This window comes from Suncus etruscus, chromosome 5 (genome assembly GCF_024139225.1).
Source record: "Suncus etruscus isolate mSunEtr1 chromosome 5, mSunEtr1.pri.cur, whole genome shotgun sequence".
NCBI lineage: Eukaryota > Metazoa > Chordata > Mammalia > Eulipotyphla > Soricidae > Suncus > Suncus etruscus.
In genome coordinates, this window is record NC_064852.1 from 71,422,219 (window position 1) to 71,566,397 (window position 144,179).

At 43.6% G+C, this 144,179-nt stretch overlaps 3 protein-coding genes and 1 non-coding gene across 4 annotated transcripts; 2 read left to right on the forward strand and 2 right to left on the reverse strand.

Moving 5' to 3' along the window:
- The first annotated feature begins 20,866 nt into the window (after positions 1-20,866).
- Positions 20,867-95,179, forward strand: MYO7B (myosin VIIB). The gene is made up of 47 exons (XM_049773093.1): positions 20,867-20,884; positions 30,298-30,411; positions 31,605-31,757; positions 32,887-33,071; positions 35,794-35,915; positions 38,917-39,059; positions 41,198-41,311; positions 43,793-43,946; positions 45,340-45,416; positions 46,634-46,753; positions 47,003-47,145; positions 48,041-48,251; positions 48,762-48,897; positions 49,626-49,789; positions 51,028-51,165; positions 54,000-54,152; positions 57,748-57,846; positions 58,795-58,889; positions 65,777-65,861; positions 67,781-67,999; positions 69,038-69,202; positions 70,486-70,704; positions 70,865-71,032; positions 73,155-73,282; positions 75,430-75,556; positions 77,509-77,628; positions 79,487-79,660; positions 80,418-80,645; positions 81,551-81,718; positions 83,545-83,662; positions 83,763-83,889; positions 84,613-84,626; positions 85,163-85,315; positions 85,749-85,930; positions 86,763-86,893; positions 87,138-87,295; positions 88,301-88,454; positions 88,863-89,018; positions 89,838-89,943; positions 91,579-91,692; positions 91,896-91,983; positions 92,865-92,971; positions 93,417-93,602; positions 93,861-93,977; positions 94,245-94,328; positions 94,676-94,795; positions 95,078-95,179. The coding sequence occupies exons 1-47, from the start codon at positions 20,867-20,869 to the stop codon at positions 95,177-95,179; spliced, it is 6,357 nt and encodes a 2,118-aa protein (XP_049629050.1).
- Positions 26,440-26,544, reverse strand: LOC126009882 (U6 spliceosomal RNA). Its single transcript, XR_007496058.1, has one exon. It is a non-coding gene; the product is annotated as a U6 spliceosomal RNA (small nuclear RNA).
- Positions 95,180-96,765: 1,586 nt separating the features above from the next.
- On the reverse strand, positions 96,766-112,405 carry LIMS2 (LIM zinc finger domain containing 2). The gene is made up of 9 exons (XM_049773135.1): positions 112,246-112,405; positions 108,982-109,048; positions 108,646-108,766; positions 99,665-99,814; positions 98,934-99,084; positions 98,577-98,669; positions 97,992-98,040; positions 97,785-97,860; positions 96,766-97,034 (listed from the first exon to the last, which is right to left on the reverse strand). The coding sequence occupies exons 1-9, from the start codon at positions 112,399-112,401 to the stop codon at positions 96,887-96,889; spliced, it is 1,011 nt and encodes a 336-aa protein (XP_049629092.1). The 5' UTR covers positions 112,402-112,405; the 3' UTR covers positions 96,766-96,886.
- On the forward strand, positions 105,376-108,002 carry GPR17 (G protein-coupled receptor 17). Its single transcript, XM_049773129.1, has one exon. The coding sequence runs from the start codon at positions 105,527-105,529 to the stop codon at positions 106,544-106,546; it is 1,020 nt and encodes a 339-aa protein (XP_049629086.1). The 5' UTR covers positions 105,376-105,526; the 3' UTR covers positions 106,547-108,002.
- Positions 112,406-144,179: the final 31,774 nt, after the last annotated feature.

Here is a 144,179-nt window from a genome sequence, read left to right on the forward strand (position 1 = left end):
CAATATGGGGACAGTGGTAACAGTCCCAACAGTACCTATAATCTGGTTCTAACATGAACTCAAAACACTAGAGAAAGTTATTTACTAGAATTTCCTATTAAACAGATACCCCAAAATAGGGGAAATTGTCACTACATAAGATATTCAATAAGGGTTAGACCTATTAAGGAAATACATCTAAAGAAATATTCAAAGGAGTTATATGTCTTTTGAAATAGTCTGGGGGTGAGGAGTAAAATCCGAGCACAGCTTCAGCCTGTGAACTGGTCTTGTGGAATATAAAAAAAAAAATGGCTCCCACAAAGTAATTGTACATGGATTCTGTTTTATTTCTTCTTAATGTTCCTTGACTGTATGTTCAAAATTAAGGTGTCAGCAACGGGATTTCTTCTGAGAACTCTTTTATTTTTTTTGGTGATTGTCCTTCCACGGTAACTTTACCTTGTCCTCTTCCTTTGCATCATTTTCTCATAATTAAAAATAAACAACAACAACAACAAAGAGACAAGCCTACACAAAGGTTCAACAGCCACTTTCCTAGCAGATGATTAAAAAATATAAACCTCAGGACCTGTGCAATAGTGCAATGCTAGGGCGTAGGGCATTTGCCTTGCAGGGGGCTCACCCAGGACGGACCTGGGTTTGAACCCTGGCGTTCCATATGGTCCCCTAAGCAGGGAGTGATTTCTGAGCACGTATCCAGAAGAAACTTATGAGCATCATGGGGGGGGGGGGCGAAGAGATAGCACAGTGGTAGGGCATTTGCCTTGCATGCAGCCGATTCAAGACAGACTGGTTCAAGTCCTAGCATCCCATATGGTCCCCCCACCTCGACCGGTGCTTGGCAGGAGCGATTTCTGAATACAAAGCCAGGAGTAACCCCTGAGCATGTGGCCCAAAACCAAAAATAAATAAATAAATAAGTAAATAAATAAAAACCTCATTACAATATGAAAAAAAGAAAAAATAGAATGGAGTAAAAAAAATAAGAAAAAAATATTAAAAAAATAAGCTGAAAATAGAGTCCTTCTAGAGGCTTTCAACCTCAGTTTGAGTGAGGACATGAAAAAGGTAATTAAAACACCACATCAATACAGAAAGAAATATCAAATTAAATATCCAGTGAGCACTACAGCAATAAAGACAAACACCACTCAATAATCTCGATTCTGAAATCAAACCATGCCAGAGTACAAGGAGAGAAAGATAAAATAAAATAAAATAAAATAAAGACGTCAATAAAAATTGATCAATCAATAAATTTATATGTGAAAAAAATGAAAAAAAATGACTCCCAGGCACATATCAGGAAATGTCCTTGAGCTGGGGGCTTCGCAGAAATCGAATCTGGTAGCAATCAACAGTCTACAGTGAAAGGAGGCGGGGGAAGAAAGGTCTCAGAGCAAATCAACAGCAGTGTCAGTGTCAGCTTCTTCTCAGGCTGAGAATCTGTCTTTTCACTTTAGGAGCTGGTTGGCAGCTGAATGGGGTGGGGGGAATGTTCTGCTTCATGAGGAGTTAAGAACTGAGGACAAAAAGAATTAAATGGGGTAAATAACAAATGGGGGAGAGTGAAAGGCTAAAAAAAATTATAAGGTGGTAAGCAGAGGGGGGAAAGAAGGGTTATATATGACGGGGGAAGGACAATATACAACATGGATATTAGAACTGACATTGAGATGGCCAACAATATACTCATGCTCACACATAGAGAGACATTAAGGATTAATCCATAGGTTGCTTTTGAAAAGCTGATCCAGGTGAAATGGAACAGAATGCTTAAAAAATATAAAGCCTGCAAGTCAGATGACAAGATTTTCCATTTTCTGGGCCAGGCATGATTGGTGAAAGTAAACTTTACTGAAGAAAGGCTTTGTGGGTTAGATTGTGTATAGAGCATTCTTAAAAACAATCATAATTTTCAAGTCTAGAAGACTAAGTGATATGGTAATGAGCATTGTAAAAGGAGTCTATACCATGAAATACTGTCTAGTGGGTCTTGAGCATCTAGTTTCCTTTCCTAAAAGCATTCTAAAATAAGAGCATTATGGTATAATTAAACTACCTACAATTGAAAACAGATTACAATAACATATTCAATGAATGAGCTTTGTAACAGGAGTTCATAGCATGCAGTTGCATATTCCTTTGCTATCTGTGGGCATAAACATTATATTATATTAGCTGGCATAATCAAGTGTAAAATGAATAGATTAGCATTTTTCATGACATTATCATAATGTCTTCTTAGTCTAATAAATTATAGCATTGTGATGTGGAACTGGGGTGACCAACCTATATCTCCAAGTACTATTGTGAACAAAAAGATCAAGGAGTTATTATAGATATAGTAAAATTAAGACATTAAAACTTCTTATAGTGAGCACTGTAGTAGGAGTCTAAATGCTTCCAAACACATTCTGCACCCGTTTCTGGGATATAAGCATTTGAACATAATTATAGATAACTATAAAGATCAGTTGATTGGATGCCTGTTCAAACTAAACAGCTGTATTCGTTCTTGATGGGAGAATTTACTCCATTGAAATTTAAGGAAATTATTGACAGAAAGGTCTGTTGTGCCATTTTATTGTGTAGGGTTGTTGTTATAATTAGGAATTTGGTTTCTGTAATTGCTTTTTGAGTAGCTCATTTAGGGTCAGTTTGGTTAGCACAAATGTTGCAAGTTCTTTTTTGTCTGAGAATGTTTTTAAACCATCCTCTCCCCCATATAAATGAGAGTTTCTCTGGGTAGTGAACTCTAGGTTGAAAGTTTCTTTCATTCGATAGTGTGAATATGTCGGGGCTGGAGAGATAACATGGGGGTAGGGCGTTTGCCTTGCTTTCAGAAGGACAGTGGTTCGAATCCAGGCATCCTGTTTGGTCCCCTGAGCCTGCCAGGAGTGATTTCTGAGTGTAGAGCCAAGAGTAATCCCTGAGCGCTGCCTAGTGTGACCCAAAAACCAAAAATAAAAAAAAAATTAAAAAAAAACTTGAATATGTCATTCCACTCTGTTCTTGCCTGGATTGTTTCAAATGGAAGATCTGGTTTGTTTGTTATGTTGATTCTTATGTTTTTTTCCTTTATACTTTTTCCCTCCCTTACTGATTTAAGGAGTTGATCTCTCTCTTTGTTTTTTTGCTATTTGGATTACTAAATGTCTTGGTGTTGTTCTGTTATGGTCTATTTCGTTTGGCACTCTTTTTGCCTCTTGGATTTATAGAGAAACATCTTTCCCAAGGGTGGGTAAGTTCTCTACTATTATCTCCCTCACTACTTCTTCTCTCCCATTTCCTTCTTCTGGAATTCCTATAATTTGGAAATTATTTATACTGTCTTTGTTCATTAAGTAACTTACATTTTCTTCCAGAGTTTTGCCTCTCCTTTCATTTTTGACCTCTTTATCTCAGCTGGCTTGTAATTTATCTTTGTTTGTCTATGCAATTCTCCACCTGAGTAATTCTACTATTTTGGCTTGCTAACATGTTTTTAGTTTCTCAGTTCCATTTGTATGGATTCTCTCATCTTCTGAAAGAGTTTTTCTTTATGTTGGTTGAATTGTTCATCTATTGATTTCTTTTTGTTTTTGTTTTTGAGTCACACCTGGCAGTGCTCAGGGGTTACTCCTGGCTCTATGCTCAGAAATCACTCCTGGCAGGCTCAGGGGACCATATGGGATGCTAGGATTTGAACCACCGACCTTCTGCATGCAAGGCAAATGCCTTACCTCCATGCTATCTCTTTGGCCCCCATATATTGATTTCTTAATTTCACAGGCTAGTGACTCCTTGATTTCCATTACTAAACCATTAAGTGTTGATTTTAGGTCCTCATCTATAAGTTTCAGGCTTTTGGGTGACTTGGAGATTTGCCAGGATTTCTCTCTGTATCCCCCACCATAGGCGTTTTCTTTCTTTTTTTTTTCTCTTTTTTTTTTTTAGAAAGGAAGAGAGAAAAGGAGGGAGGGAAGGAGGGAAGGAGAGAAGAAAGGAGGGAAAGGAGGGAGGAAGTAAAAAGGAAGAAAAAATGAGTAAGTGAGAGGAGGAGGAAGGGAAAGAGGGAGGGAGGAGGGAAAGAGAAAGAAGGAAGGAAGAAGGGAGGGAAGGAAGAAGAAAGGAGGGTAAGAAGGAGGGAGGGAAGAAGGAAAGAAGAAAAAAGACCATAGGTGTTTTCTTTAGCTTCCCTATTTAGTGTTTTGGATTTAATGGTTTGGAATGCTGGATTTCTCAGACTGTTGAAAGAAGTGTTAGATCTAATCTGGCAGGGAGTCTATGATAGTGCGTCTGTGCAGTTTGGGAACATGAGGACTGATGGGAAGGAAGGAAGGATGCTGGGAAAGACCCATAAACACAGCCAGGTTTTTGTTTGAAGGAAGGGATTAAGGTGTGAGGTTCCCTATTCCCTCCTCGGCACCAACCTGGCTGGCCCCAAAGGGCAAATGAACAGTGATGCACTGGAACCCAGAAGGAGACTGAGGGAAGGATGGAGAGGAAAGGAGGCCCTCTCCGAGCTTGAGCTTGGTAGAGGGGATCAGGACTTGAGCCTCCCTGTTTCCATTCAGACACAGGCCTCACTGTCCCCGGGGAACAAAGATTCAGCAATGACTCTGGGACCCAGAAGGAAGCTGGAAAAGACCGCAAAAGACAGCCCCGTTAGCATTTGAAGAGGGATTAAGATGTGATTAAGATTTCCTCCTTGAGGCTCTAGGACAAAGTGATATCAGTCAGGTACCAGCTCCAGTGGGACCCACAGTAAGGAGCAGCAGCTCTGGACTTTGGCCCAGCCCTGAGTCTACAGTGGAAAGAGTCTGAACCATTTCATTGAGTTTGAATAGGACACGTGCTTAGCTGGGACCAATCACTATGACTGGGGAATGTGCTCTGCCAATCCGACTATCTCCTATTATGATCACATGGGATCAGAACCCCCTTCTCTGATGATGATATGTCAGTCCTGGGTGTGGAGGCAACGTCACAATGGGCATCACAATCACACGATGATGTCACAGAGAGTATAAAGCAGGCCAGTTTCCAGGGAAGCTCATTCTCTCACTGGATGCGAGAGGAGATTTTTCTCAAACGAGAATGCCTCGGAGAACTCTTTCTCAAACCCATTTTCCTTCCCTTCTCCTTGCCTCTCATACCCCTCACCCTCCTTCCCCACACCTACCACCCCTCAATATTTCCCAATCAACCATCTTCCCAAAGATTGGGAGTAATTCACCACCCAGGGACACCAGGGGTGAGGCTGGCCACCCTGTAACATCTCGTCCGACCAAACGGGTCACTCATCATCCGACGACAGCCTCACATATCACCAGACCACGCATCAGCCAGCCCAGGATCACTCATCTTCCTCAAACCTTCGTGAGACCTATCCCCTTCTGCCCGCCACCACCCTCCCCTCTTACGGTATCATCCCCGCCTTCCACTTCAATGGTTGCCAGAAACCGGCCTCGGGCTCCTAGCCGTCTGCCTGCCCTTGAGCCCACCTGCAGGGGCTTAGTCATCAAACCCCGGCCCCCTCCTCCTCGTTAGTTCCACCATTTTGGCCTCTTCATCGCCACAACCAACAAGGAGGAGTGACCAGGAGGGAAACATCATGCTGGGCTTCAAGGCACAGAAAGCCACCATAAAGGCCGGATGTGATCCTGGCTTCAGAGCTCCACTCTTCACACTGCCCTCTGGCAACCTGGGCTCCTGGACTGGCCTTTGGGACACTATTTCTTCTCATGTCCCCTAAAGACCCTGCCTCCAGCTATGGGTCTATTTTCCATCATATATCCTATACTGGAGATGAACAAAGTGCTCTGGTGAGATGGACTTAATAGTGCAGGAGGGACTGGAGAAATAGAGCACTGGTAGGGTGTTTGCCTTGCACATGGCTGACCCAGAATGGACCCCATCCTAGAAAAGGACAAAGTGTTAGTGGCTGAGTGAACCTAATGCTGGACATGGACAAATAAGTGGTGGCCAAGATGGCTACTATTAGATATGGACGACGTGCTGTTGCCGAGTGGAGCCAATGCTGGAATTGCTGTTGCCGAGTGACTCAATACTGGAAATGAATGGAGAGCTGGTGCTGGATGGTTCTCATGTTATAGGTCAAGAGAGTTCTGGTGGCTGGGTGGTTCCCATCAATGGATAGAGTGCTGGAGTCCAGGTGTGGGATCCTTCACAGGCCTCCAAGAGGGATCCTGGAATGTCATTGCAGGTTGTACTATTTAAATAAATAGAACATGGTTTTTCTTTAAATAAAAAAAAAAAAAGATTCCCTCCTTGACACCAATCTGGCTGGCTCCAAAGGGCAGATGAACAGTGATAGCACTGGAACACAGAAGGAGACCACTATTAGAATTTTAAAAGTGAAATATTGCCCGTGTGACAAAAGCACCACTTCAATAAACTCATGTATATAGTTGAATAATTATTCATCTTACAAAAGGAATCTTTGCTTTTGTTTAGTTTTACTTTTGCTTTTGGCTCGTGCTGAGTTTCACATCACTAAAATGTGGGAGCAAAGACAGCAGATTGTCACCTGAGATTAAATATGTCATCAAAAGGTTAAATAAACTTCTCAACCTGTTTTAGAACTATTTTAAACTGTATATATATATATATATATATATATTGCATATATAGTGCTATTTTAGATGCACGTTAGTGGCAATTATAATCATATTAAAATGCACTCAGTACCAATTTTTCATCTTTTTATAAAAAGAAACTGTGTCTGTTAAACAATTATTCCCCACTTTTCCTTCACCAGAATGCCTGGTAACTACCAATCTACTTTTTTCTCAATGAATTCTTCTATTCTAGACAATTCATATATATTGAATCATCCAACATTTGTCCTTTATAACTGGCTTATTTTTTATGTGGCATGCTCCAAGATTTTTTAAGATGAATTATATTCTATTGTATACATATATTACATTTTTTCTAACTATCCATTTACGAATTGACTTTTACTAGTTCCTACCTTTTTGAGTAAGAATGCTATAAACAGGGGCTGGAGCAATAAATACAGTGGTTAGGGCATTTGCATTGCACACAGTTGACCCAGGTCAAATCCCTTGCATCCCATATGGTCCCCTTAGCCTTCCAAGAGTAATTCCTGAGTTCAGAGTCAGGAGTAACCCCTGAGCAATGCTAGATGTGGCAAAAACAAAACATAAACAAAACCCAACCAAACAGAAAAGAATGCTATGAATCGCAAAGTTACAAAATCAATACGTAGCTATTTCTTTTATACACTAGTCTGAATAATATGAAAAGAAATGTTAGCACTAACATTTTTGTTTGTTTGTTTGTTTTGTTTTTGGGTCACACCCGGCGGTGCTCAGGGGTGACTCCTGGCTGTCTGCTCAGAAATAGCTCCTGGCAGGCACAGGGGACCATATGGGACACTGGGATTCAAACCACCTTTGGTCTTGGGTCGGCTGTTTGCAAGGCAAACACCGCTAGCACTAACATTTTTTAATAGTACATTAAAAAGATAAAATGGCTAGTTGGGCTAATAATTTAAGTTAGAGAGCACTTAACATGCTTACTGTTATATAAGAAGGCATCCAAGAAATAAATAAGTTTACTTAGAGAGCTGATGGTCTCTGGAAAGTGGTGCAAAGAGATGATTTAATGACTCTTACTTTGAATCATCTGAACACAGGCATCTGCAATGAATGATTTGCTGACGAGGGTCCTGTATTCATTCTAATGCCTTCCATCTTTCCTGGAAGAAGACAATCAATCCTCAGAGACTTTGTCTTAATTTCTTCTTCCCTTTTCACACCCCTTTTGAAATGTAAAGACCCATGTAGGCTTGGTTAGCCTCAGGTAGGTACTTTTGTCTGTTACCAACATCTTAATTTTACCAGTATGTTACCTTCCTTTTCCTCCCATGTTGATTGACACTGAAAAAATAAATATAGGCCTGGGGAACTCCTCCTCTCCTTCCAATCCTCCTACTCTCCTTCCTCCTCCTCCTCTTCCTCTTATCCTCCTTTTCATCCTCTTTACCCTCCTCCTCTTCCTCCCCCTCCTCTTCTTCCTCCTCCTTTTCTTCTTCCCCCTCTACCTCCTCCTCCTCCTCTCCTTCCTCCTCCACTAAGTTCGCCCGAATAACAAAAGAGAAAAAAAATTTTTTTTTAGAAAAAATAAATAATGTACGTGGAGGACATTCGGCTCTCTTATTACATGGGGCTGGAATTCCCTGGTCCCATGCTTTTCTATATTAGGTCTACCTAGTTTTCTTAATCCTTTGCTCTAGACCTGTTTACCTGGGGCTGGATTCTAACACTTAGTTTGTACCAGGACTTTATTCTTTTTTTTTTTTTTTTTGGCCACACCCGGCGGTGCTCAGGGGTTACTCCTGGCTGTCTGCTCAGAAATAGCTCCTGGCAGGCACGGGGGACCATATGGGACACCAGGATTCGAACCAACCACCTTTGGTCCTGGATTGGCTGCTTGCAAGGCAAACGCCGCTGTGCTATCTCTCCGGGCCCCCAGGACTTTATTCTAATCCCCAGTATCACATGGTCCCTTGTTACCAATAGAAGTGGTCTCAGGCCCTAGAAAAATCTTTCTTTTTTTTTTTTAATCAAATCTATCACTTTTCTTTATATATATATATCACTCCACCATTTCCTAGAGTATCAGGGCTGGGGTATGTGTGGCTAAGGACCATGAAGAAGAGTTCACAAACTTTTACAGGTCTATTCTAGAAGAGGAGCCTCTTACTTTCCCTCATTTCTGGCTACATTGAAATATGAGTGAGATTGGAAGGAGAATATTATCTCTGGAACTAGAAGGACAAGAAAAGGGACTTTGGTGCATATAGAACACTCCAGCCAGTTTTAAAAATCCTGCCTGAGGGGCTGGAGACATAGTACAGCAATTAGGATCCTTGTTTTGCACCATATTGATTGACAAGGTTCAATCTCTGACATCCCACATAATCCCTCAACTCTTCCAGGAGTGATTCCAGAACTCAGAGTTAGGAATAACCTTGATCACTAATGGGTGCGGCACCAAAGAGAAAACTAAAAGGAACTATTCCGAATGCTATGTCTCCCTAGAAATGATGCTCCTTATCTTTAACCTCTTTCAGTATCATTTTTTTCAATCACAATCAACATGATTTAGCTAGTTTATTGAATTATCATTTACTTAAGTTTTACTTTCCCTTCCTAGTACCTAGTACCTCCTCTGGGAAATCAAATTAGTCACCAGGGTGCCAACTACTATGGTCACAGGGCAGAAGCCCCTGTTTATGATCAGTAGTCTAAGTTTAAATTCAGTGCCTAAAAGAGATTTATTATTCATGGGATTGCCAATAGCTGTCCAGAAAGGAGAAAGCCACCCTTAAAATTTGAACACACATATTCTCTTCCTGTTGCTTTGGACAAACCTGTTGGAGAAATGAACCTCAAATCTGTTATGATGATAATGCATAATCATTTATGAACTGATTCTGTTCCTCCCTAGCTCATCAGGACTTTGGACCCAAGTTCCACCCAGTGTAAAAATATCTCTCTCACTGTTGCTAATTCACTGAGGGTGAAGTACTCATGCTTATCCCATGACACAGATATTTCCTTGGTGTGTCAGAGGCACAATCTTCTTGGGACTCCCAGTACAAATGCTTTCTCTTAGAGATTCCCTTCCCCCATAGTTTATCATGATTTGGGGAAGCTCAATGTGGGCTTAAGTTCTGTTTGTTTGTTTGTTTCTTTTTAGGTCACACCCGACAGCGCTCAGGGGTTACTCCTGGCACTATGCTCAGAAATCGCCCCTGGAAGGCTCGGGGGACCATGTGGGATGCCGGAATTCGATCCACTGTCCTTCTGCATGCAAAGCAATCGCCTTACATCCATGCTATTTCTCCGGCTCCAGGGCTTAAGATTTTTAGGAAGGTATCCTATCTGGCCTTAACTGCCTTTTACTTTCTTGCAACTCCAACTGTTGTGAGCTGTAGATTGGTTCTGCTCTTGGTTATTCTCTCCCTTAGAAGAGATTTGGTAGTATTATGAGACATTTAACTCTCATTAGAGGAAGCACATGTAGTAATTAAAGGCTAGGGATACTGTCAAACACTCCACAGTTCATGGAACAGTCATTCTTCTCTCCTAGCAAAAGTTTAACTTTATTTAAAATATCAAGAATTCAAACACTGAGGAAAAAAACCCATGGGTTTCACAGACAAATTGAGTCTTGCAAATTATAACTTTTACCTGAATGTAACTGATTTCAAAAATGCATTTAAGCTTTGCTTAATCCCTTTCTGTCTTTACAACTCAGAAGCCATGGAAATGAAAGGGGAAAGTCTTTTAAGACCTTGGGCTAGGGCAGTGCTTCTTAATTATTTTCTGTCAAACCCCCCAGGAAGAAGAAAACATTTTTCGCCCCCCCCCATGTGACTGTAAATAGTATCTTTATTCAAAACAACTTTAACCTGCAAAACAAAAATATATAAAATAATTTGAGCTGTTTTTTTTTTTTTTTTAAATCAGAGGTGATATCTAAATTAATGGCTACAATGAGCACGTTTTGCAATGCATAGCTTTTCGGAGCGGGGTTTGAAGCAGGACACAGCAGCTCTCAACTCCAGAGACATACAGAGACATAAATACGGGGCTTAGCTTGTTATGACAGTGTTTGCAGAGGTCAAACGTGCATCTCTCCTCGCATCCCCCCTGGGAGGCGCGCCCCACTATTTGAGAACCACTGGGCTAGGGTAAGTTGGGGAATCATTTTCTCATTCTTTCTTTGGGATAGGTGAGGAGGCAATTCATGTGTATTTGAGTTTGATATGGTATAAAGGCGGGCATGAGTAGTAATCTTGGGCTCAGTAGATTTGTATTTAAATAATTTCTCTATGATTTTTTAATTGTGTAATACAAGCATATTTCTTAATCTCTGTGCTTTGTTTTGGGGCCACATCCAGCAGTGCTCAGGATTGATTCCTGATTTCTGTGATCAGGGATCACTCCTGACAGACTCAGGGACTCATATAGGTTGCTGGCATTGGATTTGGCTCAGCCATATGCAAAACAATAGCTACCTGCTGTACTATCTCCCAGCCCTAATCTCTTGCTTTTAACTTTGCTATAAAATGGGAGGTTGATAAAAAATGAACAAACGGGTACACATAAGGAGAACAACATACTGAAGCCACATTTTGATATGAGTACTGAAGCGGAAAATTCTAAAATTCTATAGAGTGCCGCAATACAGAGAAAGATCACTGATAAATTCTGCTATTTGATAGCATTAATGGAAAATTTGGTTGCTGTAGGTTCGATGGGAAGGTTAGGCCACCTAACGTTTGGGTTCACGTCAGTTCCTTCAGTGACTTGGTAAAGCTGAGATGAAATGTGTGCTATGCTCTGTTGTAGTTGCTTTAGCCGTGTTACCAGGGAATGAAACTAAGGTAGTTAGATGCAGGCATTTTGATTCAGCTCAGAAGCTTGTTCTTAGGAGCCGGAGTTGTGACTCAGTGATAGGGCATTTGCCTCGATCACCCGGCGTCCCATATGGTCCACCAAGCCAGGAGCGATTTTTAAGCCAGAGCCAGGAGTAACTCCTGAGGGTCACTAGTTTGCCCACCCCCCTGCCCCCAAAAAAAGAAAAAAAAGAAACTTTTTTTTTTTTTTTTTGGCTTTTGGGTCACACCTGGCAGTGCTCAGGGGTTACTTCTGGCTCTACGCTCAGAAATCACTCCTGGCAGGCTCGGGGGACCATATGGGATGCCGGGATTCGAACCATGGTCCTTCTGCATGCAAGGCAAACGCCCTACCTCTTGCTATCTCTCCGGCCTCACTTGTTCTTAAAGGTTAGATTGAAAATAATTATGTTGGGAGCCCAGAGAGATAGCACAGTGGTAGGGTGTTTGCCTTGCAAGCGGCCGACCCAGGACCAACGGTGGTTCGAATCCTGGCATTCCACATGGTCCCCCATGGCTGCCAGGAGCAATTTCTGAGCAGAGAGCCAGAAGTAATCCCTGAGTGCTGAAGGGTGTGGCCCCAAAACCAAAACAACAACAACAAAACAAACAAACAAAACATCAGTATGAGATTCTCTAGCCAATGGCACAAAATCAAACAAGAATGAAAAAGACCGGGGCTGGAGGTAGGGTGTTTGCCTTGCATGCAGAAGGGCAGTGGTTTGAATCCAGACATCCCATATGGTTTCCCGAGCCTGCCAGGAGAGATTTTTGAGCATAGAGCCAAGAATAACCCCTAAGCACTGCCGTCTGTGACCCAAAAGCCCTGAGCGCTGCTGGATGTGACCCCAAAACAAAACGAAACAAAGACCAAAAGAAACAAAACAAATGGCTATCAACACCTGATCAAAAGGTAAAAATCCTTAAAAAAAAAGAAAAAGAAAAAGAAAACAATTATGTTGGGGCCAGAGCAATCGCACAACAGGTAGGGCCTTTACCTTGCATATAGCTCACCTGGGTTTGATCCCTGGCATTCCATATGGATCCCCAAGCCTGCCAGGAGTGATTCCTAAGTACAGAGCCAGGAGTAACTCCGAGCTCCAATGGGTGTGCCCACCCCCGACCAAAAAAAAAAAAAAAAAAGAATTGTAGAAGTAGCATTAAGTCGCAGGATGGTCAATTTAGGTCCCAGGGGAATAGAAAAAAACTACCTCTAGCTCCTTTACTTGATTTTCAGGGATTGGAGTTTCTCAATAATGGGAACCCCAAAGTTCCAGGACTTTCTACTGGGTGTCTCATATTGATGCCTGGTGACTCATGTAGAAGTGAGATCAGGCCCTTGTCGACCTTTTTATTGGAGGAGGACTCAATTGACTGCCTAAGAAAGGTTTATGTCTCTTGTTTCAGTAAGTTTCCTTTTGCAGTATTGCTATGGTGACCTATACAAACATATCTATGAGTGTCAATTTGTTTATTGCAGTGCAATAAAAGATAATACAGGACCAAACACCTTCTGCTACCCATCTAGGGAAAATGACCACACAGATGAAGGAGTTCTACCATGGTGACCATTTTTGGCATCTTTAAAGACTGGTGGAGAAAGTTTCGTACAGTGTATGAAAGGTTCATGATAAAACATTGAATGTATGAAAGAGCAAGAGAAGACACTGTAGGTATCAAATATGCTTTTTAAAAAAATATATAAATTATTTTATTTAAAGACCATGTATTACATAGTTACATAGTTACTCATAATATATTTTTTCCAGATAAATAGGGATAAATTTATTTTATAAAAAAGAAAAGAAAGAGAAAGAAGAAAAATATAAATAAAAAACCAAGAAATTTTGTTCAACAAGAAAATTTATGACAATTATTATATCTCATAATGAAGTCATTAAGTCATTGTCAGAAGGTTTACTAAACTCTTGCTAATGGTTGATCTTTCTGTTACTTCTTTTGTTTATGAAAATTAGGTAACTTCAAATACATGTTGGTATCTAAATTGGCGAATTTTTACTGGGATGACAATATTAAAAAGCTTGCAGTTGTCAGTTGTTTTAATACTTGGGGACAGTATTAAAAAACATGGAGTGCTGCTACATTCATTGCCTGAAATTCCAAACACTGTGGCTGATACTGTGGTTTTGTAACCAACTTCTGGATAAAGCCATTTTATAAATTGTTTTATACATATGTTCCTACTCCTTCTTTTTTTTTTTAATATGAAGACAGTGGATTATTGGATAGAAAGAACGAAACTGGTGCTGGGATTTCCAAAGTGAGGAGCTTGGGAGAGCTAACAGGAGAAGCAATGCCACTCCTGTGGGAATAAAATAAACCACATATGTGAAGCTACTTAAAGCAATTATTGGTCCAAAAAACTGAACGAGATTTTATTGTATTTTTGGCAAGTTTTAGGACCACACTTGGCTGTGTTCAGGGCTTATTCCTGGCTCTGTACTCAGGTATTTATTTTGGAGGTACTCTGGAGACCAGGTGGGATAGCGTGGATTAAACCTGGGTTGGCTGTGTGCAAAGCAAATGCCCTACTCACTGTGCCATAGTTCCAGCCTCACGGAAGGTCTTTTTATAGGGAGAAACTGAGAACTCCTTGGAACTATAACCAGAGGCATGGGAAGGTTGGTACCTCCCACTGGCAGTCTGCAATCACTTATTTGGTCTTTCTTTATCACCAGTGCTCAGTTCCTGCTCCCTAGAGAGGCCCACAGTTAAGGTTGTTAACTTGTCTTGGCCTCCAATCTATCAGATAATTCCTACACCTAGGTTTGCCATTCTAATATTTTTCCCAGAAATCTGCAGTTGGATAAGCCGAATCTAAGAATCTCTTTCCCTAAGGTTGCAGTTGAGCAACCACATTCCCTGCACTCTCCCATATGTCCTGAGCACCCATTTTCTATCATCCTTCAAAACTGCTCCCATAATGAGGCCAGAGAAATTTAGTATAGTATAGTATAGTATAGTATAGTATAGTATAGTATAGTATAGTATAGTATAGTATAGTATAGTATAGTATAGTATAGTATAGTAGGTATAGTAGGTAGGGCTTTGCATGTGTCTGACCTAGACTTAATCCCTGATATCCTATATGGTCCCCCTGAACCCCACCAGAAATGATTTTTGAGTGTCAGGAAAAAATTCAGAGCATCGATGGGCATTGCCTCCAAACCAAACCAAACCAATCCAAAGTTGTTCCCAACATCTTATACTTATATGCATATCTATCTGGCCTTTCTCAAGGCATGCTAGCAGCTGCCTTTGCCCTCAGAAGGATGATATGTGCCTTTAAACCCCCAATAATTCTTTCATTCAATTCAATCAACCTGCCCACACCAGTCTCCTCACTTCCTTGGGACACTAAAGGGAATCTTGTTACTATGTGATTTTTAACTCTGGCTTAATTTCCATGACTGGCCCAGGTGTTGTTTTTGTGTTCTGTCATCCTCCTTCCACCACCCCTCCTACGCTCTTTTGAGACACAGTGGGTGTTTGGAAGCAAGCTTCTGCTATGGGCTTCCTTGCAGTTCCCATGAATCCTGGGAAGATGCTAAAGCCTCTTCATGGTCCCTGTTGCATTGCACATACCTGATCGCCAGCAACGGGTATATTATGTGCCCAGGGTTAAAGATCAAATAGGAGCCACACTCTGCTCCCTGGAGCTGCTATGCTGTGTGGGATGGGTGAGCCTGGAGCTCAGGGACAAAGTCCTGTAATAAATTACATGGGCCCAGAGTTCTCAGCCACTTCCTCTTGGAGCCCTTCCGCGTCTATCATTCCTTTTATCCTTCTCTCTTCTACTGCCCAGACCCTCTCTTCTCTGCTCTCAAAGTAGAGGGGAAGGGATTCAGCCAGCTCGTGCAGTAACAAGGTAAGAGAGCAGGAGATGTCTTTGCCTGCAGAAATGTGGTGTGTGTGTGTGTGTGTGTGTGTGTGTGTGTGTGTGTGTGTGTGTGTGTGTGTCTTTGCCTGCAGAAATGTGTGGTTTATGTGTGAGGGGAAGGGATTCAGCCAGCTCATGCAGTAACAAGGTAAGAGAGCAGGAGATGTCTTTGCCTGCAGAAATGTGGTGTGTGTGTGTGTGTGTGTTTGCCTGCAGAAATGTGTGGTTTATGTGTGTGTGTCTTTGCCTGCAGAAATGGTGTGTGTGTGTGTGTGTGTGTGTTTAGTCTTCTGTGACAGAGAAGGTAGGAGAAACTCCCCTTCAAGAATTGGAAGGGGAACTTTGGGAAGGAGGTGAAGGATGGTCTCTTTAAGAGGTGAGGAGGTAGAGAATTGGATAAATGCTGCAGGACACAGCTGGAAAAGAATTGGGAAACATCTTTGAGCAGGGAGCTGGAGGTTCCCTTTGTGGGGCCTAGAAACTAGAAACTAGCAGAGTGAGATTTGTTCTATCAAACTGTAGGACACATTGGGAGAAGGAGCAGCTGTCTTCCGCGGTAAGGAAGGGAATCCCCGGCTATACAGGGGCTGTTTTGAGCCAGCCACAGCCTACCTGTGGCAGAAGAAGCTTAAGCAGGTTGTGAGTGTGGAGAACAAATGATATGCCAGTATCCCATGTGAGCTGCAATCCAGGGTACACATTTGTGCTATTGCTCTTATTTTATGGACCAGAAAACAGGACCCTGAAGGATGAGGTCTCTACAGGAAGCATAAGCCCAGTGTCCCAAAGCTTAGGCCTACCTGACCTGTTCACTTTCCTGCCTTCTTGAATAGCTGTGGAAAATTGTGTTAGTCACCACTCACCAGGAGATGCCTGAACTCCACCTGCCTGGCCTTAAAGCCTCTTCTGTACTTGCCATCTACCTTCATCTCACTGCAAAGGACATATTAATTATAGGCATTGGAGGCAGCTGAGAGTGAGAGGTAAATACCTCTCAAATCAGGTCTCCCAAATCAGGCATGTTTGCTTCTACTAGGCTAGGCATTTCTTTTAATCTCACTCTAACTCTGTACTTGAATTTGCTTCTAATTTATTAATTTATTCAATCCCATTTGGAATTAAAATTTCAATTTATTCCAATGGAAGAAAACTGTCTGCAGATCTGGGGGACGAGAGCATGCTCATTGGTGGAATCTGAGCTAAGAGCGATTCCCTTCTTCAGAGCTCCCAACAGGAAGCTCTCCCATATCCCTGGACCCCCAGGCACCTGCTGTCTGTCCCTTGGGTACTTCATCCCTGGGGCCCTTCTGTGTGTCTAGATAGGGTCCTGCTGCAGCCTCAGCTCAGCAGAGGGGGTGCTCTGTGGAGAGTGACACAGAAGGTATAGATGTCTGTTTCCTGAGTGCATTTCTATAACTCCATGCTTGTCTTATTATCACTCAATCCACATGACAAGCTCAGGGATGAAGCAAAGGAACTATAGTATATTTTACACAAAAGGGACATGATCAAGAAGGGCGATAATGCTTTTCCCAGGCTCTTTAAGGACCCAGGCTGGATCTTATAACTTCTCAGTCCTTACCCAGGGTGTGGCAGAGTTTAGATCTTGGTCAGTCTATGTTGAAGAATGGACTAGTGAGTGACAGAAATAAAGCTACAAAAGAAGTCATATTTTCTATTGGCATTTTGCATTCTCTTGTGTACCTTAAAAAGGGACCTGATTCAATTCCTGGCATCCCATATGGTCCCCCAAACTGCCAGGGGCGATTTCTGAGTACAGAGCCAAGAGTAACCCCTGAGCATTGCTGGGTGTGGCCCCCAAACCAATAAATAAGTAAATAAGTAAATAAAGTTTAAATTAAAAAAATATCCCTGTCAAGGTGACAGGCTTGGGGAGGAGGGCAGGAGGGTACATGAGAGAACATTGATAGAGTGAAGTTGACATTCATGATGGGATTGTGCTAGAACATCATATGCTTAAAATTCAACTATCAATAACTTTGTAAATAGGACATTTTTTAAATTAAAAACTTTCTGGATTTCACATCAAGGACCCCCAGCTCATGGGAGTTAGGAATAACCAATTAGAGACACAGGTAATTTGCAAGTCTCTCAGTCTCTCCACTCAGCCCTAGAATTCCTTTCTGCCCAAAGGACACTCTCTCCTTACCCTTAGGTAGTTCTTTACCTGCAATCCAGAGTGCAAGACTGGCATCCTGTACAACAGTCTCAATGTAGGTTTTATTCCCTTATAATGTAGCCTTTTCTAGAATGCCTGTCTCAAATATAGGCAGAGGGTGGGGGAAGAGGGAGTAAGGGGGCACTGGTGGTGAGAATTTGCATTGGTGAAGGGGGGTGTTCTTTCTTTGACTGAGGCCCAACTACAAGCTTGTTTGTAATCATGGTGCTTAAATTAAAAGAAAATAAAAGTACTATAATTAAAAAAAAAGTAGAATGTAGCTTTCTCATCTGTGAGACTTGTGTAGTGAACGTAAGAGGTTGTAAACACAGTGGTCTGGTGTATAAACCCTTGGGTCCTTCAATTTCTTTCTCATTTCCATCCACCCCTTTCTCATTTCAGTCACTCTGATTTTTTTTCTCAATTCCATCCCATCTTATTCACCTTCCAGTGTTTTCTTTTTTACTCTCCCATACTCCAGTCAAGGATGCCCCAGAAATATGTTAGTGGTGTGGTTTTGGATTGTTTGGACCATGAAGGAGATCTTTGGAAGCAAGCTGATCCTCAGAATCTCAACCGCACTGACTTAAATTAGGTCTTAATAAGAAGGCATGAGCCAGGGAGATACTTGGCGTTCTAGAGACAGAAGCTTTCAAGGGAAATGCCTTACCTTCCCAGGGACAGTACTGCTTATGCTTATCATCTGGGCTATCCATCCATTCATCCACCTGTTTGTCCATCCATCTATCCATCTACACATCCATCCACACATCTGTCAGGCCATCCGTCCATCCATCTGTCCATCCACCCATCCATCCATCTATCCATCCATCCATCCATCCATCCATCCACACATTAATTCAGTCATCATGTTCTGAGCATCATAAGATACAGTCTAACTTTTAAATTTCTCAGAAGTGTGGGAGTGTCAAATTCAATAATATGTAAGAAAAAAATAAATTCGGAGGTATAAAACTGAAGTAGCAAAGATGTAGTGGTAAAGATGTCCATTCATGCTTTTGTGTTTTGTGTTTGTGTGTGTGCACACACATATATATGTACATGTATTCCTTCCAAACTCAGATCATGTATACTAAATGCAGTGAGAGAATATGGGATATTTAGAAAGGGCTTTAAATTCAGTAGACCTAAGGAGAAGTGTTGAATGGTGGGTTGTGCATCCCACAATCCCCAGAGAGGGAGAGGGTTTCCCATGACCTGTCTGGGTAGGACAAGAGATGCAGGTCCGGCAGCAACTCTGATACAAGAAATAATCCACACACAGTTGGGATGATATAGCAGGCCAGATATAGAAAACTAACCGCAAGCTGTTCATTCACAAGCCAGTTGCTCCGCCATATGGAACCATGAGCCAAGATGTCAGCCGACCCTCCAGGCCACCTAAGTAGCCTTTATTTGGAAAAAACAAAGCCCACCCAAAGGGGCGGGGAAAAAGCCAGATGAGAAGGCAATGGGGAAACATCTTGTTAATAGGAAAACCAAAGGAACCAATTGAGAGATATCTAATTAAAAGGGAATATGAGGACCAATTCAAAGGCCTCTACCAACAGGGAAGAAGTAAAATATAAGGCAGTTTTAAAAGAGGAGGAAGAGAAGGATTTCCACAGAGGGCCTCCAGTGCCTTAAAGATATGGCATACTTAGCTGTGGAGAGACGTAGTTAAAAAATTATTATACTTTAGTTTTAAAAGATCATTTGGTTGGTAATATTATTATTATTATTATTATTATTATTATTATTATTATTTTCCAAAGTAGAAAAAACAAGTCTGAGAGCTTTGTATTCTTTGGAATGAAGGAAGATAGAAAACTGAGGGATAGGCTAGAGGAGAGTCAGATTATAAGTATTTCAATTGATTAATGACTTTATCTGGTTTTGATAGTAGGGCAATGCTGGTGTTGATAAGAAATTCTTCTCTGCTTCTATTTTCTGGAAGATATTGAGAAGTAGCATCATTTCTTTCTTAAATGTCTGATGGAAACAACATCCATGAAATGATCTGGGTTTAGTGCTTTCTTTTCTAAAAAGTTATTAGTGATTTAACTTCTGTGATAAAGACAATTTAGTATATCTCTTTTTTCTTGCGTGAATTTTAGTAGTTTGTGTCTTTCAGGTAATTGGTCCATTTTATTAAGTTACTAAATTAATAGCCATAGAATTATTTATAGTATTCACTTATTATTTTTGCATCATTGGGATTGGATCAGTTATACATGGGTTTGGATCAGTTATACATGGGATACCCCTGATTTATTTTTGATATTAGAAATTTATGTCTCTTTTCTTTTTACCTTGATCAGGCTAATTTGAGATTTATTAGTTTTACCAATGCTTTTAGAGAATTAAATTTTTGTTATTTTCTTTACTGATTTCCTGTTTTTAGTTCAATTAGTTTATGCTTTAATTTCAGTTTTATCCTCATTTTTATTATTATTTTGCTCTTCTTTCTCTTGTTTTGGAAGGCAGAAGTTAGTTTATTGATTTTAAATATTTCTTGTCTTAATCATGCACCCAAAAATATAAATTTCACTCTAAATCTTGCTTCTCACAAAATTATAAAATTTATGTTTTCATTTTCACTTACCTGAAAACATTAATTTTATTCCTGGAAATTTTTTGATTATTTATTTATTTTAAAATTTATTTCAAATTATACTTGTTTGATTTTTGGGCTACACTTGACTGTGCCTGAACTATTCCTGGTTCTACCAAGGGTTCACTCCTGGTGGTACTTTGGGGACCATATGTAGTGTTGGGCTTTGAAACCTGGGTTCATTATGTGCATGCCTTACCCCATGTACTACTTCTCTAGCCCCTCATCTAATACTTAGAAGTATTTTTTAATTAGCTATGTGTTATAGAATTTTCAGCTATTTTGATGTCCAGTTTTATTTCATTATGTTTAAAAAATAATATTGCTCTTTGAAAATATTTTCAATGTGTTTATAGCCCTGTCCTCTTTGAATTGCATGGTGGTGATTACATTTCATAAACGTCAGAGCAAATAAATTTGTGCTTGTAGGTCATTTGGACTGTGTCATAAGTGTTCTCTAAATCACTTCTATTCCCTATGTCGATCATTGCTGAATATAAACCAGAGGATCAATAAAAATGAGACAGGATGAAAGAAATCAAAAGCATCTTCTTACTAAGACTCATTTGTCTATTTATTCAAGAGTCTTATCTTGAGCCAAGTATCACACTCTGGACATACTGATGAGCCAAACTTTGTACAGGGTTCTAAGTCAGGACCCGAGAAACCAATTTTTTTTTTCTTTGTACATAGGTTGGAAGAAGCTGGAGAAGCTGCTGTCTCAGGATGTCGGCCTTCAGGCTGGTAAGAAACATCTTAATTCCATTTTAGGATTGTTGGGAATTGTCAAAGGCTGAGTTAAATCATTCCCAAAGAACAAAGAGAGTATATATTATCAGGAAAATACCAGAAACAGTAGAATTTGAGGAACAAAATAGATTATCTAAAGAGAATGAGCTGGCCAAACTCTGGGTCATGTCAGGATGTTCATATTGGAACAATAATTTGTTATTCATATTTAAATGTTTGAAAAAGAGATTTCTTCATATTTGTTCACTCATCATGGTTGTTGCAAAGCCTCATTCAAATGCTGAATCCTCAAACCGTTCTGGGCTCTGTACTATCTAACTTTCCTCAGGCCAGAAAACATGTTTAGGGCCTATTATCTCCCAGTGGCTAAGAGATGGAGTCTCTTAGAGATGGGAAAGGAGCAAAGGAGTTTTTGCATTTTCTGTCAATAAATCCTAGGAAGCTACCCTGATTCTGGCAGTAGGGACACAGCCTCCATATAAACTGAGTGGCACTTATAAGACAAGAGAAACTCAGGGGCTGGTGGAGTCTTGAAAACCACCAAATCATAGTATATTGCTTGTGTTGGATTTGTAATATAAATCCAGAAAACCATGTCAAAAGTTCTCTTTGATAAGAAAATGCCCCAACTGTTCTCCTCAGTGATGTCAAAGCCACAAAGTGGCCATCATTCCCTTCTACCCTGCTGGGTCTGCACTGCGGGGGGTGGGGGGGGGAGACAGGGGGGAGCATTCCAGTGAAACCAGAGCCTTGAAATCCTCTAACTGGGATGAGTATCCCAAGTAAACTTTTCAGGGAGGTGAGGGAAAGAGGGAGGGCGGGAGGGAGGGAGAGAGAAGGAGAGAGGGAGGGAGGGAGGGAGAGAGAGAGGGAGGGAGGGAGGGAGGGCGGGAGGGAGGGAGAGAGAAGGAGAGAGGGAGGGAGGGAGGGAGAGAGAGAGGGAGGGAGGGAGGGAGGGAGGGAGAAGGAGGGAGAGGGAGAGAGAGAGAGAGAGGAGAGAGAGAAGAGAGAGAGAGAGAGAGAGAGAGATTAAAAATTGAGATCAGAAGGACTTGTGTTAACTAAATTGCAAACATTGAAACAGAGCACCACTTTGGAGAGAAAAGGAGGATTTTCAGCACGGCCAGGCTTATGGCGCAGAGAAATATACTTACAGATGTGGTGGTGCAAAGTGTCCCCAGGAATGCAACTAACTTCAAGCAAAGTTGAGAAGGAAATCTGGGGTGGCGGTGCATATTAGCCACTATTGTAACTGTGAGCCTGCTGTAACATTGCAACTTTTTTCTTTTAAACAGGAGGGTTACTTCTAATTCATTAATGAACCCCTCAGAGGTGAATAAAGGGAAGAACCATGCTGAGCTCATTACTGACAAATCACCTTTATCCATCCTCTGCTGGGTGCTCTTTGAACTTCTTTTCCTATATCACATTCCATCTTTGAAATAGTCAAGGGCGAATCCCTCTCTCAATAGTTAAGAAATGGAAGCTCACAGAGAAGTGACTTACCCAAAACCACATAGCTCATGGAGTGCAGAAAAGGGATCAGAACTCAGTTCTGTCTGACCTCAAAGGGGATTTTCTATTAGTCTGCTCAGGCTACCGTAGCAAGTAACATGGATAGTGTAGTTTGAACAATTTATTTCTTCACTATTCTGGAGGTCAGAGTGCCAATAGAGTTGCTATCTCTGAGCCCTTTCTTCTTGCTTGCAGGCCAACACTTACTAGGTCCTAATATGCTTTTCTTACTGTCCTAGCATGCCTTTCTTTCTTACACAAGAATACACAAATACAACACACATGCACTCACATATGCACACATATGCACACTGTTCTTTTATTCTGTAAGATTTATAATCTTACCAGGTCAGGACCCTATACTTTGACATATATATGTGTGTCTGTATATATATTGGTTCTGGGACCACACCTGGTGACACTCAAGGGTTACTCCTGGCTATGCACTCAGAAATCGCTCCTGGTTTGGGGGACCATATGGGATGCTAGGAGATCGAACTGCGGTTCGTTCTAGGCTAGCACCGACAAGGCAGACGCCTTACTGCTCTGTGCCACTACTCCACCCCCTGCTTTGACATATTTTAACCATGTTTGCCATTTTAAAAACCTTGTCTCCAGATATTGTTGCAGTGTGGTTAGGGTTTCAATATCTGAATTTAGGGAACAAAATTTTAGTCTCTAACAAGCTTTATTTTTCTTTAATCTCCAATTTAAGAAAATTCAAATACATGAATGTCTAAATTATATATTTTTGGAAAAACAATGAGTGTCTCCACTCCCCAGCTACAGAACTCTTCTTGTATAATTAAAATAGGAATTGAGTTGGAGAATTTTGATTTTCACACTTGAATTGTTGATGCCAAGCTAGGTGTGAGATGGGCATTTTTCCAAGAGCAGCTGAGTACTCCTTTCTCTATCTCTGGCTCTCTGCCTGGAAGCTTTGCCACTCACTGGCTATGTCACCTTGGCCAAGCTCTCCAGTCTTCAGACTTCCTTTCTGCCATCTGTCATGATTGTGAAATATCAGAGGCACTGCCCTTTCTGGTCTTAGTAGGGAGAAACAGCTATAATGTCTGAGGTACAAAGGTTACAAAGGAATCAGCCACTTGGTGCCCTGATATGTAGATAGCAACTACTCAAACCTTCTTTGAACTTACTTTGAGACTTTCTGCACTCATGACCACTCATTGCTTGGAAACCAAATCTCCTTGGTATAAATCCCAATACTATCACTTGCATTTTTTTTGCAGCAAAACAAGAATATTATTGTTGCACAGGTTACACTGGATTATTTATTGGAGACCAAATAGAGACCCAAACTTTGAAAACAGCATTAGGATGGCTAGATGTCAGGGACAGGGAGAATGTGTTGCGAAGGAAATAGTATACAATGAACTGAGGGTGCCAGATAATCGTGCATTTAGGTGAAAGTGCAAGAAGTAAATTTATTCTGTCACGTACCTGTTGTTGCTGCTGCTGGTGGTCGTCCTGAATACAAGGTGGTATTGAGAAGGGTACTGGTTTTGCTTTTAACTGAGTTTAAAGCACACACTACATCCAAGAACTTGGTACAAAAAAGGAATGCAAGATATTCCAATAACCTTATATTGATTACCTAAGAATGGCAATATTTTAGGCATATTGTGTTAAAGAACATTTAAAAAATAATGCCACTCATTTCTCTTTGCTTCTTAAATGTGGCCAGAACATTTTGTTTATTCGTTTAATTTTATTATTATTGAGTAACATGGTTTACAATATTGTCAATATTTTTACAAAAGTTTAATGCTTTTGACATACTAAGTTACTACACCATCACCACTATCAAATCACACAGACCCTCTATGACTGTCCCTATGACCTTTCTAGTCTCTTTTGTCATTCCTCATCCAATGCTGTCCTTCTGTTTGGTAATCTCAGTAGAACATTTTTAATCACTGGTGAGATTTGCATTATGTTTCTATAAGATATTACCAGATTAGAAATCTCTAAGAATTTACAAATTGAGTAATACACAAAACATATTTTTGGCATGACCATTTGCCCTGCTTCAAAGTTTCCGAAGAATCATATGAACAAAGAATTGGGGAGTGGGGGCTGGCGAGGTGGCCCTAGAGGTAAGGTGTCTGCCTTGCAAGCGCTAGCCAAGGAAAGGACCACGGTTCGATCCCCCGGCATTCCACATGGTCCCCTCAAGCCAGGGGCAATTTCTGAGTGCGCAGCCAGGAGTAACCCCTAAGCATCAAACAGGTATGGCCGGAAAAACCAAAAAAAAAAAAAAAAAAGAATTGGGGAGTGGTGAATGGTCAAAATAAACACCTGCTTGGTGAGATTCCCCTTACCTTCTATATTGTCCCCAGTATCCCTCTACCCTAGCCACAAACCCCACTTGCCTTTGTGGCAGTCATTTTTCCTTCTCACCTTTGTTCTAGTGTTCTCTAATTGAAAACTTTAAAAGAAGGTGAATAGACCCTGCATTGAAAATATCTTGTTTCAATAATTAATTTCCCCCATGAGTTAGCCTTTGCAGGATCTCAACAAGTACATGACTTATGTATAAATTTATAAACAGACCTTTCTCTTGATGGGCTCTTCACTAGGCCATCTACCTCCCACCCTATGGTGGGTTATTGAAGAAGCTCAGGACTTGATGCGTTCACATACTGTGAGCACCTCAAAACCCTGAGCAGAGCATTTTTCAGTTACACTAAGGAAACACAGTTTCCTAAATGTTTGCAAATGGTGTAAAGAGGATCTGGTGGCTCTTCAATTGGCAAGACAGGTTGAGCAGATTTTGAGCATATCTCTGTCAGACTGGCATGGTCCCCGATTCATGAAGCCTTAAACATTGTTTAGCTTGCTAGAAAATCAATTCTGTATCTTCAATGTATTCATGACTTATTAAATGGGAAGGGTGGTTCACGATAGGGTTATTATTGGGGGGATGGTAACCTTGCCACCTGCCCCTGTAGGTGGATATGATGAGCTTCTGTTTATCTTCTGCTGGGTTTTATTGTGCTACAGTTTACTGGAGCACTCCCATGTTCTCTCCAGCAAGAATTATTTTTGATGACAAATTTCTGGCCTTGGATGACAAAATTGAGATTATATTATGGGGCGATGGGTTGCATAAGGGGAAAGAAGTTATGGCGGAGAAGCAATATAAGGACATTGGTGGGGTATATTGTAATGATGTTACTTAAACTATAATAGTATTAATAATGAATTGTTAAAGAAAAGAAAAATAAAGGAACTTTGTTGCTAGGTATTTCTTATGAAGAGCAGGTTAGATCTCTCTGCTTCTAAACTCAACCTCACCTCTGAAATCTTATTATAGACCTTTATTTATTTTTTGCAGTCAATAATTTTTGTTCTTTTGTATCTCATTCATTCTTGCCTAGTATGCTGTATCAACATAACCAACTGTTAAAAGAGTAAATAAAGAATCGTTATTTTCTGCTGCATGTCTTCTCATTATTTCCTATTGGAGTTTGGTCAAATGGATTGAAAAAAGCCATTTTAAAAAACTTTTATTTAGTCTTCCAGCTCAGGCTGAGCTAACACCACTTTATTTCACCACTTGGTTTTTTTCCATTTCTAGATAATATCACTTTTGTTTGTTTTAAGTTGTCCATCATATGTCTTTAATCTGTCATTGGTGACTTGCCAGCTGCTTCACTGAAAGCTATCAATTATTCTCACTGGAATTAGTGTTAGGTTTCTCCTAGTCTCTGAAGTTTCTGATAAGATTTCATTTTCCCACTGAGTACACTGTGTTGCTAGTGCAGGTCTTCTATATCTTGTGACAATTAATCCTTGTTGTTATTTATAATTCAGATTTTATTTTATCATTTGGGAGGTGAGTGGGATTGGGTCAGACCATGCTCAGGTCTGTTCTGAGGAGTCACTTGTAGGGACACAGAAGACAATACCAGGGACTGAACCAGGATAGACCAGGTGCAAGGCAAGCTCCTTTCCCTTCTACTATCTTTCTGACTTCTCAGCTTTTATTTTTATGAAGTTGTAAAAGGCACACAATCTAAGAACTCACTTCCATTTTTGCATGTCGTCCTTGCGCAGGGGCCATACTAATCTCTAAATTGTTCTAGTTTTAGTATATGTGCTGCCAAAGCGAGCACGGACTCACTTCCTATTTTTAATACCCCTATGTGACCTTTGTCAACCCTCTCAGTTGGTTTTTTTTTTTTATTGTTTCCCTCAAGGTGGTGCTTATAGAACTACTTGAGTTTCCTTGTTTCAGACATCATTATTATTGATTTTTTTTTTATTCTGTAAGAAAAGCCTTAGTTCACTGTCTTTGACTTTATAACTGGCACAGAAACATTTTTTTTTTTTGCTCTGTCCTTTTGCCATTGTTAAATCCTAGTTTGGTAAAAGTTATGCACACAAGATCTCCACACTTAATTTATTTAAGTAAGTGCCACTTTCAATTAAGCCAGGTGGTGTGCTCTAAATTTGGGCTGTCTTTTGCTAAACTTTATATTTGTCCTTTACCTTGTCTACTCAGTCTTTGATCGCATATTTAAGCTCCAGTTTCTCCTAGATGTGTCAACCGCTTCTCAAACTATTCGGATACATTGGGAGTCCAACAATTTAATTCCTAGGAAGACAAGTTTCTCAGAGTTGATGCCATGTGCTTTCTAGACTGGTGCCTCTGAGTTCAGAGGCATATCTTTCATCTCTGGCTCTTTCATAGCTGTTCTTTTGATTCTAGTTTGCATTAGGTATCTTTTTCTGACTTCATGTCTTTATTTATTTTGATTTATTTCTCTAATTTTGATCTAGCTTATCATAAAAGAGCTTTCCCAAAATATGTACACAACAGGTATATGGTTTAAGCAATTTGTATGTTTAAAAATGTACTCATTCTCATCTGAAAGCAGTCAGACATAGGATTTCATGCTGGATATAACTTTTTCAGAATCACAAAAATGTTTATTCCATTGCTTCTTGATTTTCTGCAATACTGTTGAGAAATATGATACAATTACAATTCTACTTTTTTTGATACAATTACAGTTCTTAAACTTTTGTATAAGCTTAGTTTTTTCCCCTTTGAATTCTGTTTGATCTTTTTTTCCCTAGTATAATGTAATACATGATCATATGTGTTTGCGTATCTATTATTTCTTTGTACTGCTTGTCCTGTTTGATTAATAGATCAGCTAAAAGAATAATATTGTGCTTTTAAAGATGTTTGTCACCCTTATAATTAGATGATAATTTGTGGGCAAAATTACTGAATTTTTTTTATCATGTAAGAAATACATAACATTAAATTTACCATCTTAACAAATTTAGATAAATTCAGTAGTAAGTGTATTCACGTTATATTGCAAGGAAATGGAGGACTTTTCTTTTTTTGGGGGGGGGGTTTGGGCCACACCCGGTAACGCTCAGGGGTTACTCCTGGCTATGTGCTCAGAAGTTGCTCCTGGCTTGGGGGACCATATGGGACACCGGGGGATTGAACCGCGGTCCGTCCAAGGCTAGCGCAGGCAAGGCAGGCACCTTATCTTCAGCGCCACGGCCCGGCCCCAGGACTTTTCTTTTTCACTTTTTTTTTTTTCACATCCAGTGATGCTTAAGGCTTACTACTATTTCTACTCTCAAGTATCACTACTGGTAGGGCCTCGGGTACCTTATGGCAAATTTAGGGGATCAATCCTGGTTTGGCTACCTAGATCTACTATACTATCTAACCAATAATAACTGAGAACTTTTCATTGTACAAACTAAAATTTATTTCCATTAAACTCAATTTTCTCTCTCTTATTCTCAATTCTTCATTCTTTCTTCTCCTTATTTCAGATATTTTATGAGTGGAACCATTCAGTATCCTTTTGTGACTAATATACTTTGCTTTGTTTAATTTTTTGAAGTCCATCTTTTCCTCACTTTTAAGGCTGCATAATATTTCATTTTATTACTGTACTTTTTAAAAAATCTGAATTATCTGCAAATGGTTTTTGGGTTACTCCCACCTTTTCCTGGTTAATTGTGAGTAATACAGCAGTGAACATGAGTATTTAATTATATTTTCAAGTCTCTGCTTTAATTACTTTGGGTACATGCCCAGAAGAAGACTTGCTGTATCACATTATAGTTCTATTTTACTTTAGTTTTGAAAGTGTCATACAGTTTGCTAAAGTGGTTGTGCCATTTTGCCTTCTCATCAAAGCCCACAGTTTATTTTTTCTGATTCCTCACAACTCTTAGTTTCTATTCTTCCTATTCAACAGCAGATTGCTCTGTCTTTGAGATCTCTGTAGCACTTGTTTGGCCCTCATATAAGATTTAAGTTTATTCTAAAATTTCTACTAATAGATCAACTATTCTTTTGTCTTATACATCTCCTCAATAACTTATACTTTTTAAAAAAACTTTATTTATTTATTTATTTGCTTGTTTGTTTTTGGACCACACGCAGTGGTGCTCAGGGGTTACTCCTGGCTCTGCACTCAGAAATTGCCCCTGGCAGGCTGGGGACCATATGGGACATTGGGAATCGAACTGGGTCCCTCTGGGGTCAGCCACATGCAAGGCAAATGCCCCACCACTGTGCTATCTCTCCGGCCCCTCAATTACTTATTCTTAAAACAAATAACTTCAATAACTTTACTAACAATATCCTGAAATTTATTTTTATTTTTCATTATTTACTAGTATCTGAAATATTTTCAATTAGTAGATTTATGGCTATTAAAATATCTGATAAGTTGTGTGGAGCTATTTCTTTATTTTTTTAAAAATGATTTAAAATTTGTTGGGGTCAGATAGCAAAGTGGGTAGGGTATTTGTCTTGCACAATCCCTGGCATCCCAGTTCCCTGAGCCTTACAGGAGTAACCTTGGAACACTGTCAGATGTGGTACCCCTAAACAAACAAAAATTTAAATACTTTTATTGATTTTTATTAGCTTATGCCTTCATAAAAATTTTGGGGTTATAGCTATTCTGTAGAAATCTCAGCACCTGGGGCCGGGAAGGTGGCGCTAGAGGTAAGGTGTCTGCCTTGCAAGCGCTAGCCAAGGAAGGACCGCGGTTCGATCCCCCGGAGTCCCATATGGTCCCCCCAAGCCAGGAGTGATTTCTGAGTGCATAGCAAGGAATAACCCCTGAGCATCAAATGGGTGTGGCCCAAAAACCAAAAAAAAAAAAAAAAAAAAAGAAATCTCAGCACCTATTGCCAACCTTTCAGAGCATTCCAAAGCCAAGATAATCTTTTTATCCACTTTTCCAATCAATCTCTTTTTCTCCACGAACTGCCATTGTCTTTACCAAATTTAAAAGTTAGTTTTACTGTTATTGCCAGTTCATTTGCTTTTTTTATATTCTACATAAGAGTGAAGCTGTTAAGAAATTATCTTCACTTCCTTATTTATTTCAAAGCATAATCACCTCGAGTTCCATCTACTTTGTCTTAGAAGACACATTTTTGTCTTTTTTTTCATTTGTAGATAATGTTACGTTGAGTATATATACCAAAGTTTCTTGGTTTATTATCTGAGGTTGAGCATCTAGTTTGATTTAGTATTTTGGCTGTTGTGAATAATACTGAATAAACACAGAAGTACAAATATGACTTAGAAATTTTGAATCATTTTACTTATTTTCAAAGAAATATCTATGTTGTTTTTCATAGCAACATTACTATAAATTCTGTTTTAAAGCACTCTATCCCCTTTTCTTAAATTTTTTTTAAACAATCTATTTCTATTTTGCCCATTTTCTATTATTTATATAATAATATATCTATTATTTTTGTCTGCTTTGGGAGTTTCAGTAGAAAAATCACAGGAAAGAGAAGACTTGAGCAAGAAGGGGAACTGGGTGCTGGTATCTAAGTACTGCTTTCTCTGTGCTCTTTAGGGTGACCATGTATGGCTGAACCTCCCTTATGCTGACAAGAGCAGTGTGTCTATTGGGGGCATCATCAAAGAAACAAAGCCTGGCAAGATTTTGATAGAAGATGATGAAGGCAAGGTCAGTATGACTGGCTCATCTGGGAAATGGAGATCTGCCCTACTCCTTGGAGCTCTGAGATACTGCCCTTTTTCTGGATTGCTACCCAACACCAGGATTTTACGTGCCCAAGGAGGGGCACCTATATTATAGGACATACCAGTACTCTCATTTAGAACATTGTGGACCTGTCTCCGTAATGTTTCTACAGTAAAAAGGCAAGAAACTGGTTATCTTATAGAGTACGAGATTGGCTTATGAAAAAAGAAAAGTAGGGACAAAGGGCTATAGTTGAGTAGAGAAGAGGGCAGAACACTGGCTTGCAAGGTAGAAGAGGTAGAGTTGGAGGAACAAGGAAGCAGAGGAAAAGGTGTGTGAGGTAGTTTCATGGAGGGGAAATCCCTAGATTGTGAAGAGGAAGGGAAATGGCTCATCTCATCTAAGCTAAGTGGCTCAAGTGAGAGAAAGCTGGCAAGCTGGGGTGACTCTTCGGAGGGCATTTCAGCTACAGAATGGGTAAAGCTACCAAGAATGGCGCACTGGGAAAGGCCTGCAGATGGAGAGGTCCAATTTGATGAGGTCTTCATCAAGTGTCCTCTTTGCTGACCTGGGTGCTGCTGGTAAAGACTGGATTGTCAAGTGACCTTTCTAGACTGTGACCATATTATGAAAACCAGTAACATATTAACAAAACTCTCAGTCACAAATTATTTTAATCAGTTTCAAAAAATACTTTTTTAAATTAATAGTTTTTTAATAGAATCACTGTGAGATACACAGTTACAAAGTTGTTCATGATTGAGTTTCAGTTATACAATGCTCTTTTTTTAATACAATGTTCTAACTGTCCATATCTACACCATATTCCACATTTCTGGCTAACAATGTTACCAGTGAAAAACCTCTTTTATTTGCACACTTTAATGATTCACAATCAGTGAGGCCCCAGCTATAAACTGTTCACAATTACTGCCAACCCTGACTTTTGGTTTCAAGACCTGGTCTGAAAAATATCCCTGATACATGCTTACCCATTGCTCTATATACCAGTCACAGATTGTACAGATCTTACCATCATAGCCTTGGTCTAAACTAAAGACCCTAACTAAGTGGACTTTCAGGCCAGATGATGTGATGAGAACTTGGTGGAAAGGTCCATGGCTTGGTCTATGAAGAGGCCATTCCTCAAGTCTATCTGTATTTATTTGTTACAGGAACATTGGATTAAGTCAGAGGATCTTGATTCCCTCAGTCCTATGCATCCTAACTCTGTCCAGGGTGTGGATGACATGATACGCCTGGGGGACCTGAATGAGGCAGGCATGGTGCATAATCTCTTGATCCGCTATAAGGAGCACAAGATCTATGTGAGTTCCAGGACCCAGGGGGACCTCCCTCTCCATTGCCAGGGTGCTGAATCAACATGTGGTGACTGCTGGTGCTGGTGGAGAAAGAAAACCATGGGTGGGGCAGGGCTGGGGAGGTGGTAGCTGCTAAGCACATGAAACCCAGTTATTATACATCACACATTCCCTTTTTGAGGAAAAATCTCTAATCTTCTGTTCCCTAGATTTAAGGAAGTAGGGTGACACCTGTAAGGGGCAAGGAAGCCTCTGGAAACCGTGGCCTCCTTAAGAAGTAAAGTCTAGAGGGAAGGATCCTTTCACCAAAGCCAAGGAATGGATGAAAGTTTCATCCAACCCTAAGACTCACATCCTTAGTCCACTACATAATTTTCATGTACCAGGTAGACCTTTAGTAGGCTAAAGATTATGGTATGGTGGGAAGACCCTCAATGAAAATGCCAGAGGAGGTGGGTTTGGTTCAGCTCTCTCCTTTCTAGTGGAATGGAGCATGGAGATCTTCAGAATAAGAAGAAGGCTTGGGGGGGTGGGCATTAAAGGACTTTGCCTGAGGATATATTTTTATATCATAACTCCTGAGACTAAAAACAGCCAAACACTAAGTGAAGCTGTCACTAGTCCTTAATATTGGTCTTCGGAGACAGGGATTACTTCTCCAACCCTAAAGGGAAAATGAAAATAAGGACACGCATAGGACTTATTGTGCTTCATAAAGGATTGTAAGGCTTCATGTTTAGGAAATTGTTTCTACTTCTCCACTCTATTCCATGGTCTCCAGAATTGTAGGTGGACCTTAACTGGGGTATCTGTAGGGATCAGTGAGGATTACAGAGGCTACTATAGGTGGCAGGTAATGACTAATTTAAAACATCTGGCCTATTTTTTAACCAAGGCTATATAGGGGACAGACAGGATGTTAGACATTTACATTAATGTTTGCTTCATTCCTCTGTGACACCACCAACCTCATCTTATGTTCCTGAAGAATAAGCCCAAATTTCTAGTGCTTTGTCTCTTTGACCCCAAATCAGACTGTTCTTCCCTATGAGGGATCCTATCCTACAGCTCTCAGAAGTCACCTTTATAGTCAAGGTAAAGGTTGGTAGCACTAATTGTCTCTTCCAATCCCTAGACATACACAGGCTCCATCCTGATGGCAGTAAACCCCTTCCAGACTTTGCCCCTCTACACTTTGGAGCAGGTACAACTCTATTACAACCGTCACATAGGTGAACTGCCTCCACATGTCTTTGCTATTGCTGACAACTGCTATTTCAACATGAAGAGGAATAAGAAGGACCAGTGCTGTGTTATCAGGTGGGGCTCAGATTCTCAGCCATGCTGGTTGTGGATGAAGGAGAGAGGCCAGGCACAGACTCGAGCATCTTGTAAAGGGCAGTTCTCCTTCTCTTAAACATTTGCCCTCTAGCATTTGGCAGGCTGTTGTGCTGCAACATCTCCTGTTCAACTGTAGACACATACTTCCACCATACCCTGGTTAATTGGTAGTGGAACTGACCTTTTTTAGGGTGGTACCCTAGGCAGTACTCAGGGATTATTCCTGGATCTGCACTCAGGAATTATTCCTGTCAGTGCTTGGAGGACCATATGAGATGCCAGGGATTGAACCTGTGCAAGTCAAATACCCTACTAGCCGCATTATCTCTTTGCCTCTGGAACTGGCTTTCTAGAAAGAGAAACTGAGAAAATTATTAGACCAATGTTTGTTGTTGCTGCTGCTGCTGTTTTGGGACCACACCTGGTGGTCATTGCTCTATGCTCAGGAATGGCCCCTGATGGTGCTGGAGACAATATATGGTGCCAGGGACTCAACTGAGACTGCCCATGTGCCAGACTAGTGTACTATTCTCCAACCCTGTATTTGTTCTCCAGCTCAAAGAGATTTTTCTGATTTGTTTTTGAACCACAACTAGGGGGTTGAGCTCTGGGAGTCCTCCGAATGGTGCCCCAGGGAACCAAGTGAACCAGCACTAATGTGGCCATTGTTTTTTTTTTTGTTTGTTTGTTTGTTTTGATTTTTGGGTCACACCTGGCAGCGCTCAGGGATTACTCCTGGGTCCACACTCAGAAATCACTCCTGGCAGGCTCAGGGGACCATATGAGATGCCGGGATTTGAACCAATGACCTTCTGCATAAAAGGCAAACACCTTATCTCCATGCTATCTCTCTGACCCCAATGTGGCCACTGTTTTAAGAAGATAATGGGAGCTTTAAAGAGGAAGCTAGGGAAAGAAGGAAGAGTGAAGAACTTCTGATCTGTCACCCCTCACTGCTTATCTTACCTTTCTCATATCCTATCAATCTGCTGCTGGAGGCCTTCTTGGTAGATCTGGTCTTATGCTGTGGGCTTTCACCTCTAGGGCAGAAGTGCTTGGAGGAAAAGCAGAATGGTTTGAGTCTATTTTTTTTGGGTGGGGAATAGAATGTTATTTTTTGCTCTTTGTCCTCAGATCTCTTTCCACATAGCAGGGCTATTTGGTGAACCTGTGTTTTCACCAGTTATTCAGGGAAACTTACAAGCCATCAGTGGAGTCTTGTTGATTTTCATTGGAAAAATCATGAATCAAGCATTAAAAATATTTTTAGAGGGAATAATATTTGTCTAGTACTTGCTTCAAAATGTGAAGGACAAAAACAAAATTTGTCAGGAATAGAAACCAGGAATGAGATAGTTGGAGTTTACTGTGTAAATTGTGAATGCAGATGTTCTCTGAAGATCAGGATCCCATGAAGACACAGATATGAATTGGGAAAAGCAGGCAGGGCCTGGGAATAAGTCTTTACAATTATGTATCAGTTACTGCTGGTTTGCTCTGTAATTTTAGTAGCAAGACTGCATTATTCTGCCTCCATTTGTAATGTTCTATATCACAATACATCAACTTATATTATAGTAACATTCAAGAATTAATGATGACAAACATTTTAATCACTGCAAATCTGAGTGTGTTTTCTATACAGAAATATGATATGCTTTTGGAAATTTCTTGAATTTTTTGTGAGTATTTTGTGCTGGGGACTGAATGCAAGCTTCACATAGGTGAGGAGGTTCATGTCCTGGTCCTCACAAGTACATTCTTTTAATTTAAATGATCTAACCAATTTTAAAACTAGTTTATATATATATTGTTGTGATATTAATAGAAATTTTCTTGTGAGCTAGAGAATTAGTTTAGGCACACAGTCAATCTGGGTTCAGTCCTTGGCACCATGTATATGCCCCTGAACCCTGTGAGGTGTGATCGTTGAACCAGGAAAAATCCCTGAGCACAGTCAGGTGACTTCCTAAAGCCAAAATAATGATGCATTTGCTAGAAAAATGTTTTCAGAAAGATTTGCAAATAACTTTTAGAAGAAAGAGAAAGGTTTTTTTTTTTAAATCACTTATTTAAAATGAAAATGAGGCTCAATATTTGGCTGTCACCAAGTAAACACCCATCTTACTGCAGAAACTCAGTGCAGACTTGGTATCAGTGACAGCATGATCATCTGGCTGGCTGGCTGGCTGGCAAATCACTCCTATTGTGTTGTTTTCAATTGTTTTGATGAATCAGTAATACTTAATGAGTAGCAAGTTTTGTTGAGAAAAATTTCTATGATTTTTGTATGACTTCCTTTGGCTAAAAGCAGGACAATTTTGAAATTTTGATACCCATAACAAATTATTTTCCAAAAGAACAACTGCATCTCCCCCTCTGGCCAATGTACAGAGCAGCCACTGGTTCTGGTTCATTCATCTATGGTTACTGAGCATGGTGCCAGGAACCTTCGAATGAGCTGGACAGGACCAGGACTACAAATCTCATAGTTGAGTAGAGAAGAGAGAGGAACACACTAATTTATTGACAGCACATAGATGGTGTGAGGATCCATAAGAACTTCTGCCTGAAAGAGCATCTTTGTTAAGACTGTAGTTCTAGTTCAAGATGCAAACCTATAGTGGGTTTGTAGGAAAGTTGAGAGAGATTGAAAACTTCATAGTTCTACTGAGTGACATCCCTGAACTCCTCTCTGCAGTGGTGAATCTGGGTCAGGGAAGACAGAAACCACCAAGCTTATCCTGCAGTTCCTGGCAACTGTCAGTGGCCAGCATTCTTGGATTGAGCAGCAAGTCTTGGAGGCCAACCCTATCCTGGAAGGTATGTATGTGGTTACCTGAAGGATCCATGTTCCTCCATAGACCCAGCAGGGGAGCCCTCCCACCAGGCGTTACTTCATAAGAAATGATGGAATGAATAGGCTCCAAACTTGCTGTGACTTCCAAGGATTCCTCTGGGCAAAAAGGGCCAATGACTTCACAAAGGTTTGTGAAAAGTATGAAGGGAAATTTTCAATGGCTTTACAAACCTTTATTAAGTATGTTCTACTCAGGATCTTATGAAGTATTACTTTGAACAAAGAGCTCAGAAAGAAATTAACTTGGGAAAAATCAAGTCAAGATTTAATATACAGAACTAGTCTGTATAACCTCCCAGTTTTAGTGCTCTGGGAAGAAGCTGGGTTCTAGTTTGGACAGAAGAGGTTTCTCGAGGGACAAAACCTGCAGCAGTTAAATAGAGCAGAGGTAGGAATGAGTAGCAGAAACCTTAAGACAGTGTTGCTGGCAGGTCTCTAAGGAAAGGAAAGAGAAGCATTGAACAGGAGGAAATCTAGGGGGGGTTGCATAGGTTATAAAACTTGGCCAACCCAAAGGGGATCGTGGCAGCAAAATTCCCCAGAGGCACGATTTGCATTCCATTCCACCTGCTGCTCAGTTTCTGAGAGAGTGGTCTAGAAGTATTCTCAATCCTAGGGCTGTCAGCCACTAGTCAGTTGCTTTCTTTATAATAAAGGTATTTCTTTCTTCCTTTATAATCAAGGCATAGTTGACATATCATGAAAATTCTAAATTTTCATGTATAATTTTATATTTTTTTGAGACTCATAGTCATGTGAATTTTCCATGATAATCTTGGCTTAGATTGTTCCCTTTCCTTCCCTCCTTCTTTCCATATGGAAACCAAATCAGTCCAGCTCTGTTTGTCAAATGCACTATTCTTACTTCATTGAATGCCTTTGCATCACTGTCTAAAAACAATAGTGCTTACATCTGTTGTATTATTTTCTGTGTCTATCATTACCCCTTCTATGCCACTCTCTTAATTTCTGTGACTTTTTTTTTTGAACTTTCCAGCTAGCTAGCACATGTCCTCCAATTCCGTACTTTCCCCCTCACAATTTGTCTATTTTTGGACCCTTATCTTTCCATATACATTTTAGAATCTGATTGTTGATAGCTATTCCATAAAAACTAGCCTATATCAGATTCCTTTTTGATGAGGAATCTGCCTCTAGGCCTAACAAAATTAATCAAGATTCTACTGTGAAGTTGGAAAGTGGGAAATACAGAGCAGCGTTTCCTAAACCTGTATGATTCATCCTTCCCCTCAGAAGACAAAAGCTGTTTGATAATAGTTTCATACTTCACAGCAACCTATCAGTTGATTATGTGGTCAGTGCTTTAAATTTTTTATTTTGCTCCTGGCAGGCTCGGTGGACCATATGGGATTCTGGGAATTGAACCTGGGTCTGTCCTGAGTCGATTGTGTGCAAGGCAAACACCCTACTGCTGTGCTATCACTCCAGCTCTCCTCTTCTAGTACTTTATGTGGTTGGTAATAGTCTTTGTTCACCAGGATCCTTGAATGCAAATAACAAAACCTGCTTCAGTTTTGAAATGAATATATTAGGTAGGTCATAAACCTTAAAAATAGCTTGAAAATGAGAATAGACAAGATTCACAGTATCTATATCCTTTCTATATACTTTCTTTACTACAAGTTTCCCTTATATTCTTGTTTCTATTTTTAAAAATATTTATATAAATGATGATACTTTCATTCATTTTTTTTTTGTGTTTTTGGGCCACACCTGTTTGATGCTCAGGGGTTACTCCTGGCTAAGCACTCAGAAATTGCCCCTGGCTTGGGGGGACCAGATGGGACGCCGGAGGATCGAACCTAGGTCCTTCCTTGGCTAGCACTTGCAAGGTAGACACCTTACCTCTAGCACCACCTCACTGGCCCCTAATTTCATTTTTAAGTCCATAAGCATATTACCGAAAACCATGGCTTCCTTAGCAGATGTTAAGATTTTATGTACTACATGTTATCACTTTGATATATTATTTATATATATGTAATTACTTTATTTAAGCATTGGGTTACAAAATTGTTGATGGATAAATTTCAGTCATAGAATGCACACCACCCTTCACCAGTGCATATTTCACACTAGCAATGTCTTCCGTTTCCCCCCCACCTGCCTCTGAGGCTGGTATTTTACTTCTCTTTCTCTCTGTTCTTTTTTTTTTTTTTTTTAATTTTTATTTTGATCATAGTGGTTTACATAGTGTTGACAATAATATTTTAGGTACATATTTACATAATCTTTTTTTTTTAATATGAAGTCATCATTTTAGAATAAATTAAATAGCATGGTATAGAAACCCCTTCAGCATATGACTCTTGATAAGAAGCAGCAGTGAATATTTTTTTAATTATGTGTGCATATAGGTCTGCATGTCCCACAACATAACAAAAAATGTCTTTTTTTTCTGTGATCACCCAGAAAAGCCTAAAGAAACAGCTCTGTAAAGTTGAAACCCACATAAATAACTCCTGTTCTGACCTTTTCTGTTCCTGGGGCCTTCACCAATGTCTGTCCAATTCCTTGAACTTGCTCCTTCTCAAAAGCAACCTCCCAGCTGCACCATAAATGCAAATGTGTCCCAGAAGTTTCTTAGGAGACTTGTTGTTTTCCTTGTCATCCACAGAATTAATTCCAAACTTTTTAGCTTTGCATTGAAGGCTCTACACTACCTGGTGCCTACATGGTTTTGGTTCTTCCATTTACTTTTTTCCTGTTTCCTGTGCTGCCGTCAAGTTTCCTTTTTGCAGGAATACTATCTGCTCTAATGACAGTACCTTTTCCCTACACAGTGATGGTGCCTTCCTGTTAGTATCTCCTTGGTTACTTCCACTGGCCAGTGCAGTCTGACCTGCCCTTTCACCTCCTCTAAGATTTACCAGTTGACTTGTTAACAACTTATTTTTTCCTCCCTGCTCCCATTCATCATGGGTCTCACCTGCTGGTCTGCAGCTTTTGGAAATGCCAAGACAATTCGAAATGACAACTCAAGCCGCTTTGGGAAGTACATTGACATCTACTTTAATGCCAGTGGTGTGATCGAGAGTGCACGAATAGAACAATTTCTTCTGGAGAAGTCCCGGGTCTGCAGGCAGGTAAGGCCTCCACTGGTTACACAGGTTCTCAGGATTGTATGAACCCACTCTAAGAAGGAGAATCAGGGTCCTAGGAAGTGTCTATGATCAGCCCCCTTTCATTACTCTCACTCACTCTTCCTTTCCTCATCCTTAAACCTTAACTTGTAGTCACTTACACAAAGCAAAGACTTGAAGAATTCGATTATGCTAGCCCTCCCTTAGAAGGAAAATTTAGAGGAAAATTTTGTTTTAAATTTTTCAATCCATATAATTTCTCCACTGTTGGGGTCAACTGCTCATTATCTCAGCTCAAATAAGTTCAGCAATCAGGCCAACTCCCAATGATGGGGTGGGGAATGTGAGGCGGGGTAGAAGCCATGGCATGGAAACCTGGATCACAGAGTCTAAAAGATGACCTGGCTAGAAATGAAGAGGCATGTGGCCTATGCTGTCATGCAGACAGAAAGTTCCTCAGATTTGGCTTCATGTTCCATTGTTATGGTCCTGAAATTCTTCTTTGGGCTTCCTAAGCAGTGCTGGATGTTCCCCAGGGGTCACTGTAAGGATGCTGTGTCTACACTACAGGATTAATAGTTGTGACCTTAGGCCAGGCTGTGAAGTTGCCACTCTAGCAGCTCTACCTGCTCTGGAGTCTTGTAGTGCTGGGTATCAAACTAGGGACCTAATGTATGAAAGGTGTGTGATCTATCCATATGCACTATCTTTCAAGCTCACAATATTGAAATTCCCAATAGATTTTTAGGCAGGTGTCTATTTTTATTTTGCACTGATGGCAAGTTCCAAGGGGAATTCCTAATAGAAGAACAAGCACAAGCTAGGGGTGATGCTCGTTTTTATAAGCTAGCATAGCACAAATACACATGAATGTACATACATAACATGAACACACATGCAATCATACTTGTACACACATAGAAGAAGTTTGTAGGACTGTGAGTGAGGTGGGACAGATACTGTAATGTCCTGGAAAACCAGGTGAGGAAATTCACGTTCTATGCCAGACATCTCAATGGGAGGTAGGTTTTTTTTCTTTCTACAGATGAAGAAACAGTCCAGAAAGTTTAAGTTAGGTTTATAGAGCCTGAATGAGATAGCAACTTATTGGCAAATTGACAGAACTTATTGCTTAAAGAGATGCCCTTAGGAGTTAGAATGTTAGTATATCAGGTAGAGCTTTTGTCTTGTACAGGACCAATCTGAGTTAAATCCTTGGCACCCCATATAGTTCCTTGTGCCTGCCAGGAATAATCTCTGTGTGCAGAGACAGGAGTAAGTCCTGAACACTGTTGGCTGTGTTCCCACCCTCTTTTCACACCCCCCCCCCACAAAGCAGGCCATTTTACTTTAGGTCAGAAACCCATCTTACCCACACTGATGAAGACACTAGAAATGTAAAGCCTATGAAGTGCAAATTTTAAAAGAATGAGGAGTTCAGTCTGGTTATTGTGGACTACCAAGATATATTTAAATGAAAATAACAGGAGGAAGTTGCAGAACAGTAGATATATTCCTTTATTTATACAAGTAAAATATAAAGAAAATTTGTTCATAACATCTAGACAGGTAGAGGAAGAATTTGAAGAGGAGGACGGTAGGATGGAAGGCAATTTGACCTTTTAACACAACGTTCTTCAGGTTGTTTGAATTTTTGCAACAGGAATGCATTCACAAACTGTTTAAAACTACAGAAGACGTGGCTAGGTAAGTTTGTTAGTGTCAGCTCTGTAGGATGTCACAAAATGAACAGGGAGGCTTTGTAGTAGCTTTAAAATGTATGAGAGCCCAATTTGTTCCAGTCATTAGCTCTGGCCTCAGTCTTAATGTGGCTCCCTGACTTGTGAGTCATGATATGTTCAGGGCTTCAGGAGTTGTAGGGGATGCAGGGAAGGTCCCAGAATGAGGAGTTTGCTGGGCCTGGTGGCTGTGGATTTACAACCATGGAGGCCTAGAGTATGAACAGCTGTCAGGCCAGTCAACTGCTTCTGTCAATCTTGGGATAATGACAGAGCAGACACTGGCTAAAAATCATGAATAAGTCAAAATAGAACTGTGAACCAGAGACAAAGATAGCCCTGACATCAATTCTTTAAGCCACAGGAAAATGCTTACAGGCTCTCTGGATCCCTTCCTACCAGGCCCCAGAGGAACGCAACTATCACATCTTCTACAGCATGCTCAATGGCATGAGTGCAGAGGAGAAGAAGCTGCTGTCCCTTGGAACACCCTCTGAGTACTACTACCTGACCATGGTAAGACCCTGGTTCCCTTTCCACTCCTCCCTCACTTGCCTCCATAATACCCTGTGATTGCAGCTTTGTTCCCTCAGGCTTGTACAACCTTCCTCCTCTCTTCTTTCCTGACCTCTGTTACCACCACCTCTGCCCACATCACTCCGCTCCTCTTTTCAATAGCAAACCAAGAGTGAGGAAGACCCACTAAATGATTGATTGATAACCACAGGAGGCCCTGGCCATTGAGACAGAGACTGTCTCCACTTCATCATCCCAACATGCATGATATCTGCTGGGACAGATACTTTTGTCCCACTGAACCTATGGTGCTATCCAATAAACCTGCTGTCTTTTGGTCTCCTAAGGGGAAAGCTCCACTATACTTAGTAGCTTGTGGGAACTTATTATGATTGCATTCCTTTCAGATTTCATTTTAGACACCCATCCTTGTAGCATCCTTAAACCCAAACTCAAGAGAATCAGGTAGGTCCTTGCTATTGTTCTTAGCAATGCAACAATGAATCCTTGCAGAAATCACACTCATGTATGTGACAAGGGAATTTTATCTGACTGTCTGTCCTGCATAACAGTTCTCTTCTATGTTGAGTCCTACAGACTTATCTTTCCTGGATGCCATTGGCAATTTTCTCTGTGATTTACCCCATTGCCTGATTTATCTGCTGCCCTGTAGACTAGTCCCTCTGATCTATTATCTATTCTGCACACTTTCACAGTTCAAGGTTGATGAACTACATCTCCAATGACAATTCTTCAGAGACATGCTGTGGTTCCATAGCCTGGCTTCTGAGTCTCTCCACATCCCATATTTGTTGATTTCTTCCATTTTAACTTTGACACTAGCTTTCTTGAATGGCCTCAGATCTTACCTTCTACTACTCTACTTCGATATTCTCCAGATCTTCCAGCTCTGCATTGTTTTGAAACTCAGTACATGGGGCAGGAACAAGCACCCCTCCAAGAAGTCTTTTCCCACTTATGAGCAGGGCTGACCCAGCCTGCTTTGATCTCAACATTGGTAACAGCCATTGATATTTGTCTCCTGCATTTTCTTATGAATGTAAAATCCCTTAGGGTTGATCACTTTATATTTGAATTTCTAACAGGTAGCATTGGGCTTGGTATGAGGTAGACTTTAGAAAGTGTTCATTAAAAGAATATTCTCCTTTAGAGAAATTTTAAGATGTTCAAATAACTTAAAAACATGATACAGCATACACCCAGTTGCCATGCCATGCATAAACTTTTAAGGGGAGCTCAGCCCACCAGATGTATCCCCAGATTTCCCTGGTATGGAGAGCTGAAATAACCCCACAGGGGTTCCTCAATAGGCCCACTGTGGACGCTTCTTCCCCTGTGTGGATAGTTGAGGAATTCTGAAAAGATATTTTTTATATTTATAATATGGTATCAACATTACATTTTCTATCATGTTTGGCTATCTTTCCCTTGTAAAATCGCAGGTAAAATTATGGGTTCAATCAAATAATTTGGCTCAGAGATTCCAGCACCAAAGATTACTGAGTATCCCTTTTCTGGATAATATTTAGTACCTAAAAGCAAAGACAATATTTTTTCTCTTTTTCAAATATGTCCTTGAAGCCCCAGTCACTGGTAATCAAAGGCTTAGCCAGAATGCAGATCTTGGGCTATTGATTCTTCCCAGAAAATGGGAACTACACCTTAGTGAATATAGCTCTTTCTTTTCATTTACCTCTAAGACAAGAGAGCCATCTCAGGGAAGATCATGTTCCTAGACTTTTTCTACTTCTTGATAATCCCTTATTTTGCATTTGAAGTTAGCTTGAGTTGTGACCTTTTCCTTTTTAACTCAGAATCCTTATGGCTCACACCCATAGCTTAAGTATTGTCTACTGTTAAACTTTGTTTTGTAATTGTAAACATTCTCCTCTATACCTATGACTGGCTTTACCCTTTATTAAATTTGTCACACTCCTGCCAGAAGATGTGGTGACTCCAAAAAAAAAAACTATTCTCTTGGGGCCAGAGCGATGGCGCAGTGGTAGGGCATTTGCCTGGCATGCGGCTGACCATGGACGGATTGCGGTTCAATCCCCCAGTGTTCCATATGGTCCCCCAAGCCAGGAGCAATTTCTGAGTGCTTAGCCAGGAGTAACCCATGAGCGTAACCCAAAATCAAAAAAAAGAAAAAAAGAATCTTCTCTGATGAGGTCAAGGTGAACTTTATTATAAGTAGATAACAAATAGAGATTCAGAAATTTAATTATTTTTGCCAATATCACACAGCTACTAATAACCATTGCTTGTTGCAGAGTCCATGCATGCAGCATCATGATGTTGCTCCAGAAATAATTTTGAGTATTCTCTGAGCATGCTCCATCCAGAATTTGTGAATTGTCATTTATCTGGGGCTTTGGTTGAATTCCTGGACCCTTACTTACTTTCTGATGTAGGGAGTCTGGGGCATCCTCCAGAAAGCTGAACTGTTCTTTCCTTTAGGGGAATTGCACTTCCTGTGAGGGACTCAATGATGCCAAGGACTATGCTCACGTCCGCTCAGCCATGAAGATCCTTATGTTCTCAGATTCGGAGAACTGGGACCTCAGCAAGCTGTTGGCAGCCATTCTCCACCTGGGAAATGTGAAATTTATGGGTAATTCTGCTTTTACTAAAATCATACTCTATGGGGCCCTAGGAAAAAGAGGATTAAGAATTTTCCTGGGATTCTTCACCTAAGGGTTCACCCGGTCATGTGGTCTAATCCTATACTGTGGGTTTATATTAAATTTTTTTTCCTATGATTTTTGTAGACCTTGTAGGAAATTTTGAAAAACAAAATGTGAAAGGCTAGGTCTTTCTGAAGGTGAAGGGCAACTTAATCACCTCTACTTTGATTTAAAACCCCTTAGAGTATGGGTGAGCAGAGTAAATGAAGCCATGCATGAACTTACAGATCATTTTCTAAACATATAGGTGGTTTTGGAGGTTAATCCTGTTCTGATTTGCAATAGACCCCATGTACCTGACAAATGATTAACAATTGACTGTAAATTATTTCTTTAAGCCAGTTTTCAGATACAACATCTAAAATGTGGCCAAAAAGTTAAAATGCTCAAAGAAGTTAGATACCATGAGAAAAATATCTAGACATTAGAATGGTTCCACTAAGATTTCAGTTGTTGAAACTAACAGACATAGACTATAAAGAAACAACTCATTCTTGTCACATTTAAGAAAAGACTAACTATAAAAATTTAGACAGGGGACTGGAAAATATAAAAAAATGACAGTATAGATCTTTCAAGGAACAACATAGAAAGTCTAAAATTGAAAACAGACAAAATCAAGAGCTCAATAAATGAATTTGACAGCCACTTTTTATAAATGTGAGGAGGGGTAAGAAAAGTCTGTGAGAAAACTGAGAAAAGTCAGAAGAAACCATGAATACAGCATGAAGAAAATAAAAAGTAAGAGTAGATGGCTGAGTAATTATAGTGAAAAAAAATGTGGCATTCATGTAATTGGATCCTAAAGAAAAAGAAAATCAGAATTAGAGGGAGGTGATATTTGAAGAGATTATGGCAGTACAAAGGTTGAGGTTGACTCAAAGAGGAGAAGCTTTCACTAGATTAGATCAATCAGGAAACTTCTACAATGGAACTGGACTTGGTTGAGTGGATGCTCTCTCTGTCAACCTTAGTTTCATGTGACCACTGAGGAAGCGAATGCACAGGTTTCTGGGCTTAAATAGGGTCTTTAATGACTCATCTTCTTGCTTAAAGACCCTATCTGCCCCTGTGAGTACTAGATTTCTTCCTTTAGACAAACACTTCAACTTCTTTTTGAATTGGACTATTTTTTTCATACAAGGTGTGTCAAAGCATCTGGCTTCCTGAAAGGGGCTCCTGAGAAGCATAGACTCCTTTATAGGACTTCTAGTCTCCCTTGTATGGCTCATGGCTGGGTCTATCCTGCTCCCCTACCAAGACAATTGTCCTATCACTTCTAGCTGCACTGGTGCTCACGGTTACTGTTTCTTTCTACAGCTGCTGTCTTTGAAAACTTAGACTCCTCGGATGTGATGGATACACCCGCCTTTGGCATCGTGATGAAGTTACTGGAGGTAGCTGGCCCTTGTATCTGCCACTGATCTCATTAGGCTTGTGCCCAGAGAGCTGGCCTGATAGAGTCCTGAGATATGTTCCTCAGAATCATCCCAGATTCTTGATTCTGCCCTATCTTTCTCCTAGTTCTCAGGTCAGTTTTTGGGGATTCTGCAGACCTTAAGAGTAAGAATTTGGGTGGGGCTGTGAGCTAATCATCCTAAGTAGGAGGAAAGAGGATTGGCCTACATAGATGTTTTGTTTTTGGGGCACTTCTGTCTGTATTCAGGTGTTTCTTCTGACTCTATACTCAGGAGTCACTCTGTACAGACTCAAGGAATTATCTCCATGGTGCTGGTCAGCTGAGTGTAAAGCAGTAAAGTTATTTAACCTTACCTGCTATACTATCTTTCTGGCTCTAAACAGACATTTTATTGTTTGTTTTTGTTTTGGGGTCACCTGTCTATGTTCAGGGCTTACTTCTGGCTCTGTGCTCAGGGATCATTCCTGACTATGCTAAGAGGACCATATGTAGTGCTAGATATTGAAGCCAGCAGCCATATGCAAAGCAAATACCCTTTCTGTTGTTTTATTGCTCTGGCCCCAAACATTTCTTCCCTTATCCCGGGTTCTTCTACTCCGAATTGGCTATCACTCAGCATCCTCACTTCACCCATCAACTGCATGACCCAATGCCCTTTCATTGGAATTTTTCTTTAATTAAATGTGCTTATCTGTGTCTTTGTTCCATAAGATCTTTCTATGAGTTGTATTATTCTAAGGAAGGAAGTAGCATGTGTCACACTTTTAGCCCTCTGCATAGTTACAGACCTTTCATGGAACTGGGTTTAGAGACAAGTCAGGTATAAGGCTGGGAAGAATCATTATACTGGGGACATCACAGTATTTTCTACAACACACTCACTGGTAATTCTGGTGGGGAGTTTATAGAATGAGAAGGAAAAATCACCAATCACATTATATATAGATGCTCAGTGTCCAACCTGCCTGAGTCTCTTTCCCAAATATTCTGTCTCTGATATTTAGCATGGTAGTGGGCTGGCCTTTTCAGAATTATTGCTCTTATTCCTGTTGGGCCTGGTCCAGCTCTCATTTTCAGATCTTGTCTTTGTAATATGTGATAGTGAGAGAGAATAAGGCATGACCCATGCCATTCAGAGCCCTAGAGCATGCTCTGCTCTATCAGTCATTACACAAATATCATTTCACTCCCCAGGTACAGTATCAGGATCTTCGAGACTGTCTGATCAAGCACTCTATCATTGTCCGTGGGGAGCTTGTCATCAGGCCTCTCAACATCACCCAGGCAGCTGACCGGAGGGATGCCTTTGTCAAGGTATGGAGTTGCAGGAGAAGGCATGGTGAATGTCTACTGAGCATAGCTTCTTGCTCATTGATAGGCATCAGGAAAGAGCAGGGTCAACTGGGCAAGTCCCAAACCAGTCTCCTAGATTTCTGTGCTTCCCATTCTCTCTGAGCGCCTAGTGCAGATTCAGTAGGGCCTTATCAGATAAAATTGGGGAGGGAGCTTCAGTATCAATAATGTGCTTTGAAGCCTATGAGTTATTTTACATATCTCTTTAAGGGCATCTATGGGCACCTCTTCCTATGGATTGTCAAGAAGATCAATGCTGCAATCTTTAAACCACCTGAAAAGGACCCCCAAAATGTACGGAGGGCCATTGGCCTCCTGGATATATTTGGCTTTGAAAATTTCCAGAAAAATAGGTATGAAGATTCAAGTATACTCGCTCTTATAAAATGAAACATAAGCTGTAGATAAATTGGAAGAAAAAAGTTTCCTTTCTGGGCTTGGAATAGGATCCTTGTTTCCTCTCAGTTGTGAGGGTAAGTCTGATGAGGCAGGCTCAAGAGTTTCTACAGTTAGAAGGTTTATACAGTTCCACAGCTATTCTCATATTTGAAAATAGCTAAAGTTATTCAAAGAAGCAAGCTGAGACCCCAGCATGTTACCTTTCTAGAACCATATGTGATTAACACAAGCCTGAAAATCATGTGAGTTTAGAGTAAAGTAGCATTGATTCAGCCAGATCTTTAGATTGGTCGACAAAATGGGCAATAGGCAGAAGATAGGGGATTTGTGGATCATTTCTGACTTTTGAGTTTGTCAGGAGTAAGATGAGACAGAGTATCTCTGACATTGTCCAAGTAGACCAGACTAGAGACTGAAATGCTGTAAGAGGTGGTAAGGAGCCTGTCTGGGTGATAAGAAGGGATTAGCAGGCAAACCAAGTCCTCAGAAGCTCATCTCAATACCTATGGAATTGGTGCTATTCCTGGACACTTGTCTCCCAAGGATTGTCCCTGAGTCAGGTTGGCAATAGAAGCAGAGGATCCTGCAAAGATCTTAAAGACACCTAAATGCATTCTGGGGCTCTCATTTATTTCCACCATGGGTGGAGGATGTGATGGTGGTAGAGACAGAGATATGAGGTTATGTATTTTAGCTGATAGCTTGAGTTTCCTATGGATGGGCATATGTAACTGTGGGCATACACATATGGGCTATCTGCAGATGCTTAGCAGTTCCGTGGTTTGGCTCACTGCCATAAGGATGGAGCTCACACTGCCTCACCTCTGCATGGTGGTGTTTCCTTTACAGCTTTGAACAGTTCTGCATCAACTTTGCCAATGAGCACCTGCAACAGTTCTTTGTGCATCATGTGTTTAACATGGAGCAGGAAGAGTACCGCTCAGAAAATATTGCCTGGGACTACATTCACTACACTGACAATCGGCCCACCCTGGATCTGCTGGCCCTTAAGCCAATGAACATCATTTCCCTCTTGGATGAGGAGAGCCGCTTTCCACAGGTACAGCCTGAGGTTGTCCCTCAGTTTCACAGAAATCTTTTCCAGAGATGCAACCTCGAAAAAATATGCATCCACACTTGTTAGGCTTTATTGGACAAATTCCAGCCTTCCAGATCTTCCATTCCTTCAAGACTATCTCAGGTCCATCTCCTACAAGATAGCTTTACTTTCCTCTGTTTCAGCAAATGTTGCTTCTGTTAAAAGTTATTTAGAAAGTACACAAACCATGTTATGTTTCCATGGACCAAGGCTGTAGAAAGTGGAAGAAAAGGAAATTTATATTTTGCTATTCTCAAGACATTCTACCTACCTTTTGCCTTTGCCCACACTCACTTTAATAAGTCACCAGCTATTGGGCATAAGCTCCCTGTCTGTAGAGAGGCCTTAGACATTCTGAGCACAATTAGGTTGACTCTCATCAGAAACCTGTGATTCTGGTGAGTGTGAAGACTGATGTCTCTATTCCTGTAATCTGGCACTCATCGCACAGGACTTCTGTGTTTTCTTCAGGGGACAGATATCACCATGCTGCAAAAATTGAACAATGTTCATGCCAATAATAAGGCCTTTCTACAGCCCAGGAACATTCATGACACCCGTTTTGGCATTGCTCACTTTGCTGGCAAGGTGTACTATGAGGTAGAAGGTAAGTGCAACCTCTCCTCTATGCCTTCCTCCTAAATCTAGTTAGATTCCAAGGAAATTTGGAAAGTGTGAGGGTAAGGGGAGGAGATAATTTTACTGAGACATGAGACAGGAAATGAGATTGGACTTGAACCATAGCCTAGCTCCATGGACAGGTTCAGATTGTTGGTTTTCTAACAGTTCTGGAGACAGAAGTCTAATGTCAAGATGTGCTGAATGGACACCTGTTCTGATGTTGACAATATTTTGTTTCTAAGTGGATATGACAGTTATAGTAATGACTGAGACTGGGAAGATAATGAGGGGGTGGGAAAGACTGGCTCTATTCAAGGTCTGCCCAGATTTCTACCCAGAGTGTTGAGACTGGGAAAGGCATTGAAGAGTCCTAGACCCTTCCTCCTATCCCTGGGGCTCATGTAGAACCATCTGGAGGCATGAGGATCTCACACCTTACTGTGGGCCAAGAGAATTGCCTGGAATAGATGACATTTAAGTGGGTATAACAAACTGGGCAAGACTTGACCTGGGTAAATTAATAAGAAAGTGTTTTCCTAGGGCCAAAGAGAATATGTTGCTGGGGAGAGTATGGGTGCCATGGTTCACAGACAGGAATGTGAGAAGGAGTGAGGAAAACTTCAAGGGGACCTTGGATGACATCCATCCCAAACTATTCTGGGTCAGCATCAATGACTGGCTTGGATTGGCAGACATGCTCTACTTTCCTTGTAGGTTTCCTGGAGAAGAATCGAGATGTGCTGAGCTCAGATATCCTCACCCTGACTTACTCCTCCAAGAACAAGTTCCTGAAGCAAATATTTAATGTGGAATCAACAGAAACCAAGTTGAGCAACAGGACCATCTTCAAGGCTCACAGAGGAAACCAGCTTTTCAAGGTGGGCTCCTGTTGTCCCTCTTGACTGCCTCAACTCTCAGGGCCTGGTAGTTAGACATCTGAGATGGGAAGGTTTGATGCTTGGAGTCTGCGTGCTCAGGATGAAAAATGGAGTGAAAATAGGGATGGAATGTTGCTATTTTTGTTTGGGTAGAGTAAGGTGCAAATGACTGTGCCTGATTTATGCATGCGTGGTGAATTTTCAGTGTCACATCTACTTCAGTTAATGGTATTAGGTCTCTCTCTCACTAACTCTGTATTCTATATACAATGTCTCTACATGTGAGATGAATGTTTTTTCTAGTATGTATGCATATTTTCTATTATGTGTGAGTATTGTGGCATGTCATATATAATAGGTATATGTGTATATTACATGTGTATTTTGTTGAGTTTGAGATATGTGTGCGTTGTGACTATGGTAGCATTAAAGACTATTGGCTGGGGAGATGGGCAGCTAAGAGTCCCTGGTCTTCCTCAGGGTAAAGCAGACTGGTAAGATGTGGGCCTATCTACTACCATGTGGAATCAGACTAGTCTCTTCACTGTTAAGGCTAGTGCACACCTAATCTTGGTCCTGTGAAGTCTCCAGAGAATTATACAAAGATTTTGGATCAACATACAGTGTGTATCTGTGCATGTTGTGAACCTTATTTTATAAGGCAGGAGAAAAAGAACTTGCTTTTACTGTTCTTATCATACATCAGTAGTTAGACCCTTTCTTCACATACATATGGGACTGGTCTAGAATGGTGTGATTTGGCTGATACTTTTGCTAAGGTTCAATAGATCTTGAAAAGGTTTAACTTAGGAGCAATAATACCTGGGGATGGGACATATTTTCTTCCTCATGCATCTATAATTTTGATACATCACCTTTAAATCTATGCACAGTTGCAATATTAAACATGATATAAAAATAAAAGTAATAAAACCTATATAAAACCTAAAAGTGTATGAATGAGACAAAAAGTGAATGTTGATTGTGCTGATCTTTTCTTCTATATTTCTTATGTGGAGTGTCACCTTGCAACCCCCACTTGGGTAGCGAGACCTCTAGACAGATTCCTTGCTCTAACATATGAATCATAGCTGGTTACAGATAACAAATGCATAACTGAACGAATGAAGCCGTCTCTGCCTGTAGGATCTTTGCAGAAACTCACACATTGCTGTGGGTCAGCAGTGTCTCTGGTTATGCTCTCAGCACCTTACTTTGTCCTCAACTGCCATTTTTAGTCTACAGATGCCAGTAAGCAGAGATCTACATTGGCTGGCCAGTTCAAGCAGTCTCTGGACCAGCTAATGAAAATTCTCAACAATGGCCAGCCTTATTTCATCCGCTGCATCAAACCCAATGAGTACAAGAAGCCACTGGTAATGAGGGAAGCAGGTGCATGCTCAATGCTAGGGGGAGGCACATCTCTGGGGCAAGTCTGAAGGCACCTGGAGTTTTGTTCTTCATTTTTACACAATGATACTGAGGTAAGGAGGCCAAGGTAGGTCATTACAGGTCAGTGATTTTGATGGTGGTTTTTATGAAGTAGGGAGCTAAAGGGTAGCACATCTGGTGGTACTCAAGGCTTACTCCTGGCTTTGCCCTCAGGAAACCCTATGTGCTGTTGGGAATTGAACTTGAATCAGCTGCTTGTGAGGCAAGCACCCAATGTATTGTACTATTGCTCCAGTCTCCAACCTGGAGGACTTTGAATCATGTAGTCCTTAGCCTTGCCACTTGCTTGCTGTGTTGTGTTCTTGGCCAAGTGAGGATGCAGAGCAATAGGAATACGTTTTTTTTTTTTTTTTTTTTTTTTTTTTACTGGGAATACAATAAATAAATTAAGTGCTTTGCTTCTCCGAGCCTTTGTTCTCTTCAGTAAAGTTTGCACTGCACCTGCCTGCAGGGGGCAGCAAGGGCCAGGCCTGAAAGCTAAGGTACAGGAGCATGTGTAAACAAGGGGTAATGAACAGTTTGAGGATTGGAAAGACTGATACCAACCCCTGACCACTGGGATTCAAAGTCAAACAGCCTTTGGAGAGCAGTTTACTCTGATTGTGGAGTCGGAGCCTGTTAGCTGCACCAAAATCCCTGACTTAAGGCCCTGGAAATGCCATCCAGGGGCTATTAGTATAGACTTCACAAACTGAGGGATGCCATCTAAAGATGAAAGAATGAAAGAAAGAATTTTTTTATGAGGAAAAAATATTCCATTCAGGGTAAAGGTAATGGATCTTGCTTATAGGAACAAGAATGGAATGCTGGTAATTACTGCCTCCTATTTGTTGTTGGTTCCCATTACAGGAGTCACAGCATGGGTGGGGGCAATTGGTGTTCAAATTTTGTGGGTGCCTTAGATATAAACAGTTCTGAAAAAATAATTTTTTTTTGTGGGTGGAGGGTAAGTTTTTCCAGAAGGGTCAGGCACTGATTCGGCCACTTAGGGTCTGGACCTCAGCATCCTCCACAGGCATCTTTTCTATACAAAGACAGGAAGTTCCTCCATCACTCGGGGTTGTTGTAAAGAATAAATGAGAAATACGAACTCTTTTTTAAAATATTTATTTTTTTAATAATATCTTTATTTAAACACCATTATTACAAACATGACTGTAGTTGGGTTTCATTCACAAAAAGAACATGCTCCTTCACCAGTGCAACATTCCTACCACCAATGCCCACCATCTCCCTTCTCCAACATCCCCTGCCTATATTTGAGATAGACATTCTACTTCTCTCACTAATTAACTTTGCCATGATAGTTGTTAGTGTATTACTTCTCTAACTGCACTCACCCCTCTTTGACGTGAGCCTCATATCGTAAACCGGTCCTTCCAGCTCTCATCATTGGGAATTATTGCAATAATGTCTTTTATTTTTCTTAAAACCCATGGATAAGTGAGACTATTCTGTGTCTCTCTCTCCCTTTGACTAATTTAACTCAGCATAAGAGTTTCCATGTCCATCATGTATAGAAAAATTTCATGACTTCATCTCTCCTGACGGCTGCTTAATATTCCATTGTGTATATGTACCACAGTTTCTTTAGCCATTCATCTGTTGAAGGGCATCTTGGTTGTTTCCAGAGTCGGGCTATTGTAAATAGTGCTGTGATGAATATAGGTGTGAGGAAGGGATTTTTATATTGCATTTTTGTGTTCCTAGGGCTTATCCCTAGGAGTAGTATAGCTGGATCGTATGGGAGCTCAATTTCCATTTTTTTTTTGTTGTTTGTTTTTTGTTTTTGGGTCACACACAGCAGCACTCAGGGGTTACTCCCGGCTCTTTGCTCAGAAATCGCTTCTGGCAGGCGCGGGGGGGGGGGGGGGAGAGCATATTGGATGCCAGGATTTGAACCACCATTAGTTCTAGATCAGCCACTTGCAAGGCAAATGCCCTACCACTGTGCTATCTCTCTGGCCCTCAATTTTCAGTTTTTTGAGGAATCTCCATATTGTTTTTCATAAGGGCTGGACTAGAGGTCATTCCCACCAGCAGTGAATGAGAGTTTTTTTCTCCCCACATCCCTGCCAGTACTTTTTTTTCTTTGTGATATGTATCAGTCTCTGTGGAGTGAGATGGTACCTCATCATTGTTTTGATGTACATCTCTCTGATAATTAGTGATGTGGAACATTTTTTTCATGTGCCTTTTGGCCATTTGTATTTCTTCTTTGAGAACTTGTCTGTTCAAGAAATACCAACTCTTAAAAAAAATAAAAATAGACTGGTTCTCAAAGACTAGCTGTTTTGTGCTCCTCTACACTATGATCTCTGTGGCCTTGTTTCCAAGTTGTTAGTGGGTTTGCCAGGTTAGGGATGCTCCAGGTTTCTAGAAACTTGAGCCTGGAAGGTCAGGGTAGGAAAAAAACTCTCTAAAAACCAAGCTGTATAGATTCTTGGGTCCATGGCTCAGACCTCCACTTAAATTCATACTACTTTACAGACACTTGTTCTTGTAGATTTCAGTATCTGTATATTCCATTTTTATTTCCTTGGAAATATCATAAGGACTTTTCAGCAACATTGACCAAATAACTCTCATAAAAGAAGAACTTTAATTTAACCATGCTTTTGTGTAGTGCTATTGCATTGGGGATACCTGGTAGATAGCAGGGCTAGCTGCTGTAAGAGATGGCATTCACTTGAAGGCAATTAGATTGGGGGTTCCCTGGCAGTAAGAATTCAAGTCCCTCTCACGCTTCTCTATGCAGCTCTTTGACCGGGAGCTATGCCTCCAGCAGCTGCGGTACTCTGGTATGATGGAGACGGTGCATATCCGCAAATCAGGCTTTCCCATCCGCTACACATTTGAGGAGTTCTCACACCGATTCCGTGTTCTACTACCCACTGTCCAGAGCCGACAGGTATGTGTACCAGCCAGCTGGAGTGCATTGGACCAGAAGGAGGAGACTAGCTCACCTTTAGTTCATCTCTGGCTCCCAAGCTTTGAATTGACCTGGGTTCCACCTCCCCTTTCCATATACTAATGTCCTCATCTTATTCCCTCCATGTCCCTGATCTTCTTGGTGCAAGGGGCTGATTACCCTCATTCCAAAATGTTATGAATTTTGACATTATTGACTTTATTTCCTTTTGGTTATTGGGCCACACTCAGCTGTGATCAAAGCTTATTTCTGACTGCATTTAGAGATCATTCATATAGGAATTGGGTGACATATAGGTTTCCAGGGGAACCCACTTTATGCAAGGCTGTTATATTTCTTCAACCTGAAGTTTCTGCAATTTGAAGCAGAATGTCAGGGGGATGATAGGTGCCTAGGGTGTTAATTGGGACAGGAAGACCTTCCTGCCATCTCCAAATTTGGATCCCAGAGTCCAGTAGCTACAAGACAAGGCTGTCCTCTCTCACCACTCCTATTCAACATAGCACTGGAAGTACTTGCTATAGCGATTAGGCAAGAAAAAGATATCAAGGGAATTCAGATAGGAAAGGAAGAAGTCAAGCTCTCACTGTTTGCAGATGACATGATACTCTACTTAGAAAACCCTAAAGACTCTACCAAAAAGCTTCTAGAAATAATAGATTGGTATAGCAAAGTGGCAGGATACAAAATTAACACACAAAAATCAATGGCCTTTTTATACACGAATAATGATAGGGAAGAAATGGACATTAAGAGAACAATCCCATTCACATTAGTTCCACACAAACTCAAATATCTTGGAGTCAACCTGACTAAAGATGTGAAGGATCTATACAAAGAAAACTACAAAACACTGCTCCAAGAAATAAGAGAGGACACGCGGAAATGGAAACACATACCATGCTCATGGATTGGCAGGATCAACATCATTAAAATGGCAATACTTCCAAAAGCATTGTACAGATTTAACGCGATTCCTCTAAAGATACCCATGACATTTTTCAAAGAAGTGGATCAAATACTTCTGAAATTCATCTGGAACAACAAACAACCTCGAATAGCTAAAGCACTCCTTGGGAAAAGGAATATGGGAGGCATTACTTTCCCCAATTTTAAGTTGTATTACAAAGCAACAGTTATAAAAACAGCATGGTATTGGAATAAAAACAGACCCTCAGATCAGTGGAATAGGCTTGAGTACTCAGAGAAGGTTCCTCAGACATATAACCACCTTGTTTTTGATAAAGGAGCAAAAAATCCTAAATGGAGCAGGGAAAGCCTATTCAACAAGTGGTGTTGGCACAACTGGTTAACCACTTGCAAAAAAGCGAACTCAGACCCCCAGCTAACACCATATACAAAGGTAAAATCCAAATGGATTAAAGACCTTGATATCAGAACTGAAACTATAAGGTATATAGAACAACATGTAGGTGAAACACTCCAGGACATTGAGACTAAAGGCATCTTTAAGGAGGAGACAGCACTTTCCAAGCAAGTGGAAGCAGAGATAAACAGATGGGACTATATTAAGCTGAAAAGCTTCTGCATCTCAAAGGAAATAGTGCCCAGAATACAAAGGCCACCCACTGAGTGGGAGAAATTATTCACCCAATACACATCAGATAAAGGGCTAATATCCAAAATTTACAAGGTACTGACAGAACTATACAAGAAAAAAACAACTAACCCCATCAAAAAATGGGGAGAAGAAATGAACAGACACTTTGAAAAAGAAGAAAGGCAAATGGCCAAAAGGCACATGAAAAGATGTTCAACATCACTAATCGTCAGGGAGATGCAAATCAAAACTACTATGAGGTACCACCTCACGCCACTGAGATTGGCACACATCACAAAAAAGGAAAACAAGCAGTGCTGGCGGGGATGTGGAGAGAAAGGAACTCTTTTTCACTGCTGGTGGGAATGCCGTCTAGTACAACCTTTATGGAAAGCGATATGGAGATTCCTTCACAAACTGGAAATTGAGCTTCCATACGATCCAGCTATACCACTCCTAGGAATATACCCAAGAAGCACAAAAATACAATACAAAAAACCCTTCCTTACTCCTATATTCATTGCAGCGCTATTTACAATAGCCAGACTCTGGAAACAACCAAGATGCCCTTCAACAGATGAGTGGCTGAAGAAACTGTGGTACATATACACAATGGAATACTATGCAGCCATCAGGAGAGATGAAGTCATGAAATTTTCCAATACATGGATGTACATGGAATCTATTATGCTGAGTGAAGTAAGTCAGAGGGAGAGAGAAAGACGCAGAATGGTTTCACTCATCTATGGGCTTTAAGAAAAATGAAGGACATTTTTAACAATATCTCAGAGACAAGAGAGATGAGGGCTGGTAGGTGCAGCTCAGGACATGCAGCTCATCACATAGAGTGATGAGTGCAGTTGCAGAGATGACTACACTGAAAACTATCATAAAATGTGAATGAATGAGGGAAGTAGAAAGCCTGTCTCGAGTACAGGTGTAGGGGGGTGGGGAGGAGGGAGATCTGGGAAATTGGTGGTGGGAATGTTACACCGGTGAAGGGGGGGTGCTCTTTACATGACTGTAATCATACAACTATAATCATGTTTGTAATCACGGTGTTCAAATAAAGATAATTATAAAAGTGACCCCCCCAAAAAAACACAAAAAAAAACACAAAAAGAAAAATGAAAGACATTTTTAACAGTATCTCAGAGACAAGAGAGGTGAGGGCTGGTAGGTGCAGCTCATGACATGAAGCTCACCACATAGAGTGATGAGTGCAGTTAGAGAAATAACTACACTAAAAACTGTCATAATAATGTGAATGAATGAGGGAAATAGAAAGCCTGTCTTGAGTACAGGTGTGGGTGGGTGAGGAGGAGGGAGATCTGAGAAATTGGTGGTGGGAATCTTGCACTGGTGAAGGGGGATGTTCTTTACATGACTGTAATCATACAACTACAATCATATTTGTAATCATGGTGTTTAAATAAAGATAATTAAAAAAAGAAAAAGGAAAAAAAAAAAAAAAAAAAAAAAAAAAAAAAAAAAAAAAGATTTCTTTTTTTTTTTTTTTTTTTTTTTTTTGGTTTTTGGGCCACACCCTGTGACGCTCAGGGGTTACTCCTGGCTATGCGCTCAGAAGTTGCTCCTGGCTTCTTGGGAGACCATATGGGACGCCGGGGGATCGAACCGCGGTCCGTCCTAGGCTAGCGCAGGCAAGGCAGGCACCTTACCTCCAGCGCCACCACCCGGCCCCATTTTTTTTTTTTTTTTTTGGAATTTGGACAGTAAGATTTCTAACCTCTCAAAATTGTGGTATCCTTTTGGACTAGACTCTGGGCACTTTTATGAACTTGTTACTTGCACCTATGCCCTGTACCTGTATTCTGTATTTTTGTCCTGTATCTGCCCTGAACGTGTGTCCTGCATCTGTGGTCAGTCCCTTGAATGAAGCCTGTGGGAGGAGGAAGACTGGGTTTCCCAGGAAGCCATGGAGGAGGGGCTCAGCCTCCCAATCTGGAGTTCCTGTTCCAACTCCACCAAGCTTCCCCTGTTTCCTCTTGGCAGCTACGGGACAAGTTTCGCCAGATGACCTTACGCATTGCAGAGATGTGGCTGGGGACTGACAAAGACTGGAAAGTGGGAAAGACCAAAATTTTCCTGAAGGTGAGATCCAGAGAAGCATCCAGATCCTGAGCCTGCCCTCCAGACAGAGTCTTCTCTGAGACATTACTTTGAGCTATCTTGGTCTGTACCCTTGTGAGGCATATTGTATAGAAAGTTTTTGTCCAGTCACCTTTGTATGTACCTAGATGTACCTCTTGGCCCCAATACTCTTGTTGGTCTATTTGTCAATCTGTGGATTCTGCTTGTGCTGGGGCCTGGTGCAGACAGGAAGAAAGAAACAAAGGGGCTTCAGATTCCACTAAAGGTGTGGTTGGCAGAGGAAGTACATCTGGGTAGCCCCCAGTGCCACTTAGGAGGTGACACAAGCAAGCTAGAGAGAGTAAGGCAAGCATGTGGAAGGCGATTGTCCAACTCTCCATTCTTCCACCATCTCTGGTTGTTCCTTTAGCCCACGGTTGAAGGTCTAGTTCATCTGTGTCTCTAGTGTCCTATAACTCCTAGGTACATAGAGGCACAATACTTGCTTGGTCCAAGACTGATTGAAACAGTGCCCCAAACCCTGTGCATCTCATCTCCACTCGAAGGTACCCAGAGAGGTTGGTTCAGGGTGAGTGAGTTAACGTGACTGGGTTGGCAGTCCCTGCCTTCTATAGACTGGAGTAGAAGGCTGCAAGTGGACCCAGGAGAGTCTTAAGCTTAAGAAACACATTGCATCCTACCCTATGGCCCAGAAACATTTTGTTACTGAAACGAGCATGAGTATGCAACACAGCTGAAGGTATATTTCACATGCCCACTTGGAAATAAAGCACAACTTCAGGAAATTATTTTTTCTCTCCCCGCCCCTCCTCATTGGGTTCTTCAGAGCAGAAAATGTTTTTTTTTTTTAAGAAAAATCTGACAATCCTGACTACTAGAGACAGAGTCCCTGCCCTTGGGGGTTGTGCTTGTGGGAAGACAGCTATATAGTGAGATGTCTTCCTCCAGAATAACCAAGACACTCTGCTAGAGATACAGAGGAGCCAGGCTTTGGACCGAGCGGCGATCAGCATTCAGCGAGTCCTGCGAGGCTACAAATACAGGTATAAACCTGGCTCAAGCGCCTTCTCAGTACATATTCTTTCCACACTGTGTTCTCTGTCCAAAGAACCAGGCTCATCAATTATAACATCTCAGGTTACTGAGATGCAGGAACCTGATCAGGCCCTCTGCAGCCTGTGTTACTCAAAGATTCTAATATATGATTTAAATGCTTGGGGAGTTGGGAGGAACATGTCATACCACCAAGAAGTAAATGAAACTTCTAATTTGGTAGCAACTCTAATTTGGTCTTCTCCTTCAGTTGGTTTATAGAATTTCTGAGTTGAGGTTTGTAAGGTAGAAGGTTTGGGAGAAACTAAAGAACTATCTCTGCCACAGTTTCTTGGTGAGTAGAATGGGACACTTTTACTTTAGTCTAGGTTCAGCAAGCGTCACTGTTACTGTTTTTCACAACTCCACCATGCCCACCCAGAGAGCTGTGCAGTGCTGCTCTTGCATTATTCCACTGCTCATCCCCAACAGGAAGAAAGGAAGAAACTCAGGAATGAGAAAAATAGAACATAGCTAACCCATAATTGATTCTTCCTTGAACAGAGCCATAATGAAGGAAGTTGTGATTGAATTCAGGCCTTTCAATTGCTAAGTACAACAAATAAACTACTTTCTAGGTCTGTATTTTAAGTTAATCTCTTATGAAGTCATACTTTTAAATCAATTGCACCAATATCTGTGGGATTAATTGGATTGTGGGATTGATCTGATCCCACCCCACTCAATATATGCCTTGTTATTTATTGGTTGAAAACATTCTTTTTTTTTGGGGGGGGGATCACACCAGGTGGAGCTCAGGGGTTACTCCTGGCTCTGTGCTCAGAAATGCTCCTGGCAGGCTCAGGGGATCATATGAGATGTGGGGAATTGAACCAGGGTCCTTCCTGGGTCGGGGGCATGCAAGGCAAATGCCCTACCGCTGTGCTATCTCTCCAGCTCCATGGAAACATCTTTAAATGTAGCACCTTAGATTGGTGTTTAGATCACCTAATCCCACTTCCAAGTGTGGTCAGAATGAATACTTGGACTTTCAGGAAGATGTTCTCTTGAGTTTTCAGACTTCCACAGACCTTATAACTTCTTAGGAGCTGAAGGCTTAGGTGTTGGAATTCCTGAAGAGTGTGTGTGTGTGTGTGTGTGTGTGTGGGTGCTTCCAGCCCACTTCTCTCCAGTGTTTTGGCTTTAGAACCCGAGGTTTAATTCTATAAAAATCTGCCTTTTTTTTAATTTTTTTTTATTTTAATTATGACAACAAAGATGCAAAGAAAGAGGACAGGGTAAAGTTACAGTGGAAGCCCAATCACCCATAAACAGGATTCTCAGTAGTCCCATCGATGATATCCCAGCCTTATACTTTCAGCCAAAGAACATTAAGAAAAACAAAACTGAACCCATGTACCATACAATTACTTTGTCTCTCAAATCCCCCGTTGTAGTACATATTATTTCTTAGCAGCACACCATATAATCTAAAGATATTAGACTTATGTAACTCTTTAAACATTGAGGGCAAAGTACATTTATCTAGATCCATGCACATGCTTACTAGTTTAAATTAACCTCAAAAGTTTTAGTGGGTTGTTTTTCTTAAGGATTGGAGTCAAGGGACCATAGTAAAAAACGATATTAAAGTGGCATTTGTTTGCATAGGCCCACCAAAACATAAGGGACATGGAAAGACAAATTATGGTCTAAATAGATGGAGACCCTACCCCTGAAGTTTCCTGGCACAGGACTGACTCTAGGCTCCAGGCAAACTAGTTTGTCCAATTCAAGTCATCGTCTGTAGTGGCAATACACCTCCATTCCTCACATAGTCTCTGTTGTTGGTATCATGCTTCTGTATTAAAGATCCTGGAGTCTACATGTCTCCTATAGCAGTCAGGATGATGCAGAGCATTCTCTCGTTTCATCTCACACTTAAGGGGCAATAGAGAGAACCATGTCCTGTAGAGCAGGTCATTGTTGTTGTCACGTCTTCTCAGTGTAAACGGAGGTGTCTTTTTAGGAGGTCGATGTCAGACCCTTGGTAGTGTCTTTCCTGGTAGAGGACTGCTTCCAACTGTTGCTATAAAAGACCTTGGATGTTTCGTAGATAGCGTGCCTGGTTCCAGTGTGAATGGAGAATGCCCATTCATCTGAGGCCTGTGCCAGGTCATTATATCAATGTTCAGGGTGTAAGGTACATTGTAATGAGATTTATTAGATAATAACTAATCTGTATGTATAGTGTTTTCCCATTTTAATGTGTCTATGCAAACAAGGATCAATGCCATGAAGCGTTATTGGTGCATTTGGAGGCAATAGGAACAAGACCAGCAATTTCCATGACATAGTTCAATCATAGGCATCAAACTGAGGGACAGTTCCACCAACAATCCTTACTATACAGCTTACAAAGAAAAGACAAGATGAAAAGTGGATAGAAAAATGATGGTAGAAGAATATATAGAGAGTTACAGCAGTTAAAGAAAATAATCATAAAATATTCAAAATATATATGTGTTCAATATGTGTTCGATTTATGTCCTTCTAAATAGTTCTGAGATTTGTAAGATCTACTGTATGTCTTTGGACAGAGATTAAAACTGTTTGTTACTGAAGGTAAGAAGGGTAAATCAGGGGTACTGGTGGTTGGGAAGAGCGCCCCCGCGCGGTTACAAAATGTAGACTGGTATGAAATTGCCAGTGACAGCCTGAGTATAGCTGAGCAATTATCTGCCACCACCCAGATCAAACGCCACGCTATAAGCCAACCCTGGAGCAGGTCAGGCCCAGGTCCGGGCCCCCCCTACCCTAGGCCAGGCCAAAAGGCCGCTGGCACATGCGGAGGTCTGCCAGCTGCCCGCCCGTGCTGCTAAAAATCCTGCTCCAGGAGGGGAGAGAGAGACCCTCCCAAGCCTGAAGGACAGGGATTTAAGCCCAACCTAGGCCGGTCCCCAGACCCGGCCTGGGAGTGGGGAAAAACCCAGGGTGCCCCATCAGCTCCTCCCAGAAACCCACCTGGAGATCCGGAGGAAAGGGGGAGAGGGGGGCCGGGTGACCCAGGTCCGGGACCCCCTACCCTAGGCCAGGCCAAAAGGCCGCTGGCACATGCGGAGGTCTGCCAGCTGCCCGCCCGTGCTGCTAAAAATCCTGCTCCAGGAAGGGAGAGAGAGACCCTCCCAAGCCTGAAGGACAGGGAAAAAATCTGCCTTTTAATTGTTAAAGTTAGACCTTTTTTATTGGATATAAGTATCTACATATTAAAGATTGAGTCTGCCACTTTATTTTGTTTTCTTTCTTTTCTTTTCTTTTTTTTTTTTTATTAGGCCTCATCCATTTGACACTCAGGGGTTACTCCTGGTTTTGTGCTTAGGAATTGCTCCTGACTTGTGGGGACCGTATGGGAATTCAGGGGATTGAACCGAGGTCCATCCTAGGCTAGCGCTTGCCTGGCAGGCACCTTATCTCTAGCGCCATTGCTCTGGTCCCTTTATTTTGTTTTCTATTTTATTTTTATTTTATTCTTTTATTTTTTCTTTTTCTATTTTCTTTTTCTTTTTACTAAAGCAAGATTGTTTTTATTCAATAATGAAATTTTCTTAGATGTGAAGGGAGAGAAAGGGATGTGTATTCAAGAGAAACTATACTTTTCCAAAGGGGCAGAGAGATAGCATGGAGGTAGGGCATTTGCCTTTCATGCAAAAGGATGGTGGTTCAAATCCTGGCATCCCATATGCCCCCCGCCCCCAAGTCTGCCAGGAGCTATTTTTGAGTATAGAGCCAGGAGTAACCTCTGAGCACTACCTGATGTGACCCAAAAACAAAAACAAAAAAAAAAAAAAAAGAGAAAGAGATACATATTTAAGGGAGAACATGGGCTTGAGAGAACAAATCCTATTTTTAATATCTATTTATTTTTTCCTGAATTTATGTAAATTAGTTCTAAAGTTAAAAAAATTTGATTTTTATTTACCTGTAGTTTTTCTAGGGTACACATTTAAAATAGATCTCTTTAGTGGATTCTCCAGGTAGCCATTTTATATATACACAAATTACTATAATACACTGAAATAATTTTTATCACTTCTAAAGAAATAAAAGGTAGGCAGTAAATGTTTCATTTCCTCTCTCATCCTCTGGCTGCTCTCAGGATGACTAAAAGTTCACTGTTAACTCTTGACTGGGAGTGGGAGTTTCAGTAGACTCCAGCCATGTTGTTCTTGTTAGATGGTGTGTAGAACCTTATTACTACTACACTTTTCCCAATGGTGTTCACTGAAGCTATAGGCAAATAGTGACCTTCTTATTTCTGGGTAATGGGAAAGAGTCTGATTTCCATTAGATTTTCTCTGACACATTTTACAAATGATGTAAATGGGTCCCATTTTTACAAATGGGTCAGCACAGTAACTTCCAAGTTCTAGTTGAAGGATAGCATGTCCCCAGGATCTTCACTGGCTCTGTGGAGGATGGGCTTATGCTGGAATAACTTCCTACTCAGACTTTTCTGACAAAGTCCTGGAGCATATCAGCCTCCCCACTTGGCATTTTCTAATTTTACTGAGGGGTGAGGTCACAATTGATTGGTGTTTTACTGAAGTATTTAGTTTCTAAGCATTTTTATTTTTCTAAGCTAACCCATTATTAATCTTTATGGTAGAGAGAAGATATTTAGTTGCTTTATTTGATCAGTGATCACTATTATTTCTGGATTGTTAAATTGCTATCATTACTGGTCTTGAGTATATGAAACAAAGGGAAACTTTGGGAAGTTATTACATTTCTTGAATTTTGACATGCTCTAGATCGTTTACCACCTTCTCACCCACCATTTTTCAGTCTTCTTGTTTATTTTATGTATGTTCATGGTTTTAGTTTTAGTTTAAAAAGACCCATTCATTTCAGAAGGGACCATCATCAATATTTAGCAGTATTTTTGTTTTGTTCAATGAAACTGAACAAAAAAATTAAATAAATATTGAAATCAGGATTTCTCAATATTAACACTATTGCCCTTTTTGATTGGAGCGGTTCTTTTTGTGAGATGAAGTTCCATGCATTGTGAGATGTATAGCTATATCCTGATCCTTTCTATTCACTGAGGCTCTAGATATTGTCTAAGACATTTGCATATGTTCCTAGATGGCAGAATAACTCGCATTTGAGAACTACTGACATGGATAGTAGGAATATTAAAAAGAAAACATTCTTCCTTCATTTTATAAATAATTTAGGTATTCATTTTTAAAGTCCCATTTTAGAATCAGCTGGGAGAGCTATAAATTATGTGATAAATATACTAAAATATGGATCCATTAACAAAGATTCTGATTAAATTGAACTGTATAGGGTTGAGTCATTAATGAGTATTGAAGTTTTTTATATATGTTAATGTGGCTAAGATAAACCTAAGAAAATTTCCAGAACAAATAACTAAAATGATAAGAAAAAATAAGGTGAGCAGGAGATAAAAGATAAACTTTGGCAAACCAAACTCATCTGGGGGTGTCTCTGCTTTAATTTCAGGTTTCCACCTCAATTTCTTCTCCATCATAATTTAATAGCCATGCTGTCAGCATCTGGCCCTGCCCTCCTGTTTGTCTTGCACACAGAAGGACCCAAGTTGCTGGGATTTCTATCCTAGTTTCTGGCATACACCTAGACCAGTGAATGATGAAAAAAAAAAAACAGTTGTAAATGATTTTTATTCTTTATAAATCTTTAGGAGAAATGAGAAAAATTGGTCTCTTTTCTGATTACTCTAAGAACTGTGGTGTAATTCATAAATTTGAATGTTGGCAATAGATTTGTTTTATTTTGTTTTGTTTTCTGCTTTGGGGCCACATGCAATAGTGCTCAGGACTTACTCCTAACTGTGTTTAGGGATCACTCCTGGATGGCTTAAGGAACCATCTGGGGTGAGGTGTGTTGAACCTATGTTGGCCACACGTAAGGCAAGCACCTTACCCACTATACTATCTCTCTTGCTCCCAATACATATTTTTCTTTGCTTTGCCTTTTATTTTAAGGCCATACACAGGAGTGCTTAAAATTGACTCCTGGTGGGCCCGGAGAGATAGCACAGCGGTGTTTGCCTTGCAAGCAGCCGATCCAGGAGTAAAGGTGGTTGGTTCGAATCCCAGTGTTCCATATGGTCCCCTGTGCCTGCCAGGAGCTATTTCTGAGCAGACAGCCAGGAGTAACCCCTGAGCAACGCTGGGTGTGGCCCAAAAACAAAAAAAAATTTACTCCTGGCAGGCTTGGGGGACCATATAGAGTGCCAAACCTGGGCTGACCATATGCAAGGCAAATACTCATGGTAGCACCCAGTGTGATTTCCCTAGTAGATTCTTTTAAAATTGATGTATCATAATGTTGAAAGTCATTTTTTTTGGTTGTTATAGAGCTACTACACTGATCTCTTCTCTTTTTAAAGATCCCTCCACCTTTATCCTATGGGTCCTTCCCTCTGTCTCCACTCCCTCAATTAGCAGTTTTATTGATCATATTATGGAGTTTATTTGAATTAGATAGATATTACTCATTTTTAGCTTATATTCTTTATATAAGCATAAATTTCTGGTATTCATCTTTAGCTTTCTGACTTTTTTCACTTAATATCAGGCTGTGTAAAACTGACAGATTTCATCTTTTCTCTAGCTGAATAGTATTTTATATATACCACTATTTATTTATTTATCAACTCATCTGTTATGCTGTTAAAAGATTTTAGTTCCCCCAAGTATTTTCTTAGGTATTTGAAGACTTCAAAAATATGTAACTTAACTTAATTTAATTAACTTCTTTCCCTTCATTCTTTCTCCTCCCTGTCATTGCATTTTTAAAGCCTTTACAGCATGCCACACACTTCTGTTACATATCTCTCTTTTAGGCAAGAATTCCTGAAGAAGAGGCAGGCAGCCAAGACCATCCAGGCTATGTGGAGAGGCCATCTTTACAGGAAAAACTTTAAGATGGTAAGATAAAGAGACTGTTTGAGAGACTATGAAGTAGAGGGTAACTGTTCAATATAAAGCAGACATGAAGAATTTGTTGCTCTAATTGAGTGGTATAGGCAGGAAGTAATTAACAGACAATATGATAGAATTCAAATGACAGATTTTAGCATGCCATATGCTGGCTTGTTTTTCTTTCAGAAATCTCAGCTATATTATTTGTTGGTCTCAAATTGTTCCTGGAAACATTTTGGGTGTTGCCTGATCTAGGTGTCCTGCTGTCAAGTAAGATAATGGCTGTCATCCTTTGTATGCAATACAATTAATGGAATACTCTATTTCAAGCATGTCTTCCATTTTTTTTAAATAGACACAAGCACTATTTTTTTTTTGTTTTTTTTTTTTGGGCCACACCCGGTAACGCTCAGGGGTTACTCCTGGCTATGTGCTCAGAAGTTGCTCCTGGCTTGGGGGACCATATGGGACACCAGGGGATAGAACCTCGGTCCATCCAAGGCTAGCGCAGGCAAGGCAGGCACCTTACCTTTAGCGCCACCGCCCCGCCCCAACAAGCACTATTAATAGGTATCTTCAACAAAGTAGTTTAGCCTCAACTGTACACTCTAGGACACAGCTGATTGCTGAGTGGATTTTGTCAGGGATGAGACTATAACTGGCAAAGGTAGGGACTATGTAAGTAAAACTGACTTCAAGCCTATCCACATTCTGTAATCACATGAGCATATGGTTGTTAATTTGTATATAAAAGGGACTGTTGTAGTCCAAGTATTGTGATATTTATTATGAACCAACTCTGTAAGTCAAAGGAACTGAGGCATATAAAGGGTAAGTAATTTTCCCAAGAGTACACAGTACAACTAGAGTTTGGATGTAGTTTTGTTTGAATTGCATATCCATATGTAAAGTGCCATTCTTGAACTGGTCTTTGATAATCCACTAAGAATCAACTGGTGGGCTTAGCGACTATTGAGACCCAGGGTGCATTTTCAATATGGGAAGTGAGTATTATACAATTTATTATTTCCTCTTAACTTATAGACTCTTTTTAATTCTTTTTATTGGAACCATTGTGATGCACAAAGTTCTTTATAGTTGGATTTCAGACATAAAATGTTGAAGGGCCAGTCTCACTACCAGTATGACCCCTCTCCACCAGTATGCCCAGAGTGCATCCCACACCACCCTTTATCCTCATGCTGCCAGCATAATAGGCCCTTGCTGAGTTTTGTCTGTTAAAGTTTGGGTCTCATTATTTCAATGTTGTTGGTTCTGACATGGATTTACCTCTGTCTTTAACACCAGCAATGAACCTGAGACCTCTTGACCTCTGTCCCGCATTCTTCCATTTTTTTGTTTCTCCTCCTCTACTCAATTTCTTTCTATCTCCTTCATATACTCTGGGGCTTAGAGTGTTCTTGACAATTATCACTAAACTATTACATTTCTTTATGCAATAACTTACAGACTTTTGAGAGATTAGCTTGACCACCATAGGCCAAAAATCTCCAAACAGATATATGTATCTATACTAGCCCCTGAAAGCTGGACTTGGCTCTACAGTGGACTTGGCTCTAAAATGGAAACATTTTATAATGCTATCAAATATTAAATTGATGATATTCAATACAGTTCATGATTACTGGCCCCAGGAGACCACTTTAAAAATAGCATTGAACAAATGCATGCTTAGCACTTATTTGTATGTCAGGATCTGGCCTAAGTGCTTTATAAGTAATATTTATCTTTATTTTCTTGTTCTTGTAATTATAAATAAAAGTTTAGCACTACCTTTTGTTAGAAAAAAGAGATTTGGGATATTGTGGGGAACAGGACTGGCCCCTTCCAAAAGGCCTTTTCTGTGCTCTGTGCTTGATTGCCCCCAGACTTCTTGTAGACACACTTTCCTCTTGTTTCCACAGATCTTTCTGGGATTTGAGCGCATACAGGCCATTGTCCGGAGCCAGCAGATGGCAAGGAAGTACCAAACCACACGAAAAAGGATGATCCAGCTTCAGGCCCTCTGCAGGGGCTTCCTAATGCGCCAGCAAGTCCAGGCTAAGAAGAGGGCTGTGCTGGTCATCCAGGCACACACCAAGGGCATGCTTGCCCGGAGAAACTTCCAGCAGCAGAGAGCCAATGTAGGTGGTTATGGGGGATTGGCAAGGATCCAGAAAGAAAAAGGAGAAAGGAGAAGGAGAAAGGGAGGCAAAAGGGATGGCCATCACGAGACACTATCTCTTTTTGTCCAAAGTCATTGTAGCAATCCCTCTTGCTATCTAGGACAGTGAGATTAATACTATTGAAGCTTGAAGGAAGCTTAAAAGGCAGAATATGGGGGAAGCACCATATTAACAGTAAACCTATTATTTTGATCTTCTTGTTCTTAATTTATTTTTAAAGATGGAAGATGATTTCTCAGTGGGGTGTGTGAGTCCCCTAAAAAGCATAGAAAACTAGTGTTAGATGGTTCATGAAAGGCAGTAGGAGAGAATAACCATAGTCATTGGGTTGTTGGATTGGGGCATACTAGCTCCTAGCAGAGAAAGGAGCCTGGCTAGTGTCTGGATACATAAGGCTGAAGGACAGGGACTTGTGCTGACATGCATGCTTTTGCAATAAAAATTTTCACATTAGTGGAACTTCATTTTCTTCAGAGGGCACATATGACTCCATTTTATTTCTCAGAATTGGCTCATTTGGAAACTGTGATGAGGAAAAAAGTCTTAGATAAAGATTTCCCCTGCTCAATAGACAAAAATGTGGATCTACTGAGGTGTTTAAGGCCAATAAGAGAACAGAAATCCAGGCAGATTAAGTTTGCAATATGTGATTCTGTACCTACCTGGCCCCAGACAGGTCCTGGGAGCACTCTTGGTGGAGCCTTGGTGCTCTGAGTGAGGATCAGGGTGGGTCAGAAAGATGGCTTTGAAGGTAGGTTCAGAAGGTTTTGGGGCTTGTGTGGTGCCTCAGTAACCAGGTGGTTCCTCTCTCTGGACTTCTGATTCACCACTGGGAAATGCTAAGTCCTGGCTATTTCATCTTTGGCTATTTTCTATTAAAATCTAGAATTTTGGAGGAAAATTTACTAATTTTGACAGTGATGGCAGGAGAGGTATATTAGATCTCTGTGAGGCCTTGTTCCTATGAGTAACCTTTGCCTTGTGGTGTGTGTGCAGGGACCATTGGTCATTCCCACCAGAGAACTGAAGAACAAAAGTGCTCCTCCTAAAAAACGCAAGTCAATCTACGACACTATCAATGACACAGAGATGGTGGAGAAAGTGTTTGGCTTCCTCCCTTCCATGATGGGGCAGGATGGTCAGACCTCACCAATATTTGAGGTGAGACAGGGTCTGTCCTTCAAGCTTTGATTTGGGTGGTGATGGGAACACTCCAAACAGTCTCTGAAGCAATATGGTCTTTAGATCTACTGGGAAGCCAAAGCTCAGAGTTTTCAGGCAACATAACTAGTATCCCAGATGGACAATAGGCTATATAGATTGGAACAGTTTCTGTGCTCATATATTTTCAGATTCAAGCAATTTTCTCACCTCTAAGACTTCATAGAGCTTTGAATAAGCAATTGTATTGGGATTTTAATCTTGCAGCATTCCCCATGCATGTTCATTCCTCTCTGACTCTGTGGAAACCTGATGTAGAAAATTCAAGAACTGGAAGGGAGTCAGAGAAAACAGTGGGGTGAGGAAAGAGACAAGAGGAGAGTCAATCCTTGGAGCTATGTTTAAAAGCCCCCCTGGTGCTCATGACTTTTGTACTTTACACATTCATATTCACAAAACACACATGTACACATATATACACATGTTCTCTCTCACTTCCTCTTTCCCCTCTCTCTTTCTCACACACAAACATATACACAATGCAGGTGAAGGATATTGGGGCAGGGGATGGGAGTGGTCTGGAAAACTAACATGCTTGTGTAGGCAAGGGCTCTGAGGCGAACCTGCCAGGTGGTTGAGCCATTTCTACTGGAGCCCTTCCAGCATAAGGCAGAAAACCAGGGACCCCATGAAGGTGTGAAGTGAGGGGGAGTGAACATGAACTTCTGTTCCTGGTGGATAATCAGACAGGCCCTTCTTGGGGATTCATGGTCCAGATATATGTAGTCCACCTGAACAAACATATCTAAACATCTGATGTGGTCACATCTAAATGGTCAACTTATTTTAATAATATCTTTATTTAAACACCGTAATTGCAAACATGATTGTAGTTGAATTTCAGTCATAAAAGAACACCCCCCCTTTGCCAATGCAACACTCTCATAACCAGTGCCCCCCCATCTCCTTCCTGCCGCATCCCCTGCCTGTATTCGAATCAGGCATTCTACTTCTCTCACTCATAAACATAGTCATAGTAGTTGTTAGTGTAGTTATTTCTCTAACTGCACTCACCACTCTTTGTGGTGAGGTTCATATCGTGAGCCGGTCCTTCTGGCCCTCATCTCTGGGCATTACTAAAATAATGTCTTTTATTTTACTTAAAACCCATAAATGAGTGAGACTATTCTGTGACTCTTTCTCTCCCTCTGACTTATTTCACTCAGCATAATAGTTTCCGTAAGGACGACTTATCCTTATTTATCTTTTTCACTGGGGCCCAGGATTTGGAAACAAACACCCATAAATTGCCTGAGATTGACTTGGATACAGTCCCCATGGTTGAGGAACTTGAAGAACCTGAAGATGAGCCAGATAGCCTGTCCCAGTATATCTTCCCCAAGTTTGCAGCAACCTACTTCCAGAAATCAGCCACTCACACACACACCAGGAAGCCTCTTCGCCACCCACTGCTCTACCATGAGGATGATGCTGACTGCTCGGTAACTAGAGGTCCTCTGGTTTCTAGTGTCTCAGAATCCTGACTCAATCTGGAATCTATATACTGGTTCAGCATGAACAAAGAAAAGACAGGGTAGGGTTGGGTGGGCCTTGTGTCAAGATCTGGGTTCCAACTAGATTCTCTTGTCTTCTCCTTTCCAGGCTGCCTTGGCTGTGTGGAGCATCATCTTGAGGTTCATGGGTGACCTTCCGGAGCCAGTGCTTTTTGCCAGGAACACCATGCGTGGCAGCTCTGTGATGCGGCAGATCCATGATTCTCTGGGCAAGGGGAGCAACACCCAGACTTCACAGCATGATACCATTTCACAGGTGGGAAAGTGGGAGCAACAGGATAGAGCAGACACTGCAGATGATCCCACATCTAAGATCTTGGGAATGCCGACTGCAGGTGGTGGAAAGACACAGAGGAGAGTCATCACCCACTGAAACTGACCTCGACTAGGACCCTTGGGGGTTTCAGTCTTGAATCACATTCAGGCTCTCACAAAGCAGGCACTAGATTTTGAAGTGATGTGTTATTAATGGAGTGTATTTCCTGAGCTCTGAACACTAGCTTTGACTTAAAACAGAATTCAAGTAAGTCAATGATAATGAGAGATGTTACTGCCTTAATAAGCCAGTGGTTGCTCTTTAGTTAATTCCAAAAGGGAGCTAATTCTGCTAGTAGGGTTTTCATGTTTATTTAGTTAGGAGATAATAAAAAATGGAATGATTTGCCTAAAGATTACTGTAACTATGTGGCAGAGGATCAGTTCTGCAGATCTTAAAGACCATGTGTTGGATTTTTAACCTACTGTGCCCTCTGATAGACGATCACGTATATTTGGGGGGGGCAGAATTCCTTCCTTAGAACCCAATTTCATGATGTGATCTCAGTAGAAGTGACTAAACTCACCTTATACATCAACAGGAGTTCCCAAAAGGACCTGGAGTCTGTTCAGACTTCTTCAGGGTCCTGTGTTCTAGATACATTATGTAGAACTCTAGGAGAATTTGAATCCTGTGGTCTCATAATCAGACCTGGATCAGGTATTTTATAGAAGTTTTCTAGGCTCAAATTCAGATAGTATACTCTCTAGTACCATGCTTTCTAGAGTTAACTAGTTATCACTTATGTATAACACTGTTACAGTCAAAGTTCAGTCTCTTGAAGCTTTACATATTGTTTCCTGGGGTTTCTAGAATTTACATTAGCTGAACTTCTTAGTTATTTCTCCTTGAGTCTTGGCAAAGCTACTGTCATGGCTTCCATCATCTCAAGGTTTAACTGGGGCTGCAGAATCTGCTCCCAGTATCCTTTCATATGACTATTGGCAGGAGGCCTCAGTTCCATGCCACCTTGTAGACATTCCACAGCACTGCTTGAATACCATTATAGTTTATCCTCTGTCCCTAACCCTGAATGAGTGAGCCAGACAGAAAGCAAGAAGGAGGCTGAAATCCTTGGTTACATAGCCTGGTGGGGAGGAATATCAACAGATAGAGATGGAGCTGGACTGGGCATCTTAAATGCTAACACTAATCAGGGTAGAGACTCTGGGAGGTTATACTCTCGAGGCTGAGCATTGCCTTCCTAGACATCAGGACTGAACATGCCTTTCTTGTACAGATTATCTTGTACATGTATCCATCATGGGTACCTCATAGAAACAATGAGCCAAGCCATTCCTGCCTGCTTTCAATGCATTTCACATTCATTTTATGTGTGAAACCAATCACATACTAAGCTTAGTATCAATGAGCTTTCATTTTAGTAGTCATCTCTTATTAATAATGAGATCTTGTTAAGACTATCCTGAAAGCTCTTCCAAATCCACCTGGGCCTCATGGCTTAGATTCTTCTAGACTCACAGCTTGTAGCAGAGAGCCTATAATCTAATTCCTTATTTTTCTATTGTCCTCAGCACCTGGGCTTGACTAAGTCCTACGTCAGTGGACTTTATTGGCAAAGTAGCAGACTTTGGAATCTGAATGGTTCTAGGCCCTTCTTATAGATGGACAAACTTAAGTCTAATCTCCTCCCCTTGTCTCTGTTTCTTGACATGGAACTGAGGACAGTGACAAGCACTTATAAATGTTGCAAAACTCTAGCAGAGATGAGGGGCTGCTACTTTGGCAATCCAAGTAAGGGTATGGCTGGTGAAATGGACTTTGATTTGTCCCCAGATAGCTGTCAGGTTAGCATAATGGAGTGGTGCTTGCTCATCTACCCCCTGAATTGTCTCTTCCCACAGAAGGCCAGCCGCAGGGATAAAGGGACCAAGGGCATCTCCTCCATGAAGCTGAAGCGCTCCTCCAGGATAACAGGCCAGGTGAGCTCAGGACAAGAGGCCTCATCATCCATCTGCTGGGAGTTTCCAGGCCTTGTTTTCCTTTCTTGTGACTCAGTTTCTCCCTTTACTAGTGTCTCAGTGCTGTCTTTTGGTCTCAGGTGACTAGCCAGCTGACTATTGGAGAGGGGGCCTTTGACCCAGATGGACCCATCTCAGAACGACCCATGTCTAACCTGGAGAAGGTGCAGTTTATCGTGGGTTATGCCATTCTACGGCCTAGCCTCAGGTCAGTGCCACTCATGCCTCACCCCCTTTGGTGTATCAACCCAATAACTTCCTCCTCTGCTCCCCACAAGATATCTTTTTCCTCCTGGTCCTGTCTTGGGATCTGCAGACTGTACAGAAGATCTCAAATCCACAGAAGGTTCTCTGCTTGGCTTTATTAAAACCTGTGGGTAAAATGTAGAATAGGAAAGCAAATTCATCATTAGCTGTGATTAGCTGTGATTGATTTTGTAATAAGCTTTAATGTAGGGCCCTGTAAATAAGAATATTTCTCATTTATCTTATGTATATATTTTGCTTCACAGAAATTGGATTTTCATTTAGTTTTTAAAAACATGCATACTGTTTTAAACACTAACTTAGGGATCCATGAGTTTTAAGCTGTTATAACTTTTAAAAATTAGTTTTGTTGTTATTTTTCAAATTTTGGGGATCAAACCCTGGTCTCCTTTATATAAAGCCAAACACTTACCACAGAGTCACATACCAAGTCTTAAGTTATTTCTAACCACTTGGAGAACTTGCTAAGCATGATTTCTTCAAAGTATCTTTTACTTTATTATTTTTCTGTTGTCTCTCTTACCTTTACCTTCTATACTTTTAATTCCAATCAAACTCATGCAACATTTTGATATTGTCATTTAGATCTTTGAGGACAATTAATCTTTTTCTCCCTCTGTTATTTAGATTAGATATTATCTCTTAATCCTATTCAAAAATATATTTGAATATATATTGGTGTTTCTCCACCAATTTATGGTATATTCCTCTGATAAATTTTGTCAGATCTATTATTCAATTAAGGGTTTGGTTTTTCTTTCTCTGCCAAGATATCTTATTCGTTCACTCACTAAGATAATAGTTTCATTTATGTCCTTGAGTCTAGTTTGTGGTAATTAAAAAGTTACCAAAACAGAATTATCTTGAAGTTTAGTGCCTGCCTTTTCTCTTGAGATTAGGCTGGTTTTCTTGTTTTCTAGCATGACTATACATGGCTGTTATTTTCTCTTAAGTTTTGCACTTTGAGATAATATCCTAGACACTGACTATGACATATTTAGTGACTTGAAACTATTTTTTGTTTTGTTGTGTTTTGTTTTGGGGCTACACCTGGCTGTGTCAAGGCTTACTCCTGATTCTGCACTCAGGGATCATTTTTGTCGAGCCTAGAGGATTATATGGGATGTTGAGGAACAAATCTTGCTGAACCTTCTATACAAGGCAAATGCCCAAACCATTGTACAATATCTCTGGACCCAAGAGACTTGAACTTATTGCATATTATTTCAAATAGTGTTGATTTTTTGCTTTATCAGGTAAAACATTTGCCTATCTTTAAACTGTTTCCTTGGAATGAGCAGTTAATGGAACCCCTGTTTCTTTATGTTAAGTTTTGCTGGGTCTCTGAAATCTATTTTATGTGTAAACCAAAGATTGGACTAAGATCTAGAATTATTTTTTGGAGACACCTCAATCAATATTCAGGGGATTTGGGGTGGGGGGCTGCCATCAATTTTCAGTCAAGTTTGCCAGCAGTTGAAGGGTCTAGGAATGTGGTAGTTTAGGTCCTGCAGTACAAGGATTTATTGAGCCTCCAGTGCCACTGCAATGCTCAGGGGACTATGTGATGCTAAGGGATCAAACTAGGCTTGGCAGCATGCAAGGCAAGCATCTTGACCCTTGAACTATTTTCTAGCCTCTGGTTTAGGAATATTTTATAAGCAATATTTTAACACTTATCTATTTGTGTTCATTCCAGAATCCCCCTTCTCACTTTCCTTTGTATTCTAAACTCTGCTCTGGTTCTTTCAGTCTAATAAAACTACAGGGTTTCTCCCTAAATGTTAATTACCTGTATGACACCCGACAACTCTTCTGAGTTGTTTCTACTGGTCATTCTCATGATCATCACACTCTCCAAAACAACATACCCAGTGCGAAAGTTGAGATCAAGACCTGGACTGTGGGAGTATAGGCAACAAAGACAATGGGAAGTGAGAAAGCAAAAGTACTCAAGTACTGGAGACCATCTTGTGGACATGAACCCACACAGGGGTGCAGAAGGAGATCTATGCTACAAAGTGTCTCCTTTCCCCCACCCCCCAGAAGCTAGACCCAGTCTGCTTCCCAGTGGTTTGTGTCTTTCAGGGATGAGATTTACTGCCAGATCTGCAAGCAGCTTTCACAGAATGAAAAAACTAGCAGCTTGGCCCGTGGCTGGATCCTGCTCAGCCTTTGCCTGGGTTGTTTCCTACCCTCTGAACGTTTCATGAAGGTGAGGACACCTGAGTTGGGAGTTAGAGGGAAGGTTGCTGCTGGAGCATGGATGTGTTCTGAGCTTAAAAATTATAGTGCTCCTGCAGATTGTATGGACAGCACTGCCTGTGCTTCTCTGGTCCTCAGTTTGCCTATCTGTTAAAAGAGACATTAGACTTGGCTCTTTTCATAATTTTCAGAGTCTGTGGACCATTTCACCTGGGCTCAGGCATCAAGACAGCAATTCTGAGTGGACCAAAGAGATGTTGGGTAAAATGTGCATTGGAAAAACAGAGGTGGCCCAGGAGTGGGATCAACTTGATGTGGACTATAGCATCTGTCATTAACCTGTAGCATCTTTTGCTAGCCCTTAGTACTAATGGTGGAAATTTAATATTGCCAACAGCTGCCAAGTTGTAAAGATCTTGGCTTCACTTCTTTAATGTACCTTCTGGTTCTGGTTAAAAAGGAACTTTTGTAGGAAATGCAGAAACTCTAAAAATTAGTTGGGGTGGGGGGGAGAGAGATGCCTTGCTTGCTGTAACCATGGTTTGATCCCCAGCATCAGAGTCAGAAGTAATACTTGAGTACCACTAGCTATGATTAAAAAATAATAAAATAAAATGAAAATGAAATGAAAGTTACTCCCACCACTTCCAAGATATAACATCTCTTAATATTTCTGGCCTGTTGTGATGTGTGAATTCTTCCTTATGGTCATGAAGAAAGTAGTCTTGGGGGCTCTTGTGTCTTTTTCAGGGGCAGCAGGAAGTAGGGTCATCATCACCTGTCCTGGGCATGAGAGCCTTTACTGACACCAGGCAAGCCTTCTGGGCTGCATCTTCTCTCACTCTGTGAGACATAAAACATCCTCAGCACATTTTATCAGATATATACACAAAATTATGATTTATGTGTATTTGTCTGTGTTGTACTATGATTATACTGAGGACATCATAAATGCATGAGGCTTGTTGAATTATTGGAAGTCACATCTCTTGCCCTTAGTCATATGAGGACACTAGATCACATGCATTTCTCACTACTGTCTGAAACTGTCTTTTCAGTGGTGAACTTCCCCAGTGCCAGCTTGATTATGCATATTTTTTGGGTTCATCTTCTAGTTCCTTATCATCACAGTTCCATGGTGGTGAAAAAAAAATACCTAACCTGTAAGTTAGGTTTAATTACTAGATCTAAGTGCAGGTACATCTTAAAACTGTATACTATTTAAAACATGTGGTTACATTGCTTGCTCCCCAGAAAGGTGCCAGTTTTCATTGCTTGGTCTGTGAGAGCCCCCACCTGAATCATCTTGGCAAACATTCAGGATCATATATATATTTTTTTAATTTATTGAGTAACTCAGCGAGTTGGGGGTTTCTATGCTCAGGCCCAGAAATGAGGTGCTACTTAGACCTGGTGGTGTTGGAGAGCCATCAGGGATTTTTTTTCCAACATTGTTGGGCACAACTTTGGATGTGGTGCCAGAGATTAAACTTGAGCCATATTCCTGGTCCTTTGTTACCATTTTTACTTGAAAAAAATTTTTCCAGGGCTGAAGAGATAGTACAATGGGTAGGGCCCTAGCCTTGTACATGAAGGATCCGTGTTCAATCCACTATACTCCATTGTGTCCCAAGCTCACCAGGAGCAATCCCTGCACACACAGCTGGGAGTAAGCTCTGAGTACTGCTGGATGTGGCCCAAAAACAAAAATTTTTTTTTCCAATTTTACTGACATAATTAAGACATTAAGGCATACAAAACAAAAGGTGTAACAAAACATAAGGTGTTCATAAAGTGCTTGTATATATGGTTATGTATGGCCAAATAACAACTACAATCAGGTTAGCTTCCATATTCCTCACCTTACCTGGGTAGCATCAAATAATGCTGATGCCTTTCTGTGACTTACGTAAAAAGTGGTTTCACTAAAGTGTCTTGCTTTCTCTCTTTTTCACTCACCAGTACCTGCTGAACTTCATCAATCATGGGCCTCCTGCCTATGGGCCCTTCTGTGCTGAGCGCCTGAAACGAACCTGCACTAATGGGGTGCGCATGGAGCCCCCCACCTGGCAGGAGCTTCAGGTAGGGGACTGCTGGGTGAAAAAGCAGTCATTGTGGCATCAACCTTTATAGCTTCTCTGACAGTTTGTGAGCTGCCTTTTGAATATGGGCCTTTCTTTCCTTTGTGGGGGCCTCTGCACCTGTTTCCCTGTTTCATACCCTAGGCTCAGCCACCAGGCCTCAGATTTAAAACTTGCCCTTCCAACTCCAAACTCTCCAGGCTCTCTAGCAGGAGAAATCAATCTGATGAATGAGCTCACATTGCTGAATGCTTGTCATTCCACACATGAGAACATCTGCATTTTTAAAAATAGCATTGGGCATACTAAAGTTGTCATTCTCAGTGGTATAGTGGTTTATGTCTTCTGTGAGGTATCACATTGCCTTCAGCAAGGGTCCTTTTACCCAGTGTTTCTCAGCTTCCTCCCCAGTGTAGCCCCCTTCCACGTTTTTTGCTTCTTGTGACCTCCTGCCTTATTCATTTTTATCTGAGGCCTCCTAAGATTATTCTGGTGTCTCTGAGTGGCCATATGCACCACCCTCCATTGAGAAATGCTGATTTAGACAAAGATGGAGTTGAGGGGGCAATGCCTCACAGGCATTGTTACTCCTGTAATATTTGCTCCTAATGGTGGTACCTGATATTGGTCACCTCTGTCACACCTATTCCATTCTTACCTCTCACCTCTCACCATGGCCTGTAGGTAGGACTGCCTTCCCCTCTTCCTCTTTACCGTGGCCCTTTGTGAGCAATGGCATTCAGGGTGGGCTCACAGCCATGAGCTTAGGGAGCTTCTGTGGACTTGAATGTTTCAGGGTACAGACTCAAAGCTTCCAAGAGCCTTTTATATCTCTCTCATTCCCCAATGATTCGTGGTCTCATGGGCACAGATGGGAAGACCCACCTGCAGAATATGCCTGCAGCTTTCACCTAGGTCATGCCTTCTTTTTTGTTTTTTAATTTTTAATTATGAGAACAAAGATGCAAAGAAAGAGGACAAGGTAAAGTTACAGTGGAAGGACAATCACCCATAACATATTTCTCAGAAGTTCCCTTACTGATATCTTAACTTTGAAATTTCAGCCAAAGAACATTAAGATAAATAAGACAGAATCCATGTACAATTACTTTGTCCCTCAAGTCCCCAGATTGTAACACATTATAATATTTCTTAACAGCACACAAGGCAATATAAAGCCATAAAACTTACATAACTACTTAAACATTACAGGCACAGTATTTCTTTACATTTCCATGTACGTGTGTATTAGCTTAAGTTAACCTCAAATTTTAAGTGGGTACTTTCTAAGGATTAGAGTCAAAGGAGCACAGTAAAATGGTGTTAGAGTGGCAATTGTTGTTTGCATAGGCCCACCAAAATATGAGGGACATGGAAAGGAATAACCTTGGCCTAAATACAAAGAGACCCGACCCCTGAAGTTTCCTGGCACAAGACCAACTCTAGGCTCCAGGCAAACTAGATCGTCCATTCCAAGACATTGTCTGTAGTGCCAATACACTTTTATTTTTCACACAGTCTGTTGTTGGTATCATGTTTCTGTATTAAAGATCCTGGAATCTGCATATCCTACATTGGGCCATGCCTTCTGATCAACATTGCTCTCATGCTCTTGCTTTGGATGATTGCATTCAGATCACAGCAATTATCTTTGGGTTAGAGTTTTAGTCCATGCTAACCCTGGCAGAATTCAGAAGACCCTGGGAGACCACAAGAGTTAGACAAGGGGGGTCATTGAGTTGGTTGAGGGAGAAGAGGAGTGTAGACCAGAAACCTGCCCAGCCTTCTCGAAGCTCCCAGGCAGATAGCCTAGCCCAGGGTTCTGCAGGGCACAGGACTGATCCTATATCTCTTCTCAGGCGGTCAAGTCCAAGAAACACATCCCAATCCATGTTGCCTTGCTGAATGGAGAGACCCTGACAATTACAGTGGACTCTGCCTCCACATCACAAGAAGTCTGCCAGCAAATTGCTCGCAAGCAAGGACTCAGCGACCACCTGGGCTTCTCCCTCCAGGTTTCTGTGTATGACAAGGTACTGACTGGCTGCCCCATTGGTACCACTTTTCTTACAAACCTACATCATCTTGAGCCCTTCAAATTTAGCCTCCAGGCCACCACTCACATAACCAACCCAGCAACTGTCCTTGGACCCCAAGTTGCTCCACACACCTTTTGGGCTTCTGTCTTTCCCAAGCAGCTCTGGCTCTAATGTCTCACTGGCACTCACACACCCCTCCCTGCAGTTGTAGCCTCCTGTGCCACAGAGGATGACAGTAGCCCAGCACCATCCAAAGCACTATCTGCCATACCTGCCCACATGCAGGCTCACTCATGCCCACCAGACAGCCAAGGAGTTGTTACCACAGTCTCACGGACCATGGATCATGGACACCAATGTGTCTCCTGGGGAGGGCTGACAGGGAAGAAAATTTCTCAGGGATAAAGCAGAAGGGGAGAAGGGGAGCAGTGTGGAGACATCACTCAGGCATAGGATGTTATCTCCCTAGGACTCAAATCTTGGTCAGCACCCCACCTCTATGTATGTAAGCTTATCACTGCAGGATCTGGCATATACACACTGCTCACACCTGTGGCATCTGATTATGCACTCACTTCTGCCTTTTGTTTGTTTAGGCCAAACCTAGCGGTACTTAGGACTTATTCCTGACTATGTGATCAGAGATCACTATATTAGAAAGGCTCAGGGGATTATATGGGGTGTCAGGGATTTGAATTTGGTTTTTCCATGTGTCTTACCTGCTGTTTTGTCTCTCTGGCCCTGCCCTCAGTTCTGGTTCCTGGGCAGTGGGAGTGACCATGTCTTAGATGCTATTGCCCAGTGTGAACAACTGACCAGGGCCAAGGGTGAAAGTGAGCGCCAATCTCCCTGGTGCATCTACTTCCGGAAGGAGTTTTTCACCCCCTGGCATGACTCCCAGGAGGATCCTGTCAGTACTAAGCTCATATATCATCAAATCATCCATGGAGTCCGGTTGGGAGAGTACAGCTTTGAGAAGGTGAGGGGGCATCATGCTGTTCTGGGGGCTGGAAATGTATTCACCATACCCATGTTCTGGAACATAGTGCAGAGCCAGACTTTGGCCATCAGAATATGCCCCACATAGGAAATCTGTGAATCTGTGAATTACTGAGATCAGACACCTGAAATCTTAGAACAGTCTCGTACCGTTTGCAAAGTCCCTAAGCCCTAGCATGCTGTTTTGCAGAAAGGGTGGTAGCCCACATCCCAGAAACCCCTGGAAAAGGGTACAGTGTACAGAGCAGCAGGTACAAGGGAGGAGAGTGAGAGTAGGCTACAAGGTTTTGGACACCCAGAGAGAGCAGGGCTGCTTGCTGGACAGCTCCATGCTGGACCTGCTGTGACACAGATGAAGCTCTGCAGTGGGGTTACTGGCTGCCCTTGACTTGTAGGGACTAGTGGGACAAGGTAAAGCCCGATTACCCCACTCAGAACAGCAGGGTATCTAACCTAGTCTCAGAGCATCACTTTTATGCTTACTGATTTCCCATATGCTGGATCACCCTTTGCTGGGACCCACCCAGTCAGATTCTGCTGAGTGGGGAGGGGAGGTCCATGGGTCCTGTCTTATGGCTAATATGGTAACTGCTCACACTCTCAGTTCTTCTTTTTTCAGTTTTGGTCCCACCAATGCGATCCAACTGCCCAGAGGTTACTCCTAGCTCTCTGCTGGAGTACTACTAGTAGTGTTCATGGGACCCTCTGGTGACAAAGATTGGACCCAAGTTTTCTGCATGCAAAGCATGTGCTCCAGCCCATGGAGCATCTCCCTGGCCTCTCACATTCTGTTGTAGGGAATTAGAACTGGAACAGGGTGTGGCTATGTGGGGAATGATTTTCTAGACCTTCACTCACACTAAGGGCGTGTGCCTGACTATGCAGGAGGAAGAGCTGGTTCAGCTGCTAGCCCAGCACTGCTATGTGCAACTTGGTGCCTCGCCAAGGAGTCAGGCCGTGCAGGAACTGCTGTCCAGCTGTGTTCCCACCAAACTCTACAGGACCAAGCCCCCAGAGAAATGGGTCAGCCTCATCACTGCTGCCCTTGCCAAGGTCAGTCTCTATGAAATATTGCCATTTGCTCTTCATACCTCCATTCTGGGGTGATATATAAAGGGAAGTTCTCCATGAGCTCCCAACAACCTGGGAGGTGGGAGACTTTAAGGTTCCTGCAGACAAAATTCTGCCCCTCCAGAACAATAGTGATGTGTAATCTATAGACACTTACTGATGAATGTTAATGTCCCCAATTGGGGACCATTCTCTACTTTTTACTATTAAGACAAAGATTTTGTATATTTAAATACTTGATAGTTATGTCATTAAAATAAATTCCTAGCAGTGGGATTTCTGAGTATATGTATGTCCTAAAATATTTGATATACCTCACATATGACCAAATTATGCTTCTGATATGATGCAGTATGTTCCCAAATTCAATATATATTACCCAACCATATTTTGTGAGAGTTTCAGGGGTTTTAGGGACTACTCCTGAAGATATTCAGTAAAGTGGGCTAGTAGTTCAAATAAAAAAGCCAAGGCCCTGCATTGCCCCAGTAGTACTCAGGCCTATATCCTGGCAGAGTCTGGGAAACCAAGTGGTGTTGGAGATTAACCCCAGGTTTTTCTAGACTCTAACCTTGTACTATCTTCTGGTCACTACCCAACCACTTTTAATATAGAACAAAACTTTAATTAAAAATATAGGAATCTGGGGCTGGAGAGATAGCATGGAGGTAAGGAAGGCATTTGCCTTGCATGCAGAAGTCGGTGGTTCGAATCTGGCATCCCATATGGTCCCCTGAGCCTGCCAGGAGCAATTTCTGAGTGTAGAATCAGGAATAACCCTTGAGTGCTGCCAGATGTGACCCAAAAACCAACCAACCAACCAACCAATCAATCAATCAATCAATAAAACAAATAGGAATCAGGGCCAGAGCCATAGCACAGTGGTAGGGTGTTTGCCTTGCACATGGCTGATTCAGGATGGACCACAGTTAGATCCCCCATATGGTTCCCCAAGCGATTTCTGATCACAGAGCCAGGAGTAACCTCTGAGTGTCACCAGGTATGGCCACGAAACAAAACAAAAATCAAAACAAAAAAGAATAGGGATCAGAGGGCCAGAAAGATAGCATAGCGGCGGGTGTTGATCTTGTTTGTGACTGATTCAGGATGGATGGTGGTTCAAATCCCGGCACCTCATATGGTCCCCGAGTCAGCCAGGAGTGATTTCTGAGCTCAGAGCCAGAAGTAATTCCTGTTTGCCGCCAGGTGTGACCTAAAAAAAAAAAAGAAAAAGGGGATCAGATACAGTTGAATATTGAAGACAAGCATGTTCATTTGAGTATTAGGCAGAGGTGGGCACAGAACAGCAGGGATGGTGAGAGAAAAGGATGAGGCTGAGAGGGATGGACAGAGGGAGGAAGGAAAATTAAAGGCAGAGCTAGAGAGGAAGGTGGAGATGAAGGTGCTATGAGCTGCCATCCAAATATTCCGAACTTCAGATAAGAAAGACAAGAGAACTCAGGACACTAAACACACACCTAATCAGGCTCAGTCAAGTTACAGATCTAAAAGGCATTGGTGGACAAAACAAGTAGTGCTCTGTGTAGACACACAGAGATGCAGTGTGAATCCAGATATGTGACTGCAGACCTCAAGCTTAAAAAGGTTTCCTACTTACCCAAACCACCTGCTATAGGAGCCTTCTCCCAGGCTATATTCCCTCCACCCACTCCCCAAAGGCTCACCCAATACTGGTCTCTGTTTAGGCAGAGGCAGAAAAAATAAAGATCTAGCAAATGCTTCTACTTAGCACATAGTTAGGAGCTGCATGATAGATAAGCAATAAGGGTTCACATCTTGTTCCACAGGCTTCCTTCACCCAGAAGCAGGCAACAGCTCAGGCTGTGCGGGAGCAGGTGGTGGACACAGCACGCTTGCAATGGCCGATGCTCTTCTCCAGACTCTTTGAAGTTACCCCACTTTCTGGTAATAGGGCATGATGAGGGTAGAGGGAGGTGGGCTAGGCATACCTCTCTCCTGTCTTGAGGCCAGCTCTGGCTTCACTTCTCTGCCTCTTTACAACCAGGCCCCCGACTGCCTAAGACTCAGCTTATCTTGGCTGTTAACTGGAAGGGGTTGCATATCTTGGACCAGAGGGAAAAGTTGCTTCTAGAACTCTCTTTCTTAGAGGTCCTGAGTTTGATCGCCAACAGGTAGGCATTTGAACATGTCCTAAAACCTCTCCTATTTGAGAGCTCTGGGAAAGACAGGGACAAGGGAAGCACCTAGTGTTTGGGTGCCTGTCTAAGAATAGGGATCCCGGAGAGATAGCACAGCGGCATTTGCCTTGCAAGCAGCCGATCCAGGACCAAAGGTGGTTGGTTCGAATCCCGGTGTCCCATATGGTCCCCCGTGCCTGCCAGGAGCTATTTCTGAGCAGACAGCCAGGAGTAACCCCTGAGCACCGCTGGGTGTGGCCCCCCCCCAAAAAAAAAAGAATAGGGATAAGAATTTCCATGTCACTGTCACAGCTTCTGTTGCCTTAGGGCTGTACTGCCAGGTAAGGGCTGGGTCTACACATTCTGCAGTGCTTCTGACCTCCTTTTCATACCCAGGGTTGAAAAGATAGTACAGGCATTAAGGTTTTTTTTTTTTTTACCTTGTATGTGGCTGGTCTTAGTTCAATCTCTGGCAGAGTATATGACCCCCCTGAATACTGCCAGGAGTGACCCAGAACACAGAGCCGGGAATAAGACTCGAGTGTCACTTGGGGTTTCCTCATCATCCCATCAAATAAAACCAATAAAACCAGGGGAGGGGACCTGTAAGTTTGAAGCTTTTGGGGTACACATACATGCATAAGTTATTTTCTCCTTATGGATCAGAAGAGACCACATGACAGATACTGATTATCTGGAAGAGGGAAAGAGGAGAAGAGAAGGGCCTGGAGGTCTATAAGGAAGCCACCTCCACATCCTTGTGGGGGGACATTTCCTTGTGCACTACAGAGCTCCCATTAGTGACAGTATCAGAGTGCATGTGCTTCTGAGGATAATAATGAAGGGTATTTATGTCATGGTATCCTCCCAGTATTCCTGGTTTTATTCAGAGGAGGAAACAGAGGAGACAAAGACTGGGAAACTCATCTCAAGCTGGCTTAAATAGGTGCCTCTTTCCATCCTGTTCCTATGGAGGCCTGCATCTTTGCCTTCTTGTGTTCTACCCAGAGCTAACCCCCAGATAGACTTGACACTCATCACCTGGAGGCCCAAGGGCTCTGAGACCTGGCTATCATTTGCTCCTTGGACAGAGTTCCTGGCATTGGACAAACCTCGGAGCCTTCCCTGCTAGTGGCCACGGAGAAGCCCTGTGTTTCCCTGTTTTACCTAGATTGCCATACTCTTGAAGAGCAGTGGGTGCCCTGGAGAAGGAAGGGAAGAGAGCCCTCATGTTGTGCCTTTCATCCCCACAGGGAGACCCGGGAAGGACAGAGACTACTGATGTCCACGCTGCATGAAGAGGAGTATGATTTTGTGGCCCCTAGCTGTGTGGCCATTGCTGAGCTGGTGGCCTTGTTCCTTGAGGGCTTGAAGGAGAGGTCCGTGTTCACCATGGCTCTGCAGGACAGGAGTGCCTCAGGTGCCTAACAGGGTGGGGAATGTTTTGGGGGGAGGGGTCATTGGGGTCATTGGAGGCAGGTGCTAAGTGAGCAATCAACTGTTAATCTGGACCCCAGTATTCATTCTGACCTACAGCTGTGCCAGGAGAAAGTACTATTCCTCACCCCATTTTCAGATGAAAAGGGGATGCAGCTGGCACTGACCTGTGCTTTCCTCCTGCCAGTCTACCAGCTACTATCTTGTCTTATGCCAGGAGAGAGCTGGTCAGCACTCAGTCTGTTCACCAAGACTCTGTGCCTCTCCAGAGCCTCCAAAAATCTCACCACTATTCATTTTCCTAGTAGCCTTGGGCCCACTGATCTGTGCCTTAGTTTCCTTGTCTGTCAATGCCCCTGTGATTTTAGCCTAGCCTCTGGCCTCTGCAGAGCTCTCTGTACATTGGAATTTTTCAGATGATGCCACCCTCCTGCCATTCAAGAAGGGGGACCTGCTGATCCTGACTAAGAAGCAGGGGCTCCTTGTCTCTGAGAAGTGGACCCTTGCTCAGAATGACAGGACGGGCAAGAGTGGGCTAGTGCCCATGGCCTGCCTGTATGTCATCCCCACCATCACAAAGCCTTCAACACAGCTACTGGTAACTCACACTTTCCTGTCCTCTACCCAGTCACCTGCAATCACATAAGGGAATTGGTCTGGGATGGTAAGCCTGGAAAGACCACCGTGACCTCAGATTAGCTTTGTCAGCTTCATCTCACAACCGATGTCCTTTGGGCAAATTGCAATGCTCTGCAAAGCATGGCACAAGACTTAACACTAGGTGCTAAATAGTAGAGTAGTCCTTCCATTAACTTCTTTGGGAATGAATTCATTCTTTCTCTAGCTTCATCCTCATTTAAGCCCAATTTAGGGGGGATCCAAGGCTCCCTATACCCGAGAACTACCCCAACCCAGATTCCAAAACCAGCTGCATAAGTGATCAGGGAGACAGGTAGACGATATGCACCTATTTAGTGCCAGCTCTGTGCTTGGTGCCCAAACAGAGGAAGGAGCATGTAGTGACTCTCCTTTAAGAGACATTTGATTCACCAAGTGGTGATGATGGTGTGATGCTGAGTAAATCAAGTGCCACCTAGAGGCAGTGCTGGATGGTAGGGACAACTTATAGGTCTTCAGAGCTTACCTTGTCTGGGAAGGTGTCCCCATGGGTGTACTGAGGTGGTGGGAGATGAGGTTGGCAGGACCAAGGGGAGATATGACCTTGAGGAAATATGCCCCAGGGCAGGATGCTCTGATAGGCTTGAAAGACACTCCTAAGAGAAAGGAGGCAACTCAGAGAAGTTGAGTTATGAGCCCTGAGACACACATCTGCTTTTGGCATGGGAAGGGACCCCAGGCCAGGAAGAGCCAAGGAGAAGGTCTTTCTGGGCAGTGTCTTCAGGCCTCACAGACCTATGCCCCCACTGCAGAGTTTATTGGCTATGTCACCTGAGAAGAGGAAGTTGGCAGTCCAGGAGGGCCGGCCCAGAGAGCCACTGTCTGAGGAGGATCTCAAGGAGAAGCCATACACACTGGAAGAATATTCTTATGAGTATTTTAGGTACCACACATGCACCGACCTCTCTGGGCCTGGTCCCCACAGCTCATCCTGTGCTTCACCATCCCACCCCCACCCTGAAGTCAGGTTCCCACTTTCCCAACTTTCATTCTCCCTGAGGTTGGGGACATGGGAGGTTGGTCTAGGCCACTCACCCACCCTGTAGTTAGGTGGTGAAGGGAAAAAAGGGGCAGCAGGTATGAGGCAGATGTGAGCAAATCTTCCCAGCAACCTCTCTCCCTGACAGGGCCCTGGAGAAGGAGTCAGTGAGCAGAGCTGTGCTTCCAGGGGCCCGGGTCAGGGGCCACCTGTGGGCTCACTCTTCTGAGCCATTGCGGCAGCCTTTGCTCAAACGTGTGCACGCCAACCCTGAGCTGCGGGACATCGCCTGTCAGATCTTCATCGATATCCTTTCCCAGCTTGCTATCCTGATGGCCCTGGGCCACATGTCTCCTTGTGGTCAGGGTCAGGATTCCTAGAGCTGGGCCAATGTTCTGCTCACTTCAGGGGGTGATGTAGGCTGAGAAGAGGGGTTGGGATTTGAGGGGTGGCAGCCTCTCAGGCACGTGTTTTCTTTCTTTAAAATTTTTTTTATTTTAAATATTTTATTTAAACACCTTGTTTACAAACATGATTGTGATTGAGTTTCAGGCATGCAAAGAATACCCCCATCACCAGTGCAACATTCCCATCACCAATGTCACAAATATCCCTCCTCCCCACCTCACCCCCGCTAGTACTCTAGACAGGCTTTCTATTTCTCTCATATATTCTCTTTGTTAGAATAGTTCTCAATGTAGTTATTTTTCTAACTAAACTCATCACTCTTTGTGGTGAACTTCATGTCGTGAGCTGGAACTTCCAGCCCTTCTCTCTTTTGTCTCTGAAAATTATTGCAAGAGTGTCTTTCATTTTTCTTAAAACCCATAGATGAGTGAGACCATTCTGCATCTTTCTCTCTCTCTCTGATTTATTTTGCTCAGCATAATAGATTCCATGTACATCTATGTATAGGAAAATTTCATGACTTCATCTCTTCTGACGACTGCATAATATTCCATTGTATATATGTACCACAGTTTCCCTAGCCATTCATCTGTTGAGGGGCATCTTGGTTGTTTCCAGAGTCTTGCTATGGTAAATAGTGCTGCAATGAATATAGGTATAAGGAAGGGATTTTTGTATTGTATTTTTGTTCCTAGGGTATATTCCTAGGAGTGATATAGCTGGATCATATGGGAGCTTAATTTCCAGGTTTTGGAGGAATCTCCATATCACTTTCCATAAAGGTTGGACTAGACGGCATTCCCACCAGCAGTGGATAAGAGTTCTTTCTCTCCACATCCCCACCAGCACTGCTTGTTCTCATTCTTTGTCATGTGAGGCACACTTTTTCTTTAACGATTATACCGATCCTCAGATACATGGGTGATTACCCTGCACGACAGGCCTGGACCTCCCTATACCTCAGTGACCAGATCTTCTCCTTTGCCCTTAAAGACACAGCCCTTCAGGACGAAGTCTACTGCCAGATACTGAAGCAACTGACAAACAACAACTCAGGGTCTGCTGGGGATCAGAGAGGGAATGGGAGGGAGTGTCCCAGCTCTGTGCCCAGATCCCACTCACTCCTCAAACCAGGCCCACTGCCAGGGAAGGTGGCAGACAGGTTTTCCACAACAGCTGGAGGAAGAGCTGGGACCTTCTGACTATTGGCAGTGCTTAGAGCTGTGCTGGGACCTGTGGGTCCCACTTGCTTTTACTGGGATCCAGGCAGATCCTGGCATCTCATATACAAGATGGGCATGATGGTGCCATGAGCCCAGGGCATGGTATGAAGTTTTTTGGGGAAATGTGTGGGCTTTCTGGCTCACAGTGCACACTGGCCTCCTGCCCCTCTCCCCAAGATGCCTGGCTGAGCTGAGGGGTCCTTTCTTGGCTGACAGGCACTGACTCTATCCTGGCCTCACAGGTACAGTGAAGAGCGGGGCTGGCAGCTGCTGTGGCTCTGCACAGGCCTCTTTGCACCTGGTAAGACATTGCTGCCTCATGTTCAGAAGTTCATAGATACACGAAGGAGAAAGTCACTGGCCCCTGACTGTAGTCGCCGGATCCAGAGGGTCTTGCGGTAAGTCTTCCAGCTCCCATGTTCCTGGGAGCATTGTTCAGGTGGCAGTGTTGGGGGATATTGAGGAAGTAGCTTGGGAATCCAGTAATTCATGCTCCATGAGGATCTTAACCAGCGGGACTAGACAGTGGCCTGTTCTGAAGCTGCAGCCATTTAAGCAAAGGGAGAGATTGTGAACAATCATTGGAAGCTTCTGGCTGGCACATTCACAGAGAAAAGCTCTTCTTGCCCAATGGCTGTTTGCTTAGGCAATGGAGAGAGCTGCCTAGAGGTCTCAGTGGATGACCTCTAGTTCCCAAAGCTCCCCAACTCCTTAGAGGCTCAGTAAAAAAATGCAGCCTGCCAGGCCATGTGCTATCTTTCCATCCAAAACTCACTCTCAGCTCTTCCCTTGCTTTATCTGTGGCCCCTGTGCTGCCTTTCCTGAGCATGGCATCAATGGCTATCTATGGAAATTGAAGTGGGTAGTGAAAGTGGCTGTAACAATGAGTGTCATTATGGTGCCCCCAGAGATGTCCTGCCAGTATTCCTAACTCTTACTCCAAGTCCCTGTCCCGTGAGAACAAGAACATGTATGCCCCACCCACCTGCACCCCACCCAGAAGGCCCTGAACAACTGGGTTCCCTATTTAGGAGTGTCCCAGGCTTCCGTGGCCTCTTTGGAAAATGTTGAGCACTTTCTCTAGTTCAGACACTGAGCATCTGGGCAGGGTCACCTACTGCTTGTTTGTTCTGAGCCTATGTCAGGGTTTGGAACCTACTTGGAGGCTAGTAGTTTGACTTGAAGAGGGAGGCACAGCACTTACTTTCCTGCTCTAGGTTAGGGGTGCGGAAGCAGCCCCCACACCAGGTGGAGGTGGAAGCCATGGAGAAGAACGTCACCCGCATCTGCCATAAGATTTTCCTTCCTAATGACACTAATGAGGTAAGTCCTTAGCACTCTGGCCAGTGATTTAAAACAAGGCTTTTCCTTGTCTGTCTGTCTCCAGACAGAGCAGGTGTTCACCTAGACCCTCTTCTGCACTCCCTACCTCTGCTTCTTATCCCTCCTCGGTGCCTCTCAAATATTTGTTACCTCACAAACATGCACAGAGCCTTCAGATGCTATAGGCTGGGTCAGGGGAAGTCATCTGAGGGGAAGTTGCTAATACAATGGGGTGCTGGCCTCAGAGGTGGGGTTCATTCTAGGAAGAGGCCTTGCTGGAAATATGGGCAGTAAAACTGAGTGTTAGGGATGAGCTGGCTGCCAAGGCAGTGGGAGGGACAGGTGGAGGCAGGAGGCTGCCAGGACCTGTAGTGGTATCCTGACTGCAGTGGAGCTCAGGCTCAAGAGGCAGCTTACACGATGCCACCCCTCAGCCTTCCCTTCTTGGACATATTGGGCCCTTCCAGCCTTAGAAAAACCAAATCAAAAAGTTCCTACAGTCTGCCTATGCCTGGCTCTGAGACTAAGTTCAGAACTCCTTGCTTCTTTTTCTATTTGCCTGAACTTTTGCTGCATCTATGCAAAACACTGCCACCCCTGTTTTTCTTCTTTTTTTATTTTTTATCAATAGTTTGTTTGTTTGTTTTTTGGGGGCCACACCCAGTATTGCTCAGGCGTTACTCCTGGCTATTCGCTCAGATATCACTCCTGGCTTGGGGGACCATATGGGATGCCAGGGGATCGAACTGCAGTCTGTCCTCTACTGCGCCGCTGCTCCAGCCCGTTTTTTCTCCTGTTTTTAGATTTTTTTTTTTTTTTTTTTTAGTTTTTGGGTCACACTGGTGGTGCTCAGGGGTTATTTCTGGCTGTGTGCTCAGAAATCGCCCCTGCAAGTCATGGGGCATTATATGGGATGCCGGGATTCAAACCACCATCCATCCTGGATCTGCTGCATGGAAGGCAAATGTCCTACCGCCAGGCTATCTCTCCGGCCCTTTTCTTTTTTTTTTTTTATCTTTTAAATAGCACTCCTGCCTTTTGCATAGAAATTTAGAGCACAGATTACTTTGTTTTACCTGTGCATTTTTCTATATTTCTGCATTTTTCTATAAATTTAAGAAGAAAAGAAAAAAAGAAAGAATGGGGTCAGGAGCCACATGGTCTCAGGTGCATTAGTGGAGGAATAAAAAACAAAACTAAATATCCAAGCCAAAGTCAACTACAATAGAATCAAGATACCTTAACTTTAACAATCTAAACTTAAATGGGCTTATTATACTGGCAGGCCAGGGGGGCAAGGATGGTGGTATAGGATGCACTCTGGGAACATTGGTGGAAGAAGGTCAACACTGGTGGTGGAATGGCCCTGATTCACTATATATCTGAAATTCAAATATGAAGGACTTTGTAGATCACAATGGTTTCAATTAAAAAAAAAGTCCTAGCCTCTTGGACTCTAGAAATAGTGAATATAAGATATGGGAACATCTGTCCTGCTTTTGAGAGCAAATGCTAGATCTTCTCAGGACAGGGCCCAGCCAGCCTCTGTTGAATGTAGGACCTCCATGTCAGGAGTTGGGGGGTTACTACAGGTAACATGATCCTGAGACATTGCCTTGCTGCCTTTGTACCTAGATGCTGGAAATTGGTAGCAGCACACGGGTCCGAGAAGTGTGTGAGAACGTTGCCAGCCGGCTGAAGCTGGGCTCCTGGGATGGCTGCAGCCTCTTTATCAAGATTGCTGACAAGGTGCTGGTGGGCAGGAGCCACAGGCTAGGGGATGTGGGTGGGTCTGAGGCAGTTCAGGTGAGGGTGGTCCAGGGGCAGGGTGGCAGGCTGATCCGTGAAACACCCACCCTGGTCTTCTCAACTTTAGAGGACACTCTAGATGAGGAAGAAATTCCTCATCTGCCAGTCCTCTTAAGCCTTTCTACTTACTTTATATTCCCTAGGTCATCAGCCAGAAGGAAGGAGATTTCTTCTTTGACTCCTTGCGAACCATAACGGATTGGGTGAAGAAAAACAAGCCCCAGAAAGAAGGTAATGTTATCATAGAGAGAGGGTATAGATCAGGGAGATGACTGGGAAGATAAGGAAGGAGGATGTGGTAGGGACAGCGACTTGCTGTCTCCTGTCTAGTCAGAAGGCTGGAACCTCAAGAATGAGCATAGCTCATTCATTCACTAATTCATTCATTCATTTACTAATTCATTCACTAATTCATTTACTCACTCATTTATTTACTCACACATTCATTCACTCACTCATTCACTCAATTATTCATTTGTTCATTCCCTTTTGTGCCCCTTGCTCATGGCCATGACCAGGCCTGGAGCCAGGTGGTATGGTCACAGTCCTGAAAGCTCCATGACTTAGATAGGGGATAGGGACAGAACATGTAGACAGTCCTGGGGCAGAGGTGAGACTAGAGGGTCAGACAAAGTGGGCAATGGGGCCTGATGTCTAGAGATGTCTGAATACAGTTCTGGAAATAGAGAATAGAATACTCCAGGAGTGTTCTTTTTTTTTAAAACTTTACTTATTGATTGATTGATTGGTTTTGGGGCCACAACCGGTGGCAATCAGGGGTTATTCCTGGCTCTGCACTCAAAAATCACCCTGGCAGGCTGCAGGACCATATGGAATATTCCATATTCCATACCAGGAATCGAACCAGATCCCTCCCCAATTGGCCGCATCCAAGGCAAATGTCCCACTGCTGTGCTATCTCTCCAGCCCCTCCATGAGTGTTCTTGATGGCTGAGAAGTTGAAGGTGACAGGGAGGAAGGGTTGCAGATTTCTCAGTAGGAGGGGAGGCAGCAGAGCAAGCATAGCAGGGTTGTGCAGGTAGCAAGGCCACAGAACCTGGAATAAGCTGGGCAGTTTTCAGGATGTTTCTGTTCTCACCCTGCCCCTGTAGGAGCCCCCATAACACTGCCCTATCAGGTGTTTTTTATGCGGAAACTGTGGTTCAACATGACACCAGGAAAAGATGTGAATGCAGACACCATTCTCCATTACCACCAGGTATCCCAAGCAAGCTACCTTGGGGGAGCATTTGGTCTTCTCTCAACCACACCACAACACCCCTGAGAGGTGGGAATGAGTGTGTGGGTAGGTTCAGCCACCTTACTTAAGGCATGTAGTCCATGTTCAGGGACAAACCCAGCCCGGACAGTGTTAGAGGTGAAGCAGAAGGATGGCTGGAGACAGAGAGGCTGTGGCCTCAGCTATAGTGTGCTGGAGGGGAGAGTGGAGATAGAGGGCAATAGCCCTGTAGTATGACTGAATTCAGGGTTCTCTAATTGTTGGGGTCCAGGTGGGGAGTTGCTCCTTCTACCACAAATCTTTCTTCCAGGGTGTTGACTGTTTGCCAGCCAACATTCTAGTTGACCCTGGTTGAACCTAGTTGCTCCCTGAGCTCAAAGTGGAGTAAACCCGATGACTGAACACCAGTGTGTCTGTTACTCAGGAGCTGCCCAAGTACCTGCGTGGTTTCCACAAGTGTTCTCGAGAGGATGTGCTTCATCTGGCAGGCCTCATCTACAAAGCCCAGTTTGGCAATGACCGTACCCATTTAGCTAGTATCCCCAAGCTTCTAAGAGAAGTGGTGCCAGAGAACCTCACACGCCTCATGTCCTCGGATGAATGGAAGAAGGTCATTGGCAGCGGCTAGGGAGGGGCCATTTGGGTGCTTGGTGCTGACTCAGGAGCCCCCCTCCTTGGTACAGAGGGTGGGCTGGATGTGGTCCACCCTGCTTTCCCCACTTCTCACTCCTCCCCACTCCCCTCTCCCAGGCCAGAAGACATGCTCAGTTCTTAATTGTTCTCCAAGGCTGGTCTCAGGTCCTTGCATGGCCCACTTGGTAGGGTAGAGTGGCCCCAACAAACCCTCACTGGCTCTTCTCTCCCTTAGAGCATCCTGCTGGCCTGTGACAAGCACAAGGACAAGACAGTGGAGGAAGCCAAAGTGGCCTTCTTGAAGTGGGTCAGCCGGTGGCCCACCTTCGGGTCAGCCTTCTTCGAGGTCAAGGTAAGCTTTATCTAGTTAGGCACCATCCAGCTCTGGCCTAGAGACCAAGTTTCTCCCTAAAGTGGCATCTCAGAGCAGAACTGGCTCTATGTTTGGAAGGAGAAGTGTGTGTGTGTGTGTGTGTGTGTGTGTGTGTGTGTGTGTGTGTACATGTACTTGTTCAATGTGCTTGCGCACATATCACACATGCACCCATGTGTGATATACCTCAGGGAAGTGATCCTTGATCTCTGATCTGGGCTGTGACCTCAATGTTCTCCTCTCCAGCAAACCTCAGAGCCCTCCTATCCAGATATCATTCTCATTGCCATCAACCGGCATGGAGTTCTTCTCATCCACCCGAAGACCAAGGTAGCAGAGAGGGGCTGGAGAGATAGCATGGAGGTAAAGCGTTTGCCTTTCATGCAAGAGGTCATCGGTTCGAATCCCAGCGTCCCATATGGTCCCCTGTGCCTGCCAGGAGCAATTTCTGAGCATGGAGCCAGGAGTAACCCCTGAGCACTGCCGGGTGTGACCCAAAAACCACAAAAAAAAAAAAAAAAAAAAAAAAAAAAAAAGGTAGCAGAGGGACCCAGCCTACTATTTCCTGCAGGGTGTACACCCATAGATCCTGGGCCCCTGGGGACCCAGGTAGCAGCTTAGACACAGGAGCCCTAGGTCCTTTGTTGGCTCCTCCCACCTCCCTGTTCTCTCTGCAGGAGCTGCTCACTACCTACCCCTTCACCAAAATTGCCAACTGGAGCAGCGGCAGTACATACTTCCACATGGCTCTGGACTCCTTGGGCCGTGGCAACCGCCTGCTGTGTGAGACCTCCTTGGTGAGTCCCCAGTTCTCCTGGCACAGATATAAAGCTATAATGCAGGGGGCTGGGCTTCTTCACCTGGGTCCTCATTGCCTCCAACCACTTCCAGGTGCTTGGCTGGGCACCAACAGGGTGGGCAAGTCTAGGCTGGGCCAGTCAAGGGGCCTTGGAGATCGAGGTCCTAGCAGCAGAAACCTCCCTTTCTTGCTGCCCACTGGGTCCCTGGCATAGAATTAAGTACCACCTATCCCTGTATCCCCACCTCACAGCCTGACCCCTCCCATTTCCACTGTCCAGGGCTACAAGATGGATGACCTATTGACCTCCTACGTGCAGCAGCTTCTGAGCACTGTGAACAAGCAGCGGGGATCCCGTGTCCCGGCCCTCACCAATCCCTAACACTGAGGTCCCTTTGCTTACTGTCAGCCCTCCAAACCTGAGGATCCAGAATCCCTGAGGAGGGTAGGGTTTCCCTTGTGCATGTCCTACTCTCTTGGAGATCTCCCATCCTCCACATTCCTAGGAAACTATTTTCCACTAAGTGCCAACCATGGAGGCCAGGAGAGAAGCTGGGAACAGGGAGATGCTGAGAGAACCTCCTTCATGAATATTCAATAAATGCCTACAGAGCAACAGTTGGTGTATCTGTGAGTGGGGCCTGTCAGCAGAGGACAGGAGGTAGCAACTTCACAGACAGCAGAGGCAAGACGACTGTCTTCAGGGGATAAGTCAGTTTCTCTGTGCCTCTTCCTTTTCTCAGACAGTAGATTCTTCCTGGAAGACTCCTGTACATGCATTCCTCTTTCTTGCCAGGTTCTGGAACTCACAGCCCAGATACGGAAGACCCTGAGACATAGGATCTGGGTTTCACTTTCCGTTCCCAGGTCCTTGTCCATGTTTTGGGGGGTGAGGAGTGAGACCAGTCTGAGCCAACAGAGGCATGGTTAGGTACCAGAAAGGACTGGGGTGGTAACTGTAGGTGTCCTCTGTGACCTGGACAACTCAGGAGTGATAGGATTGAGAGGTCAGGTGCAGGCACAAATCAGTGGCAGTTTTCGGCCACTGCCTGGCTCAAGCCAGCCTCTACTCACATACACTCTATTGGTGCAAAGTCTCTGCTACCGAGGCTCACCCTCAAGGACTGACAGTCTTATTGGGGGCTGCACCAAACTTTGACCCACCATATCAGCCTCAGTGAATCAAGGGATTTTGTCTGAATTTGTTTCTGACCTTGTTTCCACAGAACAACTGTTCCCAGACTGGCAACTGTCTTTCTTCATGTTTAGTGCCTCCCAGTAGTGTGTCTACTGTAATAGTGTGGTCCCAGGCCCACCTCCTTACCCTCCCTCACAAACTGGGCAGGCCTCATGGTTGGTTGTGTCAATAAGGCTTCATTCATTTGTTTTTCAAGTGCAAGTCCCAACACCAGGCCCTGCATGTTTTTGGGGAGAGGAAGGAGCCACACCCACCCCATACATTCCACCTGCTCCTGGTCCCCAATCTCATTCACAGGCAGGTTTCATCTTAAGTGCTATCAGTCCTCCTGCTGGTGCATGGGGTGCAGCATCAGGGCTTCCTGGTCTGATTAGGACACAGGGACCTTACATAATTGAGTGGATGTGAGTAGCCAGAGTGCAAAGGTTCTCTAGGTGGCAAAACCATATGACCCAGTTTTAGGGCTGGGTGCCCACATGCCATGTGCTCTGCATGCTGGGTAGGGCTGGCCTAGCTCCTACAGAAAAACCGGGGCTTCCAGGTCCCCAGCAGGAATGATTTTGGTCAAGAGGGGCAGGGTTGGGAGCTGTGGCCATATCCAGGGTCAGGTGATCGAGGTCCTGATGTATTCCTTTCCCTGAAGAACTTTTGGCTATCATAGGCCTGTCCTGGATCCTTCTTTGTCCTGCATCCTCATGGAAAGAAAGGAACTTCTGTGGAGGGTGGTGGGATGGGAGAAGGTGAAGATGCAGGAAGGAAGGTGAGTGGAGGAGGAAGAGGGGATGAAGGCAGGGCTCCAGGGAGGCAAAACAGGTGTGGATACGGTGCCCAAAAGTCAGCAGAGGTGGGAGACAGGCAGCAGGAAGAGAAAGGAAAATAGCAGGGGACCTCTCAGGTGGAGTTGTGGCCCACAGACTTGGGCTGCGCCTTGCGAGAAGTCAATTCTGATAGTTTCTTCAGCCGCTTCTTCAGCTCCAGTGGAAACTTCTCATAACACTTCTTACACACAGGCTTCATGTCGAACTCCACAAACTTGTTCCTGGGGAGCACATGGTATCTTCAGGAGAACCCTGTGCTTCCTGCCTCTGAGTCAGGCCCCTACTGGCCAGCAGAGGTGCTCCCCCATCTCTCTGCATGGACCTGCTTCTGTCTAGGCCTTTCCTTCCAGAGGTATCCCTCACATTCGTTTTTTTTTTTTCGTTTTTGTTTTGTTTTGGGGCCACACCCGGCATTGCTCAGGGGTTACTTCGGCTATCTGCTCAGAAATTGGTCCTGGCAGGCTCGGGGGACCATATGGGATGCCGGGATTCAAACCAACCACCTTAAGTCCTGGATAGGCTGCTTGCAGGTATCCCTCACATTCGGACACTCTAAAACCCTCCTCAAGCTCCCTGTTGTCCTCAGAACTCCAGGTAGTTCCTTGCCCAGTCAGAATGCACCCCTCTAAGTCTCCTGACTGAGTCAGCTGTGGCCCAGTGGTCTCTTTGCTTGGAAATCTACTCTTGCCTTAGTGGGAGTTCCTCCTGCCAGGGAGCCCTGTGTGCTGGCAGGTGTGTGATGGGCTAATATCACTTCTCTAACAGAGCCAGGGGATTCCTCTACTCTGCCTATTCCCTCTGTATCCACAGACCTGGTCTTGGGGGACTTCAGAAAAGGATGCAAGGGAGAGCCTTGGAAAACCCTCTCAAAGTTGAATCCTTTTGAAATGGGAGGAGAGAGGTGTCTGGAAGGTCCTGTTCTGCCTATGAAAAGACTGCCCCCCCCACAGGGGGACACTGTGTCCACTCACTTCAGGGTGAGCTTGCTGTTGCAGGTGGAGCAGGAGAAGCAGTTCACACACCAGGCCTTGTTGAGAGCAGACACCACTGTGAGGGACAGATGCAGACACTCTTAGCAGGCCTTGCCTAGGACCAGCTGTGTGTAGTGAGGGCCAGCTGGGCCTGCAGCCGGTGCGGGGGGGGGGGGTAGGGTGGGCACAGGAACAGAGGAGCCTTACCGTCCCCCTCAATCACATGGCTGCAGTTGTAGCAGACGTCCCCGAAGAGCTGCATACAGAGGAGAATGTCAAAGGTGCACCAAAACACCAGAGAGGACCATTGGGCCCAGCCCCTCCCCATGGATATTCCCAGGCACAAACAATAAAGACATAGACTCGGGCTTGAGGGGAGATGCCCATGGCCCATCAGAATCCCCCTTGAAAGGTTGGGACTGTTGCAGAATCCCCGTTTTCTCTCCTAGAGAAGCCAGGCAGCTCTGACAGGTGTAGTAGGGAGGGCAGACTGTGGCACCTATCCTGCTAGAGCTAGATCTCATGCTGTCATGTTTCAGAGGCCCCACAAAGGACCTGGGCAATGGGGCACACATGCCAGTTGAGACCTACTCATAAGTCTCTGAGCTGAGAGCCAAAACCTCAAGCAGGTCTGGCCTCTACAATGCAGCATCTCCTGAGGACATGACTCATAGCTTCTCTTCTTGTTGCTCACCTCCCCCTGCAGCCACCTCCATTGGGCTCCAAGCACCCTTCAGCCCTGCATAGGAGAGGCAGCCCCCTTGTCTTTATCCTGCTGGTCCTGCAACTTACCTGGTTGTAATGAGTCTCGCAGTAAGCCAGGCCCTTCTTCTCATAGTGTCGGTGTCCCAGAAATGGCTTCTCACACTTGGCACAGACGAAGTGCTGGGAAGGGTTTATGTGTGGAGGATTGTATCAGGGCTGAGCATCAACCCAGGGACACCAGGGTGGAGGACGTCCCTGGGTTCATGGCCAATATTGGGGCCAATGCCAGGGTAGGGGCAGACAGTCCCTAAGAAGGTACCTGCTGAGAGTCTGCCCCAGTCTGTGGATGAGAGTGTGGGTGCTTGTCCCGCACCCCACCCAACACCCACTGCATTCACATTGGGGCTGAGTCTACTTCTCTGGGTATGAACTGGCCTTGCTTACCTCCACGTGCCACTGCTTGCCCAGTGCATTGACCACCCGACCTTCAATTGGCCGACGGCAGGCCCCACAGATGGGGACACCCATCTTGTCATGGCAGGGCAGACAGTAGAGCTCACCCTTCAGCTCCCGGGCCTCAGCAGTCAGCTCCTTCCTGGAAGACATCAAGGAGCCCTCAGTGGCCCGGCAGCAGGACTCCACTGCTGCCCCTTCCTGAGAGGCCTGCTCTGTCTCAGCAGAGCGCCCAGGGCAGCAGCCCTTTGATCTCTGGGCTCTCTGAGGACTTCCTGTGTCCCAGACAGACCCAGAGGCACAGGATTCTTGCACGCAGAGCCCTTGCAGAAGGCATCTGTGTGCAGGGCTGTACTGACTGAGAGGCAGGCCTGTTCTCCGAGCTCCCCTCCAAGCCAGACTGGGTGTCTGAAACGGGTGCAGAGGGGTCACCCTGCAGCCCCTCCTCCCTTCTGTCTTTCTCCAGCATTGGCACCAGCTTCCCTCACCTTGCTCTTCCTCACCTTCTCCTCAGCCTCACTGAGCCCCAGCTTGATCCCAAACAAGTCTTTACTCAGAAGAATTTTCTGTGTAGGTACCTTTCAGTCCTGTTCTCCCTCTATCCACTCCCATTCCAAGGACAGCCGCTCTGCCCTCAGGTTCACCTTCTCCGACTGCAATGTTGCCCAGGTAGGGCTGTACCTCCATGTGACCCTCTCCTTCATCACACCCCCTCAGAGTACCCGCAGTTGGTGCAGTTGAAGTGGTCAGGGTGGTAGGCATCATTCTTGAACATGAGAGGCTGTTCATCCATGACCTGGTGGCACCGCTGACAGATATACTTGCCCAGGCCCTTGGCCTTTTCGCGGTTGTGGCAGGGTCGACACAGGTGTCTGAGGGAAGCGAGGTTAGGTGTTAGGGGCAGGTGGCCCACTCTTGCTCCTTGGGAGGAACTCCTTGAACCCCCTCCTATGACCCAGTGCATCAAAGCAGTGAGCTTAGCTAAGTAGTGGCACAGCAGGAAAGCCACAGACATGCCCCTGCAAGAGATCTCTTTCTGCACAGTAAAACTAACCACTCTAGAATGTGGGCAGAAGGCCAGCTTTGTCTGTATGGCCAGGGCTAGAAGAAAGTCGTCTTCTGCTTTCTGCTTTTGCTGAGCTTAGTGTAGAATAGATATTTTATCAGCATAGCAGCTTTAATCTATGCATCTTTAAAAAATGTAATGGCAGTGGCCCCAAGTTTTTATTTTGCTCAGCAGAGATGCTCAGACCTCCCTTTGGGATCTGTCAAAAAGGGACCCAAATACCCACAGGCTCTTTCTGTCCCCTGAAACAAGCCAGGCTGTGTGAGACAGAGGCCCTAAACCAAGAACTGTTGCTACAGAGTCTTTTTTGTGACAACCCCAGTAATTTCTGATGCTACTCTCAATCTTAAACAACAGCTGTGGTCTCTGTTAAAGGAAATCAAGGCAGTTTTTGTCTCCTGGAGCTTCCAAGGTGATAGGAATTAAGATTCAAGGTCTATAGACAAAGATGTACAAAGATAGCCAGTGTTGGTCCTTTTTAAGGCAGAGTAGGGAGTGAGGCTACTTCTCAGATGCAGTACCCCCCAACCAGATGTGTGGGAATACAGATTCTAGATACCAGGACAGCTTGCTCAGGGACCATGCCCATGACCACAATGCCAATGTGTGTGGATACATCATGCTCCTCTCGGCTTGGGCTGTAACTCCTTATCTCCCTGGCAGCTGTCATAGCTCAGTAGGTGCCCAGGGGCTACTTTCTATATTGCCAACTCCTTCTTACCTGTGCTCATTTCTACTAGTGCTAGCTCGGAGCAGGAGCCTAAGATGTGCGCTGGCACTTGAAGGAATGAAGGCTAGTGAAAGAAAAGGCCTAGGATTAGGGTTAGGGTTAGAGTTAGGTTAGGGAGCATCATCTTTCCATGGTAATGTAACCAGATGGGGATTAGGAGACAGTTTTCCAGCTTAGTTCTCTTGGCCCGACGTAGTCTGCATAAAATCTGTGATTATACATTTGACTGTGAGATGAAGATTTCATCTCTTTTAGACTCCAGACCTCTGAAATTCTGTGGGCTTTGTTCAACCCACCCTTATCTAGACAATCTATGTTCTGGACTCTGTATGGGAGTGGGTTGTTGCAGCAGGTTTGGGGCTGAGCCCATCCTGACCCTACCACCTCTGCATCAACTCATGTCTTTACCATGGACACATAATTTATTCCCTATCACCAGTCCCTCTGTTCTGACAACTCCTCCATGACAATAAGATGACATTCAACAGATATTGAATAACTTGTTTCAAAACTAGAGAAATGACTCACCTCTCCCAAATTTGGGTATAATGGCCTATGCCTTGTAACAACTGCAAGCCATTACCCCAATAAAAGAAATGTCTTCCTAAGGGTATAAGTCAAAGGCCCTTATTTCAAACCACCATAAACCAGCATAAACCATGCCAAGGCAGGGAAGGGGCCATGTCTTGCTCCATATGGATGCCCACCCAGGCAAGTGGAACTGAGACTTCTTCTAAAGAAGGAATCAAGGAAAAGAACAGAATCACAGAAAAGATAGATGTGCCCTAGAACTAATGTAAAGCCAACATGAAGATTTTTTTTTCCAGAGAGAATGGACATGAAAACTAAGAACTCTAGCTTCAAAGGGCCACAGAAATAAGAAACACACACACACACACACACACACACACACACACACACACATATCTGGGGACACAAGCAGACAAAATGACATTTGTCTGGCTTTAAATACAGTCTCTTCTTAAGACCAGTAATTTCTCTCTGAAAAGTGACTTCATTTTGCCAAGACTCAGTTTTCTTGTTTGGAAACTGGGCAAATATTCCAACAGCAAAGAACTTTGTGGAAAATGGAATCACATTTAAGATAGCATAGGTGGTAGATCCTTCCCAATGCAGCTCTGTTTATTTTTCTCCAATGTTTTAACTAACGGGATAAAAACTCCATTGAAAAGAGGAAATGATAATTTGGTTCTCTGCCTCAGATATATCCATGTGGGAGAACAGGAGAAGCCAGTTTGGTATACACAGTCTCATGTGCAGGCCCTGTCAAGAACTGAGACAACCTTAGGAGTCTCAGGACCAAGCAGTCACAGAGCGACAGTGGTCTACATGGGTCTCCTGACCACAGAGGGAGCCCTCTAAAGCAAGGCCAGGTCTCCCGCGGGTCTCTCAGACTGAGCTGCCTACCCAGAGGCTCAGACAGCGCCCCATTATGAAATGGCTTGCAGCTGTGTCCCGCTTGAGATAAAGGCTGTGATTTATTCTGCACGTCTGACCGGAGCCTAATTATGCGGGGCAGGACACAAGAACCCTACAGCAAGTGTCCTGAAAGAATCCCCTCTCATTCCCCCAACAAGATTCCTCATCCTGCCCCCCTCCCCATTCACAGACCCTCCTCTGCTGGGGTTGTGTGCAGGCTTGGGAGCCTGGGTTTGTTGTCCTGGCAGCAAGCCTCTCTCTGCCCCCACCCCCATTGGTAGGAAGAAATCAGGGTCTGTAACATCCTGTTGTGTCATTCCCAGCCAGTGCCCCACTCAGCCTGCGCCCACTCCACAGCTTCGAGGACAGCCACACACTCTGCCTCTGTGACTCTCAGGGACCAGGCTTCTGAGGGGGTGGGCCCTGGGAGCTGGACACTGGAATATTCACAGCCCAGTGGCAGCAGAAGCTGCATTGGAGGAGTGGCCCACCACAAAGAGACCCCAGGGAAATGAAGCCTCTTTTCAGGGCTGCAAGGACTGGGGTGTCTCTCTCCTCCTCTCTTTAAATAGCCTGCCTCCCTCCACCAGCTCCACACAACCCGTGGTGACCACTGGACCTGTCACCGGATCCAGGAGAGGTAAGGGCCAGGTGGTCAGGTGGGGAACTCTGGCCAGCTCAGGAGGGTGGGGTCACTGAGTCAGGGTGGTGGGAGTGTCCTGGCCATGCTTTTCATGCAGAGTTGTGACCTGTGCATGACCCATCTGGTCCACAAGAGACTAGATCACGAGGTGGTATAGCTTTGTCCCTGCCCAGAGCCTATAGCCATGAGTGTCCAGCACCCAGCCTCCTGTGTGCTTGTCAAAGCTGGATCTGTACTGTCACAGCCACACCCCTGTAGGGAATCCAGGAGTTTCCCTCTGATACCCACTAACCATCCCTGTGGTCCCCTAATGCTGCCCTAGACTTGGACACCTGCCCTGAGGGGATCTGGGGAGAGGAGTGTAGGGTTCCCTTTCACAAAACACTAGGACACTTAGTGTTTATGAAAGGGTTCACAGTGAAGATCAACTTAAGAAGGTTTAGAGTGGAAAGGGCAGGGTGCAGAGGGTGCAGTGGTGACTAGGAGAGCTGAAGGCACTTTAGCTTCATGATGGCTCTTCTCTCACCTTCTTGGAATCCCCCACCTTGCAACAAAGGGCTCCCTCTCCTTTCTGCACTGAGACCTAGAGGCTCCCATGCTGGTGGGCCATCCCATGTGAGCTTGAAGCCATAGAGATGAGTTGGGAGGTACTAATCTGTTGTCTGATTCTGGGTGAATTGCCCTGCCTAATTGACCTTGGCAAGTCTGATTCTGAGCCTTGATTTACAAACTGGAAGGTGGGGCTGAGCTGCCTTCCTCTGGGGACTGTTGTGAGCTGTGCGCAGCAGCCCCCAACTGCTCCCCCACTGCAGGCTGGCCTCCTGGCCATCAAGGCAGGGACAGCCCAGAGGGAGTGTTTTCTTCTGAGTTCCTCTGCACCTCCTCCCCACCTTTAGTCACTTGTTCCCATTTTCCCTCCAGACTTTGTCTCCAGGCACACAGAGTGCAAGAGGATTTTGATAATAAAGGTGTGAGATTCATAGCGAATACTCTCTCCCCTGCTGTTCCAGATTGGGGAGGAGGTATAAAAAGGAACCCCAGTGAAGAACAGGGGACCTGAGGTCTGATATAGAGAGTCTGGAGGCCACTATGCCTGACAGCCCAGCCCATCTACAAACTAGGTTTCATCCTACTTTTTAGGTTAAAGATGGGCACCCCAGGCTACCCATTGGCCTACTCCATCCTGACTGAGGGACTGCTTTGCTAACAGGCAGTGCATTCCTGCCAGCACAGGCTAGCCAGGCTAGAGGTCAGGACCAACTGCTGGGAGAATTCTGCAGGGCATTTGCTCTGATTCCCTCTGGGGCTCATGACAGGATGCTATTGAGTTGCTGGGGATATAGCTCACATGTGTCTCCCTAATGTCTGGGGCTGGCTTTTCTCCTGCTAGTTTTTTTTTTTTTTTTTTTTGGTTTTTGGTTTTTTGGGCCACACCCATTTGATGCTCAAGGGTTACTCCTGGCTAAGTGCTCAGAAATTGCCCCTGGCTTGGGGGGACCATATGGGACGCTGGGGGATCGAACCGCGGTCCTTCCTTGGCTAGCGCTTGCAAGGCAGACACCTTACCTCTAGCACCACCTCACCGGCACCTCTCCTGCTAGTTTTTATAGTCTGGCCACCCTGGCATAGAATATGGATGCTAGATGGGTCTTTCAGGGAAGTCCCTCAAATTGTGCTGCAGCTGAGGGTCTTCAGGCAGAGATTTGTAAGATAGAGGAGTCTTGCCCTTTCCTGCCACACTCCCATCATAGAGCCAGCAGGAGAGATCAGGAAAGATAGAAAAGATCTTATTTTTGTTGTGTTTTGTTTTTGTTTTTTGGACCACACTTGGTGGCCCTCAGGGCTTTGGCTCTGAGCTCAAAAATCGCTCCTGGAGATTTATAAGATACCAGGATTGAACCCATGTCAGTCTGGGATGGCTGCATGCTATCGCTTCCCTGGAGTTGGGCTATAGTCTAGGTAATGCCTTAAAGTCAGGCAAGTTCATGTACAGGTTTCCAAGTCTGAAGGGGTGGAGAGGTTTTTAGGCTGAAGAGGTGCTGCTTAGGGAACTGGGAACCCACCCAGACTCATCGTTCAATTATTATACCAAGAGCAAGGCAGTAAGTAGAGCTCCACCCTCATTCCCCACCCTCAACCATGACAAAAGAAAGGGAAATCTTAGAAACATATCCTGCAAGGTGGGAATCATCTCTCAGCTTTTTCTCAGTGGTTTTGATCACACAAACTTGCCAGTCTCTCCCTGCAAGCCTTATAAGGAGGCTGAAAATCACACTGTCTTATAAATCCACAAATTTCTAAGGGGAGAACTGAGTTGTCTGCCCCTCTGTCCTGACCCTCCCATTGTGACTAACTCCTATCCCCACTGAGTTTGAGAAAGGTTTTCTCAGCTCTTGTTTGAAGCCCAGCTCTTGTAGGCATGGTAGTTCCATACATACAACTCAGGGAAGCTCATGCCCAAGCCTTTGCTTTTAGCTTTTTGCCCAAGACAAGAAAGTTTCTGACATGTGCCCGATCATGGAGGTGTCCTCACTGATTCTGAGGCAGTCATTGTAGAATTAAGGTGTCCTGGGGGTGAGTTTGAAGGCCATCAAGGGCAGTTCTGGACCTCTGCAAAGGGGAATGCCTCACTGATCCCAGGCTTGCTGGTACTTATATATTTACTCCTCTCAGGCTTGTCCTTAAGCCCTGTCTCCGGCTGAAGTATGAATGGCCTTGAGTTGGTCTCCCCAGGTCTGACTGCCAACACCTCCCTGACCACAGCTGAGCAATGTGGCCAGGAGACGCCACTGGAGAACATCCTCTTTGCCTCCTTCTACCTTCTGGATTTCATTTTGGCTTTTGTTGGCAATGCCCTGGCCCTGTGGCTTTTCATCCGGGACCACAAGTCAGGCACGCCAGCCAACGTGTTTCTCATGCATCTGGCAGTGGCCGACTTGTCCTGTGTGCTAGTCCTGCCCACACGCCTTGTCTACCACTTCTCTGGAAACCACTGGCCGTTCGGGGAGATCCCATGTCGACTCACTGGCTTTCTCTTCTACCTCAACATGTATGCCAGCATTTACTTTCTCACCTGCATTAGTGCTGACCGCTTCCTGGCCATAGTGCACCCTGTCAAGTCTCTGAAGCTTCGAAGGCCCCTCTACGCCCACATGGCCTGTGCCTTCCTCTGGGTGGTGGTGGCTGTGGCCATGGCCCCTCTGCTCGTGAGCCCACAGACCGTGCAAACCAATCACACGGTTGTCTGTCTGCAGCTGTACCGGGAGAAGGCCTCCCACCATGCCCTGGTGTCTCTAGCTGTGGCTTTCACCTTCCCATTCATCACTACGGTCACCTGTTACCTGCTGATCATCCGCAGTCTGCGGCAGGGTCCCCGTGTGGAAAAACGCCTCAAGAACAAAGCTGTGCGTATGATCGCCATGGTGCTGGCCATCTTCCTGGTGTGTTTTGTGCCCTACCATGTCAACCGCTCTGTCTATGTGCTGCACTACCGTGGCCATGGTACCTCGTGTGCTGCCCAACGTGTGCTAGCCTTGGGCAACCGCATCACCTCCTGCCTCACAAGTCTCAATGGGGCACTTGACCCTATCATGTACTTCTTTGTGGCTGAAAAGTTCAGAGATGCCCTCTGCAAGCTGCTTTGTGGGAAACGGCTCTCGGGCCCACCTCCCAGCTTTGAAGGCAAAACCAACGAGAGTTCAATGAGTGCCAGATCAGAGCTGTGAATGCTGGGTGTACCCATTCTAGGGTGGCTGCCATCCAGATCCTGCTCTCCATCTCATTATCCGACACTTTCCCTCTATGACAATAGAAATTGGAAGCTTGGAGAGTCACTGATACATCCCACACAGAGAGACTCATCTCTCACCTCCAATCAGCTCTGACTACACTGACAGCCTTCACTCTTTCATATGCATGTGTGGTAAAGCAGAAGAACACTGTGATTTCGCAGACGCATATCTCTAAGAGGCTGATAGTGACCCATCTGCAGACTGTGCTGTAATCCCCCACAGCCCCGCCTCAGCAACCAGATACTTGGTGACTTCATCCCTGCATTAAGGAAGGGTGAGGAAGTATGAGAACCCTCCCCAACAATGAGTGTCTTTCTTTTCCAAGTGCTGCCTGCTAGACTCCCAGCCTCTTTCCCACTGAAGAGAGGCATGGAGATGAGACGTTGCAGAAAGAGTCTCAGTAGGTATCTGCAAATGACTTCAGAAAAAGGAACTGAAGAACAGAAGATGAGGGCTAGATATTTTCCAGGAAGTGTAAAAGAAAGTACTTTGAGGTCCCTTTATGGTCAGGAGACTTGTGAATTCAGGGGACATGAACTATATGCATGATCGCCAAGCACTCAATGTATATTCTGTGCATGCAAGTCAGCAGGTGACCTCCAGCGAACAAGCAACATCAGCCCAATGTGGGGTTCTCCATCCCTTTTGCTGCGATCCTATAAGATCTGGCCTGAAAATTTCTGGAGCTTCTTCTATGAAATTCCATGCATACCTGCTCTTTGGAGTCTGGGTTGGGCACACAGCATAGGCCATGATCACAATCATGGAGTTTGTACCATAAGGGGATACTTGGGCTAGAGAGAAGAACCCAGTGTGTGAGCCTGTCTCACTAACTCAGTCCCAACAATGGGTGTCCTGATCCCACTTTTCTTCCAAGAAGCGCACACGAGCCTCTTTGGCCAAGCTGGAAGTTGATTCACTTTATTGGGTGACAAGAATGATCCTAATGATTGAGTGACTAAAGAAGCCCTGTAGTAAGAAAGAGGCCTGACAGTGAAAGATGTTGAGAATTTAAGAGGAAGTTTGCAGGAATTTTTGGGTCTGTCCACAAAGTGGTTACAGGGACCCCTACTGTCCTGGGAAGTGGACAACAGGTGTGAAGTTGACAACAGGTGTGCCTGCTGCACTGCAGATGCTAGAAGAGATCTATACTGAGAGAGAGCTAAGTGGCATTGTAGACTACTGGTTGAGCTGGATGCTCATAAAAGGAGAGAGGGAGGCAGAAATAGTGGGCACTTGCTCCAGTGGGTGGTCAGGTGTTTTCCCCAAGAAGGAAGAAAGGTGTGCTACCTATGAAGGGGGTGCAGGCTGCCCCCAGAGTGTGAGTCCTGAGGAAGTAAGAAGTGAAGCCATCATTATAGGGAGAGGGTTGTGTGTATGTAGGGCAATGGTGGAAAATAAGATGTGGAGAAAAGAATACATTTTTCTGGGAAGAAGTGATGATCTGAAGAAAAAGTGGCCAGTAAATTCATGAGTTTACTGGGACCCCCTTCAGATAGACTACAAGGAGGGAGGTGGAAGGTTGGGGTCAACAGCAAGAAGTGGCCAGTGGGAAGTAACTTAACTCCAAGCATCTAAGACTCTGGCTCTGTCTTCTTCCACTCTCCCACCGTAGTGTGCCTTTGGTCAACTTCAGCCCCCACTCACTTGCCTGAGTTTGGGGTCAGCCCACATATCTCTCTCTCTCTCTCTCTCTCTCTATTTGAATTATTTTTTAGATGTGTTCATGGAGGGAGGGACTGCTCTCATCTCCGCTCAGGGGTCTGAGTAAACTGTGGCTGATAGAGCTTCAATGGTAGGGCCACACCTAGTGATGTTCTGAAGGATCCATTCTGTGCTGGGAAATCAAACTCAGGTCCTTGTGTATGCATCCCTGACCCCTGAGCTGTTCTCCCTTGCCTCTTCTAACCTAATTTCTTATCCCAGAATTGGTTTGGAGATTCCTGACAGGCCTTGCATGGAAGTGACACAGGCTCTCAAGGCTAGCTTGGGATGAAAACAGAACATGTTCCTTTTCTGCACTGATAGCTCACCTGCCTGCATTCTTCACGAAGCCCAGGTCAGCCAGCTCCGCATCACACAGCTCACAGCGGAAGCACCCTGGGTGCCAGTTGTTGTTCATGGCCTTGATGACACGGCCGATGATGAACTCACCTGGAGGAGAGAGTCCCTGCTCACCTGCACAGGGCACCAGCCTCCCCATCTTGCTTTATAAGTCTTTCTTGGCATGAGCCCCAGAGACCCTCAAAGAGTTGGGACAGGACATGCCTGCAGGGTCCTGGAGCTGGTGCTAAGAGAATGGTGGTCAGGGAAAAGCCCCAGGCCCCAATTTTCTCTAAGCAAAGAGGCCAAGCTCTACTAATCCTTACCACAGGATCCGCAGCATGGAGCAAACAGCATTTGGAAGTCATGTTCACAGTACTTTCGGCCTTCAAACTGCAAATTGGATCAGTAAAGAAAAACTGATCAATCAGTATTATTTTACAGAAGTGCTCTGCCCAGCTCTGTCTGGACACATATCCCTCTTTGTACAAGAGCTAAGTTTGCAGGAGTTGGGCCACCCTCCCTTTCTCCAGAGCAGGTTTCTTGGGGAAGGAGGCAGAAAGGAGATGCAGGAACAGGGTTACAGAGACAAAGGCATTTTAGAGAGAGACAGCAACAAACTTAGGTATGAGAGAGATCTGGTCTGCTCACTCGGGACATCTCAAAGCAAGACTCTCATAGAAACTGGGTGCTCACCACTAGTGCTTGAGTATTGTGGCCCTTGTTGGTCCTTGAGTAAATGGAGGGCTAGGAAAAGGGATGGGGGTGGGGGGTGGGCTGGGAGAATGGGATGAAGTTTGGAATGCTTGCATCCTTCTGCCCAATTTCCTGTGTTTTCTGTGTGTGAGAAATCCATTTACTCCAGAGGCCATAAAAGACTCAGGGAGAGGAAAGAAGAGGGGCACAGGGGCATGGCTCCAGTGGCTCTGAGAGGAAACCTTGATTCTTCCCACTAGCAGGGGTCTTCAAACTACGGCCCGTGGGCCACATATTGTATTTATTCCCATTTTGTTTCTTCACTTCTAAATAAGATATATGCAGTGTGCATAGAAATTTGTTCCTAATTTTTGTTTTTACTATAATCTGGCCCTCCAACAGTCTGAAGGACAGTGAACTGGCCCCCTGTTTAAAAAGTTTGAGGACCCCTGCTAGAGGGAGCCTGTGTGTTCACTAGCATGCCACCAGCTCCCATCATGCTGGGCGATAAGCCCTCTGTACTCCTCTTTGAAACATTTGTTTTCTTTGTAAAAAAAAATGTCTCTTTCAGGAATGGGGGAGATATACAAGGGGAAGGTATATTTGCCTTGCATCTGGCCAACCCTGGTTCGAGCCCAGCCACCACACTGGGACCTCTGAGCATTACCTAAAGCAAACCACTGAGCGCTTTTGAGTGTGGCCTCTGAACAAAACAAACAAAATAATTGTCTTCCTTCTGTTTTTCTCTTTCTTTCTTTCTTTCTTTCTTTCTTTCTTTCTTTCTTTCTTTCTTTCTTTCTTTCTTTCTTTCTTTCTTTCTTTCTTTCTTTCTTTCTTTCTTTCTTTCTTTCTTTCTTTCTTTCTTTCTTTCTTTCTTTCTTTCTTTCTTTCTTTCTTTCTTTCTTTCCTTCCTTCCTTCCTTCCTTCCTTCCTTCCTTCCTTCCTTCCTTCCTCCCTTCCTCCCTTCCTTCCTTCCTACCTCCCTACCTACCTCCCTCCCTCCCTCCCTCCCTTCCTTCCTTCCTACCTTCCTTCCTTCCTTTCTTTTTGGTTTTGGGGTCACACCCGGCAGCACTCAGGGGTTACTCCTGGCTCGACACTCAGAAATCACTCCTGGCAGGCTTGAGGGACCATATGGGATGCTGGGATTCGAACCACCATCCTTTTGCATGCAAGGTAAATGCTCTACCTCCATGCAATCTCTCTGGCCCTTCCTCTGTTTTCTAAAGTGCAGTCTTAGTAGGATGCAGCTGGTTACAGTCCTATCCTGTAGCCTGTAGATGTAGCAGGAGTTTAGATCCATTTACGTAGTAATGAGGATTTTTGAGCACTTTCTGTGTGACACTTTTTGGGTGCCTCCACTCACATTCTTTGCCCTCGTTCACTATTCTCACGGATGAGCAGCATTGTCAGGAGACACAACCAGATGAACACTTGCTTCAACTTGACCCAGTAGATCACATCCTGCAACTTCCCATCAGCTGATCCCATCATCAGTCTTTAAAACCCAACCTCTGGACACTTACTCCAGCAGCTACCAGGATTGTGCTACAAAACCTTAACAGTAGGCTCTGTTAGAGAAGAGACAGTTTCCATGGTGTAAATACTACTGTGGCCCACATGATGTTGGCAAGGGGTTGAGAAAGGCAGGATCATCACTGTATAGTGCTCCTACCACACACTACAATAGCAACAACTAGCCTCAGACCTCAGAGGCATAGATGATAGTAAAATGTAATAACTAATTAGGTAAGTTTTAAATATCTATTGCTTTGGTTTTATCTATAAAAATAAAAGTTTTATCTCATTCTATGTTTATCACATTAAGAATTTATTTATGTTTGTGTGTGTGTGTTGTTGGGTATTGAACTTAGAACTTAACACATGTATAAAATGTGTTCTACCATTGAGCCACATCCCTGGCCTATCACTTAGCATTTATTATTTATGACACTCGAATGTGTTCAGGATTTACTACTGGCTCTGCACTCAGAGGTCTCTTATGGTGGGACTCAGGATGCTAGTTGGTGTTCGGGGATTGAACCTGGGTCAATCAGCTAATGCCCTACCCATTTTCTTACTACTCCACTTAGTTTTTAATAATGGCCCAATTTAACAAATAGCTGACAAGACTGTGGAAAATTTGACAAACTGCTTGTATGAGCCATTGTGGGCCAATTTAGGTTCCCTGACTTTTTTTTTATGAATTGTTACAATAATTTTGTATACCCTCTTGGATTTTAGCATCTATTCTGGTCCCAGCCATCTCTCTTCAGCACAGAAACAGAACTGTTCTATCCAAATTTGGATTGTGACTCTGCTGCATACTTTGTCATGGCTCTCACAGTGAAATCCAAAAGCCCAGGCAAAATACTTTATCTCTTGTTGTTGACTCTCCTTTCCTGCTTCCAGTGAAAATGCCTCCTGAAATTCCTCAAATGCCCTGTACATTTCTGGCACAGGGATTTTGCCTCTTCTGGGTATCCTTCCTGTAAACATGTGCTTGGTTTCCTCATTAACTTTAGGTCTGCTCAGGCATTAACCACCCCTAATCCCCTTGAGACTGTTTAGAACAGAGAACAGAGCATGTGTTCATTGTATTTACTCTCTGAAGCCCAGAGAGGGTATCACAGCTTTTGCACAGAAAGCTTTCCTGTAGAAACTTCCTTGGTCCAATAAAAGTCCCATAACTTTCCTCACAGACATAACCACAGGGGAGTCCTATTCTCTTCTTTGGAGGTAAAAGAGGAGTCCACATGTAGCCCAGCAAGGTTCTGTGCTAGCAAGAGCACCATTCAGCTCAAGGTTTGCTTGACAAAGGGCAACTTCTGAACTTAGGTTTCTATGTGGGAGGTATAGAAGGCAATGGTGGGAGGGTCTTGAGTGCAGCTTACCTCATAGAAGAGTCCTTCGGGGAATGGCCGGAAGCACTGGGCACACACAAAGCAGTGCTCGTGATATAGCTCTCCATTGCTGTTAATGATGCGTTCAGCAGGGGTGAAGCGAGCCTGGCAGCGCTGGCATTCGGCATTGGCCAAGGCATTGGACATGTTGCTAGGAGAGAAAAGTAACAGGAAGGTCAAGACTGAAAAGGATCATGGGGAGGTGCTTCCCTCAAAACTCCCATTTAAATTCAAATGCTTCCCTGTTTTCTCCATGGTGACCATTTACACGTTGTGGTCACCCAGGTCAAACTGTCTACCCATATTGGGATCAATCCTCAAGTCCCCAAGGTGTGAATTTGCTAAGTGCCAGTGCCTGCCAAGGCTAGGGAACAACCTTCCTAGATGACAGCCTGGCAAGACCAAAACAGAGCTTCCATTTCACAGTCCAAAGAACATGACTGATCAGCCAGAGAACTGCAGTGAGCAAAATCAAAGAAGAGATTAGCAACCAGGCCTCCCTCTCCTCTATACTCTGCAATACCCTGTTATTTCACAGTGTGCACTTTCCTGCAGGGAGGTGAGTTGTGGGCAGGACATACACTGGTCAGAGCTTGAGTGAGGGGTTCACTCATGTGCAGTCCCTCACCTTCCTGCTGCAGAAAGGCCTAAATCACAACTACAGTGGGTCAAGGGCTGGTTAGGTGAGAGATATGCACAAGCATCTTGTGAAAATGTTGGCCCAAGTCCTCACAAGAGAGGCCAAGGATTGTGTAGGTCACTGACTTAGAACCCCTACTTTCTCAATCCTCACCATGCTGAGCCATGTATTGGGGTCATTCCAGCTTTCTCTTATATATCCTATCACCCCCTTCTGGGGTCTGGATATAAAACATCATGTGGGCACTTGTAGGCATCTCTATAATCTACTCTTAATACCAGAGAATGTTCTGCCTTCCAGATAGAGCCAAGGTTTAGAGATGTTAAGTTTCCTGTCCAAGTTCACTGAGCACATGACAGAGTACAGGTTGGAGCCCACTTATGCCAGATTTTTTTTTTTCTGGACTATGAATCATTTCTAATTCTTTACCCCTTTCCTGCCAACAATGTGATCACCCTGCCATGAATGTAAGAGCATGAGCTTTGGGATGAAAACAAGGTGAAAATTGCTTCATCTCCTCTTCCTTGGTGATGGTCTCCTCATCTTGGAAAAGTGGCCTTCCTCCTGGGAGGGACACAACAGGAACAAAACTACAGGCCTCCATATTAGCCTGGGGCAACTTGTGGAAGAGCTTGGAGGAGTTTGTGAAGCTCCACAGCCTCTTTCATCCACCTGTTGTGCAGCTCCTTTGCTGTGAGGAGAGCAAAATAGTTTTTTGTTTGTTTGTTTGTTTTTGGGTCACACCTGGCCATGCTCAGGAGCTACTCCTGGCTCTGTGCTCAGAAATCACCCCTGGCAGGCTCGGGGAACCATATGGAATGCCAGGATTTGAACCACTATCCTTCTGCATGCAAGGCAAATGCCCTACTTCTGTACTATCTCTCTAGCCCCCAAATAGGTTTTTGTCTCATAGTAAACTATAATTAATTGGTGGCAGCCCCCATGTTGTTTGGGAAAGCCATGCTTTGGGTGGGGAAATGTCTGAGTTTGCAATATGAGCTGGCAGAGTAGCATGAAACAGCTGACCAGTTCGAGGTAAACTGACTCCCATCCTTTGCTCTCTGAAAACAGCCCCATGAGAATGTCTGAGTGTGAAACTCCTGGAGAAGAGTAGGATGTGGTCATAGAGGTAAGAGAAGGTGCTGCCTCTTCAGGCCTACATGGGGCCTGGGGCACTGGATTTACACCAGAAGGACTGCTGCCATATGAAGACTGGTTGGAAGCTGGCAAGAGGCAGGCAGGTCCTCTGTGTACCACTTGTGGGTGTCTGAGGTGGAGGCTGAACCAGAAGGCTCCTTAGCAAGTCCTGCCAGATATACAGGACTTCTGAGTGTGCTTCCGCCTGTACCTCAGACTTGTTTCAGGAACAAGGACCCTCCTTTGTGTCTTGGGCTGAAGATGTTGGGAAGTAGGAGAGAGGCAAAAGTTGGGCAGAGCCCTGGATGAAAGGGAAATTGCGCAGCAGCTACTGCCACCCTGGATACTGGTCTCTAGGAGGTGGACTGGGCAGGAAAACCCTGGGGAACTGGCTAGGACTCTGTCAGCACGACTGGGGTTTCCTGTCTGAGAACACTGTGAACCTGGAGGCTTTTTCCTCTGGAGCACACGCCCAAGTGGGAGAGTAGCTCAATGCCTGAAGGCAAATGGACCTCTGGGTCTCAGTACAACCAGAAGTCAAAAGGAAATCCTGTGACTCTGGGTTCAGGGGTCCAGAAAATGAAGGACAAACAAGGATTCCTGTCCAGCCTTCTGGCTTAGTCTCGCTCACTTAACCAGTGAGTATACAACAAGCCCATTTTCCCTTTGCTCCCACAGCACGTCAGGTCTTGGTCCCTCAGGAATTCGCAGGAAAGCTGCGGCTGGGCGGTAACATCTTCTGTCAGAGATCTGTCTGCTCTTTGGTGACCTCCCAGCAGCACTGTCACTTTGCTGCTCCAGACACTTCATATTCTCCATCAGCTCCTCTACAGACTTTCTGCTAAATTTCCTTCAGTCACTGCACCTGGCTGTGATATTGTAAGGGAGGCAGTGAGACAAACAGGGTTCTCAAGTTCCTTCTACATGTTACGTCTCTGAGAGCCCACAAACAGCTGTAGGACCTTGAAAAGTTCCAAAAGTTCCTTTGGGTCTTCAGCCCTCCTATTTAAAAAAAGTATGCTGGTAGAACAGGAGCCACCTGGCAGGGCTGACATGAATAACTCAGTTCACAATATGTTGCACAAGCAGGCTAACTGTGGGATAAAGGAGTTGTTGTTTTCAGCAGTTCTAAACCTTCCAGAGTCCCTTCACTGGAGCGCAGTCCAAGGAAAGGCCTGTAGGCTGTCTGCCCTGCCAGAGGGCAAAGGGTGGGAGCCATAAACATTCCACATTCTGCATTGCACATTCCGGGAAAGCTCAGGGAGCACAAAATCTTCCTAGTTATTCCCTAAGGAGTCATCCTGATCGCTTGAGTGAGTGCATGCACACACACACACACACACACACACACACACACACACACACACACACACACACACATTTCTAAGACCATGTCTAACCTCCTGGAACTCAAATGGGAGGGGTACACCCATCTAGAGAAAACTACTCCTACCTTAACTCCCCTGTCACTCTCAATCACTACAGCTAATAGTCAATTTGTTACCAGAACTAAATTTCATGGAAAAGGGAAGTCTAGTAGGCCATATATACATGTGCATTCATGCGTTTTATGAGACTCTCCTCAGTCCTGACTGTTATTAAATGCTTGCTTGTGTGTCCTTCTTGGCTATGGCCTTCAGTTGCAATCTGTCCTTGTGAATTCTCTTTACAGCATGGCCTCTTTCTACAAGATTGCCTAATTTCTCCAACTGTGTTTCACTACACGAAATTTTGCATCACTGCATGGAATTTCGCATCATCCAAGTACCAAACAGTGGCTAGCACTGCCATATTAGTTGACTTACATAACCTCAGAAATGGGCTTGTTCAGTCCCACAGCATCATGCACATCTATGAGGAGCCTGTGATTCTAGGTTAGCTGTACACTCCTGGAATTCCCTACAAGTATTGCTCTGTAGTTTTTGTCACCCCACTCCCCATCTCACTGTCTCTTTCTCCAGACCTCTATGATAGCTTCAGCCTTCAATCCACTCTCTCTCTCTGGAGGGCTACCTGACCACACAAGAGCCAGGGAGCTCAGAGCAGGCTCCGTCTTCACAGTTGGTGCAGTAATTAGATCCCCCTTTCTTTCCTCTGGGGTACCGGCCCCCTTCTCTAAGCTCCATATTCTCTCTCCTAGTGGGTGTTCCACCTCTTCCTCTGGGGTCCCCACTTATCACTTTTGATGTTATAGACCTTCATACCCACAGTCCTCGCTTTTTCTCCAACATCTATTGGATATTTTCTCAATCCCAATCCGTTTTAGTTCATCTTCACATATGCCATAGGGCCTCTCCTGAATTGCACCGGGTCTCCCTCCCAACTTGTCTCCAAAAATAATTTCACCATGGGTCTACATCAGCATTTCTTCACTGGATAAAGCAGTGTAGACTTTGGGTTTACATCACAGCCGAGCCCTTTGGGTGGGATGGGCGATGGCCCGCAGGTTATTGGACGTCTAGTTTACTCCTCCATAAAGTGGTAATGAAAGATCCCAGTCTGAAAGCAGTAATGGGGCTCCGGAGGAGCATATTACCCAGCACTCTCTCCCACCACCTTCCCCAGGTACAGGATCACTGGAGGCAGCAATCTCAGTTAAACCTCAGCCACCTCCCTTCTCCCTAGTTGTTCTTTCACCCAGGCACTCTCCTATACCCTCCGGTCGTCGGAAGGGCCTGGCCTAGTGTCCGAGGAAAACTTCCAAGCTGCAGCTTTCCGGTCATTGTCCTCGGCGGACCCGCCCTGCCCTGGTCACCTACCCGGGCGCAGAGGACGGAGTGCTCTGCCGGTGCTGGCGCCGCCGGTACAGCCCCGACGCGGCCAGCGCACCCAGCCGGCTGGCTGCCATGGCGCGGGCCTCCTGGGTGGTCGCGGGGTGGCGCGTGGCCCTAGGGCTGTCGGACCACTCCAGCCTCCGGGAGCTGCTGCGGCAGGGCTCTGGGACGGCAGGCTAGGGCTAGGCGTACTAGGGGCGCCTCTCCCCGCTACCCCCGCCGGACAGGAGCTCACGTTACACACTGAGATCTGCAAAGGGCAGCCGAGTCAACTCGAATAGAAAGGATATTGTTTGCAGCGGGGGCAGTGAAAGCCAAAGCGGGACAGGAGTGGGTCGAGCCTAGGGAGGGGACACACTGGGAAGATCCCAAACAGCACCGAGGCGAGGACCACGGTGATTTTAGGGCAGGAAGCCTGGAGGCCCAGAGTTACCAGGAATCTGGGAGGAAGCCTTAAGTCCTCTGGACGTGCTGGGGTTGATGCAGGATCTTGGAACCTGTCAAGAAGCTTAGGGAGGGAGAACTCCCCCCACCCTCTTCCACATTCTGGCTTGCTTCCTTTTCTCAGAATCTGACGCTGCAACAGAGACTGCTTCACAAGATCCAGAATGGATAGCCCTAATGCCCTGCACCTGGTCAACAAATAGCGCCAAAAAGAAATCCATGCGTTCAAAACAGAAAATTGATGATGAGGCCGTTGAGATAGCACAGCGGTAGGGCGTATGTCTTACTAGCAGACATATAGTGGTTCGAATCCCGGCATCCCATATGGTCCCCGGAGCCTGCCAGGAGTGATTTCTGAGCAAAGAGGCAGGAGTAACCCCTGAGCGCTGCCGGGTGTCACCCAAAACAAAAAGAAAAAAAAATTGATGATGCCCCAGTTTACTAGGCTATAGTGGAAGACACCCAGCAGGTACCATGTTATTTGCATTTGTATCTGATATTTGGGCAGAATTGGGATACAAAGCTAACTCGGCAAGGTCAGCCTGAAGAGTGACTGAAGAGTGACTTTTCGCTAATTAAGCATCATCACTGTTGGCAATGAAATATGGATCCAGAGTACACACAGAAATCTCTAAGATTGATTTTATTTCCATGACAAACCTTCACTCAGGCCAAGAAGGTGAGCAGCATCTTCCTTGGTCTTCCAAGAGAAAAAGATGCATGCCCTTCCCAAGAGCAGACATTGACCTTCCTTCTCTGGCCGGGAAAAGACTTGGGAGGAATTATCTGCATGTAGTTGCCAGAACCCTTTATCTCAGAACACAGCTAGTCTAGCAAAACCAAACATAAAGAAGTACATTTGAAAGAAGTGAAAAACATATTTTCCCCTACACATTTCTGATGGGAGTTGTCTGTCTCTTTCTCATGCAATGCAATGTTCCCCCCTCAACCTCCCCTCTGTGTTAACTACCTGCTTGTCTTTTATTTACTGAGTTACAGGTGCTGATCCATTTGCTGGCTCCCCATGGTTTTACAGACCCTGCATTAATTGTGCTGAAGACATCTTGGAGACTTAATGTCTGGATCCCGCTCACTTGGAGACTTGAAGTCTGGACCCTACTCACACCTACCCCCAAAACCTCCGGATTCCCCCATATCAAAGCCCATTCCTGTTTCCTCTGTAAAAATAACACAGCCCACCTGAAAACTGTATAAAAAACCCCTTGATTTCAGACTTTGGGGTTCGCAACCTCTGCTCTGCTCTGAGCACGTTTCGAACCTCTGATCGATCAGATTAAACTTGGAACTTGCCTGCAATTTGCTGAGCACGTGCCTTTTTCACTATTCTGTGCTGGGCAACTGGGGGGTCGGGTCGTCCGGATTTTTCATTTTTGGCGAGCCACCAGGAGACCCTTACACACCCCACCCGAGCCGGACGAGTGAACAAGGTCTGCTTGGTGAGTTCCCTGGGATCCCTTCCCCCTCCTCCTCCCCTTAGCTCACTCTCTAGTTCCCCGTGTGCTTTGCTCTGGGTTTATCTGTGGGAAGCGCTATTGCAAACAGACCTGGTAATCGACTAAGGGGCTTAGTCGTGGAAGTGTGTGACTTTGGAATCCCAGACTGAGGTTCCCACTCGATGCGTATACCGAGTGGCAAAGGAGTTGACGAACTCCAACGCAAAGTCACATCCCTGGCCGCGCGCACCAGGGTGCCTAGGAGGCGATTTAAAGCAACGGGGAAGACGTTCCCTGGTTGCAGGAAGGAGGTCTGTCTGTGTAAAGGTTTGTCTGCGTCGTAGGTTTGCTTTCTGTCGCTATTATTGAATTTGAAACTGTTGTTGGAATATTGGCTTGCGATTTGAGTTGAATATCTGGCAATTCTGATATCGTCATTGTGTTTCTCTATTGTGAGTCCCTTGGGGCTCGTCCTTTGATTGTTGAGCCGAAAAACTTTCTGTTTAAGATCTCTCACTAACTGTATCTAAACTAACGCTACTGAGTCCGATCGCAAAAGTCCCCCGGAGCCAGGTACCCCGTCTTCTCCATAAAAGACGTGGTCCGATAGATAAATCCTGGTGAAGAATAAAGGGTCTCAGTCAAGTCTCTCCAGATAGACTTGCCCTCCAGCAAGACAAACTGAGCTCCGGTTAGGAACACATTGGTTTAAGCAATACACTTCTCCCTCAAGTGGTCGGACATTCTCTTTTTCTATGTCTTCTGTGACTAGTTCTTTCTGTCCTCTTACTTGTAACTGGACTAATCCAGCCTCATATTCTGGTACACTCATCCCAGTTTGTTGTTTTCTCTCTACGGAACACCCTACCCTTGTTTTCGTGTTCCAAATCGGACTCTGTATTGTGTTTTTTTTATTCCTTGTTGGTTGTTACACTGTTAGGTGTGGAAAGAGGGCTTGATATATTGCTGTGTGAAAGAGAGGCTTGGTAACAGCTGTTTGTGCATAAGGCTGGTGAGACCAGGCAGCAATGGGACAGGTACAATCCACACCACTTGCTCTTACACTAGAGCACTGGAAAGAAGTTAATAAAAGGGCAAAAAAACAGTCTTGGGTTATAAAGAAGAGAAAAATGGCAGGCATTTTGCTCTTCTGAATGGCCCTCCTTTGGTGTAGGGTGGCCTAAGGAAGGCTCTTTTCATTTGCCATCGGTACGGAAAGTAAAAAGCGTTATCTACCACGCCAAACCCGAGGGACACCCAGAACAGGAGTCCTATATTCTTGTTTGGGAAGATTTGTGTGAAAGCCCCCCGGAATGGATGCGCCCCTTTCTGTTTCCAACAGCTCCCGACAGCCTGGTCGCCTTGCCGCCTGACCCTGAGCGCTCTTCCTTACCCCCACCTACTAACCATAGCATTCTTCCGTAAGAACCAAGAAGGAGGCGCCCCGGAGGAAGATAACGAAGCCAGCCCCTCCCGGCTCACCTCTATGCCCACCACAGTTCCCCAACATTTATCCAGATACAAACTGATCTTCTTCTTTTCGAGCCCCCCCCTTACAGGCCCACAGAACGGAGATTCGCCCAGCCTGCATCCACACAACGGGAGGCACCTGTCTCCCCTGCGTCTCCCTCAACTTGCGAAAGTTCGGAGAGAAGCAGGGAGCAGGTCAGGGGGCGTGGCCGCTTCCCGGGTCTGCAGAGGCGGGGAGCGTCTGCCCAACCTGCGTCTCCCTCAACTTGTGAAAGTTCGGAGAAGGGAAGGGCAAACGGTGGGGGCGTGGTGGGTCACCCCAGCGCCTGCCTCGATCTGCGGGAATGCAGGAAGTGCAGACCAGGGGACGCGGCGGCTCACCGCAGCGCCCTGCATTTGGGAGAGGGGAACCATCCACACTGTCAGCTCCCACTGCCCCTCCCCAGCCACCACCACCACTATTAACCAAGGGGCATGACCGGGCCCCTTGCCTGCCTTCTGTTTTAACAACAGACGGACAGGAATCATACTATCCACCCTCCCCCCCTGACTCAGAGGGAGGGGATGGACGCACAGGACCAGCTGCAGGGACCCAGAGCCAGCTAAGAGGACAAAGCTCTGCCCCCTCTTGCAGCATCTATAATGCCACTAAGACCAGTGGTCCCCCAACGTTCCTTTGCCCGATGGGCATGGTGGAAATATGCCTACCTTACAGTACTGGCCTTTTCCCCTCCTCTGATTTGTACAATTGGAAGCTAAATCATCCTTCTTTTTCAGAGGACCCTACTAAATTAATCAACCTTTTTGACTCCCTAATGAACACTCATCAACCAACCTGGGATGATTGCCAACAACTGATAAAAACCCTCTTTACTACTGAGGAACAAAATAGAATCCTGGCCGCAGCACGGAAAAATGTGATTGGGAATGGTGGTTTAATCACCGACAGGCCTGATGAAATAGATGACATCTTTCCTTTGCGCAGACCTGACTGGGACCCCAACGCTCCTGGAGGTAGGGAACATCTGTCCACTTATCGCCAGACACTCATGAGAGGTCTCCGGGAAGCTGCTAGGAAACCCACAAATTTAGCCAAGGCTGCCCGACTGGCTGCTGTCACCACGCTGCAAAAGTGCATCTGGAAAAATCTTCAGCAGGCATACGAGCCCGGGGACCTGACAGTACCACACAACTACAAGCCAGGAGACTCAGTCCTCGTGCGGCGACATCGTGCTCTAACACTAGAACCCAGGTGGAAGGGACCGTATGTTGTCCTCCTCACGACCCCTACTGCAGTTAAGGTAGACGGTATTGCGGCGTGGATACACGCCTCACATTAAAGCCAGCACCAATAGAATTTAATCAGAATGAGGTGGGCAGTGGAGCGAGCAGAAAACCGCTCAAAATCCGGCTTAAACGCCAGCAAACTGACTCCTCCTGCCTCAACTCCTGTGGTTACTTCTAATGCCCCCAGTCTTAGGGGGGTTTGATCGGCCAGTGGAACACCAAAAGCTGCTAAGGACTCTCTACCGGTAACCCCCTGTGACTGCCCCGGAGGTCATCAGTTCAAACCTGAGTACCGAGCTACACAGGCAGTCGACTGTGGCACTAAAACGGCCCTATCTCCAGCTCAAGCCAACAGCTTCCACAGGTGAAATCAAGGCTCAGTGGGTATGTAAGCAAAAAACCCCAACCCCTTCCCCCCGGACACGAAAGGAACCTGCCCCCAGGATGTGTAGAGCTAACTCAGGTACACTCACGGTGCTATAAAAACCTATCAGCAGTGCGTTAAAAATGGCCAACTCTACCTGGTGGCGAAACTAACTGATACCTACAAGGGGAGCACTGGAGGTGAATGGGGTCCTGAAACTTTTAAAACTCCATACGGGGCAGCACATTGTCTAGCAAATATTGGAGATGTGGTCTGCTGGCCTCTAAGGCCCCTTTACATATATCAGATGGGGGAGGGCCCACAGATCAAGAAAAAGAAAAGGAAGCCATAGAATGGGCCGAAAAGGAAGTTTATAACCTAATGCCAAACTGGCCCAAGCACCCCTCCCTTCAAGCTAGGGTGCTAAATGAGGATCTGGATTCAAATATACACGAGATTCTAAAGTACACTCACAAGCTCTTAAATCAAACCAACCCAAGCTTAGCGGCTGACTGCTGGCTATGCATGAAAATGAGTAACGATTGGCCATTAGCAATACCTGTGCCTAAACCAAATATAAGTAGCTTTTCAAACTGCACCTATACCAAGCCCTTTAAGGTAATCCCTCAGGAATTTGACTCCTCCACTTGCTATGTTAGAAATTACTCACTAACCATAGATTTAGGGCAAGTACCAACAACAAGGTGCTCTAACATCTCCGAAGTCTCGTTGGACTTGGAATGCCTCCCCCCAGGACAGGTCTGGGTCTGTGGAGGAAATTTGGCTTATCCAGTGTTACCCAGAAATAGCACAGGCATTTGTGCACCTGCCTTCCTGCTACCCAACATTGATGTTCTCCCAGGAACTGAACCAGTCCCTCTTCCCAGCATAGACCTCCTGGGAGGACACCGAACTCGAACTCGTAGGGCTGTAGTATTACTACCCCTGCTGGCTGCGTTAGGTGTGGTCGGAGGATTAGGAATGGGAGCTGCAGGGTTAGGAGTTTCATTGGACCGGTATAATAAGTTATCTGATCGACTGGCCTCAGACATCCGGCAGGTTTACAAGTCTATCCAGGGACCTACAAGACCAGCATGACTCACTCGCCTGGGTGGTCCTGCAAAATCGGAGGGGACTAGACTTAATCCTAGCCGAAGAAAGGAGGATTGTGTGTAGCTTACAAGAAGAATGTTGCTTTTATGTTAATAAATCCCGGAATAGTACGAGACAGAATAAAGAAACACCAGGAAGAATTAGCAAAGCGAAGGGAGGAACTCTATGATCAACCGTTATGGTCTCTATGGGGAGGAATCCTCCCATACCTCCTGCCTCTACTTGGTCCAATGCCTAAGTGTACTCTTAATAGTTGCAGTAGGACCCTGTATCGTAAACAGAGTTGTAACTTTTATCCGCACTCAAGTGGGGGAAGTTAAGCTAATGGTGCTAAGACAGCAATATCAGGAAGTACCCACAAAACTCTGAGTAACCACTTGCTGCACCTTGACCTTAACCCCTGAAACCAACTCCGCCCCACCTCAGCAGGAAGTAGTTACAGAAGAGACGTCTGCCCAAAATCCCTTCAATGTTCTTGGCTAGCAGTGGTTTACTTCGGTTACTTCTGTGTTAATTCTAAGAATAGAATTATTAACAAGAAGGAGTGGGAAATGAAAGAAGTGAAAAACATATTTTCCCCCTACACCATTCCTGATGGGAGTTGTCTGTCTCTTTCTCACTGCAATGCAATGTTCCCCCTCAAACCTCCCCTCTGTGTTAACTACCTGCTTGTCTTTTATTTACTGAGTTACAGGTGCTGATCCATTTGCTGGCTCCCCATGGTTTTACAGACCCTGCATTAATTGTGCTGAAGACATCTTGGAGACTTAATGTCTGGATCCCGCTCACTTGGAGACTTGAAGTCTGGACCCTACTCACACCTACCCCCAAAACCTCCGGATTCCCCCATATCAAAGCCCATTCCTGTTTCCTCTGTAAAAATAACACAGCCCACCTGAAAACTGTATAAAAACCCCTTGATTTCAGACTTTGGGGTTCGCAACCTCTGCTCTGCTCTGAGCACGTTTCGAACCTCTGATCGATCAGATTAAACTTGGAACTTGCCTGCAATTTGCTGAGCACGTGCCTTTTTCACTATTCTGTGCTGGGCAACTGGGGGGTCGGGTCGTCCGGATTTTTCACATTAAGTCCATCCTTGGGAACAGACCCCAAATGGGGTTAGGTGCGTTACATGCAATATAATTTGTAAAAACTATGCAATTACAAAAGTACTGATCAATTCTGTAAATTTTTTTTTTTTTTTTGAAGCTGGCTCCAGGTCTAAAGGGCATAAAAAGGCTGAGTTTGAGGAGCTCACAGTAGAGCTTGCCTCAGACATGCTTCAGACACGGTTACCAGTACTTGCATGAACACCAGACTGTTTAAGGAAGTTAACTTAGAAAAGACTTTTCTTTTTCATTTGTCTGGGAGGGAGGGGGAATCACCCTGGCTGTACTCAGAAAATAATCCTGGCTCTGTTTAGGGATCACTCCTGACAGCATTTGGGGAACCAGGTGGAGTATTAGGGAATTCACCCTGGTTGGCAGTATGCAAGGCAAATTCCTCGCTCACTGTACTATCTCTCCAATCTCAGAAAAGACCATCAATAGCAACTTTTAAGTCAGTGTGCTCAGGCCTTGATGCACTCTCTTTCATCATCTTTTACTCTGCTTTCTTCAGAGAAATCCTGGACATTAGGACACATCAATCTTTCTCAGAGGCAATTTCCTTTAAGCAGGGAACTTTTTTGGTGGGGCTTTCTTTATGTCCTTGACCTCCAGACATAGATATATCTGGGAAGGATACTATAGCTGCTAGTATTTTATACAACACCATCATTGTTATTTTTGGGAGGTGGATGATACCCTCAAACCAGGGTTTCCTGCTGGCTCTGTGCTCAGGGATCACTACTGGTAGTGCTTAGAGCAGGGATCTCAAACTCAATTTACCTGGGGGCTGCAGGAGGCAAAGTTGGGGTGAGGCAGGGCCACATAAGGGATTTCGCTTACCGAATATTCTCAATAAAAATCGCATTAGTAAGAAAAAAATTGCAAAAAATCGCATTAAACATTTGTATACCCCGAAGGGAACTGCTTGGGGTATGCGAATGTTTAATGCGATTTTTTTCTTACTAATGCGATTTTTATTGCGATTATTCGGTAAGCGAATAATCGCAAATACTGCAATATTTGAAGGCTGGGTGCGGGCCACACAGTGTTGTACGGAGGGCTGCAAACTGCCCGCAGGCCATGAGTTTGAGACCCCTGGCTTAGAGGATCATATGCTATGCTAGGGATAGACCCAAGAGAGATACATAACAAGGCTAGCATCTTACTCACTATAGTTATCTTTCTGTCCCTTCACTTATCCTGATTTATAGATGAAGTTCAAGACCAAAATTAAGGTACACTGATCAACTTTAAGATATTGGTTACTTAAAAGGGAGTACTAGAGGCACTTTTTGAGAAATTGACAGAGGCTGAGAGTCTGATTCATCCCAAACTCCAACTCCCTGCACAGCCCTGCTAACTTGCATTAAAGTTTGGTTTGCATGGGTGTGTGTGGTGGATGTGGCACATCAACTCTCCAGTCAAGAGAACACAGTTGCAAATCACGGTAAGAATAACATACAAAGCAATTATGCAATTCTCTGCAACTTGGATGGAACTGGAAGATAACATGTTAAATAAAGTGATCCAGACAAAAACATGATGATATCATTTATATGTGGTATTTATTAAGTAAGCCAGAAGAGTGACAAAAATAGGATGATATCACTTATATAAGGTATTTGGAATAACTGCATAAAGAGTGCAATGGTTTAAATGGGGGTCATTAAGAACCCTTTTAGCCCCACTGTATAGAGAGGAGAAGATAAAAAATTGAGTAGAGGAAGAAAAAGACAAATATGTTATGATGGCAGGCTGGGGTGGGTAGTAATGGTGGCATGGTGAGATGGAGGTTGACACAGGTGGTGGGATTGGCGCTGAAACACCGTATGTCTAAAACTCTATGAATAATTTTGTAAATGACATCTGTCAAGAAAATGGCCAAAAAGAAACTCTGAAAGACCATCCTTTCATAAAAATAATGAAAATACTAACAATTGTTTTAATATACTTTATTTTAGAATTGTGCAAATTAGAGGCTTGCAGAAAACCAAGGAACTTTTGGTGTAGAAAAATAGATGAATCTTGTAAAGTGCAGTGAGTTTTATACAGTGTGCTAAATATTCCCAATCCTTAATTCCCACTTTCTAATTTCATGTCTTCCATTAAAAGTGACAGTCCAGAGGCCAGAGTGATAGCAGAGTGGGTAGGGGTATGCCTTTCACACAGCTGACCCAGGTAGAGTACAGAGACAGGAGTAAGCCCTGAGCACCACTAGGTGTCACCCCAAACAAAAACAAAAACAAACAAACAAAAGACAGTTCATAGTTTTATAGTTCTAGTAATGGGGAAGCAAACAATGTTGGAGAATTTTCAAATCTTAACTCATTCAACTCTTTTTATTTTATCTGTCTGGTCTTCCCTGAAATTCTCCATTTGCAAGATTTATCCTTATGTGACCTCAATTCAAAAACTGCTAAATCTCTTCCTGAGAGCATTTATCAAATGCATTTCTACTACAGCTTCCTACTACAGGCTTTGGGAAACAGTTGGGGCAAAAGATTGCTAACAGGGGCCGGAGAGACAGCATGGAGGTAGGGCGTTTGCCTTGTATGCAGAAGGACAGTGGTGGTTCGAATCCCGGCATCCCATATGGTCCCTGAGCCTGCCGGGAGTGATTTCTGAGTGTAGAACCAGGAGTAACTCCTGAGTGCTTCCGGGTGTGACCCAAAACCCAATATATATAGCTAACAAAAAATCTTAAAAGAGAAAATTAAAAAGGGGCCCAAGTGATAGTACAGTGGGTAGGGTGCTTCAAACTGTCATCCTGGGCTTGATCCCTGATGCCTAATATGGTCCTTTGTGCCCCATCATAAGTGATCCCTGAGTAGAGAACCAGGAATAAGCACTATCAGGTGTTATTTCCCCATTAAAGAAAAAAAAGAAAGGAAGAAGAAAAACTGATAGATGGGTCAAAAAAGCTGACATAATAGAGACAATCTAGGAAGTCAAACATTTTGGGCTAAGAAAGTCCTAAGATTTTATTTCTTTTTTGTTTGTTTTCTTTTGTTTTGGGGCCAAACCTGGAGGTGTTAAAGGCTTATTCCTGTCTTAGAGCTTAGGGGTCACTTTTGGTGGGCTCTGGGGACCAGATGGGGTGCTGAGGATTGAACCTACCTTGGTGACTTGCTTGGCAAATGTGCTTCCCCACTATACTGTCTCTCCAGCTCCAAATTCTGATTTTAGGGCTTGTGTAACATCTGACTTTCAGTGCTTATGTAAACAGGAAATGAAAGCTAAGGTAGTGTGTGTGTGTGTGTGTGTGTGTGTGTTTGTGTGCGTGTAAATTCCCTGGTTAAATGTTCAAAGTATGCCCCAGAGTCCTCAGTAAAAGTTGAGTAATTTCTTGTTTTTAGGCATTCAAGAAAATTCTGTTTAATCATTAGTGGGTTACTAAACTAACCAAGTAGACATTTCGGTGGCAAATGACAGGACTACATTTTAATATTTGACATGCCCAGTTTTCAATAAAAAATTAAGAGATACACAAAGAAATAAATCCCCCCTTGTCCACACATACATATGCCTACACATATTTTCCCCCTTCCCACACATACACAAGAACAATCAATAGAAATTGTAAATGAGAAAGTGCAAATGTTAAATTAATTTAAAACAGACTTTAAGTCAGCTATTTTTTTCTTTTTGGCTTTTGAGTCATACCCAGCAGGGCACAGGAGTTACTCCTGGCTCTGCACTCAGACGCTGTTCAGAAGCAGGCTTGGGGAAACATATGGGATGCCGGGATTCGAACTGGGGTCTGTCCTGTGTTGGCCTCATGCAAGGCAAAAGCCTTACCACTGTGCTATCACTCCAGTCCCTAAGTCAGCTATTTTAAATTCGCTTAAATAACTAAAGGAAACCACAAAGAAAAGGATAAAGAAAATTAAAAAGCAATGTCTTATCAAATGAAGACTTATAGTGGAGAGATAAAGTTATAAAAGGTGATCAAATAGAAATTTAGGAGTTGAAAATATTAAATTTATAGCTAAAGAAGTTTACTTTAAAAAACAATAAAAATCTCAAGTCAAAAATAATAAACTGAGCCTTAATAAACTAGGATGAGATGAGAAAAGTAACCCAAAGTAAGACAAGGAAGGAGTGGTAATAAAAAAAATGAGAGAAGACAGAAAAAATCAATAACTCCAAAGTTAGTTCTTTGGTGAGGTCAGCAAAATCAGCAGACCTTTAGCTGGATTGATCATGTGGAAAAAAAGGCTACTCAAATGCTCAAAATTAGAAATAAAGAAGTGGCTGTATTTAGGGAAATTGAAAAGTTTTTAATGGAATACTATAAATTATGCCATCTATGATAGTATGGTGTGTTTGTGTTTGTGTATGGAGATAGTTTTTATTGAAATATCCTAGAGTAAAGAGAGAGTATATGTTCAAGAGAGAACATAGATTTCTTTTTTCTTTTCTTTTATTCTTTTCTTTCTTTCTTTCTTTCTTTCTTTTTTTTTTTTTGGTCACACCCAGCAACCCTCAGGGGTTCCTCCTGGCTCTACGCTCAGAAATCGCTTCTGGCTGGCTCGGGGGACCATATGGAATGCCGGGATTCGAACCACCGTCCTTCTGCATTCAAGGCCAATCCCTACTCCATGCTATCTCTCTGGCCCAGAACATAGATTTCTTAAGAGTGGAAGAGGCAAAAAGAAACATTGAGGCAGACAAGAGTGCTATGTGTTCAAGGGGAACATGACTCAAAGAGAAGCCTATAATAGCATGTTTTAGAAGAAATATTTAGAGGAACATATAAATATATATATATATATATATATATATATATATATATATATTTCTCATATATATTTGGCTTTCATCTACAGTTCCTGATTCACAGTTCCTTAAAGTCTTGTGATTTCCTACACATTGAATATGATAAAGGTGACTTTTTTTTAGGTGAATAGAATGACTTTGGGGAAGCACTCAAGATAGGAGCTAGTTGCTAGTGAAATCAGCCACATGATGGAAGATTAGATCTTCCAGTCCTATATCACCAGACTTCTCCGGAAGAAAGAAGGGCTGGAGATTGGATTTAGTGATTAATCATTTGGGCCTATGCAATGACGTCTCCATTAAAGCTCAAAAAAAAGGCTCAGATTTGTAAAGAATAGCATATGTTCTTAGGACTTAAAGCCTACTTTCTTTCCCTATATTTTGCCATATGTGTCTGTTCTATCTGTTTAATCCTAAGCAATATTCTTTGTAAAAATAGACAATCTAGCGAGTCAATTAAGTTTCCTTAATTTTGTGAGTTGTTTCATCAAATGAATAAAATCAGTCAGTCAAAGGCTAGCACCTGAAGTGTAAGGAAACAGTTATGGAACCCTCGGACAAGTAATAGATAAGTCATTTACAGGTAACAGAATGAGATTGACATCAAAGGTAAAGTTTGGTTTGGGAGAACTGAGTTTGTAACCTGCAGACAAAAGTTGGAGCAGGGGTAAATTTTTGAGAATTTTTTTTTTTTTATCATCAGTAAAAATGGGATAGGGGAAGAAAACTTTTTTTTAAATTATGAAATGCCCTGCAATGGCCCCCACCCATTTACATTCCAACTCCTTTCTGAGATCATTCTAGTAATATATTCCAACCACTAACAATTGGGAGACCAAACCAGGCATCTTCGTAACCACATATCTTATGAATGATGAATTGTTATTTCCTAATTTGCATTTCCTAACACCTAGTATGCTCCCTTTCTCAAGTACAAGATCTTAGTTTAAATGCATTTTTTTCTTGTTCTGCAAGAAGGATTCTGGAAATTGTGATGAGTCTATTTAAATAATTTTCCATTTGACAAAATGATGCAAACAAAGGGAGAAATAAAGAAGCTACTGGCTAAGCAGAACTGTTAGTGTTTTCCTCCAGGCAGTCCTAAGCTATAGACACTAGAAAATAAAGTTCTCTTTTAATGTTATCAGTAATATTTTATTTTAATCAGTCTATGAAACCTGAGGTGATCTCCAAGTAAATAGTATCAGAGTTGAGCTAAATTAGCAGATATTCTGCTAGTGTCTAAAAATTGCTTGTTGGTATAGGGAAGCCTACACATACACACATATTAAAACACACATATGTACGCACACATTCATACTTACACATACTTTGGAGTTAGTTTCAGAAACCCAAAACACTAACAAATTAAATATTCTAGCTAAAATTAAAAAAATTCCCAAGAACACCAAAAATACCAAAAAACGACTCAAGAAGAAACAGAAAATACAAATAGTATAGGAACAACTGATATACTTATTTGATAACAAAAGAAACTTCTAAAAAACGGACCAGGTGATTTCTATTTGTGTTTTGATTCACAACAGGCCATATTTTGTGTTCAGAGATAACTCCTGGCAGACCCAGAAACCATATAGGTTGCTGGGGTTGAAAGAGAATGGGTTGAGTACAAAATAAGGCATTTACTGGCTATACTATCTCTTTAGTTCCTAGATGATTTTATTACTAATTTCTATTAAACATTTGAGTATAAATAAATCTATTTTTCACAAAATCTTATTAATAATCATTCAGAAGGGGATAATTGTTACTTAATTCTGTGGTACCAGTATTACTATTATAATAAAACTAGAAAAAAGATATTGCAAAAACAAATAAACATAAAAAAACTATAGGGACATAAGATCTATTCCCAGAAGTGTATTTTAGATGTTATCCTCACTTGTGCTCAGGGGACAAAGCATTATCAAAGGAGTACAAGGTTTTTTGAGGGGGTGGTGAAATGCCTTAAATTAATAATTTTGCAAGTGGTCAAAAGTGCCAAAAGTCAATGAAATGTACAGTTTAGTGATTTTAAGAATGAGGGATATAACTTAAAAAATAGGCCTTGTACCTTGCAAGCACAAGACCCCAAATTTGATCTCCGAATTTAATATTCTAGTTTCATCACAGCCTCAAGTGCTGAACTGTTCATGCTCCATCTCAGCAAGCTCCATTGTAGAGATGGCCCTGAGTACCCTCCTGAGCAATGAGGGATACTACTGAGAATTCTGTGAAGTAGGTGGTATAAACACAAGAATCTAGCAACCCTATTCTACTCTCTCCATGCATAGGCTTGGCCTATGGCAGGGGTGATTTCAGTGAATCATGGTTCCATATTCTGTATGTCTCTGAGCTAGAGTAGGCCAATCACCTGAACTCACATTTCTAAGTCCCAAGCTAAATTTAGAGGACACGCTCTACACAGGTTGGGTCCTTGGCAAGGAGAAGAAATTCCCTGGGTATTAGTATTTTTCCTATAGAGCCATGGTTATAATCTCTGGTTGAGAAAAAGATGTGGGTGATTGGAAGTTGGTAAGACAATAAATAGTGTAGACTTTTTCTGTTTCTTTCTTTCTTTCTTTCTTTCTTTCTTTCTTTCTTTCTTTCTTTCTTTCTTTCTTTCTTTCTTTCTTTCTTTCTTTCTTTCTTTCTTTCTTTCTTTCTTTCTTTCTTTCTTTCTTTCTTTCTTTCTTTCTTTCTTTCTTTCTTTCTTTCTTTCTTTCTTTCTTTCTTTCTTTCTTTCTTTCTTTCTTTCTTTCTTTCTTTCTTTCTTTTCTTCTTTCTTTCTTTCTTTCTTTCTTTCTTTCTTTCTTTCTTTCTTTCTTTCTTTCTCTCTCTCTTTCTGTTGTTTTGGGCCATACCCAATGGTACTCAGGCATTATTCCTGGCTCTTCATTCAGAATCACTTCTGGCAAATTTGGGGAACCATATGGGGTGTCGGGAATCAAACTGGGGTTGACTACATGAAGGCAAACACTCTACCACTATGCTATTGTTCCAGCCAATCCTGTTCTTTCTGACTCCAAATGTCTGGAAGTTCAACCTCTTTTCCTGTTTTTCTGGCTATGTTGGATGCCTCCTAAGCAGCCTCCCTCAATATTTCTCTCCTTGCAGCCTTTTCTCTACACAGCACCTGCATGTGCAAACCCAAAGTCCTCTCAAAGTACTTCTGTGAGTCCTCATTGGCTTCCTTCTGTTCTTGCTGCTCAGCTCCTGTTGGAGAGCTCAGAAGTTAGGCATTTGGCAGGGAGGCCTACTGAAGGCCAATATGAGTGATTGGCAGGTTCTTTGCAAAGATCCTGGTGTAGACTGGCAGGTATGTGGGGAGAACTAGGATCTAAGTTGGAGAGTTGCTTTGTCATCTTGATAGGCGGCAATGGACAAGGAGAGGGACTAAAGAGTAAAAGCAGAATAAAGATGAAACTCTTTTGCATCCAGGACAGAAAAAAGTTCAGCCAGTTCAAAGGTTGGCTTTAATATCTTTCGCTTGGCAACTTAATTCATCCTGGTATGTGAAGAGATAGTAGACCTGGCACTGACATTGAGGAGGGTAGGAAACTTTAAAGGAGGGTGTAAAACACTTCACAACTAACTCATAGCATCCACATGAGCAGGGAAATAGACCAGAAGAAAAGAATGGAAGATTTCTTTCTTTCTTTCCTTTCTTTTTTCTTTCTTTTTCTTTCTTTCTTTCTTTCTTTCTTTCTTTCTTTCTTTCTTTCTTTCTTTCTTTCTTTCTTTCTTTCTTTCTTTCTTTCTTTCTTTCTTTCTTTCTTTCTTTCTTTCTTTCTTTCTTTCTTTCTTTCTTTCTTTCTTTCTTTCTTTCTTTCTTTCTTTCTTTCTTTTTTTCTTTCTTTTTGTTGTTTGTTTGTTTTGTTTTTTGGGCCACACCCAGTGATGCTCAGGGGTTATTCTTGGCTATGTGCTCAGAAATTGCTCCTGGCTTGGGGTACTATATGGGACGCCGGGGATTGAATTTAGGTCTGTCCTGGGTCAGCCACATGCAATGCAAATGCCCTACGGCTGTGCTATTGCTCTGGCCCATTCTTTCTTTTTTAATTGTGGTTTTTTCCCCCCAACTCTAAAAGGATCTATGTTACTTTAAATCCCAACATGGTGTTTTTCAAAGGCTTCTTCTGTTCCTATGCAATTCAGCAGCTAGCCTTTCTCAGATTCAGTAATCCACTGAAGCCCCTTAAGAACTGAGACAGATTGGTCCTTTCTCCCAGCTTCTCACTCTGAACCATGGACCACCTAAACTGAACACCCTTCTGAGGAATAAGGGAAACTGTGCCCGGATCTGGAGAAGCTCAAGGTGATATTGCTAGGGAACAGATATAACTGAAGCTTCATTCAATAAATAGCTTTACTTCTGTGGCGTGTCAGGGCTGAGCTGCACCAGAAGGGGGAGCACTGGTAGTAGGGGGTGACAGCTCCTTAGGAGTAATTCTTCCATCTCACTGATCACAGGGTCTTTCCTAGGTCTTCTGTCATCAGCTGGTTATGTCTTCCAACAGGCTCAAGCAGGGCAGGAGGATTGGGGAGTAAAAAGAGAATGGAACCAAGGGCTAAATACACCAGGATCATGAGAGGATTCTGCTGTTTGGGGTTCCTAGGGTGTCCTAAACTCTAATTATAGTGAGTCCCTTTGTCTGGGCTACCATGATGCCTGTTACCTGGATTTGGGATGTCACCTTGCCCTCCACCACTGCTCCCCACTTCTGAATGCTGCCTTCCAGTCTCTAAACCTTTTTCTCCAATAAAACATCTTTTATTTTTGTTTTGTTTGGGGGACACCCTCCCCCCAAACCCTGGCAACGCTCAAGGGTTAGTTACTTTTGGCTCTGTACTCAGAAATCACTCCTGGCAGACTCAGGGGATTATATGGGATGTTGGGGATTGAACCCGGGTTGGCAACGCGCAAGGCAATGCTCTACTTGTTGTGCTATTGCTCCGGCTCCTCCAATAAAAAGTCCTAGCTCATACGCTCCAGACCAAGGGGTCGTGGAGAATATTGTGTTGCCAGGGCTTAGCTGGAAGGAGGCCCTTGGGCCCCAGAGACCAGCCCCTTCCACCCAGGGCTTCTGAGTCAGATACTTAAACCCTGCCAGGTTCCAAAAATGGACTCTGAGGCCACTCTGGCTGGACTCTGGTGGACATGTGACTGGCCTCATGAGCTACTCAGTCTCAGGGGCCTCTCTTACCTCATCTATGAAATGGTAACAAGGGCCCTGAGAGTGGAGGCCAGGGCAAACCTGAGGAAGTTGACCCCAACCCTTCACTTCAGATTCCACACAGGCCCTTCTTACCTCTGTGGTCCACTGCAACCTCACTTTTCGTGCAGAGGTGGAGACAGAAATTTCCAGAGGCAACAGCACCTCACAGCTGGAACTCTGGGAAGCAGCTCAGGCCCAGAGTTTGGGCTGAACGTTTTGCGGCTTTGCTCCTGTGTGACTTTGGGCCATTGCTGACCCTGGCCTGCCTTGAAGCTAGTGCCAAGGAGCTTGTCGTCATCTTCCCCCGTGGGCAGTGGGGCAGGCTAGAATTTCACCTGGTGCTGCTTTCGTCCAGGGACAGATTGGGACTAAGATACTCTGTTTTTTTTTTCTTTCTTCCATTGAAGTGTGCCTAACATACAGAATCATATTCTTTCCTGGTGTTTAATATTATGATCCAATATTTGTATGCTTGGGCAACGATTCCCACAGTAAGTCTAGTTAACATCTGTCACCATATACACACTCCCTTTTATTTATAACCTGCTGTCAGGGCAGGAACAATAGTACAGCGGGTCGGGCATTAATTTTGCGCGAGGAAATCTGGGATCAATCTCAAGCACCCAAAATATTCCCCTCTCCGAGTCGCCAGGTGTGATTCCTGAGCTCACAGCCAGGCAAATGCCTTTGAATAAGCTGACTCTGGTCCGAAAAAACACCTCCCTTTTCCAATAGCTCTTAACCCCCTACCCCAATAAAACCCTAAAAAAACAACTTTGTTCTCTTAGACTTCAGATGACGCACCTACAATATTCTGGTCCCTGAGCTCAGCAGCCTTCAAATGACGCACGACAATATTCCAACTCTCTCCACAGCATGCATCCCTGTTCTTTAAAACTGGGAACTACCGTTACCCATTTCACTCACTGTCTGGGCTTGCACCCTGGTCTTGACAGGTGCCCCCACCCAGAGAACCAGCCCAAACCTTGGACCCCAAAGCTTCAATAGAGCTGCTGCCTTTGGGTTCGGGTCTGGCGGGCAGACCCGTCCGCAGTCCCGCCCAGATTGCTCCTGGCCCCTTGACCAAGGCTCAGGAATGGGTAAGGGGCTGCTGTTACCTTCCCGTCATCGTGACAGCTCTCCGGGACCCGGGACGCCTCCGGATTCGCTCTGCCGACGCCGCTGCGACTGAGCGCCTGTCAGCAGGTCCCGGGCGCACAGCGGGGAAACGCCCAAAAAAGGCCAAGAGCGGCTCCGCCCGGGCGCCTAGCCCAGCCCAGCCCGCCTCGCTGAGCGGGGGTGGGGATACCGGGAGCAGAACGGGGGTCGCCCGTGTCGTGAGGTGTTGGAGAGTAGGACCCACGAAATAGCGTTCCAAAATGGGAGGAGCGGGCAGGGGACTCAGGGATGTGCCCCGCAATATTGCAGCCCCGTGCCAGCTCCAGGGACACTTGGGCCTGAGCCGGGCGCACGGGTCAAGTCCTCCCCGCCCGGGCTTCCTCACCACCTCCCTGAATTCCGGGCATAGTTTTCCTTTTAAAGGGAATGAAGTTATAATAAACGCTAAGGAGTTCCCCCATAGCACAGTCCCCCTCTCTCCCGGGCGCTGTCACCCCTCTGTCCCCAAGTGCCCTAGAAGGGGACACCCTGGGGAAATGGTGGAGAAAGGTACAGTGGGGCGATGCTGAGACCCTCCCTCCCTAAGGCCTCCAAACTTCGAGTGGCTCTAAACAAGCAGGGCGTGAAGCGGGGAGGGTGTAGTTCTCTAATTCCTGAGTCCTACTTACTAGGTAAGGGCTGTAAGTACGTAGAGTCAACGCAGTTCTCCCCCTACACGGAGACGCCAAGGTCCTACACGGAGACGCTAAGGTCAAGGGGCATCCCTCTGGCTGTGAACTTGATTGCTTACTTGAGGCTAGTGACTTCTGGGTGATCTAATCCTTTCATCGAAGTATGTGATAAATCTCCTAAAACCCAATTAAGAGGGGACAGAGAGGGCAGGACACTCGCCTTGTAGGGGCTGATCAGGATTCAATCCCAGCAAGCCAGGCAGACCCCTGAGCTCCATTGGGATTAATCCCCTAGAAGAGCCCTGAACAACATGGGTGTGATTCAGAACCAAACAAAACCAATAATTCTAACAAACTAATATAATCACGAACCCAAACTGCTGAGTGCTGGGGAGAATAGAGTACCTCTTCTTGATGGAAAGAACACTACTGACAATCTAGAGAAGAGCCCTTAAAGATCTAGTGTTATGAAACAATTCAGGGAATCCATTCCAAGAAAATCATTAAGCAAACAAATGAAACAAAACAAATAGCCTCATTCTACTTAAAGGTAGTTAGTACTAGTTGGGCGGTGGAGTGTGGCGCATAATTGGAGGCTGCCCAGATATCACTCTCTGCATTGCCAGCACCAAGCAGACTGATATGCTAACCCAACTGAACATACTACTGTAATTTCTAGCTTTGGCAACAGATAAGGGCTATCTAGAAATGTCCGTGCAAAGTAGCAGCCCACAAATAGACTAACTTGGAATTTAGAAAGATGAGACGCTAGTAACAAAGATAGTTAAAGCTAAAGAAATAAGTTGGGGAGAGGCAGCTGTTTTTAAGTAGCTCATCTTGCAGATGTTATTTCTTTCAATTGTGTTTTAACTGATCCTTTTTTAACTCTAATTGATGGCTAATTATGATTTCTTGATTGATTTGCCTGTTCAGGGAGAAATGTTCTCCACAATTGTCTACATAGATGAGCAGGCAGGCCATGCTCCAGAAATGCATTTTATGGTGTATGTTAATTGAATGCTTTTTAATAAAATAATTGACTAGAAAGTTAATTGAATTTTGGGATCCTGGGATAACCAAAGAGGATGAAAAGTAGAAGGCATAAGCTCAAAGGTAAAATTGTGTTTCTCTCCAGGACACTCCACGCCTGCCATTTAATTCCAAATATTTCCTCTGAAGACTTGTGAACACCTTTCATCTCTGGGAGGTTGGGGTAGAATAGGAGATTCAGCAAGAGCTACAAGGCTGCCATTAGCTCTGCTCAGCCTTGCTGGAAACATGTTGTTAAGGGTCATTTCTCTAGGGACAACTAAGATAAGCTTTACAGAAAAGACCAGATAGTTGTCTTATAGTAGATCTTGTATACATTTACTCCAGGGTCAGCCATTCATTCATGAGTAGCAGGGGTCTCAAACCCAATTTACCTGGGGGCCACAGGAGGCAAAGTTGGGGTGATCCTTGAGTGCAAAGTCAGTAGTAAGCCTTGAACATTGGGGGGTGTGACTCAAACAACTAAAACAAAACAAAACAAAACAAAAAATGATTCCTCTAGGGCAGGGCCACAAAATGTTGTATGGAGAGCAGCAAATGGCCCACGGGCCACGAGTTTGAGACCCCTGACAGGAAGAGGCTCAGCAAGGATATATACAACACTGACACCAGCATGGATTTTGGAAAACTATTCTTAGTGAAATTTTAAAAGTTCTGCTCCCTTAGCAGGGAAAGCCTCTTCAACAAGTGGTGTTGGCACAACTGGTTAGCCACTTGCAAAAAAGTGAACTTAGACCCCCAGCTAACATCATGTACGAAGGTAAAGTCCAAATGAATTAAACATTTTGATATCAGACCTGACACCATAAGGTATATAGAACAACACGTAGGTAAAACACTCCATGACATTGATACTAAAGGCATTTTCAAGGAGGAAACTGTACTCTCCAAACAAATGGAAGCAGAGAGTAACAGATGGGAATATATTAAGCTGAGAAGCTTCTGCACCTCAAAGGAAACAGTGCCCAGGATACGAGAACCACCAACTGAGTGGGAGAAACTATTTACCCAATACTCATCAGATAAGGGGCTAATATCCAAAATATACCAGGCACTGACAGAACTTTACAAAACAAACAAACAAAAAAACAACAACACATCGAATCCCATCAAAAAATGTAAAGAAGAAATGGACAGACACTGAAATAAAAATGGCCAAAAGGCACATGAAAAAATGCTCCACATCACTAATCAACAGGGAGATGCAAATCAAAACAACTATGAGGTACCATCTCATGCCACAGAGATCGACACACATCACAAAGAATGAGAACAAGCAGTGCTGGCAGGGATGTGGAGAGAAAGGAACTTTTATCCACTACTGATGGGAATGTCATCTAGTCTAACCTTTATGGAAAGCAAAATGGAGATTCCTCCAAAAACTGGAAATTGAGCTCCCATACAATCTATACCACTTTTAAGAATATAGCCTAGGAACACAAAAACACAATACAAAAATCCCTTCCTCACAGCTACATTTATTGCAGCACTATTTACAATAGCCAGATGCCCTTCAACAGATGAATGACTAAAGAAACTGTGGTACATTTACACAATGGAATATTATGCAGCTGTCAGGAGAGATGAAGTCATGAAATTTTGCTATACATGGCTGTACATGGAATCTATTATGCTGAGTGAAATAAGTCAATGGGAGAGAGATAGATGCAGAATAGTCTCACTCATCTATGGGTTTTAAGAAAAATAAAAGACATTCTTGCAATAATTTTCAGAGACAAAAGAGAGGACGGCTGGAAGTTATAGCTCACTACATGAAGCTCACAGCAAAGAGTGATGAGTGCAGTTAGAGAAGTAACTACATTGAGAACTATTCTAACAATGTGAATGAATGAGGGAAGTAGAAAGCCTGTCTAGAGTACAGTTGGGGGTGGGGTGAGGAGGAGGAAGATTTGGGACATTGGTGATGGGAACTTTGCACTGGTGATGGGTGGTGGTCTTTACATGACTGAAACCCAACCACAATCATGTTTGTAATCAATGTGTTTAAATAAAGATATTAATTAAAAATTTTTTCATCAAATATATACCACCCTTCACCAGTGTAACTTTCTCACCACCAATATTCCGCATTTTCCTCCTCCCCCATCCTTTGCCTATCTTTGTGACAATGATAGTAAAAGAAATATAATAAATTTTTTAAATGAAAAAAAAAGTTCTGGTCCATTAACATCAAACTCTAGAATAGTAAGAGACTATGAGTTTCCTTGAGAGGTGTGTGTGTGGGATTGACTGGAAGGGGCAGAAGGATATATTTTTGGGTAGAAGTAATGTTTTAAATAGGAGTTTGGGTCACACAAATACATACATACACTTGTTATATGGCAAGAATAAATCCTAAATGCATGCTCCATATATATTTTTATATATATTTCATATATATGTTTTCATCATATATATATTTTACTTGAAAAGGAAAACTATTAGCTAATATAAAGTCTAGCAAATGATGTACACACTGAAACTTCTTGAACTGTGAAATAGAGCAAAGGACTGGGCTGTATGCTTGAATGTGGGATCATGGGATCATCTCTTGCAGGTATCAGGAAACATGTGCCTTAACCCCTGGCCCTAACTGGACATCTGAGCATCTTTGGGATTGACCCAATCAAGAACCATGCCAGGAGATGTGACCCCAGAAACAGCACCAAGGTGGACTGATGGATAAAAGATAGAAATTTGAACAATTAAGTGTTAAATGACCACACTGCAATATTAATTGGGGAATATAGATGGAGTACTCTCTAAGTAGTCCAGTAAAATTCATTGAACTTTGTGAAGGCTTAACTGGTGAATCATTGGTGGATATAGTGTGACTCTAATTAGAATTCTGCCAAATATTGATTTTTTTATAGAATACCCTAGAGCTATGCCTGTAGTGGCACTTTGGGACAGATTGGGTGAAGGACAAATCACATCTGAAGAGACTTTTGCACCTCTAAGAGGAGATGGCTCTGAACTTAGATTTCAAATGAGAATTTTGGTTGCTTGTTCAGATTTGGAAGGTATACTGCAGATAAAATTCTAACACTGTAGCTCAGGATCTCTGCAAATGTCTGTCTGTCCGGGAATCTCTAAGGGGGGAAGGTTGGGAGAAGCAGAATGTAAGGGCTAGTGGAGGAGAGAGGTGGAATGTCAGAGAAGTGAGAGGGCACAATTGCTTTTCTGTGCAAGTTGCTGGGTACAGAAGATTAAGGAGGAAGTATTCCTGTGGGAATGAGGGGATTTTTGTCTAGTAGGAGAGTGTGAGTGGGGTTTGCAATATTCTACTGTCAGGAGCAGATCTTCTTTGTGGAATGCAGTCAGTACTTCCTAAAGAGGGAAGAATGAAAGTGACAGAGAAAGGAAGCAGACACTATTTTATCTACTTGGAAGCAGAGAAGTGGGGGATGGCTTAGGGAGACAGGCAGAGGAAAGTGTCCAGAGTGATATTTAGTAAGGAGAAAGACATTATTGACTTCTAAGAGTGAAACTTGAACTACTTACTTAAGGATTCAGAAGGGGCTTTGAAATGTCAGAGATCAAAGATAGATCTCACTCAACATTGGTTCATCTCTCCCTTAGCCATCTGTTTCCCAGGCGTGGGAAATGTCCTGAAAGAGAATAAGATTTTTGAGTGCCCTCGCATAGACCTTAGCCCCCTCAGGAGTTTGGGATAGCAGTTCTGGGGAAGCCCTCATAGAAGAATCCCCTAGTAGCTTTATACTATCTTCTCATCCTTTACTCTAGATGACTGAACCCAGAGAAAATTTCCAGGGTCTCCTGCCTTAGCCCTGGAGCCCTACTAGGAGAAGGGGTACTTTTCAGATCAGCAGGCCCATGACACATTCATTGAACAATGGCCTGGGTTGTGAGGGCACCCAAGGGCTGTCCCATGTGGAGTACTCCTCTCCTCACATCTGGTTTGATCATTTCCTGCTCCAGGGTTTGAGATAGTCCAACACTGAAATGTTAGTAGCTTTGAAGAATTTAGACTGGCCCACTCCTTTGTTTGCATTTGATTCTAGAATTGTTCTGTGAGGATCCTGTGAGAATAAGATAAGGAAGAATCCAAAACAGCTGGATACTTCTGGTCTGGGTTCCCTGGGCAGAGAGAATACTGATACTGGACTGCACACCGAGACATCAGAACTTTTGCTGTTTCATTGGATAATTGCTGGAGTCCTGCTCCAGGTGAACAGGTCTGAAGTGGAGTCGCCAGGAAGATTGAGAAAACAAGACACACTAGAGAGAAAGCATAGGTTCCAGGGGGACTAACTGCCTCGTGGACAGAGAGCCCCGACTGTCCTCTCCATTGGATATTTATTGTTCAACAATAATTGGTCATAGAAAGAAGAGTAGATAACAAAGAGATTCTTTAGTACTAACTAAAACTCAGGGGGGTTACAATTTCATAAGGGAATGTGAGGAATAAAGAGGTTTTAGGTATAATTTCTTCCTCCAGGGAACGGTAACAGATAGGAGACTGTATACAAGGGCTCCCACCCCAGAACATTCCCTGAAGGGCATGGGTATTCCAATAACTTGTGTTAAGAGCCCTTCAGTTTATAATCTGAACCTTTTCTCGGAATCCTTCACCTCTAAAGGTTTGGGGTTTTTCCACTACTGATCATTCTAACATGTAGCTTCCTACTACAGATAATTTTTTGTTACGCTTAAAATTAATATTTTAGCTTTTAATACATGTATTTATATGTGTAAAACAATAGTACTAATATTGCTTTACACTTGCATTGTTGCTACACACTGCCCACCACCAAAGTGCCAGAATCCCTCCACCATGATTCCAAGGTCCCTGCCTCTCCACTCCCTCTCAACCTTAGATCTCAAGATAAAATTTCTGTGTTCTGAGCTAGTGCTCAGAAAATCAACCTGGCAGTGTCACACACATCCTTTAGTCTGCACAAAATGACCATTCCTATTTCTGAACCCCACAAAGCTCCGTGGGGGAAGCTGGCAGAATTATCCTTCATGAGATCTTTAACATTGTGGAACTAATGGCCCAGAGTGGGCTTACTCAGTCCAGGAGGACACAGACCCTAGCTAACTTAGGTGCTAGAGGTCATCTTTTCTAAAGACTGTTTGCCCCAGGTTTCTGAAGAGGAATTATTTTTAAGGAAATATTTTCCTTACCTTCTCTCTGGGATGGAAAGGCTTGATTCAACTCACAGGTTTGAAATGAGTAGCCAAAAAAATAGCCCCCAGTAGGAGTTCAGGAATGCCACAGACCGCTTCTGAAGTATCAAATCTTCATCATTCAACAAAAACCACTTGTACACAGTAACCACAGACTTCTGCCTGTCCTTAGCCTCTCCTTGCTTCAAAATATACTTTTCTTCAGTGTGCTTCCTTTTCTTTTTACTTCAGCGTGCTTCCTTTTTTTTTTTTTTTTGGCTTCCCATTTTTCCCCTACAGGACAACTAACACACCCACAGTCCCATGGGAGCATCTCTGTTTTTTTCCAGAAAAAAGATCAGTTTTGCCCTCCCCACTCTGCCTACATCCACTCTGCCCCTCACCATCCTGTCCAGGCTTGGCCCCATCATCAGGAGACTTGGCATATGTCCCAGGTAAGTTGGGCTGCTGTGTCCTCAAGTCACTTGATTACATTCTATGAAACTAAACCAGAAGATTAGACTCCCTCCCTCATGTGCTCTCACCTCAACCTTCCCAAAAGGCACAGTGAGTGTACCAGGCAGTGAGAAGCAGGCACAGAGTCCTATTTAGTGTGTACCTAGAGGGCAAAATGTACCCTAGTGAGTCTCAAAGTATCCCCATCTCTCAAAGTGAGTGATGTGGCCACTCACCTCTGTGCAGTTTCCTTTCCCGAGCTTCTTGAGCACTGCCAGCAATGCTTTTGAGAGAAATAGCAGTGCCTATCCAAAGGATTGGGAGGGTGTGTCATGAAGTACCCAGGCACTGCAGCTCTCCTCTGCCTGATTAGGTTAAAGGACCTTCAGAGGTACCTTCAGGTCAGAAGGGGCCAGAGGAAGCCAATGGAGAAAAGGCTGGTTACTCTAGGAAGTGCTTGCAGAGTGGCCATAGCCAGTTACTGAAAACTTATTCTCCTGTAGGTCCCAAGAGTCAGGACTGAAAACTAAAGAACAGTTGCTTTTTTGAGTTCAGAGGTATCAGCAAGGGGATAGCTGCTAAAACAGCCTTTGCTAAACTCCCCAGTTCTTCGGTCTGCACCCCTAGCCTGATGCATATGGTGTGTGCATATATTAAAATTCAGTCTATTGGTGACAGAGAAAAGAAAACCTTTAGCAATTGCCTTGAATAACCAAAGAACAGTTATTAAGATCTTGCCATTTACTGTTTTCTCTAAAAGGAGGAACAACACTGGCTTAACTATATCACTTCAGATTGATTACTTCATGATTTTCAACTCTACTCATTTCATTATATTAAAGGACAGCAAGAAGCAGAAAGAGAAATTTCCTTGCATTTAAACACTCAAAGTGTTAGCTGAAAATATTTGGATTCTCACCCTATCTGAGCAGTGAGTTTGTTACCTGCTGTGAGCAGTTTTATGCTCTGTTCTTCCTTGCAGGAGTCAGGGCTATCCAGCGTTGTAGATTGGGGCCTCATTCCCACTGTACTGCACCTGAGTGCTGCCCCAGAACTCTCCAGACTGGTGTATTTGGAGGCAGGGAGCTAGCATTTGTGAGTACTGAGTACATGGTTTGTATATTTAACTTTCTGAGAACCGGTTTTGTTTATCTGTCAAATTTTACCCGTCTTGAGGTTGGAACTTTTTACAACCAGCATCAGAAGAGGACTGACTAGAAAGACAGCAGACATCTGACATTTGTTGGAACCAGTGATGTTAAACCACATTGCTGTGGTGTTTAAAATAATCTGCCTTCATGTTATAAATATACTATGAGAACATAAACTGTCCGAGGACAGACTCTTGTGTTGTTCACTGCTCTCCCTCTGAATAAAGAACTGAGTTCTACTCAGAGAAGTTGCTTAGTAAATATTTGTTAAATGAATACCATTTTCAGATTTCTTGGTAAATTTTCTCCTCGTATGACAAGCTGCCTAGATGTGGAATGCTTGCCACTCTCCTGTTGCTCAAAAAACAAACCTTCAAACATAATTTTACTTCACACATCTAGTTCTGAACTATATTTATATAAATGGAAAGTCTCTATGCCTAAGGAATATATAATTCTAAGATAATTTGATGGGAATTAACTTTAAAAAACAGTTTCTGTTAGGAAAGCCAGTGATGCTCAAACTCCACATTCCAGTGCAACATGCATTTGAAA

Bases quoted from the DNA above. Each gene is read 5' to 3' on its own strand.
- LIMS2 (XM_049773135.1), bottom strand. From the start codon at position 112,401: ATGTCCAATGCCTTGGCCAATGCCGAATGCCAGCGCTGCCAGGCTCGC. The intron at 109,049-112,245 runs GTAAGCTGCACT...TCCAATTTGCAG, and splicing joins CCGAAGGACTCTTCTATGAG to TTTGAAGGCCGAAAGTACTG. The intron at 97,035-97,784 runs GTGAGTGGACAC...TGTGCTCCCCAG, and splicing joins AACAGCAAGCTCACCCTGAA to GAACAAGTTTGTGGAGTTCG.
- GPR17 (XM_049773129.1), top strand. From the start codon at position 105,527: ATGAATGGCCTTGAGTTGGTCTCCCCAGGTCTGACTGCCAACACCTCC.
- MYO7B (XM_049773093.1), top strand. The intron at 54,153-57,747 runs GTATGTGTACCA...TCCTCTTGGCAG, and splicing joins CCACTGTCCAGAGCCGACAG to CTACGGGACAAGTTTCGCCA. The intron at 86,894-87,137 runs GTACCACACATG...TCTCCCTGACAG, and splicing joins TATTCTTATGAGTATTTTAG to GGCCCTGGAGAAGGAGTCAG.